The sequence below is a fragment of the Vipera ursinii genome, assembly GCF_947247035.1.
Source record: "Vipera ursinii genome assembly, chromosome: 3".
Classification (NCBI taxonomy): domain Eukaryota; kingdom Metazoa; phylum Chordata; class Lepidosauria; order Squamata; family Viperidae; genus Vipera; species Vipera ursinii.
This window is the reverse complement of record NC_139516.1, coordinates 184423362-184560616: the sequence shown is the minus strand read 5'-3', so window position 1 is coordinate 184560616 and position 137255 is coordinate 184423362. Positions and strand designations below refer to the sequence as shown.

Below are 137255 nucleotides of genomic sequence, written 5' to 3'. Positions count from 1 at the left end.
ATGAGAAATCTGATTAACTGCCCAGAGCTTTGGGAAAAACTCTTCTTTGATTCATCAAGTCTTACTCAGAGGAGAATACATTTAAAAGGCTTAACTGCAGAAAAACTCACCAAATATCAGGTAGAATAATGAAAGTGTTTTGTTTCCACATTTTACAGTAACAAAAATATATTTGTAGCATAATGCCGGAAGTTGCTATAAAACTGGCAATCTGTTACACGGTACATAGATGTAAAAAGACCAAGCATATTGTATATCTAGATTAGATATGTAGCCACTATAAATGCCTTATGGAACATTCTCCCCCAAAGTGAGATCATTTTCATCCCTATTTATTTTCTGGAAACCCCTCAAGAACTGAGTATGTCATTTGGCCTTGGGGCCTCAAGGGGCTGGTGAAGTCTTGAGGTGGCTCCTTTTCTGGTCTAATCTTTTGTGGGTTTTATGCTTTTTAAACTTTTTTTTTAATTTGACTGGTTTTGACATGTATATTGTTATTATATTTTTAGTGTAGACTGCCCTGAATCACTTCTTGTAAGATGGGCAACCAAAGAAATATGATATATAAATAAAAATATTCAGTGTGTATAAGTAACTTAATGGTTGCTGGTGCAAGGGTCCCCAACCTGTGGGCCATGGCCCACTACTGTGCCGTGGGTGGCATGAGTGGCTGGCCGGTGTGAGCGAATCTGCATGCACGTGCACAGCCCTACTAGCGCGTATGGCCCCACTCGCGTCAGCAGTGCCACAAGCATCAGGGGCGATCGGGGCCCCACTTGCACAAGGATCATTGGGAGTGGCCCCACTCAGTGAGAATCTTCAAGGGCGGTCATGGTCCCACTCACATGAGCCTTGTGAGTGCTTGTGGCCCCACTCATAAGAGCATCACCATGAATGTCCTGCCCACAAAATCATCCCCTCTTTCCCCCTCCCCCCTGCTCTGGGCCACCAACCTGGAAAAGCTTGGGGAACTCTGGGCTAGTGGATTCAGAGATTCATCCCATTTTTGTGTTATTTCCTATGAGAGGCTCTAATGCTAATTCCACAGCAGGTCTGAAATGACAGGTAGCAGTGAGAACAAAACTTCTGTGTATTGTTCTTCTGCAAGTAGATCTTAGTCTTTTACACAGTCACAGTAAAAATTGCCATCTATTATATCATAATTATTATTGATAAGATTTGTATCCTATCCTTGCAGCAAAGATGTACCTTACCAAGGAAACAAAACCAACGCCAGCTCCTCTAACAGTTGCAGCTGTATATCAGAGCTTGTGTTATTAGATTTTACATTTCCCAAAAATTGAAGATGTACATCTAAACTATAAACATAGAAATAGAACAAGGCATACCAAATCATTTTAAAAAGTATTTGAAGTGCAAGGCATATGATATAATGTATGTACAATTATTTTCTGCTTTTCAAATATTTGATTGCAGTTTAGTTTATGATCAGCTTCATAATTGCTTCACTCATCAGGTGGGTGCATATCACTGAAAATTTTCAGTTGTGTGGCATGAATAGATCAGCCAGAAACTTATTCCAAATATGAAAGCTTGAGTTACACAATCTGCTTTTATGAACTCTGGCATAGCGTAGCTCCAAAAATAAAAATATAAAAAAATCCAGGAATGAAAATCTGCTTTAAGCCGTTTGCTTTTATAACCTTGAGGTGTGTCTCTTCTGAAATTCCAAAAGATTGGCAATTCATTCTTGCCATCTGATGACCTTGAGGTATATAGTTGAAGACGAATGATCAAAGAATGAAGAACAACTACAGTCATAGAGATGAAAAAGTAAAGGTCGCTGCTGAAAGTACCATAAAATATTAAGTAACCATAAATTGCAGAAATTCCTGCTAATACAATGTTGCTAGTATTTTAGGAACCACAAAATTGTTTGTGATTCTTGCTGAAACAAATAAATGTGATTGCCTTCAATCCCCGTCCCACAAAATTTTGCGGAGTGAAGCAATTTTGCTAATCTTGCTAATTCTGTTAGAAGAAAGTCTATGGTTTGGAACTGGAGCAACTGCTTTCCATGGAACAGTCCCAGACCCAGTCCTTGGCATTTCCACATAGTAGTGAAAAAAAGAAAAGGTAATATTCAGCCGGTATGACTTGGTCACAGATCCCTGTGCTGTATTTTACTGTTGCTGGTAAGGCAAACAAGTTAGGGAAGGTAAGATAGTACACCAAAGAAATGGGGGCCCAGCGCTTAGTTGTTACATCACCAAGAAACAGCATTTAATATAAATTTGAAAATTTTTGGCAAGAAACAAACATAGGCTGATAAATGGGGCAGTTTGGTATAAAAGTGTCAGAAAGATGGAAAGCTCCAGTAGAACATTTTTTTTTCTTGGAAACATAAACCATATAAGGCTACCCAATTTGCTTAGCAACTTATATACTAAACTGTGTCCAACCTTTTCCTAACAAGACTTGGGATGACACAAAATCTAAGGGAGAATTTTTACAAAATGTTTTATAGATGGCATTTAGATCCCAAAAAATTAGCATGTATGTATCCAAATTGTCAGCCAAAATGTTGGAGATGTGGTTGTGATGATGCAACGTATTATCATGTATGGTGGACTTGTAAAAAAGTTAAAGCTTTTTGGATTAAAATTTGGTGGAACATGCAGAAGATTTTTAAGAAAAAGATAAGATTTTCACCACAATTGTTTTTGTTGGGTATTATCACTGATTGTACTGCTATAGAAACTAAATTGATGCTGAATTTAATAACAGCTGCAAGACTTTTGGTAGCGCAATACTGGAAGAAGGAGGACCTGCCTACTATTGAAGAATGGACTTTGAAAGTTTCGAACTTGGCAGAAATGGCTAAAATCTCGGCATATGTGAAAGATCACTCACAACAGAGATATATAGTGGAATGGAGAAGATGGATTGATTATATTCAGAACAAATATGGGACTACAAAGTATCATTTAGCATTTGAATAATTATTAGTTACTGTAATTAGAGGCTATATTATTTTTCTTTTCTATGGCTAGGGAGAGTTAAAGTGTGATAGGGTTTAAAGAGTAATTATAGTAATTAGAATATTTTAGAGTAAGATTGTATGATGTAATACCCTGTATTCGGCTCTGGGAAGTCAGGGGGGGGGTGTTGGGATGGGAGGGATGGGGAGAGGGGTGGGGTAGATGGGGTATATGTTTCAAAAATGTATTTTAAAACTTTTCAATAAAAAAAAGACTTGGGATGAGCAGAGGTTCAACATCCCATCTTGTTCCAGTTGAGAACTGACTGTGTGTTCGCCCACCTTTGAGTCACTGTGACTCCTAGGAGCTGCATGGAGAAGTACCTGCGGTTTTCTTGGCAAGACTTCAGACGTGGTTTCCCATTGCCTCCTTCTTCTGTCTTATCTCAAAAAAAGCAACTACTATTATAACAACTTGTGAGGATATGGACCAACTTTCCATGTTAGAATGTATGGATTCAGAGTCAGTCGTTGTGGGTCATGATGAAACCATGACTCTAATGTTTTGGCTTGGCTTCACAAACTGAACATGCTGTAAATCTATTTGGCCCTTGCTTTTTGGAGGGAGGTGGGGCAGGCTCCTTTCTTGTTGAATTCCCATAATAAGAAGGTTCTGAGTATGAAAATTACTTTTAAGTGAATTCAGTAATTCTGCACATCAGCTGAGGAACTCCTATATCTTATAAAAAGTTTTGAGATATGTCCTAATGAATTCCCAAAGTCTAGAAATATGTCCCTATGAATTCTATGGAAGCTAGTCAGAGCTCTTCATTCATTCATTCTCCTAGGTATCTATGGTCTACTGTGGCTGCAAACTACATGAATACATCTATCAGTATTGATAGAAAAGCTGTTTACCAAAGATGGTAGACCTTCATCATTGATTATTTCTTTGGAGAACCTTGATAAACTGTAGAATTCTCTGGAACATAACTGACATCTGTGAAATTAGTCTATCAGAAGCAAACCACAAAATCTAAAAGCAGCCTCAGCTATTTATGCCAAGTGGGAGCAGTTTCAGAGAAAGATGCAGGCAGAACAGCCAACTAATTATTGTTGCAAAGATGTAAAATATTTTCTAGTATGTTTAAATCTCCTAGACGGATTTAAATTGGGAAAAGGAGAAAATGGGACTAATGCCTTGGTATCTCACAATATTTAAGCATATAGGCGCTTTAGAAAAGAAATGCAAGCACAATGAGCATAGTATACTTTATCACTATGTTTCCTGTTCAGGAGATGATAACACACTAGTCCCCAAGGAAATATTAGACTGACACATTTTAACCTAAGAGGAAATAAACACTCCTTGAGAATAATTCCAGACAGATAGCATAACAGCTGACTATGATAAATATGCACTGCCCTATATAAAGTTAAGTGAAACATAGGAAATGATCCTATCTAACTAGCTAAATTATTCATTTAATTTTCCATGGGGGAAAAGCATAATGGAGATGGGAAAGACTAACACAGCAGTAAAAATCAGACCAAACACTAGATGGCAGCAAGGAAAGTTTTTTTATACCTCTCTGCTTCTATATACTGGCTATACAGATTTTAGTCACCCAGATATGGTGTCTCTAATTCACAGCCACTCCTGAAATGCAACCCACCCAATCCTTCCTACATCTCTTTTCTTTGTAACATTGACATTTCCAGTGTTGTGAAATCTTTGAAGGCTGAAAACAATGAAGGATTTCCTTCCCTAAGCTGGGTACTTTCTCTCTGGTTTTGAGGAGAAATCCAATCAGTATTTTTGCCTTTGGGCAATTGCCCATGATCAATAAGACTGCAATTGTATCCTGCTCTCAAATATTTCTTTAGAAATTGTTGCCTAGTTAGAAACCAAGCAACATGCATCAAAGCTTTTTTAAATTTGGTTTGCCTAAGCAATGAATCAATGAAACATTGTGCCACTAGTTTTTTTACAAACATGGCTGTAGAAGCTACAGCTTCAAACTCTTGCCTATAGCTCATGCAGAGATGAGAAATGGCAGGGGTAACTTAACTACCAAACAGCATCTGCAAAATTTGAACCTTTAATCACCAGTGCTGATTCTGCCTAATATGAGACAGAGAACAATAGTTGGTGGCATTCCATCTATAACATGCCTTTCAGTATACTTGAAGGCATGTTGTGCTGTGTTTTGACTGAAGGATGCCAAGATCTTGGTGGTAGTTTGGTGCCAGCAAGCACAGCAGGGTGTCATTTCACAATAGTGCATTCCACTATCACAGTAGCACAGTAACTTCTGCATGAGGCTGCTGGGTGAAATGATCTGATGGTTTGGTGCAAAGTATCACCAGGATTTTGATGAAACCTAGCTTTATATTTCCACCCAAGGCTATCTGAGAGATATATCTCAGTGTCTGCAGGCTATAAGGGCCTATGGTGCAATGGACTTCAGCAAAACCCAAACAGACTGAATGGCTCTGGGTGCTTGAGCCTTCTGGTGTTAAGGGTTTTCCGCATCTGATCCTGTCAGTCCCAGTGCACAGACAGTCCCAGTGCACAATCAGGAATCCTCTTGGATTCACAGCTCCCACTAGAACACTAGGTGATACCTCTAGTTAAGAGGATCATTGAGTTCTGTTCCAGTTGGTAATTCCTCTCACTGTGACTCAAGTCCTTGTGACATCCTATCTGGATTACTGTTAACAGTTCTATATAAGGCTACCCTTGAAGAGCATTTAGAAGTTTCAGCTGATGCAGAATGCAGCTGCACAGATTGTAAATGATATTGGTTATTTGGCACATGTAACAACACCCTCTTCATGGGTTGTATTGGTTGCCAGTGTGTTTTCAGGTGCAATTCAAGGAGCTAGTTATCATCTTTAAAGCCCTTTGTGGCTTGGCACTGGTTCCCTGGTTGTTGTTTGTACCTGCTGATTAATTCCAGCAGGATGGGGTGTACTGAGCCCCATAGTCAAGGAATGTTGGCTGATGGGAACCAGGAGTTACGCTTTCTCAGCCTTAGCATCTGCCCTGTAGAACATACTCCCTCTTGAAATAAGGATGCTGTTAGCCTTCTGAAAGGCCTTAAACATCTAGTCATGTGCCCTGGCCTGAAGCCCTGAGTGTGTGAAGGACCCTTCCTGGTTATGCTAACGTTTATGGACTATAATATTTCTTGGCTATACTGTATATATTCATTTCATATTTGTTTTAAAAAAATTTAAATGATTTTATGACCCAGAGTTACCTGTTTGAGATGGACTAGATTTGAATTGACTAAATAATAGAGATGATAGATAGATAGATAGATAGATAGATAGATAGATAGATAGATAGATAGATAGATAGATAGATAGATAGATAAGAAAGAGAAAGAGAAAGATAGATGAATTGGTAGGTATTGGTAGGTAGGTAGATCCATCTCCACTCCAACCCAAAAGCAGGATCCATATTGGGAAAGTTTGCAAGTCTAAAACAGTAAAACACAGACAAAGATATATTTATCCGAACAGAAAATGACTTTAAAATTTTAAGGTAAAAGGTAAAGGTAAAGGTTCCTCCGCACATGTGTGCTAGTCATTTCTGACTCTAGGGGCCGGTGCTCATCTCCGTTTCAAAGCCGAAGAGCCAGCACTTGTCCCAGGATGTCTCCGTGGTCATGTGGCCGGCATGACTAGATGCCAAAGGTGCACGGAACGCTGTTACCTTCCCACCGTAGTGGTCCCTATTTTTCTACTTGCATTTTTACGTGCTTTCAAACTGCTAGGTTGGCAGAAGCTGGGACGAGTAACAGGCGCTCACTCTGTTACGCAGCACTCGGGATTCGACCCGCCAAACTGCCAACCATCTGATCGACAAGCTCAGCGTCCTAACCCACTGAGCCACCGCGTCCCTTAAAATTTTAAGATGCCTCCCCAAAACACACAAGATTACTTTTCAAAAATCCCTTTGTTTTTAACCACTGAATCTAAAATGATTCCCCATTTTAAAGATAAACAATGAATAAATACCATATTCCACTTCCCTTTCAAGGGAAATTCAGCAGTATTATTGCTTTTTTTTTGTCTACAATGTCATATTTCCTTCTTTTAAATTTAGTTCATTATTTTTATGAATATTATAATTTAGAAGACAGGCTACTAAGATACGCAACAGCTTATTTATGAAACACCTTCTCAGTTATATTATACAATGATTTTCCTCTAGCCATTTTTACAAGTACATCATTGGAAGTTACAGTTATGTAAATTCTCACAAAAGCTTTCTAAAATTTGTTAGCATAGAATGCTAGAACCTAGATTTTTTCATATTATCTTCCATAGGTACCATATAATATTGTGTATCTGTGCATTTCTATTGAAAATTATTGTGTGGGGTTTATGCAACACAAATCTTTCTTCTATTTAATCACAGCTTTGAGATTTGGTATATAGAAAACCTTCTGTTGGTCACTTCTTTCCCTCCTCTTTCCTTCCACCTCTCTCATTATTATGGTCTTTTTTACATAGAGCTAAATCTTCACATAATGCATCCAAAATATGATAACTGGATCTTTGTCACTTGCTCCTTGAGTGAAAACTATAGATAGATTTGCTCTATAATACATTTGTTTGCTGCATATTCAATTTGGGATGGAAAAATAAATAAAACACATAAAAATAGTGCTGGCTGCCTCTTTAAACACAAGTCACTAAGTACTGCCATTCACTGCCTTGAAACTACATTTTCACTACTGCATATCCCCACTGATGCACTGATGCATATCCCCACTGATGCAACTTGGGAGTCCTCCTAGATTCACAACTCTCCTTAGAAGACCATATCGTAGCTGTGACTAGGGGGGCCTTCGCCCAGGTTCGCCTGGTGCGCCAGTTGCGGCCCTATCTAGACCGGGATGCCTTGCGCACGGTCACTCATGCGCTCGTGACCTCTCGTCTTGATTACTGCAACGCTCTCTACATGGGGCTACCCTTGAAGACCACTCGTAGGCTCCAACTGGTACAGAATGCAGCCGCGAGAGTTGTACTGGGGGTCTCCCGATACTCCCATGTCACACCTTTGCTCCGCGAGCTGCATTGGTTGCCAGTTGTCTTCCGGGTGAGGTTCAAGGTGTTGGTAATGACCTACAAAGCCCTCCATGGCATGGGTCCAGAATACCTTGGGGAGCACCTGCAGCCGGCGTCAACTTCCCTCCGCCCAGTACACTCCCATAGAGAGGGCCTCCTCAGGGTGCCACCGGTCAAAGAATGCTGACTGGTGGCCCCCAGGGGGAGAGCGTTCTCTGTGGGTGCACCGGATTTATGGAACCATCTTCCGGTTGAGCTCCGGATGGCGCCCGATCTCCGCTCCTTCCGGCGCGATCTTAAAACACATCTCTTTAAACAAGCTGGCCTGGCCTGATGGGACGGGGTGGGATTTTTATAAATGACTTCAATTTTAAATTTGTATTATTTATGGGCATTGTTTAATCATGTTTTAATAATTTTAATTTTTGTATCTAATTTTTATGTATTGCCCTGTTCACCGCCCTGAGTCTCTTGAGAGAAGGGCGGTATATAAATTAAATAAATAAATAAATAAATAAATAAATATATTGAAATTGCTCACAATTAAAAGGTCCTGGTTAAAACTTGACGATAAGTCGGGATTCACCTCACAAGAATTCTGGATCTGGGATTTTATCTAGAAGACCTCAAAGGCTTGTTCATTATGTCCTTCTTACCAGAAAAATGTATTTGTATCACAAGATATGTTAATCACTTGGTTTATATTGATCACTAGCAAGATATATTCTATGGAGTTTTTCTTACATTTAACTTAGTCCCTGTATTCTGCATTAGTGTTCTTCAGTAATCATCAGAGGTAGTCCCATATATAATTTATTTCAGTAACTGAATCTGGATGTTATCAAGGCATGGATAAGAGGGCCAGGCTATTTCTGTCTATTAGAGGGCCTCAGTTAGCATACCAGCCTTAGTTGGAAAAGGTTTTTCATGCCATAGATACCATTTAGGTAAGCCACCTAAAGCCAGAAGTAGATCTGATGGCATCCCAGTCTATGGTTTTTTTATATATATAGGACCTGCAAATGACAAAGTATGGAAATAAGCCCAATGGTTCTACTTTACATAGATGGGAACAACTAGATTTGTGATTAATGGAATGAATTTCAGTAATTAAGGTGAACATACTCCCCAGAATGTTATTTTTTCCCCAGACTATACCTATGTTGATTAAAGATTCTTCTTTTAAATAGTGGCAGAAATAAATATCCAAATTTATTAATGAAACAAAAAAACAAAAATAAAATATGAACTCCTACAAGTTGCTAAAGAAAGAGGAGATCTCAGTTTGCTGGATCTCAGATTGTATTACAAAACCTGTTGTGTGGCATGGTGAAAAGATTGGATAACATTGAAAAATTTGACATCATTAGGTCTTGAAGGTTCTGAGTTGAGATTTGGGTGGCATGCTTATTTGTGATGCAAATAAGTTAAGCCTGGTTTTAAGAATTATGTTATTAGGCAATCGGTTGGGCATGTATGGTGAAATATAAAAGAAGCTTGGCTAACAAAGTGTCACTTTGGTTATCACCCCATGAAGCACTACACCGAAAAAACATACTATTGGATTCTAAATGGATGACATATTGAGATCTACTGATATTTGAAGAAGAGGGATTTAAGATAAAAACAAGAGAACAATTAGTCGGTGAAGAATTTGTTTGTGATTGGCTTAATTATTATAGAATTTTTGAAAGATTTAAACTTGATAAAAATGTTTTGCAGAAGTGAAATCCAACATGGATTTATGTTCTGGAGATAACCACCCGATTGCCAAAGTTTATAAAATGTTATTTAAGATGAATGTGGAAGATTAATTTGTTAAAGATTGTATGGTAAAATGGGTGAAAAGTTTTGGCTATGATATAGTGCTAGACCAATGGGAGAATGTACAGTATGGAACAATGGTTTAAAATTCACTTTGAATTATAATCTGAAAGAAATTTTTTATAAGATGATGTACTGTTGGTATTTGACTCCAGACAGACTGGCGAAAATGTATAGAGGGATTTCCAACAAGTGTTGGAAATGCAACCAAAATCCAAGCATATTCTATCATATGTGGCTGAATTAGCAGAGATGGCAAAATCTGATTAGAGACAACGGATTGGACAAATTTACAAGAGACTGGAAGCTGTTTGTGGATTTTCTACATGTTAAATACAATGGCTGTTAGTTAACAAGGATTTGAAGATTCCTTGACTGTTTTTACACACACACACACATACATACACATATGTACAAACATATACACATATACATACATAGCGTGTGTGTGTGTGTGTGTCTGTGTGTGTATGTGTAGAGAGAGATGTTGGGTCGATTCAATTAGATATATAGATTTCCACATCAGGGATATTTGTTTATATAATATAGCATTTTTGTTAAATATAGATGGGAAAGTTTATAACTGTTATGGACCCATTATGTAAGAGGAGGGGAAGATATTAGATTTTTGATGCATCTTTCAGCATTCAGCCAGAATGGTTTTTTTTCTTATGTTTAATGTTAGATTTATTTGATATTTGAGGGGTTTTTTATACACCTGTTTTTTCTCTTTTGTTTGTTAATCTGTTTTTGTTTTTGTTTTTCATTTTCTCTGTTTTGCATTTTATCTTTGGTGATAAAGGAATAAAAAAAGGAAATAAGCATAATGGTTCTTTGTTTTCCTGCTAATTATTATTATACATAAAGGGTTACTGTGATTAATCTCTTCTGTTCCAGATATTCATAGTCCAGACTCCGGGGCATGAAATTATCCTTTGGTCCCAAATTATAGCTAGTATAGTCATACAGTGTGTCTAGATTTTTTCACATTATGTTCAATGGAAAGCTATCCACATATAGTGCTTAGACCTTTGCACAGTGATGGTTAAATAGCCTTTCCAGTTTGTTAGCATCTCATAGATTAATATGAGTTATGTATTACATATTCATAGGCTACCACAGTTAATAATACAAGTAGTTAAAATCAACATATGTTTTAAACCAACAACTACAGGCATAAAGGTTTGTTACTGTCAACCAATTCTGAATGTATCAACAAAACCTTTTTGTTCATCTTCATTTTCTTTTAATTCATTTTTATTCAGAGATAAACTGATCATACTTTCACTTTTATTTTTAGTATCTGTTATGATAGCCTGATTTAATTCAATTATATATTATGTTTAAGTAGTGTGGTAGAAACATCCAAGACAAGAAAATATAGTCATCCTGCTTACTTTTCAAGAGCACTCAACCTCACCCAATGTTCCACTTAGAATAGTTGGGTTTCCCCATCCGTGTGCACAAAATGTGGCTGTGATCACATGGAATAGCTGCAATTCCCATGTAATTCATTATCTTAATTGCCAGATTAAACATTCACACTGATTTTACTGGCAGCCACTTTAAATGCACTCGGAAAATACTTTATTGATTTATCTTTATGTCTATTGCCTTCTCTTTCATCTAGACTGTCTTTAAAAATTCCATTTTTAAAATTCCGTAAATTTTCTGCATCTATTCAGGAAGAGCCCACGCTATACTCCATGATCCCCAGCATGGAAAGCATTCATTCTGAATTTGTTCCTTTTCCCACAGCCACATGAACTCAGGATTTCAATTATAGCACTTACGCAAGTTGTTGGGCAACAAGTCAACAACTGACATGCCTTCATCTGCGAGCTTGCAACATTTGTTTAGCCATAAATTCAGAGGTGGTGCAGCTGGTGATAGGCTGCCACATAGCTCTGCCATTCTATAATAGGTATGCTTTGATGAGGCGTCCCCTTCTCTTGGGTGGACTTTTTAAACAAAGACATTAAATTGCACAAAGGAGCTTGCAGAACCAGAGTTCACAAGAAGGACTGGCATCATTTTAATCCTGAATTAAAGGGATTTAAAAGTCTCTGAAAAGCATCGCAACTCTTGGGCTTGCTTTTCAGCAAAGCACAAGTGTCCTGAGTAAAGGCGGAAAAAATAATTTCATTGCGAAGTCCTTGAAGTCCCAGTAGAAAGATTGATAAGGATCATCTGATATGTTTTGCTCTAGTTGCTATCAGGGATTCAGACTCAAGTCTTCCTGAGGTTTCTGTCCAGGTCTCTGGAATGTTCTTCCAGCTGACTTCAGGGGTTGAGTTCTTGGTTTGTTTGTTTTTTTAGAAAGCATTAACACACATCTTTCAAATGGGTTTAACTTGTTAAATGTTTTTTTAATATATTTTTAATATTCCTGGATTTAACTTGGGTTTATCGTATTGTGGCTTTATTTTTTATTGTCACAACTGGGTGATTGAAGCCTTGCCTCTTTTGAATATGTGTTGTGCACAACGCATACATGTGCAAAGGGAGTGGGTTTAAATTACCAGATTGTGTTCATTATTTTGATGTCATTGATTTCTCCCTGCATAGACAGAAAAAGAGAAAGGGAGAGGGAGAGAGGGAGGGGGAGAGAGGGGGGAGAGAGAGAGGGGGGGAGAGATTACATGATTTGTGTACCATCTCAAAATCCGATACCTTCCTTATGACCAATATTTCCCATCCCCAAGATGCCAAAATACAATGCATAGGAAAATATTTTGAAATAGTTACAGCTATAAATATATTGCTGAGCACGTAAGTGTGTTGTATAAGTGTGCCTTGCACATATCTGAAGTGTTTAAATTACAATAAAAAACAGATGCTGTGTCCAAGCATTTTTAATATTATTATTCGTTCATCTAAATTTAAGCAGAGTTGGATAGGGTTAGTACTTAACTCAGAGAGCATTAGAAAATCCTAGACCTGTAGGCTAGACTGGGAAGTCCAAACTCATCCTGGGGAAGATAATGGTACACCTGGAGAAGCAATTGTATTCTCTAGACATGGAGTTACCTTATGTAGACATTCCCTCCACACCAGTCTCCTTCCATGCAGCATAGAAAGGTTTGGTCACATATTAACAGTTCTCTCTTTTTGCCGACATCTTTATCTCCATGATACATTTGCCTTGCAGCCCGGAAGCACTAGCTTAGGGTAGTCACTGTCTCCTGTAAGCATTCCTCAAGAAGTTATGCCAGCCTTGATCCAGCTGCCCATTATCAATTGCCAACTGAAAAAACGTCACCTCCCCACCCCTCAATGCCCTGTCCACCATTCCATAAACAAACATCAGAGATAGGAAAACACGAATATTTGCTTACTGAAAAAAACAACAGGAAAGGATTATTATACTGGTCTAACAAAAACAGAAATAATTTGCCTCCTATTCCATTTCCTCCAGTTAAATTGTTAAAAGCACATACAAGAAGCTGCCTTTTTGTTTATTAAGTCACCCAAAACATTCAATGGTTATTCATACAAATGCTGTTTGGTTTGGTTTGGTTTGTATCTCTGCCTATCTCACCTAAATAACTCTGAGTAGTTCATAAGTCATGTTTGGAAGGATATGTTTGGAATTATAATTTAGGTCTATAATGACATCTGATTTATCCTATGTGTCTGCACATATAGGTAAGCACACATATGCATGCACACACGTATTAAGAAAGACATTGTATATTAAAAAAGCAAGCTTGATGATAATGTAATAGTCAATAATACTTGAGGAGGAATTTACAAGCATCTTAAATTGCCTACTAGAGATCACATTACACTTTACAAGATTCCAGACTGGATTATCAGACATTAAGTACTGCAAGCAAAAGACATATGTGCAGGAATTAATTCATTGTCCAAATGTTGGAGGAAAAGTTTGTGATGATACATAGAGGTTAAGCCAATGTAATTTTTATTATCTGCAACTAATTAGGAAGGGAGAAATCTGTTTCATTTCCATTTGTTTGCAAGCAGAAAGCATTTTGTATCTTTGAACCAATACATTAATTGGAATTTAGTTATCAATTGAAATTAAAACTTTTCTGAATTTTTTGTTGTCATAGTTAAAGACCACCTTTCCTTCAGGGATCTGAGATGTCATACAGTGTACTTCCTCCATTTCTTTGTCACAACAACCACATGAAGGAGGTTGTGAAGAGGGCTGATTGACCAGTCATCTCATGAGCTTCTGGGCCTGAGGGTTGGCTTTAATCTAGATCAGGGGTGTCAAATTTCTGGCCCACAGGCCAGATGTATCATGCTGAAACTGTGCCCACCCCATTGCCAGCAATGGGAAAAAAGGAGTGATACGTCGCGACACGTCACATGGCGTTTAAGATCTAGCTGATCTTAATCCCATTACTCAAGGCAACTTTCTTCTGCTCCCTTCCATATGGAGTGGTCTTTTTTGTTGACTCTATCAGCCATTGATGAATAGCTATAAGAAAAATTCCACAGATTGCAGAAAAACCTGACTCTGTTAAGCATAATGACAAAGAGACATGATCAAGCATTCAGTCATACCAATCTTCCATGAATATACAGATTTTTTAGATTTCAGTCCAAATGTGAATCACATATCATAGACCATTTAAATCCAACATTTTGATGGCTAATCCCAGCTGGTAGCTGCATGGAATTTGTTCTGTGATTATTTAAGTACCTGCCACTTTGATGGATTGTTCCTACTCCCTGCCAGGGAATGAGGTAGGAACATACGGTAAATGTAGAAAGGTGTTTTGTGTTTTTTTCTAAATCCATTGAACTTTCTAACTCTAGCTACATAGCTATCAAGAAAGGAAATTAATTAGGCATTCAGAGATTTTTTTTTAACCTGGATGCTCTGTTCTCCATTTTTTTTTCATTTGAACATGGTACCACAAGGAAGCACCCACATGCTGATATTGCTTTGGAAATGTTTATTTCCCAAAGTGCCCTAATACTTCTGTTCTAGAAATAAACTTAGATGTGCAATATTTTGAATTGTTTATACCCCACCTAGCCATGTTGAGAATTGGAGTTGAATTTGCTCCCTTCCTATTGATACATTGCAAACTTAAAAAATGGATTTACTACAAAACTGTAAGAACTTATTTTAAATCATTGGCTCATTGGGAGATAAATAAGTTGTTTTTCTGTGAGCATGATTGAGTTCCTATGGTGTTCAAAATCATTGTTTATTTCACCATTGTTTGTTTAGCACATCAAATATTTGGCTGAATTGTTTACTGGGGTCAGAGGAGCCAGCACTTCTGTCTCATTCTTCATCTCCAGCCAATCCATTTCTTTCTGCTAAAGGCCCTTCTATTTCCAAAGCACTATATTCTCTCTGTAATGGAAATGGGGCAACTTGCTGTTCAATCCCAGCGATAATAATATGAAAATAGCTTACTAAGGAATCAAATCCATATTATGAATTTTAGCAGCAGCAACTTCAACAAACTGCAAAACCAAACCAAAATGACAACACACGTAATTGTATGATTGTGCAATGATTGTATGATGACATCATCATGGATATGTCATTATTTGTTTTCTTTCCACAGATGATTCTGAACTGAGCATTGGTCAAAATACAAGACTTTTTCTGATTCCCTGATTAGTGTTTTAACTGTGTCAAGAACTTCACAGTCAATAATCAGAAATTAGACAGGAAATAGAGATTTGGGTATAAATATTCTGCCATTATACATTCAAATAAAGCATGGATCATGGTAATGATATCCTATTCATAGGAAATTGAAGGCCCTGAAATGTCTCCCTGCTTGGAAACATGGTACACGTGTGTAATCATACTGAATTCCAGAGAAGAGAGCAACATTTTGGAACTTTGCAAACAGCACGTTCGTCATCCCTCCCCCAAACTGCAAAGATATGGTTATGTTGAGGAATAAAAGTAAATTGTGCTGAAAGCATGATGCATAAAAAGTAAATGTTTATAACTCTGAAATTATTGGGCTTCAGCAGCCCATATAATAAAATATTCTATAAAACAGAGAGGGAGGTTTTGTTTTTTGTTTCGTTTTAAAAAAATAGGAAAACATAGCAGGCAGTAACACACACCTCTCCTAACACTTGCCAGTCTCTGTCCCCAGTGAGAATGCACTGTATGAGTTGCATATTTTCATAACTGTAAATCCACAGTGTATGCTAATCTTATAAATGGTAGTGGAGCACAGATTATTATAGGAAGATAAGGCTCTCAGTAGCTACTAGTCATAATGCTGTCTCCAGTATGTTTACCCATCAATTGCTGAGGAAGATGAATGGCAGAATTTTATTGTGGTCTTGCATAATTATTTTCCTGTAGACGCACAACAGTTTCCTGTAGACCCATAACAAAGTTACCATTGCACAACACAAACACTAAAGAGAGTTTTGGTCTCATCCAGCACAGACCTTCCTAAGATTTTCTATTTTGGGGGAGAACGTTAAAAATTCCAAGGAATCACACTGGTGTCAATTCTGTTTAGTACTGTTACTATGCTATTTCCATATTATTGTAGTTGATTTCAATTAATTTCAATAATGTTTTCAAAAGGGGGTGGGTGGGTGAATGTGAGGTTTGGAATGAAATACCCAAACTGGTGCAGAAATTAACTCCTTTATTACTGATTTCATTGCCGAAATTATGGTTCTTGCCAATACTAATATTTTAAAAGGTGAAAAATGTATGGGAATGAAAAACAAATATATTAATTTCATTCTTTTAACAAGCTCCCTAAAAATGGTAACTAGAAAAGTTGATCATTCTTATGCTGTAAACAATTTTACTTTCATGTCTTTCTTACTTTTCTACTCACTTTTTTCCAAGCAACTCAGGAGAGCCTACAAATTCTTCTTTACATTTACCTTCATAACAGTTTCATAATATAGGATGAGATGAAAGAAAGGCTGGTCCAGAATCACCCTCTGAGTTTCCTGGTTTCCTGGGGACTTGAACCTGGAATTTACCTGCAATCCAACATTCTAGCCACTACACTACTTGGATATTATAGATTTATAATATAAGTACATTATATACTGTATAATATACAAAAACTTCTAGGATATTTCTTTCCTCTCTCACGCTAATTGCAATTTTTCCCAATCTGATACAATTTTTCCCAGTCTGATGCATTCTGGATATGTGTGAATTACTAAACCCATCATCTTCAGCCATCTGAACATGGTTTGGTAGGAAGAATATGTAGGGAAGCTATGGTGGAATGTTTCTGTTATTCTGCCCTTCCACCTGCTCATATTCTACCTGTGGCAGCCCAGCACAAATTACCCTGTGAGTTGTCTAGAATGAACATGCTGTAGATTAGATGAATTGACTCTGAGAAGACAGTCAGCCTAAATAATATCCCTGTCCCCCATTGTTCAAAAAGCAGCCATATTTAATCCAATCTGTACAACAATGCTTGCATTTATTTAAATGGGGAGAAAAAACCTAGCCGGGGGGGGGCTGCTCTGGGAGGAAAAGGGAGGGAGGTCTCCATATCAGCCTTCTTGACCTCCTGGACAAAAGGCAGGATATAAACTTAATATGCAAATAGGTGTGATGTAATCCTACGAATTCTGAATAGTCTAGGCCAGGGGTCCTCAACCTTGGCAACTTTAAGACTTGTGGACTTCAACTCCCAGAATTCCTCAGCCAGTTGAAGCCCACAAGTCTTAAAGTTGCCAAGGTTGAGGACCCCTGGCCTAGGTCTCAAACTGTGAAAGGAACAAATTATATCTAGAAAATTATATATTTAATGCAAATTAGTGTAACATCATTCAAAGAGTTTTCTGGCCAACAGGAATTCTGATTTCGTTCTGACTCTGTAACAGTAATGCTAGATATCTCTTAACTTTGCTTAAACTGATCCTTATTTATTCGCACTGAACTCATTAAACTACAAACATTGGGTTATGTAACAATCTATTAGAATTACATATTTATATGAATTAGTGACAAACTATAACTGTCAAGAAGTTGAACAAGAGTTGATACCATTTTTTGTTCACAATTTTTATGTGGCAGCCAAACCGGAAAGAATAATGACACCAGTCCTTTCAACAATAGGCCTAGCAGAGTCTTTAAAAATCAACATGGATAATTCAAACTATTTATAAAACTCTATAGTGGTTTATTGCAAATGTCCTGAGTCACAGTTCACAAGACTCAGGAATGGAGGTAAAAGCAAGCAAGAAAATAAGAATGAAGTTTGGATAACTATACAAATAAATTATCCTAAAAAGAAATGGATTTATTCTTTCATTTTTTGAGGTTCTTGTCCTTAAGCTACTGTATGTTTGAAAGGCTTGATAATAAGAGTATTTCCATTTCAGCAAGTATTTCTTCCCAATAGACACTAGGGGTCAGCATCTACCACTGAAACATTGCCAACAGTATGGTTTCTGGTTTTTCTATTTAAAACAGGGTTCTCCAAACTTTCTGGGTTGGCGGCCCAGTGGAAAAGGGAGGGGCAGGCACCTTTATGCACGCATGTGCACACATGCAAATGTGGCTGTGTGACATGCATGCGAACAGGGCCACGAACATGCGCACTCCCCAAATGGAGCTGCTAGCACTGGTGTGAGGCTCGTGGCAAGGCTAGTACCAACGCAAGGGGGGGTGTGTGAGTACACACACACATGCTCACTGGCCAGCTACTCACATGGCAAAGTGACCAAGAGGCCACAGACCGGTAGTGGGCCACGGCCCATAGGCTGGGGACCTCTGGTTTAACATTTTTGAGAAAAGGCATTATTTAAACAGATTTAAACACTTTAAACAGTGAATCTGCAAGTGAAGTTAGTGTTTTGTTATTCCAACCAACAAATGTGATATTTATAAACATTTAATTGTTTAAGTGCTTCATATACCTTTAAATCTTTCAACAACAGGACAGTTGGTAATGTTTCAGACATTTATATCAGGGATGAAATTCAAACCTAGCTCTTCCTGATTCCAACATTTCCCCTGAGGACAGGCTCTTTTCCTCACAATCTGCATCGGCTGGATTCTTGATGGATGTAGTTTTGACTGAAGTAATGGATCATATTTTGGTTTAGAGAGATGGGTTCAAACTGTTACTCAACCATGAAAACAGATCTCCTTTGTAGAAATATTAAATGGATAAAATAAGATGATCCTGATGTACCTTTCCTAGCTTCCTGAAACCTGATAAAACAAATATTGCCTATCTTATGCCTATCTTAACCATTATTTCATTATATAGTCAGTGTGGCATGATGGTACCAGGTCATTCTCAACAGATGCTCTGGGGTTATAGAAAGCAGTCGTTTCCTTATTTCTCATCTTGTCCCACTGTGGGGATGAAATTCCTGACTGAATCAGGTCTTTTCTATAGACATTCACTGAGAGCTAATTTTACTTATGCTGGAAATACCTGCAAGCTATTTCACAGTTTTCAAATAACTTAATCATTTTTGCCACCAGAGCTATTTCTGTCATGTTGTTTCCTAATACCCTAGTTTAACACATACTGAATTGTGGCACAATTGGAATAGTTGGCCCTAAACCTTCTTTACTTCTTGTCTACTATATTCATCTACATTCAAATAATCTCTAAAAGGAAAATATGGTAATGATGTTACACAGTCATGTCTGACTCTTGGTGATTCTATGGGTCAAGTCTCTCCACATCTTCTGATCTTGCACTACTTCTTTGAATTGTTTTATGTTCTGGCTGGTGCCAGCTTTGATGGTGTCCAGCCACTGAGTTCTTTGATGACCTGGTTTCCTTTTATTGCTAACTCTTTCAAACATAATTGCTTTCTCCAATGAATTCCCCTGGATGACATGGCCAAAGCAAGTGAGATGCAGTTTCATGCCTTCCATTGACATGTCTGATGTTGTTCACTCCAGTACTTGCTTGTTGGTCACCTTTGCTGTCCAATGAATACACAGGGGCCGTCTCCAGCACCACAGCTTAAATGAGTCGATTTTCTTTCTGTCTTGCTTTTTTAAATACCAACATTCACAACCAAGAAAAAGATGAGGGTTTTTGCAAAGTTGTTGAGGTGAGAGCTTTTCCAAATGCAAGTATAGGTATCAGGTAATGAACCCTCTTCCTCACTGTAAACATCATTGGATTATGCTGTACACTTGATGACTTGCAGCTGAAAAAGGCTCCACTCAAGGGCCATTGTGTTTGACACAAAATTTATAGTAACAACCACAGATCTTTGTTACCAGATGTCAGTCTTGCTGACCAGAACTTGGCAATACATTACACCCCTTCGTGCCTGTGGTTTGCCCAGGTAGTAGACACTCAGACATGGTTCAGATAGATTAGAATCTTTATACCAAACAAGAATAAAATCTCAGATTCCAGCACTGATTGTGAACTGCAGAGCAAAGAATTCAGATCTCTATGCATCTATGTTCTTCCTCCTATCTTTCCAAGGTAGTGGGTATTTGTCAGTTTACTTGGTGGCCTTTGGCATTTGAGATAAGTACAATGGTCTCTCTAGCTTGACAACTTTCTTATTTTTTGTGAAGGCAAATGGTGCCCTAACAATTAGTACTATTCAGTGTTTTCTTACTATTGTCCTCCCCGTAACTGAATATTAAGGCAGCAGATATAGTGAAGGAAAACATGTTGTGCATATAGGCTTTTCATTTGATAAAGAAACATGTCTTATCTAAAACAGCCACTCTTGATATGATGTCCCCCAAATGTGTTGGGTGTACAACTTTGACTATCCCCATCTGCATTGCTATATTGTTGTTAGTTGCGAAGTCGTGTCCGACCCATCGCGACCCTATGGACAATGTTCCTCCAGGCCTTCCTGTCCTCTACCATCTTCTGGAGTCCATCTAAGCTCACGCCTACTGCTTCAGTGACTCCATCCAGCCACCTCATTCTCTGTCGTCCCCTTCTTCTATTGCCCTCAATCTTTCCCAGCATTAGGCTCTTCTCCAGTGAGTCCTTCCTTCTCATTAGGTGGCCAAAGTATTTGAGTTTTAGCTTCAGGATCTGGCCTTCTAAAGAGCAGTCAGGGTTGATCTCCTCTAGGACTGACCGGTTTGATCGCCTTGCAGTCCAAGGAACTCGCAGGAGTCTTCTCCAGCACCATAGTTCAAAGGCTTCAATTCTTTGGCGCTCAGCCTTTCTTATGGTCCAGCTTTCACTGCCATACATTGCAACTGGGAAGACCATAGCCTTGACTATACGGATTTTTGTTGACAGGGTGATGTCTCTGCTTTTTAGTGTGCTGTCTAGATTTGCCATGGCTTTCCTCCCAAGGAGCAAGCGTCTTTTAATTTCTTGGCTACAGTCCCCATCTGCAGTGATCTTGGAGCCAAGGAAAATAAAATCTGTCACTACCTTCATTTCTTCCCCATCTATTTGCCAGGAATTGAGAGGGCCAGATGCCATGATCTTGGTTTTCTTAATGTTTAGTTTCAACCCAAGTTTTGCACTCTCCTTCTTCACCCGCAACACCAGGCTCTTTAGTTCTTCTTCACTTTCTGCCATTAGAGTGGTATCATCTGCATATCTTAGGTTGTTGATGTTTCTTCCGGCAATCTTAATTCCAACTTTTGATTCATCTAGCCCTGCCTTTCTCATGATGTGCTCTGCATATAAGTTAAATAGGCAAGGCGACAGTATACAGCCTTGCCGGACTCCTTTCCCAATTTTGAACCAATCAGTGGTTCCGTGTCCAGTTCTCACTGTTGCTTCTTGGCCCGCATATAGATTTCTCAAGAGACAAATAAGATGGTCTGGTATGCCCATCTCTTTAAGGACTTGCCACAGTTTGTTATGATCCACACAATCAAAGGCTTTAGCATAGTCAATGAAGCAGAAGTAGATGTTTTTCTGGAACTCCCTAGCTTTCTCCATGATCCAGCGTATGTTAGCAATTTGATCTCTAGTTCCTCTGCCTCTTCGAAATCCTGCCTGTACTTCTGGTAGTTCTCGATCCACATACTGCTGGAGTCTAGCTTGTAGAATTTTAAGCATAACTTTACTAGCATGAGAAATGAGTGCAATGGTGCGATAGTTTGAACATTCTTTGGCACTGCCTTTCTTTGGAATTGGAATGTAAACTGATCTTTTCCAATCCTGTGGCCACTGTTGAGTTTTCCAAATTTGCTGGCAAATTGAGTGTAGCACTTTTACTGCATCGTCTTTTAAGATTTTGAATAGCTCAGCTGGAATACTGTCACCTCCACTAGCTTTGTTGTTGCTCAGCTTTTCTAAGGCCCACTTCACTTCACATTCTAGGATGTCTGGCTCGAGGTCAGTGACCACCTCATTGTGATTATCAGGGACGTTAAGCTCATTCTTGTATAATTCTTCTGTGTAATTTTGCCACCTCTTCTTAATCTCTTCTGCCTCTGTTAGGTCCCTGCCATTTTGGTCCTTTATCATGCCCATTTTTGCATGAAACGTTCCTTTCATCTCTCCAATTTTCTTGAAAAGATCTCTGGTCCTCCCTATTCTATTGTTTTCTTCTATTTCTTTGCATTGTTCATTTAAGAAGGCATTCTTATCTCTTCTAGCTATTCTTTGGAATTCTGCATTCAATTGGGCATATCTTTCTTTTTCTCCCTTACCTTTCGCTTCCCTCCTTTCCTCAGCTATTTGCAAAGCTTCCTCAGACAGCCATTTTGCTTTCTTGCATTTCTTTTTCTTTGGGATGGTTTTGGTTGCTACCTGTTGTACAATGTTGCGAACCTCTGTCCATAGTTCTTCAGGCACTCTGTCTATCAGATCTAATTCCTTAAATCTATTTGTCACCTCTACTGTATATTCAACAGGAATATGATTTAATTCATACCTGACTGGCCTAGCGCTTTTCCCTACTTTCTTTAATTTAAGCCTAAACTTTGCAACAAGAAGCTCATGGTCTGAGCCACAGTCAGCTCCTGGTCTTGTTTTTACTGACTGTATAGAGCTTCTCCATCTTTGGCTGCAGAGCATATAGTCAATCTGATTTCTGTGTTGACCGTCTGGTGATGTCCATGTGTAAAGCCGTCTCTTGGGTTGTTGGAAAAGAGTGTTTGCTATGACCATCGTATTCTGTTGACAAAATTCTATCAGCCTGTGCCCTGCTTCATTTTGTACTCCAAGGCCAAACTTGCCTGTTATTCCAGTTATCTTTTGGCTTCCTACTTTAGCATTCCAATCCCCCATGATGATAAGGACATCATTTCTGGGTGTTAGTTCTATAAGGTGCTGTAGGGCTTCATAGAACCGGTCAATTTCATCCTCTTCAGCACTGGTGGTTGGGGCATAGACTTGGACTACTGTGATATTGAATGGTTTGCCTTGGATTCGAACTGAGATCATTCTGTCATTTTGAGGATTGTATCCCAGTATTGCTTTTCCTATTTTTTTATTGACTATGAAGGCTACTCCATTTCTTCTGAGGGATTCTTGCCCACAGTAGTATACCTGATGGTCATCTGAATTAAATTCACCCATTCCTGTCCATTTTAGTTCGCTGATACCTAAGATGTCAGTGTTTAGTCTTGTCATCTCTTGTTTGACCACGTCCAGCTTTCCTTGATTCATGGATCTTACATTCCAGGTTCCTATGGAGAAAAAATCTTTACAGCATCGGACTTTCCTTTCACCACCAGACATATCCACAGCTGAGCGTCCTTTCGGCTTTGGCCCAGTCGCTTCATTCTTTCTGGTGCTACTAGTACTAGCCCTCTGCTCTTCCCCAGTAGCATGTTGGACGCCTTCCGACCTGAGGGGCTCATCTTCCAGCGTCATATCGTTTTGCCTTTTGGTACTGTCCATAGGGTTTTCATGGCAAAGATACTGGAGTGGGTTGCCATTTCCTTCTCCAGTGGATCACGTTTTGTCAGAACTCTCTGCTATGACCTGTCCGTCTTGGGTGGCCCTGCACGGCATAGCCCATAGCTTCATTGAATTACGCAAGCCCCTTCGCCACGACAAGGCAGTAATCCATGAAGGGGGCATTGCTATATAGTTCAGTTTAAAAAAAAAAATAAGTAGAAATAAAAATTCCCATAGGTAATTAAATTCTAAATTTAATGCCTGAAATCTCCAATTATATTAGAAGTGGATAACTTTCTTCATTGGAGACAGCACTTTTAAAAAATTATGTTTAGCCTTCTAAGCACACAACTGAGAAACACCAACATTTGGGGAACTGGTCTCTCTCACTTGTGTGATGACCACATGTGACCATTATACAGAGTGAGCAGAAGACAAAATAGGTGTATGAAACAGGGCAGAATTTCCAGATCTTTTGTAATGGTTTGAAGTGAAAGTGATACTTTTTCTCAATTTCTCTTTAGTAAATTTTACTAAAATGAAAATGGTAATGATTCGAAAATTCCAATGTGTGAATTGTTTTCAATTTAGAATCAATATTTCTAAGTGCACCATAGAGTGGAGATTCTTGAGACATTTTCTCCCAGCCTCATTGTACCCAGTCAGGAGGCAGGTTTCTTCTGTAATGAAGAAAAGGTCCACAGCTACTAATTTTCTCCATTAATAGTTGCTTGAATCCAGGGCTGCTTTAAGCCAAAGTGCCAATGGTTAGAAGGTACCGATACTATCCTTCCTTTTGAATCATTCTAAAAATGCAAATCTTTCCATTTTTGTGATGTGGCACCATCAGTGATTGTGGCCTAGGGCACCATATGCCCTTGATCCTGCATTACTTGAATCCATATCAAAGTGAGAACCAACACTTACAAGAAGTTTAATGTACGTTTTATCCCTTGGCTGCACTTTCACAACAGATATAATCAAGGGAATTAAAGAACTAGAAGCTATATTTGACAACTTGCTAAGCATAGATAGGTTTAGCCCTGATTATATGTGTGTGTTTGTGACTGACGTAATATCATATACAAATTCAACTTGATCTGTTTATTTATTATTCAGTATAATTCAGTATCCCTAAAAAATTGGTTTCAATTTGTTGTGCAAACTCAGGTACTTGTCACTGTATTGTAACAGTGTTCTGTGGCAAAAGGAAAGACATTCAAGCAGCAGCAAAAATGATGGTGTTGGTTACCCATTCCTGACTTAGATGAAATGGAAGTTTGGAAATATTCCTTATTCTGAATTAGGTAGATCAGTTTCATCTGATATAGCTTTTAAGTTTCACATGCAAATTTCATGCACCATAGATATATGGTGTTATGTGTCAGACTGACCTGAATGCAACAGTTCAAAGCATATCCTTCTCCTCTCTTTAGACAGACAAAAGATTGCTACTGGAGTGTTTGCAAATGCTGGATTAGGATAAAAAGAAAAGATGTCTCAGAGGGCAATATCAGGGATGAGAATATGATGCAGTTGTTTTGCTTTGGAGCAAACAGAGCAGTTGTTCCATCAATCACAGCAACATTATGGCACTGAGAGAGTCCTAGGATTACTTAAAAGCTTGGCACACAAAATCTAAAAGAGCTTTATTGTAAAGCTTGTTTCACAGAGCCAGCAAAATGCTCACTCAGAGTGAGCAAATATGTTGATACCAGAAAATTGCCATCAGTTGTGGTAAAGTAACTGAGGCATGTTTTTGCAGATTATTTCTCCTTTTTATCTGTTAATTAGGATAAGTTTTTTTTACTGGATCTTATTTCTAAGATAGTTGGTCATTATCTTTATTAAGGAATTAAAAGTAATCTACCTCACACCTTTTCGCCTTGAATTGTATAATTGCATATTTGGGTCATATCCTATTGGAATAGGTTACCAAAATAGCTTTAACAGATAATTGACTGAATGCCTTTATTGATCTAGATATCAAAACAGAAACAATAAAATGTTTAATATGTTTAAAACCTTTAAGAAGCCTCTATTAGCAAGCTAGCTTACGTTTAGTAGACCAGTGTAGCTTTTTTCCCTGGTTTTGCAGTTTCTGATATACTTTATCTTTTTTTAAAAAAAACAATAGTTTGGCTAATACCCATCTTTTTTCACAGAGTTTAGAAAAGGGATAAAACTGTAAAACCAATGCAGCAAGTAGTGGATTTTTAGAGTAATTGTGAACACTCTCAGTGCATTACAATGATGATTACTATCAGTACATTACAAATATTCATTTTTTAATATGAGTTTTAAAAAACTATCTATGAACATATTGAAAGGAATCTGGTCACTCATTTGCTAGATTCACCCAGTAGACCACTAAAACCTCAGTCAGGATTAATAAAACATGATCGATCATACAAATTGCTTTGCTCCAACAGACAAACAGAAATTAATGGGATCACTTGGTTATACAACATCCTGAGCCATAAAATAATGCATCCTTATTTATGAAGTCTAACATACTGTGATAAGGGAATTATTTGAGTATTTGTGTAATTATATCTAAAAATCTCATTCAAACCAATAAGCCCATACCATACCTGGTGCTATGAAAGATTCATTTACTTATTTGACTTTCTGCCAGAAAACTGGTACCTTGCTGTTGAATTTCAAGGGTGTAATCTTTGAAGACTCCAGATAACACACAAGAGGGCCTTGTCCAGAGAGTTGGCCTACTTGCTAGCTCTTCATTTCACTGCAGTTGTCAACTTCACTTTTTGTAAAAACATATTTGGTCTACCATTTCTTCTTCTGGAAATTCTTGTGTCCTTTATTTGTCCATTCTGATAATGGACAAATAATAAACATAATAAAATGTTCTGGCTTAAAAATGTGAGCCCAGATGGAAGAAATGGCTCCATCATTTGCTCAAATAGTGGAATAGGTTCTAGGGCAAAAATGTGTCTCCCAAAAGGCACTGAAGATCTTTCTACTTCTACTTTATACCATATTATTAAGCCGCATTAATCAAAATATTCCTTGTATTAACTCTCATTTTAGGATTCAACCAGTACATTTTATATGACTGAATTACAGAAAGGAAACTGATCTTTCCTCTTACTGAGTGCCAAATAGGATAACTTTTTGTAATTGTTTTATATTCTTTGTGGAGCTGAAAGAGGGGCAATTTTGTTTTGTATACCAATTTTGTAGAAGGACCAGGGCTTTTTTTCTCATAGAACACTCGGAACGGAGTTCCGGCACCTTTTTTGGATGGAACCTTGTAGTGTAGGCAAGGTGGGTTGTATGACACGTGTGAGTTCCGGCACCTTTTTCTTATACAAAAAAAGCACTGAGAAGGACTGAGGATAGAAATTTTTCTAGAAGAATACAGGACAGCAAGTTATGTAGAAGACAGAAAGCAAGAAAAAAAAACAATTCCAAAAATAACATTCATTCCTGCCTCTCTGTCAAAAGAAGTGTTTCTTTTTCTCTTCTAAGGAAGGATTTGATTTAAAAAAATGAAAGTGATAGGTATTTAGTTTTTATATCTAACATTTTTCTTCTGGATCATAATGCATGTTAAAAAGAGACAGAACACATGGTTATAACAACTTGACATTTTTACCTCTTCTCCACAGACACCTCTGGCTTATATGTTTGGACATGAATTTTGTAGAATTTCTAGGTCACTGAACTATGTCAGGACACAATTAAAGAACATTTGGTACATTTTAGGAGAGTACATTTACACGTACCCCACCCTCGATTTCCTGGGATGACGACAAATCCTGCTCTGGCTATGATACCCATGGCCATATCTACAACTCCTTACCTCATTGAGGAACATGTGTACAAAACTGATATTTGCATTCAGTTTATCCATCAAGAGCAGCCTGTATGAATAATAACTGCCAGTTGTGTATGCCTTTTTTAAAACAAAGTCAGGATGCCGAAGACGTCTTAAATGTCATTTTTAAGATCTTAAAATCTACTGATTTGAATTAATGAAGTAAAAGCAAATGCTTCTTTTGGTGTCTCTTCACCAGGATATGAAATTCCTTAACATCAAAATTATTATTCCTATTGCATAATAGCAATCCACAACTAGGCTTACAGTTCCATATAATATATTCACTTTTACAATAAATCTAATGAGAAACCAATGTATAATGTTTAAATCAGAACCTATCTATTAGAACATAGCTCTTCAGTACTCAAATTAGAATATAGTTTTTACTTTTATCTTACAAAAATAGAGGCTTATGCATGATAGAAGTGTCACTATGCACTTGTATATTTACTTTTGAATAAATATGTTGGGGACTGCTTTCATGACCTAAGTTTTGCATCTGCCTGCTGTGTTTTGAGTATAACTTCCAGAATTCCCCAGCAGCATGCTACAAGCTAGGAATTCTGGGAACTTGAATCGTAACAACTTGAAGAAGATCAGGTTGGGCAGAAGCCCTGGGAATCCATGGCAGTTATTGGAGCAGTTAAGAAGCTCTGTTCTAAGAATAACAAAGATGGAGGTAGGAAAAGGGGAACTCCTCCCCCACAAAGTCAGAATCCCTTGTTTGCATAAGTAGCAAGAAGACTATTGTGGCTAATCTGGAACCAATGTATTAATGATCTTTGCAAGATAAATGGGAGGGAGAGAAATTGCATGAGATCCAGGTTTGTTGCCTATTACAAGACTTCCTTTCTCCATGCTTTCAGTCATCATTTGGTTAGCAAGTTGTGTATTCCATGGCATGTCAGATTTAGTCCAGGTATTTGTTGTTCTACATACCTAGGAAGCAGGAAGGATTTGTCCTATATATGGACAAATTCTTTCATTTTATTTTCATGAATGTGGCTTAAATAGAAAAGTGAGTTCCTAATATGAAGTAACAACCTGGAAATGAGGAGTAATATAGGATGCAGTGATGGAAGCACTGACGATTTACAAGGAGAGAAAGCTATGGAGACATACAGTGAATGATGTTCAAGCAAACTAAGTGACAACATTTCCTTTTCTTTTCATATCCTGCTTTAATTTTTTTACTTGTTATTTCTTACTCATTTTCTGCACTTTGCATTTAGTTGCTTGCTCCAAAAGAGAACAGCATGTATGTATTAAATTGTTCTATTATTATCTTAAGTTGTGGGCAGCAAAATTGTTCCCAAGAAATTAGCCAGAACAGAGAAGCCAAAAAGCAGAATCCTTTCTGTATAAAGATGTTTCAGCTATAGATCAAGGTCAACCTTTAAAAAAGTTTTGCACATGTGCATTGAATCCCACATGTATATATCAGCAGCAGGGGATCTGGAAAATGACATTTGTTGTTAGCATGTGACTTGCGCCTGGCCCTTTATTCTTTTCCAGTGTCTTCATGGATGTGAAGAGCAAATATTTGGAAGGATTCTGGAAATATTTGTCAAGTAATAGCACTACCATCTCTTATAAATATACTGCTGTATTTTGGCTGAAAAAATACAATATCCAACTTGCTTAGAAAAACTAAAGCAGATTACAACAGCTTTTTCCATCTAAGAGCTCTAATGCTAGAATTTCATATTAAAGAATTAATGTTATGATAAGTATAGTGCACTTAGAGATTAAATGCAGGACCCATAGTATATTTAGAACTATTTAGACACCATCTGTTGATCCCAGAAATACTGTTCCAGGTATAGGTTTCTTGAAGAAGTCATGATGATGAATGTACTATGATACAAATTAGGTAATGTTTATCAATTATCATTGTTACGATGGCTATGAGATGTGATGGCCATATCTGATGTGACTTGGCATTCTTATCCCCCTTCACCAGATATTTATTTTATTTATTTTATTGCATTTATATACCGCCCTTTCCCTGAGGACTCAGGGCGGTTTACAGGGAGTTAAAAATCAACCATACAAAAGTTAAAAAACCAATTTTAAAAAAAAGATTAAACCAACCCTGTACAATTAAAAAACCCCAATTAAAATAAATTTCTCCTCAGCCTGGGCCCGAGAGCTCAAAGAGCCAGGTCTTCAGGCCCCGGCAGAATGATCGGAGGTCGGGGGCAGTCCTCAGCTCCACTGGCAGCTGGTTCCAGAGGGCAGGCGCCCCCACTGAGAAGGCCCTATCCCTGGGTGTTGCCCATGCCCAAGCCTATAGGATTGTTCCATTCAGTTCTTCCCTTCTCAGAATGGGGACATTTTTCTAACTGTAGGAAGGGAAAGTGGATATCAGATTCCCTACCACTCCCACCCATTTCCCGACAGTCCATGACTGGCTTTATCCAAGATCAGGAAATCCTAACCTCAACACTTTAAAAAAGTTGAGTCTAAGGAGCTTGGCAAACTCAAAGGCTCCTCAAGCCACCATCCCCAGCTTCCTTTGATGTTCAAATGATGTCCCAAGAGCTCCAGCCAAAATGGGACTTTAATTTCTTGCACTGTTCCAATTGAATATTGAGCTTGCTCTGCCATGGCATTATTTCCAAAAGAACGAAAGAGCAGGATGAAGCTTACATGCTTCTTTTCAGATCTTTTCTGGTTAAAAAGTTCAGACCTTTTTTTTTTAAACTGAAAAGTAAAGATTTATAGATAGGCCAGACTTCACCATCACTCTTCTATCCCCATGGTTATTTTAAGAAGGTACAGTTTGTTTTAAGATAGACAAGCACAAGCCAAAGAAATAACTGCTTGAGACATCTTGCTATTTGTTTTTAGCTCTTAATGATGTTATAAAATTTTAAAATGAGACTCACAATAATGACAAAATGACTTCAAAACTCTCATAGTACAAAGTGTCTATGCCAAAGCTATTAAAAGTATAGGTCCATTGAGTAAGTGAGCCTGCATGCTTTGCTATATGTCAGTGTGCAGACAGTATCATCATGGAAATCTTGAGGTATTCTTCACTGCTATAGTACTAAAACCCACCCTGCTTTTCCAGTCAGCATGACCACTGATAACACAAGACCTATTCACTCGGCCATGCCTTTTTCAGTTAGAGGGAGAGGTGCTAGTTATTTCTTAAACAAAACTCTGTTTAAAGCTCTCAGTTTCACCGTATAAATGAATTGATTTTACATTGCAAGCATACTCAGACAATGAAGGATCTTACATGCTAATTGGGAGATCTCTTAGGCGGACTCATTTCTATGCTTGTAATCTGAAACAAGTGGGTGTCATTGCTATTTGCACATGATCTTCTTTTTAGACTTACTAAATTCATTTCCTATTACATCTGCATAAACCTCTGCACTCGCTTAGGTTTTTGAATAAACTCAGAAGGCTGCTCAGCAATTCCATTCATACATTTACACTTAGACAGGTTATCCAGTTTTACCACTAAATAAAATGCCTAAACAGAATGCAGAAAATATCAAAGAGTGGGCAGTGTTTTTGCTCCTGAATCTTAATCATAATCATAACAGTAAAGTTGGAAGGGACCTTGGAGGTCATCTAGTCCAACCCCCTGCTCAGGCAGGAAACCCTACACCATTTCAGACAAATGGCTGTCCAGTCTCTTCTTAAAAACTTCCAGTGTTGGAGCATTCACCACCTCTGGAGGCAGATTGTTCCACTGGTTAGTTGTTCTAACTGTCAGGAAGTTTCTCCTTAGTTCTAGGCTGCTTCTCTCCTTGATTAGTTTCCATCCGTTGCTTCTTCTCCTGCCTTTGGGCACTTTGGAGAATAGCTTGCCTCCCTCTTCTTTGTGGCAGCCCCTGAGATATTGGAACACTGCTATCATGTCACCCCTAGTCCTTCTCTTCATTAAACTAGATATACCCAATTCCAGCAGCCGTTCCTTATATGTTTAGCCTCCAGACCTCTAATCATCTTTGTTGCTCTTCTCTGTACTCTTTCCAGTGTCTCAACAATTTTTTTACATCGTGGTGACCAAAACTGGTTGCAGTATTCCAAGTGTGGCCTTACCTTATCTTGAATAGGGTTTTCATGAATTAAGAAACAGTAGCTATAAATTATATCCTTGGAGTAAAAACCACAGATATAGTGGTTTACCATTTTCTTTTGCTGAATGTAAAATTCAAATTATTGGATTTTGTATCTTACAATATAATAATATAGTAATATTTGAGGGAACACCTGCTGCCAGCATCAAGTTCCCTTCGTCTAGTGCGCTTGCACAGGGAGGGTCTTCTCAGGGTGCCACCAGTAAAAGATTGCCGGCGGAGAACACCCAGGGGGAGGGCCTTCTCTGTGGGTGCGCCTGCCCTCTAGAACCAGCTGCCCGTGGAGCTCAGGACTGCCCCTGACCTGCGTTCATTCTGCCGGGACCTGAAGACTTGGCTCTTTGAGCTCTCTGGCCCAGGCTGAGAATTTTAACTGGGTTTCTATTTTCAGGGATAATTTAATCTTTTTAATAGTCTTTTAACTTTTGTATTTTGTATTGATGTGATTTTAAAATGTATATAATATAATGTATATAATATAATAATATAATAATATAATATAATATAATAATATAATAATATTATAATATAATATAATATAATATAATATAATATAATATAATATAATATAATATAATATAATATAATATAATATAATATAATATAATATAATATAATATAATATAATATAATATAATATAATATAATATAATATAATATAATAATATAATAATATAATATAATATAATATAATAATATAATATAATATTTAGGCAATGATTCTAAATAGATATGGCTGGCATGGACCAAAGAATTCAAAAAAATTCAAAACAAAAGACTTGGGGACTGTTTTCCTAGCCTAGGGATCCATAATCTGAACCCTTAAAGCTGCTATCAGTCTTGGCCTTAGGACATAGAAATCTACAAAACCTCCCTCCCTCCCTTCTCTGAAGAAAACTATATACTTTTTAATTTTAACTGAATTAAAATAAACCATAATTCTTTTTTTCCCATAAAACATCAAAGCCAAAATAAATGATTACATTCAGAAATAGTTATTGTAAAACTTTTGACTGTAATATTGGAGGTATTGCAACTGCATTCTTTTGAAGTTGTTAATAACAGTTTCTAGTGTTTATAACACAGATAACAAAAGAAAAATAAAGAAAAGAAGTCTACACATTACCTTTTTTATCCAGAATTAGGAGAAGTCAAGAGGCATATCAATTTAATAAATTATAATGTTGTTTGTAAAAATGAAACTTTGTCTCAGACCTGGACAGTTTAAAAAAAATGGAGCAGATGAAATATAATAGTTATTTCAAAAAAAGTTGCGTCTTTTAAAGGTGAGTATCTAAATGTCTTGTTTGTTTTGATCTTGAATGTTTTAAACAATATATAATGTGACATTGTCCAGGCACACCAGTACATTAAATTTGAGTTGGTTGCCATTATTAAAGAAAATAATCAATGCTATATAAGTTGTGATATTGTCATCTCTGCATATTGCAATACTTAATGGATATTAAGCCTGTAGAGTTATGATAGACAGGACTCAGAGCTCAGATCAACCATTGGAGCAAGTGCATTGCAGGAGTGATAAAATTGGTCAACTATGACACACAAACTAGGATAGAGCCACCTCCCCCACCCCCAGTATCAGGCGCAACAGGTTTACACAATGTTTACAGCACATATTGGATATTAGAACTCAGTGTTCCAGCTGACCCCTCAAGGCTTAAAATCAGGGGTCTGATAGCACTTTTTCCTGTTAACACATTTTACTGAACAGCATAAGGTTTCGTAAGCTGTAGCTCACTTTATGCATCTGATGAAAGGGGCTGCAGCTTACAAAAGCTCATGCCTGTTAATAACATTTAGACTATCAGACTCCTGTCTTGTTTTGTTTTCACCATACACTAATACAGGCCTCCTCCTAGAATGTCCTCAAGGCTTCTAATCTTATGAAAAGGTATCTATCACCAAGATCTACTTGGGTAGGATATTACCGATGTGTGATGATATCTGTTCCTTAATAAGCTGAACCCAATTTAGTGCCTTTCAGATACACGAGCTTAAAGAATCATCAAACGAAAAGCGGTTAAGTTCACTTTCATTTGTGAATCTCCTACAATATAGACCTCACACCATTTTTCAGCCCTGACTACAAAGGGATCTAACCCAAACCTTAACATGAGCCCTAGCCCTAACCCTAGTTTCATTTTCATTGTCAATGGGATTTTCCCATGTATTTCACTGTGCCCCTCAAAAGAGTCCGAATGCAAAGCTGTTATGTACACTTTCATTTGTGAACCTCTTACAATGTAGCCCTCACAACATTTTTCAGCCCCGACTCCAAAGGGATCTAACCAGGGCTTGTTTTTTTTTCCTCACAGAACGCCCAGAACGGAGTTCCGGCACCTTTTTTGGATCGAACCTTACAGGGTAGGCAAGGCAGGTTGTATGACGTGTGTGAGTTCCGGCACCTTTTTTTTTTTAACAAAAAAAGCACTGGATCTAACCCTAACCCTAACTTCAGCCCTAATACTAACCATTGTTTCATTTGCATTGTCAATGAGATTTTCCCATATATTTCACTGCGCCCCTCAAAAGGGGCCAAATGAAAACCTGTTATGTTCGCTTTCATTTGTGAACCTCTTAGAAAGTATCGCTCACAACATTTTTCAGCCCGGATGCCAAAAGGATAAAACCCCAACCCTAACTTGAGCCGTAAGCCTAACCCTAGTTTCATTTTCATTGTCAATGGGATTTTCCCATGTATTTCACTGCGGCCCACAAAAGAGTCTGAATGAAAAACTGTTGTGTTCTCTTTCATTTGAGAGCCTTCTAGAATGTAGCTGTCACACCATTTTTCAGCTCTAAAGGGATCTAGCTCTAACCCTATCCCTATCCCTATTTTCATTTTCATTGTCAAAGGTATTTTTCCATGTATTTCACTTTGGCCCACAAAAGAGTCCGAACGAAAAGCCTTTATGTCTTAAATTTTCCAAGTTCACTCTAGAGAGTAAACCTCCTCACCTATAAGAAGTTCTCATCTATAAGAAAGAAAGTTTCTGTTTTCTTGAGATGATACTTGCCAGATAGTTGAACTCAATACCAACATAAAAAAAAGTTAGGGAATGTTTAATTTGATCCCCCAATAAATGTTGTGAAGAACTCATACAAGCATCGTGCTCCTTCAAACTAATCTTGTAAGACATAGTATGGGTGTGCAATCCTAGTTTAAAATGCTCAGCCTAACATTATCAGTTGGTTTTGGTACTGTCAGATAATGAATACTTTATTTTTTTTTAAAATCAGTTCTTGATTTCTGTAATTATGTTAGCAATATTTGAAAGCTGAGCCAATTTATTTCTGGCACCATGTTGTCTATCTGAAATTTCAATAAAATGTAATGTTTTCTCTGAAATGCTGCACCCTTGTGGTTCTTGTAAATATTTCATTTCTTTTTTAATAATAATAATAATAAGTTGGAAGGGACCTTCGAGGTCATCTAGTCCAACCCCCTGCTCAGGCAGGAAACCCTATACCATTTCAGACAAATGGCTGGCCAGTCTCTTCTTAAAAACCTCCAGTGTTGGAGCATTCACCGCTTCTGGAGGCAGGTTGTTCCACTGGTTAATTGTTGTAACTGTCAGAAAGTTTCTCCTTAGTTCTAGGTTGCTTCTCTTCTTGACTAGTTTCCATCCATTGCTTCTTGTCCTGCTTTCAGGTGCTTTGGAGAATAGCTTGACTCCCTCTTCTTTGTGGCAGCCCCTGAGATATTGGAACATTGCTATCAAGTCACCCCTCACCGTTCTCTTCATTAAACTACACATACCCAATTCCAGCAACCGTTCCCTATATGTTTTAGCCTCCAGTCCCCCAATCATCTTTGTTGCTTTTCTCTGTACTCTTTCTAGCATCTCGACATCTTTTTTACATCGTGGTGACCAAAACTGGATGCAGTATTCCAGGTGTGGCCTTACCAAGGCATTGTAAAGTGGTATTAGTACTTCACGTGATCTTGATTCTATCCCTGTTAATGCAGCCTAGCACTGTGTTGGCTTTTTTGGCAGCTGCAGCACACTGCTGGCTCATATTTAAGTGATTGCCCACTAGGACTCCGAGATCTCTGTCACAGTTACTACTATTGAATATTTCTCTCCATAAGTCCCTTGGCTGCATGTGGCTTATCCACTCTCTCAAAAGGAAAACTGGTTTGACAGCTTTGCAGTTCTAGCTCATATTGGGATTGCTCACATTTGATTTACACATAATCAAATATGATAGCTGAAAAAGTAAATGTTCTGTAAGGCCTAGTAATCAAGGTCAAGGAGAACTATGGAAAAATGAGAAATATAAATAAAGACAAACTAATGATAACAGATGTAGCAATCAGTTTGAGAATGGTCAATGAAGATACTGAATTGGTGGACAACATCTGCCTTCTAGGATCAACAATTAAAAATAAATAAACCTGCATTCAAGAAATATGCTACAGATGAATGCTTGGTAAGATAGCAATGAAGGTTTGCAAAAGATATTTGGATACATGTCTGTACTACAAAGATCAGAATCTTGCAGGCGATGATTTTCCCTGTGACCCTCTATGAAAGCAAAATGGGTGCTTTGAGGTAGAAATGACCAAATTGCCATATGTTGGACACATTATGCAAAGACCCAGCTTTGTTTCTGAGAACCCTATAAATGCTGGGAAAGGTAGAAGGAAAGAAGAGAAGAGGATGACCACAGCATAGACCTAATTATTGTGGCAACGGGTACTCCAATAAAAAAAACCTGAAGGGCCAGATTGGAGACAAACCATTCTGAATAACGTTTTATTATGTAGTTGCTAAAAGATAAAATTGATCTGATAATAATAATCATTCAGCCAGTAGCCAAACACAGTACACATAAGATGAGGTAATGTTGTAGAAGAGAGGAGTGATCACAAGCAATTTCTGCATAAAATATAGTGAGGTTTTGTTTATTTTTCTTCTTCTCAGCTTTACAAGGCTGGCAAATTAGTACATGATCACTGATCATCTTCCAACTGCTTTTGAGCACTTAGGATGTAAATCAGACATGTCAAACACAAGGCCCGGGGGCCAGATCCGGCCCGCGAAGTGGTTTCATGTGGCCCGCGAAGCCATCCTGGAAACAGTGAGGGAACGGCCCCCACTGCCTTGGCCCTGGCCCAGAGACCCTCCTTCTGCCAGAGACCCTCAGATCTGTCCCACTCCTGCCCAGGCCCCCATAGGCACCCTTGATGCGAACGATGTAGAGCTGGCCACGCCCACCCAGTAGGCCATACGCACTCTAGCCACGCCCACCCAGTAGGCCATGCCCACCCTGGCCATACCCACCCGGCCCCTTCAGGGCAACCGCAGTGCTGATGCGGCCCTCAATGAAATTGAGTTTGACAACCCTGATGTAAATGGAGAAGGCATCCATCTTCAAGCTGATGTCCTCAGGATTAAATGAGAGACTAGTAGGTTAAAGCTTGTTGTAGAACATACCGGTAGAATAGGGTTGGAAGGGACCTTGGAGATTTTTTAGTCCAACCCTCTGCTCAAGTAGGAGACCTTATACCATTTTGCTATATTTTGGTATATATTGCTTAAGGAAGATGGGCCGGTGGAAAACTGAACACAGTGAATTTGTTCAATGCTTGGAAATGAGGGAGGATAGTTCAAGAGTGATAGGATGGACTACTGAAATTTTATTTTGTTGAATCATCTGTTCTATGGGAATGCCTGTGTGCCTTCAGGTTTGTATTCAGAGCTGATTTTAGTTTACGGCCAAGTAGGTATTGGTCTGGGATGCCAAAGCTTAGGAAGCACCAACATTGCCCCTCATTCTAAAAAGCAGATTTTCATATCAGCAAGAGATGGTGCCATCAATCAATGTCATCTGGGGCATCATATATCCTTGATTTGCAACTATTTGTATTCATAAATAAAACAGCTTAACCATTCTCAGCATCTCCTGTGTTCTGTTCCATTTGCTTTTTTTCCTGTTATTAAAGTAGCATTAAAGTATTTTTATTATATAATTATGTATAGAATTGTAATTGGTTCTAACAACATACTGTATGCCTTATTTTTTCTGTTTTATTTTTACAATTACTTTTTAAGCACTTGTGTATTTTTTTATAATGTGTGCATTTTTGTATTTTGTTCCATTTGCTTTTTTCTGTTTCTGCTAATATTTTAAATGCAGTAAAATGTTTTTTAAAAACATCTTCTCATCTAAAGCAAACAAGATTTGAAAAAGCTGCTCTGGGAGCTGATGTTTGCAGGAGCCAAAAGAACCATCAAGAGCGCTCCCAGTAACACTGACAGGACAAGCCATTAGAATATAAACCTAGAGCAAACCCCACCCTTTACTAGCACTAATGATGTTACCTAGTTTGGGTCATGAAGCTTCTGCAAGAAACAACCAAGCTCAGAGAGCATCAAGAGTCCCTCAAAATTGAAACCTCTTATGCTGGACTGCTTTTTTGTTCAATAAATCCTCCTTGATTCTTTTTGAAGGGGAACAATGATACTTAGGGGGACCATTACGGTGGAAGTTGCAGCTAAAGAATCTGGCAATGCAACAATTATAATTGCAATGGGAGGATATGTTTGCATTCTGTCTTTAGCTTGTCAGCACATCCAAAGCTGTCTTTCTCATATTTCATTGCAAATGAGTGAGTTTTTAATCCATCATATTTGAAACTTTCAGAGACAGCATCAAAATGAATGTTGTGCCAAAGAATTCTTCAAATCTTCTCTCTTCCCAGTTCATTTGATGGGAAGACAAAATGTCTTCAATATATTTATTTTAAAAAAGAGAAAAATGTTGGCAGTTTTTGCACATCCTTGAGCACTTAAATGTTTTGCTAGGTAATATTTAGCTTCCTTGTAAACATAGGAAGAGATTTAGATTGGCCTTTAAAAACAGGATTAGCACTCTTTGTGGGTGCCTTTCTGAGAAAATGCTGGTTAGTGCTGTACTGAAGGTTGATTCGAATTAAGAAAAAAACCCCTAGGTTTTGTGCATTATAGGTTTGAGGCTTCTGTCATTGGGGTGCAAGTGTGAAAGGAGAGGGCTCATGTTGTGATGTCTTGATACTTTTTTTATTTTCACAATTTGGTGATTAGCCATGGATGCCTATGTTGGCCAACTGTTTTTTGTTATATTTAATGCATTCCTGTAGGCAGTTCTAAGGAGACAGTATGATGGCATCAAACAAGTCTGAACTGTAAAGGGAGGGTCCTGCCCCAATCAGCTTGACTGGTAAGCACCATTCTATTCCCACCAGGTCACCTGCCTTTGCCTATGACATAATGGATGTTATATATGCCATTGGTTGAAGAGGAAGGATACTAATACCAGTAGAACTAAGGAAGACTTAAGAATGCTTCACTCATGGACTGGATAAAAATTGAAGGCAATATAATGGTAGCACTGAACAAAAATGTGTTACTAGGGTCTTCTTGTAGTTAAGTATAAATTAGGAAAGACCTTATAGTACAGACTTCAAAGCTCTCCAAAAGTTCTCATTTAACTAGCTTTAATATATGTAACTTTATTAAATACATGAGGAATCATATTAATTGAATTTAATCAAATTTAATGTAATGAAATTAATTAAATGCAAATGTAAATATCTGCCCTCATCCACATCACTCAAAGAATAGGTGTTATTTTCATCTCCAACCCCCCACATTAATGTCCCTTATTTTAGATAATTTAGATTTTGAAATCTTCCTTAATAACTATAATTGGATCTGTGTTTTACTAGTATTTGCATTTTTCTAAGCCATTGAGTTAAAAAAATGTTCATTGCTTTGCATTCAATAAATTGGGGGGGGGGTAAGATGCCATTTGTATCAGATGTTTTTTGCTTTAATGCTTTACTATTTGCTGGTTAAAGATAGTTATTTGCCACATTTCAATCATTCATGTTTATTTATTCCAAAACTGTAGCTCTTTTATCTTTTAAAAATAATTTTAATGGTTTTAGATCACATCTTAATATTACTTTGCTTCTACTGACACCTACTGGTCAGAAAAGCTAAAGAGAAATTTCTGCCTCCATAAAATACAGTCCAATTCATAAATCCTCTTTTGAAATGTCAAATTTTAGAGTAATGATTGGGAAAAGCATGTTAAATTCCTTATATAGTTAATTATTTAATTTTATGTATATACCATAGTGCTGCATAAAAGATTGGAATTTCCAAAGCAGATAATATAAAAATTCTGGCATAAGCAATAGGGCTTGGACAAAATGTGTATGAAAATATGAATTTATCCATAATAATGAATGTTCATGTTAATTATGCAATAGTTCTAATTAACCAGCACAGGTTTAACATCACTATCCTGAACATCACAGTTATTATTGTTTCCACTGTGTTGATTATACAATACCCTAGTCAATTTTTTCTTCCCAAGCTAGGCTGGAAAACACACAAAGATGCACTGCCACACATACATATACACATTAGGTACCTTGCATTTGTCCCTATTCCCACCTGTTTCTCTATTTTTCTACATCTTCTTGGCCTCAGAAAAGTTAATTGAACCACAATCAGCATTTTTCCCGATGTAGCTTAATGGAAGGACTTAAGCCCATGAAGCATATTTTTGAGAGCAACATATATTTGAGAGCTATATCTAATCTTTTGAGTTTGTTGATTGGGCTCTCTGACTGCACTCTAATCTGAAAACTGTATAAACATCTGTTTATGTAGTACCAGGAGCAGCCTCAAATCAAGGTTATCTATATTTATGGATCTCTGTGCTAAAGTAAGCTCCATTACATTCAGTGGAAACTTTGAAGGAAAATGTAACAGAATAAAATGCTGACTTAATTGTAAAACTGTAAAATTATATTTAATCCCATTATAGTTTCTGATTGGATCTGGTTTCATATGATATGCAATTGCTAAACTAAGAGCAATTAGCCTACTTTTCCATATGTGCAAATTAAAAAAAATTAACCATATGTAAATTTGAAAACATTAAAATAATTAGCTGTTATTTGAAATAATTGCTACACACAGTTAGAAGAAAATTTAATTTATTGTCAATATTTTTTTAAAAAAATATCTAACATAAGAGTATAGACCAATAATATTTATTTACTCCTTACCTTGATTCAAAGTTACTTCTGAACAATGTTTTTATGAAAATAGCATGAAAATATTAAGATCCATAGTTTTTTTAAATATGAAACAATGCCATGTCCAAACCATCATTCACATCATTTATATTGTTAGTTGTCTGGAGTTTTTAAGTGTATTGCCATTCTTGCTTTCTAGTCTAATTAGCTAAATTGAGTTTCTTTACAGAGCAACAATTCCTAGGATGTTTTGAAGATAAATGGTTAGAATCCCTGAGTGGAAGATTAAAACATTTAATAGGTCATTTCATTCACAAACCCTAAATTATGTCTATAGAATTCTCATCACTACACTTAGCATGCTACACGGCAATCAAATAATAGCATGAAGTTTATTCAGACCACTAAATGGAATATTGATGTATTAACTACAATTCAGAATAAATGTGATTTATTATATCATATTGCAATCCAATAACTTCTTACATTGTTAATTGCCTTTCTAACATCGTCAAACTGCAAGAAAACTATTATTTAAAATAGATGAATCAAATAATTGAACAAAAATATTCTATCAATAAAATAAACTTTATGTCATGAATTGGATATAAGTATTTTAGTTCCTGTTCTATTTCTATTTCTCCTTATCATCTCACTACTTACACAAACTCTGCATTTACTGTTATTTTATACAAGCTCAAAGGTTTTTATTTGGGACTTATATTGTAGGGGCAAAATTGTCAGAGATCATAATAATGTTCTATTCTATTCTATTCTATTCTATTCTATTCTATTCTATTCTATTCTATTCTATTCTACTCTATTCTATTCTACTCTATTCTATTCTATTCTATTCTATTCTATTCTATTCTATTCTATTCTATTCTATTCTATTCTATTCTATTCTATTCTGTATTTCCATCAAAATTCCTACAATTTAAAAATGAAAAACATTGCCACACTTCAAATTAAAATATTTTTTTTAAAAAATAAGGGCAATATTTTAAATGGGTTTTGCATCCAGTGTCAAGCAAATTATTCTTCCTTTAATTTCTTCTTACTTCCCGCCCCCTTAAGGGCTGTGGTGGTCTAAAGTTTTTCAGCATGCAATAGGCATGCTCTCCTTCAGCAGTGCAAAGGAGGTTGCGAAATTTGGCCAGCTGTGGATAAAAAAGGTACAAAATTCAGCAAGAATTAATGCCAAAAATGCACTCCACGTGCACATTATTTTCTTCCTTGTGACACATATTGATATAAACCTGTGCTTTTTTATGAGCAATTAGTTTCCAAATGAACCCATAAAGACATAACAACAAAAACAGAGTTAATGAATGATGACTTATTATGAAACAGTGCCTACATAATATTTGTAAACATAAACTGAATGTATTTAATTTGCACTGTAACATTTAAACACATTAAGCGTGAACAAGCCTCAAGCGCACATTTACTATCTCGCAATTTTGACAAGCCACTGCAACCGAATAAAGGAGCTCTTAATTATATTTGCACTTTAATGGTTAATATTGATTAAATATGTACCATCCAGTCAATGCCGACTCTTACAAGACACATAGACAGATTTTTCCTATGGACTATCTGAGTGGTTAATATAGTTAGATTTTAATAGGTGACCCATGTAGACTTCTGATATCAGAATATAATAAATGGCAAACGTTCGTATGAGAACCCCTTTAAAAAGAGAGATTTCACATGGGAAAGTATTGTCTCTGGTCAGAGCCAAAACATACCTGTTCAGAGCAAACACTTATAGGCTCCCTAAGAACGATCCAAATGACACTCTCAAGAAGAGGGGGGACTGTGAGAGACCCAAGGTAAGTCCAGTAGTCCAGTGAATGAGGGAGCAGACAGGAAGGATCAAAATTGGTGAACCTGTGCTGTTTACCCTAAAGGAAAGAAGGATGGCAGGAATTAGTAAATGCCCTCTTCATCCTCACTGTGTGGCATATAACTTTTGCTGTTAATTCTTCCTTCTATGGCAGGCTTCCTGCTTCCAGAAGATACCTTTCCTTCTCCACTTTTGCCTCCATGAACACAGAGATTTAGATTATTCTATGGTTGTTCATACATACTGTAGCTGCATCTCATTCTCAGCACTAGTTTGTTTATTATTTATTTATTTATTTATTTATTTATTTATTTATTTATTATTTAAATTTATATACCGCCCTATTCCCATAGGACTCAGGGCAGTTTACAGGGAAAATTAAAAGTTAAAATACATCACATACAATTAACCCCAGAAGGTTGGCAGTTTGGCGGGTCGAATCCCGAGTGCCACGTAACAGAGTGAGTGCCTGTTACTCGTCCCAGCTTCTGCCAACCTAGCAGTTCTAAAGCACGTAAAAATGCAAGTAGAAAAATAGGGACCACTACGGTGGGAAGGTAACAGCGTTCCGTGCGCCTTTGGCGTCCAGTCATGCTAGCCACATGACCACGGAGACATCCTCGGACAAGCGCTGGCTCTTTGGCTTTGAAACGGAGATGAGCACCGGCCCCTAGAGTTGGAAACGACTAGCACGCATGTGCGGGGGAACCTTTACCTTTACTTTACTTTATGGTTGTTCATACATACTGTAGCTGCATCTCATTCTCAGCACTAGTTTATTTTATTTTATTTATTTATTATTTAAATTTATATACCGCCCTATTCCCATAGGACTCAGGGCGGTTTACAGGGAAAATTAAAAGTTAAAATACATCACATACAATTAAAATCGATTAAAACTAAGATTAAATTAATCCCTGAACTTAACTAAAACCCCATTAATTAAATAATTAAAACCCCTCAGTCTGGGCCAGACAGCTCAAAAAATCAAGTTTAGTTGCCCTTTCTCAAACTCTAATGTTTGTAGGACTACCAGATTTGGGCTGCAAATATGTGGACAATATCAAGAGGGCAGAATTAGTATTTTCTGTATCCTCTCTACTTCCATCTAAAGGTTTTGCCCATTTTACTGCCAAAATTTGGTAGCTTTTAATGCTTCTATAGGGGTAGTCCTCGTTTAGGATTTCCTTGTACAGCAACTGTTTGCCATTAATGACACTGATGAAAAAATAGTTTTTGTGATCTATCACAGCATTTATGACCTTCGCAGGTCTATACAGCAATGGAAAGCTGAAGTAAGATCATAAGCACAGTTGCAGTTTCACTTAGTGACCGCTTTCCTTAACAACGGCGTTGCCAGTCCCAGTTGTGGCCGCTAAACAAGGACCACCTGTAAATGGCAAGAGACAGTGTGCTTGTGAAAGGTTTAAAGCACTCCAATTGTATGGACAACCCTAGAAATTATTATACAATACTCAATTAAAGCAGCTGAGGAGAACCGGAAAGAGGACGTGTAGATTTAGCATTTTGATTCATCATCTATATTTATAGAGATATTGTATGTTCCACACTACCAGCAGAGGAATCATAACTCTGTGAATCAACAGGTCTGCCATCTATTATCTGAAATAGTTTTTAGTAGTAAAGTTTGCATTGCAATCCCAGTAAGAATAAACGGTACTAGGACCTGATCTGCCTTACCTTCACTTTAATGGTATCCAGTTTGTCTGTGATTTTTTTCAGTTGTGAATTGCATTCACCCAACTGTAAATATAAACGTAAGATCATTTCTTTGTCTGAGAGAAAATGAAGTTTTATTGATTTTAAACTTTACTGGTTTTTACAATTAACTTTTGTCAGCAAAATGGTTATCTGAAAAGTTTAAAAAGAAAGCATAAATATATGCAATTAAGAAAATGTATTTTAAAAAATAACCACAGGAGATAAAATGTCAAAATACCTAAGAAAAATGAGAGGTTTTATGTAAAGCTATTCTATAATTATAATCCTATTACTAAATCCAATTATGAATATGCAACCCACCTCACACTATCTAATGCAAACTTTGCTAATTCCAGGAAGATGTACTTTTGAATACATTTGCATGGCTGGTATGGTAGAACTCTAGAGATATTTTTTCTGGAGAATATCTTCTTAAAGGCTCTTTTGGAATAATGAGGTGAATGAGGGTGTACATTCCATAAAAGGAAACTGCATCTAGGAATTTTTTCTTGCTTAAAAGTTTGAAAAATAAATACTTTGCTTTCCATATAATATTTCATATATTTGTATGTACTAAAACATCACATACATTCTTCAGGGTATTTCTTGTAAAAAAAATTCAAATATGAATACAAATATATATGTGTGCAGGGGGAGTTTGGCACCCACAAGGTGATCCATTGTGTCCTCTGAATCTATTCCCAGTTGCATTGTCAAATTTTAATTTCTCAACATTTGGAAACAGAAAGTACTAAAAATAGTAGAGTAAATGTAAAATAGGTTTAAATAGGCTTGTTTTTAAAAAGGAGAAAATTCCATCTTCCCCAAATAAAACCAGGAAAAAAGAATCACCCATCCACTTAAGATCCTGGAGGGTCTATAATTGATTCCAGCACCCAAATTGGTGAAAGGTACAAATGATAAGCCCAACCACTATGATTCTCATCCCCCTGGAAGCCATTATGCCTAGTTTTGAACCAGTAAAATGTTCCTCGCCCTGACAGACAAAATTATGTGCTAAACAATAGTCTGATCTTTTGTTTCCTACATTTGAAATGAAAGAATATCATTTTATTTCCTTACTTTTAAGAAAACAGCCATGACTGCTAATCCATCAGGTTTCTGAGCAGCTTCAACAAAGCTGGGGTATTTATCTGCATTCCAGTGCACCACATGAAGCTGAAAAGCAAGAAAATAAGTAAAATTAATCATCACTTTATGAAGTTAGCCAGGAATCTGTAACACATGATGGAGTATTGGGAGCTAAGTCATTATTTTTTACGAGTAGCCAAAAGCCATCTTGATGCATGTAGTCCTTTGGAAGCTCCACGCACTCTGGTCCAAAGCTCTGAAGATCCATTCTAGTCAGTCCTAGTTTGGGGCATGTTTATAAAAATAATAAAAAGAGTCTATGACAAATCCTCATGCCAGTCCCTCCCACCAGCTGTGTTCCCACCCTCATTTTTCTTTCACAGATTCTCAGAGTCACACACACTGGATCAAGGGCTTTAACATCCTTTCAAGAAAGCTGCTTTGTAAGTGCAAAGTATTATTATGAATAAAATCTAGAAGTTCTAATGGCTCAGTTTGCTAAATCTGGATTCTTAAGGTGTCAACACACACACTTTAAAAAGCCGGACAATATATCTCCTGAAATATTGTGAACATTTTACAAAAAGGAAACCAATGCTTTCAACAGGAATGGCTTTTATTAATGAAAAATAACAAACAAGAAAGGACACGAAAAACACTGTGGGGGAGGCCCATCCCTACGGCCCGTGACTTCTTTTTTTAAAGATGTATGTACTGTATCTTGTCTTACCACCGCTCTTTCACCACAGCTTGTTGGAGAAATCTTTTAAGGCCTGTTTCTTTTATGCATCATCCTCAGCAGAACTGTATCGCAGCCTGTTGGAAACACCTGGGTCCAGGAGATAGGCTGCCTCAGATTAATAGGACTTTGGATCCACAGAGATCATCTGCCAGAGGAACAGTGTTGTCTTCTGTTTGCAGAGCAGCTCTTTCTTCCTGCATGTGCCAATTTGGCAGAGGTGCATTCTTGAGCCAAAGAGCCTTTTCTTCCCGGGGCTCAACACCGTACATCTGTTCACTGACCTTTTGGGCATATCTCCACCCATATGATCAGCCTGACACTCTCTCAAATCTAGGGTCTTTTTTTCAAAATCAGTAGGGTTTCTAGTGGGTTCTTGATAATCGGCAGAGGGAAAACTTTTTAAACTAACTAAACATTCCTCAATATTTTCTCCTTCCATTTGGTTTCTTAGATGAAACTTATTTCTTTCCAGCTATATATCTGTTTTGGAACATACTGTTTTCTAAGCACCTCTTATTAATTCGTTATATTCCATCTCACCTGGTTCCTGTGGAAAACATAAGTCTTTAAACACTGCAAATGTCATTTCCCCCAACTGATTTCCCCCCATTAATTTTAGGCATTTTTCTATCTTCCTTTATTTGATTAAGGACATTATTTCTGTGAATCTTCAGTTCTTTCATTACAGTACTGACAAACATGTGCTTCTATTTCAAACTACTATTCCATTTCAGAAATATTAAAAAAAACAGAAAAGTTTCTTGCTTAATGTTAGTTAACTAGAAGCAATTTATACTTTTTGAGGACTTCATGTTGAGAAAAGCAATCATTGGAAATGTTAATATATATAATATATTAATAATGTTAATATATAATAATAATGTCTCTTCCATTTAGCATTTTTGTAATTTCATTTCAGCATGGAAAACACATTAAAATAAATTGACAGAGATTGTAACTGGACTACACTTTTTGACTGAGAGAATTGTTATACTATTATAAAAGCAGAACATTTACATTGATTTTGGTTCCACACAGATGTACCTCACTACATCTCCACCCAGCATGGTCTCAAGCCCATCCAACAGACCAATAAATCAGCCAAGAGGGAAATAGTGTTGTTTCCCTTGGGTTTTTTTTTTGAAAACATCAACAGAAAGCACTTTAGTCTGTTTTATTAAGTTTTATTCTCTCTGACACAAATATTGTGAAAAATATAAAAGGGAAGGCTTAGTATTTACAGGTTAGGCATTCCCACATGCTTAATTGACCCTCATTTTCCTCTAGCAAGTTTATCCTGCTTATGTGGCTTAGTAAAATGTAAGGCCAATTTGAGATCAGTACATACTTCCCGTGTGCTGAGAAGTGAAGTGAAAAGGAGGAAAACAGAAAATTATTAAACCTAATGGAAATCTTGGAATTTAAATGCATTTAAATTAATTATTAATTTTCTTTAGAATGCTAGTTATAGTTTCAGTGGACAAGAAGTTTAATTCTCAAAGAAGAAAATGATATGCAATATAGTTTTGCTTTATTTGTTCTGGTATTCACCAATATGAACCCAAAGAGCTGATTAATTCCAGGGCCTCCATGTTTTGCACAGCAGTTTTACCATGTCACTTGACAGTGAACACTGGAATATTTTAACGGAAGATTTGCATCCATAGCAGTTATGTGTGAGGTCAGAATATTGAATCTCACCATTTTTGTCCACCTGTGTTCGGCAAAAGGTACGTTCCTTTAAAAAATTCAGTGTCCACAGACATGTGGCAAGCAGAGAAAATAAATTCACAATGGGCTACAGATGCACTAGTAGCATAATAGCTACAAACATACTGTGCAATAGACATAAATGAAAGACAATATGGAAATGTTTCTGAGATCACACCAAAACCACTTTCCATAGCCACCAGATATTATCAACAGCACGGGTTTTAATTAAAACAACAACAACACTGATGTGCAATTCTAAGCAGATATGATTGGGAGTAATTCCCATGGAAATTCATGTAATTTACTACCAAGGATATGATAAATATACAAGATACAGTGAAAATTTCCCAGCCAGGCTAGTTTTAAATTCCAAAAATTACATATTTGGAATTAAAAATTTCCAAACTAAATAATAAAATTCATCATATAGTATTACATTCTCCTGCCTGAACGTGACCAGCTACATTTTTTGGCCAATATCACTAAACACATGCAACCGGTCCTATAATAAAATTTAACATTGAAAATTAATAATTTTACTGCTGAAATCACACCAGTGCTTTATGCAATAGTCATCTCAGAAATGACAGCTTTAATTATGCTGCAAAAGTAAATCCTGTTGCTTCAGAACAGCTCAGAGGAGTACTTTACCTCTGCTGGGAATTTTGCTCCATCCACAGCATGTTCAGAACCAATGTCATCACTGGCTCCCCAGTGGAAGTGGATTTGTCGCAGCCTATAATTTCCAGCGAGTGGACCCCCACTTAGCACTGTAAAAACATTAATAATTCTTATTGTTAAACAGAGAGTGGGAAACTTTTAGTGCTTAATCATATTTTCAGACTACTTGAAAACTGGTGTGGAAAACACTGACTGGATCTCTCAGTGTTAAATAACTGCTGGAGGTTCTAGCTTAGCACTGGAGGGCTTTATTTCCCCTGCATGCTTTATGTTTTTTCTAAATAACTGTCCTGAAAATTGCTATTCACTCTACAGAGGAAAAAAAAGGCAAGCAAAAAACGATTGCAAAGGAAATCTGAACTGTTCCCATGAAATGAGAGCAACATAAAACTAACTATGCCGAAGATGAGAGAAAGCCGTGTTTGAGAAAGGAATTTAGGCCACTTTGAATGGGGCTTTTTAGGAAGGTATCCAACTTTCTGCACCCAATCAGATAAAATCATATTCAGGAAAGATGTGGACAGCTCATTTGAATGCAAACATATTTAGACAATTACAACTAACTGAAACTCACTCGAGTGAAAAGGTAAAAGGATCTTCTCTGGAGAAGAGCTGCCTTATAATTTAGATACAATTAGCTATAGAGCATTAAATCAGACATAGATTTGCTAGAAAACAAACCTGATTTATTCTCAGTGTCATCAAATTCCACACAGGTGGAGTGTCCATTATTGAGTATGACTTTAGCAGAGGAAGGATCGTAGATGGGGCTGAGAGGAAGCAGTGTGGGGTCATATTTAGTCTCTATAGTTTGAATATCAATGGGAGATTGCCGGTCTCCATCAGCAATGGGGAAAATTTCCTTCCAGTGAGTAGGTCCTAGAATACATTACAGTAAAAACACTGTTTACAGAATATCATTTGGTACAGTCTGACAAACAAAGAATTTGTCATATAAGAAAATGCACAAGAACCTACCTGGATTTTCTTATTTTTCTTTTTTAAAAAAATAATAATAATTTAAAATGGTTGGATTTAAAGGGATGGAATATATACCACCCCATCATCTTTGGTGGGCTGAAAGACAGCCCTCTACACAAATATCTTAATTCTAATTAATTGAATACCCAAGGATGCAGGTTAGAACACTAGAGCTGTTCATTTTCTGCCTACTTCCAGGCATTCTGGTCATTAGGAATGCAGCAAACACCTGAAATTAACACACATGCAATAGATTCAGAGAACATTTATCCATCAGATGATTTAATCTGTCATTCACACAACTATAATGTTTTACTTTGGTTCAGTAACATAGAAAGTGCTTTATTCAGAGATATAGGTTAATTTTGGCTCATCAAACTTTTAGATAAGGTTGAAGAAGATATTCTGCCTAATGAATTCATGAAACTAAGCATGGCTTAGGAAGCCCAGAAACTGATCTCCAAACTTGACATAGGGTAGTATGGTCACTTTGAAAAGAAAATACTGTACTGTCATGGAAGACGGTTCAGAACTGATTTATAATTGCAATACAGCAAGATAGAATTGGGATGGTGTACTACACAATATCACTTAGAACTGAATAGGGAAATGCTAGCAAGAGTTTTAAAAATTGTGCTCTCATTGGTACATACAGTTTATATACATTTATATACATTTTTTTTCAAAGTAGAAGGTGATTTCCTAACTTTGTCATCAGAACTTATATAGTCTGCATTTCCCCCCTAAAATACCTGAGTTATTTATTTGAAACAACCAAGTCTCAGTCTACCAGTCATTATCATATGTGCAATACCAGGAGTTAAATTTTAGAAGTACCAAACTTCACAAATATCAATCTAGGGCAGAATAGAAAATAGAACCAAAATACTCAGCATATTAACTGCATATAAGGTACTTGTTATCCTAGTTTAATTGTCCCAGCTTTCTTCAGCAGAAATGAAAGAATTATAAGGTAGTAAAAGTGTTAGGCATTTTGATATTATAAAAAAAATATAAAACAGTGGTTGTACAATCCTTGGGAAAAGTGATATCTGTTAGTTACAGTATATCATAGATGCAAACCACTGGTCAGTTATTGATCCTAATAACATTTTGAGTAACTGGCATTTAGATCAGCTTTACACACTAGCCATAATATAAAATGTTATTTAAAAATATTCCAAGTGAGTGGCAGCCTTGCTTACTGTGAAGTAGCCCACCCAGGCTGACTGCCATTAATGGGAATTCTAGGAAGTGTAATCGCAACACAAATGAAGAGCAATAAGTTGTGGAATAGCGGTTGTTATTCTTTTTCATTCAGTGAAGAATTCTGCATTGTAAAAGGAATACGGTAAAAGAAATTGTTCTGTTATTTCTGTTGTCAGAAACGCTTCTAGCCAAACTTGGAATTGGTTTAACTTTAGATTTCCTTCAGCAGGAATGCAAAATCAGGTTGCCATTATGCCATTGGAGGTGGTACCAAAATTTTGGAACCTTTTTCTTTTTTTCATTATTAAGAGATAAAATGAATGATTAGGGAATGGATTTCCGTACTTAAAAATCCTAACACCGCCCTCCCCAAATAGAGTCTGGTCCTGCCTACTTTGGAATTAAGTTCTTGAAACACTGTACAGAGTGTAATCCAACTCTCAAACCAAGAAAAAATGTACACTCATCCTACATATTTTCTCCATTCCCTTGAAATAGCTCATAACATTTTCTAGAAATGACTGAAAATCACTTTTTAATTAATCAATTATCTTAAGTGTTCAAAGCAAGTTTCCTACCTAAGCACAAAGTTCCTTCATAAAATTTTAATCACAAGGGATCGTTATTTTAAATACACACCTTACTTGTCTTTGAAATTTCAAAAAAAAAATGAAAGGAGTATGAGGTGCTAAGCTGACTTGATTCTACCCAATCTATAATATGATGAATACACTAGTTAATCTTAAGCATTAGAGACAAGTGAACCTATGTAATTTTATGATTTTTATGGTTTATTTCTGGGTTTTATTGTTGTCATGAGCCACCTAGAGTTGTGTTCTGAAATGGGTGGGAATATTTTTTAAAATAATATTCTACTTGGTTTATCAAGTATTGATAGGGAAGAAATTATGAAATCCTCAAACCTATATTTTGTATTTCCTAACACAGAAAAACCAATTCAAGCTTAGCATTTTATATTACTCTGGTCAGAATCCATCAATCAAAATTCTTCATCAAGAGCTTAGCAAGATAGATGAGATGGAGAGATTATTGGCTTGCCTAAAGTCCTTTAGACTAATAAAATAATATCTCAACCTTCTGTGCTTTTAATTCAGGAGAAAAAAATACAGCATCATGTTCCTTATCATCTCTTGGACACACTGTCTGTTTTACGTCAACCATATTTCTGTCCCACCAAGATTATCTTTTGCACTGTTTCATACTATATATGCAAAGACAAATTGTACTGCAAATGAGTCAGCGATATCATTTTTCATTCCTCAAAGATCATTTATATCATTTAATATTTATCATTCAGTATCAAAAAAAGACAGACAAAAGTTTACTGAGCTGATTGCTTAAGTAATTTTATCCTCGCATAGGTACATCAAATAAGGAATAAATAACTTCTGCTCCCCAAATGCTTTACATTTATTAAGTTTTAAATGCCAGCATGCTGATTTAGAGGGCAATCCTATGCAGATATTCAAGAGGAATTTCCATCATGTTTACTAAAAGTGATAATAGGATAATAGCCTTTAGTAATTGTGGAATGGTTTACCACAAACTTTTTAATTCAATGGAAGCATAAAGTTATTAATCTAACCCATTATTCTGGGTAATTACAGTGAGAATCTAATAATAACTTATTCACAGGAATAAATGTGAATGGAAAAATGTATACAAGTGATTTATTAGTATGAGCTAATAATATAAATCTTCCTTCCAACTAGTAGACACCTCCTAAGAAATACAAAATATCTAAGTACAGAAAATTAATGCTGAACTTCCAAAAATGCTTTGTGTGTTTGTATGATCACAACAACACAACTGGAGTCACGGATAATAAAAGGACAAAGTTTTACAAAGCTTTGATGTTATTAGGTTCTCAAACCTAGGAACCCCACTGTATTACAAGTGGAGCCCCCACTGATAGTGGAAACAAATTAAGCTTGACATGTTGTTGGATAATCTTGATATGTATTTAGTCCACCAAAGCAATATCTCTTAGATGTAACACCCAGCCTTCTAATAACTTATCTAAGTTCTTCCTTATGAAGCAGGACACAAAGGTCTGCTTCCTAAACAGATGTCATCCACCCTGCTGTAGCATTGAGATTAGAAAACAGCAACCCAAACTAGTCTTTCATTACTTGTATTATTGTGATAAGTACACATCCAATAAAACATGGTACATTTTAAAATGTCTTCCTAAATCTGTTACTGAATCCTGTCTACCACAGACAGTAAAGGAGTATACAAAATCAGAGTTGTTCTAAACTCATCAGCCAAACAGGCGGAAACTTAGAACCCCTCAAAAAATATATTTGTATTGGAAAAAATCAAAGGGGTCTTTACAGAAGAAACATTTGATATCTCAATAATATTTAATAAATGTTTCATAAATCTTTCATTTATTCCTTCCACATTCAAAATCACTTTCAGGTTTAAAGAGCTCCAGCTGCACCAGGTTTTTATTTGCAAAAATTAACTAAAAGAAGTAGAAGTAACTAAAAATCAGTATTGTCGATAATATGCATTTCTCTTTTGAATTCCTACATGAACAGAATTCAAGTGTGCCACTTAAGAACTGGAATTGAAGTAAAATTAATTTTAAGTATCTCTGTGAACTCACTTTAATATTTTCCCTGGCCTGATATTAATTTTAATGTAACAGGTACAGAGGTGCAGAGATAGAATAGATACATAGAATGTGCAAACCATAAACCTTCAGATTTAATCCAAAGATCATTATTACAAGTCTGTATTAAAAAATATTAATTGTGATTCTTAACATTACATATAGCAAAAAAGAACCAAAATATGGGAAAACAATAAACTGCCTTATCTCACTTAGCATATCTTAAATGCTCCAACGTCACTCATGCAGACAATATGAAGCTGTTTCTTTCTCTTATTAGGAACAATGGAGTAAAAATCAAGATTTTTGACCCTTCTATAATTTTTGAGCAATTTAAGATAACTTGTGATTTATTCTCTCCACAGATCCTTGGCGAGTGTTCCTTTTCCCTCCAAAATTATGGCTGAATAGAAAAGAATTAGATAATTGAGTATGAAAAGTAATTTGTTATGCAATATCCTTTTAAATTCCATTTTTACGTTTCGTCCTAACTTTGCAGCTTCAAATTTATGATCAAGAAATTTCATTTAATCTCTAACTATATCCAGACTCAGAGAAAATGTACTCTAACTACAAAAAATAATGCATCTATAACTCTACAAAACTTTTAGGAATTTGGCTTCCAAAGGAATACAGCAGAGGGAGAGAAAGAAAGAAAAGAAAGAACGATCTAAGCGAAGGTGTTTCTTCCGCGTTTGTAATAAATTCCATGGGTACTTTTTGGGAAGTAAATCCCGTCACATTGGAAATCAGGCTTGCTCTCAAGGAAACACATGAAACGTAAGAGAGAGGTCGCAAGTCTAGTGGAAGTGGCTTGAAGACGCAACGGCCTAGGAAGGAACCCCTTCCACCTGCTCCCATCCCAACTAAAGGAAAGAACTGGGCGTGTGATGAGGATGGTCGTGGTGGTGGTCATGGTGATGGTCGTCCCCGACAGCCCGCCCCCTGCACCTATTCGCCCAGAGAGCCACCAGCTCTCTTCCTCACCGTTGTCTTCCTCGTATCCCCAGTGTAACATGACTTTAGTCTGCTCACGGGATGGAAGCGATGCAGAGAGGCGAATACCGTCTCGATGTCAAAAGGGGTGCAGACCGGCGGCGGCGGCAGGAGCAGCAGGTGGCAGGCGGAGGCAGTGAGAAGCTCGCGCCCAGCAGAGTCCCGCGACGCCCTTTTATCTCCCGCGTGCCAGCCGCCGCTGCGTCTCCGCCTTTGGCCTCCAGATGGGCCGGTCAGCAAGCAGCCCCCATTCGGGCAATGTCACTTGGGAAGGAGTTACGCGACACGGGAAAGGAAGGCACCCCGAGCTACACGTCTTGCGCGGGTGCTGCGTTCGGGGGGGGGGCAGCTCTTCAGACGTGCTCTTTTCCAAAAGCGAGAATGGGGAGGGATTCCTTTGCGTAGCCTTTTTTAAAAAAACAAAACAAAAAAATATATATTTATTTATCAAATTTAAATACCACTCACCGAGCGAGTGAGCTTTTTGCATTGCTGTATCTAAAATAACTGTCTTAAGGAAAGACAATGTGCAGTGCAATCAGACAAGCTTGTGCGGTGCCTTTTTTTTTAAGGTGTGAAAGTACCTAAAAGAAAATCAGAAGTGATTGAAGGATTTATTTTATTTTCTGCAAAATCCCAAGGAAAAAATACAGGTGGTCCTTGACTTACAACAGTTTATTTAGTGACTGTTTGAAGTTAAATGGCACTTAATGACCAATTTTTATGACCAATTTTTCACACGACCATTGCAGCATCCCCATGGTCACGTGATTTACATTGGATGCTTGACAACTGGTTTATATTTATGACGGCTGCAGTGTCCCCGGCTCATGTAATAATCTTGCAACCTTCTGACAAGCAAAGTCAATTGGGAAGCCTGATTCACTTAACAACCATGTTATTAATTTAACAACTGCAGTGATTCATTTAACAAAGTGGCAAGTAAAGTCATAAAATGGAACAAAACTCACTTAACAAATTTCTCAGCAACATAAATTCTGGGCTCAATTGTTGTCATAAGTTAAGGACCACCTGTATTTACAGACCTGATTTCCGCACATTAGGCCTCTCCATCTTTTTTAGACTACAACTTCCATCACCTTGGACAAATAGGAATAACAGAGATTTCTTAACAAAGGGAGACCCCAAGGTTGGGGAAGCCAAGGCTGATGATTCAGTATGTCACTGAAGGGGAAGCAGGAATTTGGACCTACTAAAGGCTACCGCTGGACAGAGTTTTCTCCTCTTTCCTCAAATATGTCACTGAATTGTCTACATTTAATCTCTATAGCGGGCAAGAACTCCCAAACTCCCAACCAAAGCATAACTGTATTGGTGTCCCATGACTGGTTTTATAGCTAGGAACAAATTAAGCCTTATTTTAAAAGGATTTTTATAGTAGATTTATTTTTGCCAGAGTTTATGGCACGGGTCTTCAAACTTTGCCCTTTTATGATTTGTGAGCTTCAACTCCCAGAATTCCTCAGCCAGTATGCCTGGCTGAGGAATTCTGGAAGTTGAAGTCCACAAGTCATAAAAAGGCCAAGTTTGAAGACCCCTGGTTTATGGTATATTTTTAACTTGCAGTTGAGATTTTTTTCTGCTTCTAGAAATCAGTTTTTACACAAAAGTTGGATGTTGATAATATTTATTTCATCTCCTTTACAATAGGTGCACCATTATCCCTATTGGTCCTTTCAGATTAGAAAAATGAGAATATTGATTAGATTATATGTCTGTGGTAGCTTGTGGACAATGTTTGCAGCTAATTTGTTAGGTTAAGTAATATGCATGTGCATATATAATATACTGCACAACATTGCAGATAGTTTTACATTTAACTATCTAGATTAAGAAAGATATATTATCATGCATACATTTTATACATTGTTCTACATGAAGGTTTGATATTCTTTGATATTCACCATGCAAATGAACCACGGTCCATCCTCCTCTGGTCGGAATATTAATTGTTCTGCAACAGGCACCATTTTTGTTTGGAAATATGGTTATGTATGAGCTGCAATTATTTTCCAGGTTGAATGAGATTTACAAAGATCATCCAGTCCACTTTTTAGCCCCTATTCTAAATGGGCTTTCCCCCCCCCCCTGCAATCTACCTAGTTCAGACAAAACTGTTATGCAGCAGATGCTGAGCAGCTCTTGCAGATTGAACAGACAGCTAGAGAGATAGGATTGTTTAGAATACAGATAGAAAAGCATAAAAGACAAGAAAAATAATGTACAACATATTGGCCAGAGAGATAAGACTGACTAGTCTACTCCCTTTTGTTTTAATATTCCAACGGGCACTAGAATAGGAAACTAGGGTTGACCAAACAATCTTGAAATTACAGATTGCTTATTTCAGAGTTAATTCTTAATAGTTTCTTTGATTTTGGCACTGTGTAATACATGATTTCACTTGTTATGATTTTATACTTTGTACTGCCGTTAATCAGACCAGAGTGACTTGCTCAACATGTCTTTAAAACCCTCACTTAGCATGTGTAGTGTATGAACCTCACCAGTACAGGTAGTCCTTATGACCGTAATTGAGCCCAACTTTTCTGTTGTTAAGTGAGACATTTCTTAAGTTAGTTTTGCCCCATTTTACGACCTTAACTGAATCACTGCAATTGATTAGTGACCTGATTGTTAAGTGAATCTGGCTTCCCCATTGACTTTGCTTGTCAGAAGGTCACAAAAGTGGTCACATGAGCTTGGAACACAGTAATGGTCATAAATATGAACCAGTTGTCAAGCATCTGAATTTTGGTCACATGATCACGGGGATGCTGCAAAGGTCGTAACTGAATGATGGTCATAGGTCATTTTTTTCAGTGCCGTTGTAACTTTTTAACAGTCACTAAATGAACTGTAAGTCAAGGACTACCTGTATTGTGCAACATTATTTAATATATGCATGTCTTCTTAAAGTAAAACACCTAAAACACCCTGGCCTTCTGATATTTCTCTGATATTTTAAAATCAGGAGGAGCCTGATAACACCGTTTCAGATTAACAAATTGTATGAGAAGGAATAAGCTTTTTATGAGCCACAGGTATTTCATTTGATGCAATGCAGTTACTAGACTGATATGGTGTAGGACATAAATTGGGATAAGGGGGGGGCAGGAGGAGGCAGAAGGCAGAGTGGTTATACAGGCACAGGTTACACATAAAACAAATTATAAGTACCTTAATTGTAATATGTTAAAAAAGCATTATGTATGTTGAGATCTTAAGAGACACTTTAAGTTCATTTGTGTTTGTTTGTTTAGGCAACCTAGCATAGCTTTATTTCAAATGCTTTGGCTTATATAATGGTCTTTAACCAATTGCCTTATCGACAGCTTGCAGTCTGTTGAGTGAACTAAATTCTTAAAAGCTAGGAATGCATTTCTTTTATATCATAATTTGCTTGATGGAATCCAAGGGCCACAAACTTTAGGATTCTGCTTAGTAATAAAAAAAACCCTGGGAGATCTTCATGCATCATTTCCAGAGAGACTTTCCTAAATGAAGCTCTGCTTGATGCTAAAATCAGGAAAGGGGAAAGTAGTTCTGTCTGTAATGATTTTAGGCTTGTGATGAGTTGCTGTGTGATCACTTAAGACTTTGATCTTGTACTCCGTTCCTCTCCTGTTTTAGTGAGAGTTGTAGGAGAAATACGTCTGAAAGATGTGTTTGTTTTTAGCTGCTCCTTTTCCTCTATTATCACAAGGGGTCACACTGGAGATCTTGGAAAGATGATAGTTTCTTTGAGAGGTAAGAGAGTAAGGAAGATAACCATGCTGGCCCAAGTATTTGGTGAGCAGACAAGAAGGCATTCAGGGCAGCTAGGAGATGTTTCATCCAAGTCAAGAATTAGGACCTTTGTTCTTCTATCTCAGTACTCTTGAATTCTTCCACAACAGAGTCCTAAATTCTGCTTCTGTGCCTGAAATGTTTTGAAAGTATGTGAGATTTTACCACATTACAATGGTTAGTTAGGTCACTTGTAACCTGTTGCACATGTACTGTAACCTGCGTCTGCATACTCTGTCCCCCTCCACACACACTTTCCTCCTCTACCTTATCCTGATTTTAATGCAATATCCATAAGCCATTATGTGCATCTGACAAAGTGAGCTGTCACTCACAAAAGCTTTGCTTTTTAATCCATTAAATTATACAGCTCTGAAACCAAACTTCTTCTTTTTTGGCTAATATAGACTAATGCATCTGTCCTCTTACAATGTCCATGGATTTTAGATTCTCTATCAAAAGCTTCACTTAAGTGGTTATGTAAATTAAGGCTACCTTTTATTATTAAATATAGATATCAAATGCCATAAATAAACTCATACAGTATGTGTATTTTAACAAGAGAAAGATTAGAAAGCAAGTTTGGTTTAAGGGTTAAAGCATTAGACTAGAAACCAGGAGAATTTGAGTCACTCTCTCAACCCAGTCCACCTTACAGGTTTGCTGTTCTTGGGAAAAATGGGAGGAAGAAATACATTTATTTATAAAAATAATAAATGCAGGATAAAAATAAATTAATTAAAAATAAATAAAAAGAGAATTAATTGGGGCAATGATTAAGTGACTAGACTAGAAACTAGGAAGTAGTGAGTTCTAGTCCACCTTAGACATGAAGCCAGCTGGGTGACCCTGGGCTAGTCATTCTTCTCTAAATATAAGAAAATGGCAAGCCACTTCTGAAATCTCATCAAGAAAACAGGGACTAGTCCAGGAAGGTGGCACCTGACTCGGAGGCACACACACAGTTTAATAAAGAATTCAGGTAATCTATGACATATATCAGTATAACGGGAGGCAAGGGTAAGAGCAATATCACACATCTAAAAATCCTAAATGTTAAATTCTAAATTTAAAAGCACAATCTGTATCTTATTCTGGCTGAAAAATAAACTAAATTCAAAGTCACATTGAGGTATTTTTTCATAAGACCAAGATGACAAAGCAGACTGAGGACAGAGGACACATCACAGCTTTTTGGATACTTTTTAAAAATACATTTCCAACTTTTCTAAATCCAATAGAATTTAATGTGATAAGGAATGAGAGAACAAGTTTCTTCTTTGCAAAATTTTGATAAGATTTAAATGTGACATTCCTTGTCTGCAGTCTAAATATTCTTTTATCAGCTGATTCCACAGCACATCTTGACTCAGACTATTATAACTAAATTGCATTTTCATTTATGGCAGAATGCAATGGAATTCCAGTCCTTTTCCCACTTGAAAGGCAGCAGTGGGGAAAACTGAATGTCTTACTGCCCTATTTGTGGGGTGATAGCTGGTTTCTACATGTAAAACAATGAGGGACAACATGGAAGTTGGTCTGATCTAACAAGCCCTAAGAATGGTAACTTATGTATGCATCGCCATCTTCAGTTTGCTGTTAATATTGCTGTTAGTGCCAACACTAATGGTGTTACCTAGTTTGGGTAATGAAACATCTGCAAGAAAACAACCAAGCTTAATGAGCACCAAAAAACCCTCATTTCAACCTTGAGCTACAAATATTCTCCTTTATTGATCTTGCAATCTCAATATAAATTTTAAAGCCATCTTATTCAAAACAAGTACTGTACTGAGATTACCAAAGTATTACTGCATATAGTCCTTATTCAATTTGCTGCTGTTTGTCAAGCATATCTTTTGACAAGAACAGCTTGTCAATTCTATATTAAAGTAGCATGATTCATATTCATGCAACAGATATAAGTTCAATTACCATGCTATATCTTCATCAAAAAGTTAGTAATAATGTGAGCTTTGCAGGAAGATATTATCTCATTTTAAGTCAATACTAGATTATGGTTAGTCACAAATAAGATTGGTGACCTATTCCACAATAATTAATCATATGCTCATAGAGAACTCACAGAAAGGTCATAAAGTTGATCACTACCTTACACACAAAAATACACACATGTGAAAGTTAGTGGTGGGCACAAGAGATTGCTGGTGAAGAATGTTGTACATGTTCTATAAATTTGCAATAGTTGAGGAAAGTGGAAACTCCTCACATCCCTTCAAAGGTCACAGATCCTCATGGTAATTACAGCAGATGAAAACATCCAGTTTTCTGGCTTAGAAGGAAAGTGTGCATAACAGATGGTGATAAGCTCAGAAGCCAGAGGAGACAAAATGGCTCATCAGGCTGTTTAGACATCCAGCAACAGTGTACTGTTTGGCCACACTTTTAAACTCGATTCAATTTACTATCTTCAATTTATATAGCAGCCCATCTCTCATAGGTGACTCTTAGTTCTCAGCTACTTTGTGCTGGACTGGAGATGTTGCCAATCAGATGAAGATTCAGTAGTGATGTGGTAGAAGCAGAGCTGGGGTTAATTTTCAGCCAGTTGGCAACAGCAGCAAATTTGGCTGCAAGTGATCATCTAGCAATAGCATCCTTCTGCTTGGTGGTCACAGTGACAGTAGTTCAGGATGCCTGGTTTCAGGATTCCAGGTTTCTCTGGCACTAAAATGCTGGTAGCGACTGACAGTGGGAGCAGAATTGGGCCAGCATGAATTCTGTGGTTGTTATAGAGCTTCCATACTATAGATGGCTATCATCTTCTCTCCAACACAATAAACCAGGATTCTGATTTTAAAAAAGAGTGTATGCCATCTGTTCCAGTTGTCTCTACAAGTAGCCCTCAACTTACAACCACAATTGAGCCCAAATGTATGTTGCTAAGTGAGAAATTTATTAAGTGAATTTTGCACCATTTTCCGAATGTAAATCACGTGTCCATGGGGATGCTACAATGGTCATGTGAAAAATGGTCACAAGTCATTTCAGTGCCGTTAACTTCGAACGGTCACTAAGTGAACTGTTGTAAGTCGAGGACCACTTGTACCAGCTGGACCTATTCAAAACGAAGCGCCTGCGAGCCCAAATGGATACGGATGGCGGCTGCTCCAGTAACACCCGCGCCCTTTCCCTCTCCCGCAGCCGAAGGGCGACAAGGGCACCCTGAAGCGGTTCAAACCCGGGCTGGGGATGGACGGGGGCGAGAGGAGAACAATCCCGTCGCGCTCCAATGACGGACGCGGTTGCGCAGCAGCTCTTGGCCGAGTCCGAAGAGGAGGAGCTTCGCATCCACGCGGACCGGCTTCCGGATGGCGTCTTGGGGTTTGTGCACGCCGTTGCGAAGAAGAGCTGAAGTCTAGGGGGGCGGCGATTTGGATATTGTCCCCCGCTGGGGGTTTTCTTGAGGCGCTCGCCTGCAGCTCCCCTTCTTCTCAGACAGAATAAAAAGTAAGTGTGCTAGATCGTAAATTCCGTTTTATGGCAACGGTGCGGCATTGGTTGACTTCCGAGAAGATGCTAAGGCAGGGGTCTTCGAACTTGGCCCTTTTATGACTTATAAACTTCAACTCCCAGAATTCCTCAGCCCGCATGCCTGGCTGAGGAATTATGGGAGTTGAAGTCCACAAGTCATAAAAGGGCCAGGTTTGAAGACCCCTGTGCTAAGGTCTAAATCGGGCCAGCCTCTTCCTCCGAGATCTTTTGTCCTTCCGAAGGGCCGTTATAAAACCTGGCTCTTCCCCCAGGCGATGGAATAGGTAGAGGCCAGAGTGGGTTGTGAATGAGGGGGCACTAAAGAAGTGTGGCTGTGGCGCCATTTTTTTTATTTTCATTGCAGCTGCTTTTTATACAATTGGAACAATTAATCAGTAGAACGACTTGCCTCCAGAAGTTGTGAGTGCCCTAACACTGGGGGTTTTTAAGAAGAGATTGGACAACCATGTCAGAAATGGTATTGGGTTTCCTGTCTGAGTAGGGGGTTGGACTAGAAGACCTCCAAGGTCCCTTGTTTTATATTGTTTTATACTGTTTTATTGGTTAACACGTTTAAAATAAATATGAGCAGCTATATAAACAAATAAATAGACCTGTTCAATGACATTTAGTTTGGAGGGGGGGGTCAACTCTTGGCAAATGTGCCTTCCAACCCTTGGGGAATCTGTATATTGTATGTTATGGCCTGTTTGTCTCTCATTTCACCCAGGCCCTTAATTCACTCCATACTTGTGAGTCGCCCCAGCGCTGTTACTAAAGCCAGTCCGCAGGAAGAGTAAGTTACCTTTTCCAGTCACCTCTGTATTATCTAGAAAGTTGATAAGTTTCTAGGTTAACTTTGCCATCTCTTGGCAGCAAAGTAGAGCAGCTTTGCAGAAATGAGATTACTGTATTCTGTATATTCCCATGTCTATATTATTTTTAAACATTTGTGCCCTTCCCACGGCCACAGAAGGGATAAACAAGAAGCAAAGAAGGGTAGGGATTGGTAAGCCCTAACCACTCTACTTGCGATATGCTGATTCTGATACGCTGATTACTTTTTAAAGTCTCCAGTGGAGGGACTTTAAACTCCCACACACACACATACCCCTGTGGTGGAGAGAAACACAAAGTCATGGTTACGCTTGGTGGATGGAAAGTCAACAGAAATGACTTCCCTGTTTAACTAGTCATTGGGAAAGATGCCATGAATACATAGAATGAAGGCTACTGCTAAGCTTGTAAGCCGCCCTGAGTCTTTGGAGAAGGGTGGGATATAAATGGAATTAAAATAAAATAAATAAAATAAATGAATACAAGGGAATGTAAGTCATGTGCCCAAATAGCTTTATTGTTTTCTTAAAAGGTGTGATGGTATCAGCGTTATAGAATGCTCTGCCCATGTAGCCCATCTCTTTTCTTTTCTGCAGGTTTTAATTTTCCTACAATTAATTAATTTAGGAAGTCTCTTTAATTAAGTTAGTGAATAAAGTCAGCATTATTATTAAAGATGCCAAAAGATCTAGCACATTGCCTGGAGCTAGAAAAAAGGAGCCTCATCATGCAGAAATAGGCACAGTAAATAATATATTTGTAATAAAAAAGTTTATCACAGCAGCAAATGATGGAAAAAGTTTCCTTCTGAAAATGCATCATTCAATAATTCATTCAGTAATGAATATACAAGAAATAATAATTTTCCAACTAGTGAAGTAGGTGTTATTTAAATCATTAACTTGAGTCTTTGACTAATTATTTCAAAATTGTAAAGTATTTACTTATTTTAGGTCATGGGCAAGAATAAGGTAAAAGGACTGAAACAGGCCAATGTATTCCATATAGCCAATAAGAAAATACTAAAGGCTAAAAGTAAAGCAAAACCAGTGGCAACCAACCTAAAAAAGGTATGTAGATGATTGTGATACTTTTAAAAAATCTGTGCCTGCACTGTACATGTTAAATTGTTGAGTTGTACAACCATAAGACTTTGGTTATCTAGCTACACAAGCTGTGCTCTCAGGTCTATGTTTATATAAAGTCACTTTCCTTGGTGGGATGTTTTTTATAGGAATTCTGACAATTTAAATCCCATGCACCAAGAACACTTAAGCTATGGGAATGCTCCAAAAGTGAATAAAATATATTCTCCATGCTTTTTCTAGACTGGAACTTTCTGTGTGATTTATAAGGTTGCTATGATGTTGAACCCGATATGATAGGTGGCAAAAAACACATTTTTGTGTTGGGATTTCTTAGCCAAACAAATAGAAATTGCATTGCCAACAATTGTATACAAAACTATGCTACATTTATTTATGCAATTTATAAGGCTATCCAATTCAATCAGTATTTGAAAAATTTTGCTGTGTTCTTGTCACATTTGTTAAAAAAAATATCGCAGAGTTGGAGAACACGCAGAGAACCTACAGAATTAGCAGCCTAAAAGACCAATAGGTGTAGCACCATAGAAAATGAAGTATTATAGCTTGGCAATTTTAATTTAGAAAAAATGCAAAGGGAGACATGACAGAAATGCTTGAAGAGATCTTGGATAAAAGGTGACACTTTGCACCTCCAAGTACTAGAATAGGGGATTAACTCAAGGTTGTTCACTGGTGGGAATTACAAGGTAGGTAGAAATAAATTTGCTTGCATATTTAAATAATGAATTCATTACCAAAGTATAGTTATGAATGCCAAGAGAAAGAGGCCAAACTCACAAAGACCGCTATTATTTCTATTGCCAAATACAGTATATTTCTCACCAGTTCTAGGGAACCCAATCAAGAATGTGCTACTAAACATGTTCTGCTTTGCTTAGCAACTATCAGAATAGAATGTTCAGCTAAATACTGTGAGCATTTTGCATGGATCTAACAGGATTTATTTTACAAGTAACATCACTACAGGACAGGATTAAAGAATCTTGGCAGTTAAATTTATCATGTTTAAGGTTTTTTTGATAACTTCTTAATTGTAATCTTTATAGTTTAGGACTTGCCTGTTTCTAAATTCCAAATGGTAGAAAATCGGATTTTAGCAGTTGAGAGGACTAGAGAAAGTATGTTGGGAAGATACAAGTTATACATATGTTTGGTATATGCAACTGGGAATTCCCATTATGAAAGATAATTGTGCTAAAATGTCTCGACATATAGACATTTTTTATTGAATGGACTGAAGTCAGGATTACAATCAGCAAGTACAATCCTGTTTTTCCTCCATTCTGTTAAGCCTTTCATAAATGATGTTTACTCAAATTGCTTCTCTTTCATATTGGCAATTAATACAAGTTTAATTGGTCAATAAGACAGTCTTTCCTAAAAATCAACCAGTTCCTAAAACTGATCAGTTTCCCTGCAACTGATATTCAAAGTCCCAGCCCCAGCTAATGTTTAAAAGAGCAATTATGGAGTCGGTTTATCAGAAGTCAAGATATACCCATGCAACTTGGGAATGCAGTAATTTGGATTTCATTGGTCACACACATGTAGCAAAAGTATTATGGATTTGATTTATTAATTCCTTTCACTACTTAGGACCCTAGATTTTAAAGATCAAATATTTAACTGTTTCTGCTAAAGAAAACTACTGAAAAACTTTATGGAATGCTTATCTTGATTTGCTTCTTTTTGTCCAAAACATTTACTATTTATTGTAAGTTAATAAAAATTAAACAGATTCATTAAGTTGTTGTACTTTTGTGCTTTAGTTTTGCCTCGATATAAAAAAAAGACCAAATTGTTTCTTTTTTCTCAAAAGATAAATATTGTGAATGATGAAAAAGTCCACAAGATAGATAAGGTATTTACAGAAATACAGAAAAATGTTAAACAGTTGTCCAAAGCTGTTCCAACAGATTCGTCAAAGAAACTTCAGGTAAGAGTTTGTTCATCTGGAAACAAATTCTGATCCTTGTAACTTTTTGGGGGGAATGATCTAACCAAAGGTTGGTTGTTTAAACACATTACTGATCCTTTCTGATAAAAAATAGTCAACACAGCAAAAGTGGCAAAGAGGATTGATGTTTTTTGCCTTCATGTTTTTCCCCCAAGAGTAAAATGTTTTTGCAAACAAAGGCAAATACATTCTCTTACCTTTTGGAGAGATTCTGTGAATCCTCACACTCTTCCTGACCCTATGTCTGAGAGTCAAGTGGATAGGGGAGCACTTTGTACAGTAGTTTTTGAGCTTTCTAATTTCCAGAAGATGGAAATCTGACCAATCCTATTTGAGGTCATGATACAGGGAGTGCAGAATTATTAGGCAAATGAGTATTTTGACCACATCATCCTCTTTATGCATGTTGTCTTACTCCAAGCTGTATAGGCTCGAAAGCCTACTACCAATTAAGCATATTAGGTGATGTGCATCTCTGTAATGAGAAGGGGTGTGGTCTAATGACATCAACACCCTGTATCAGGTGTGCATAATTATTAGGCAACTTCCTTTCCTTTGGCAAAATGGGTCAAAAGAAGGACTTGACAGGCTCAGAAAAGTCAAAAATAGTGAGATATCTTGCAGAGGGATGCAGCACTCTTAAAATTGCAAAGCTTCTGAAGCGTGATCATCAAACAATCAAGCGTTTCATTCAAAATAGTCAACAGGGTCGCAAGAAGCGTGTGGAGAAACCAAGGCGCAAAATAACTGCCCATGAACTGAGAAAAGTCAAGTGTGCAGCTGCCAAGATGCCACTTGCCACCTGTTTGGCCATATTTCAGAGCTGCAACATCACTGGAGTGCCCAAAAGCACAAGGTGTGCAATACTCAGAGACACGGCCAAGGTAAGAAAGGCTGAAAGACGACCACCACTGAACAAGACACACAAGCTGAAACGTCAAGACTGGGCCAAGAAATATCTCAAGACTGATTTTTCTAAGGTTTTATGGACTGATGAAATGAGAGTGAGTCTTGATGGGCCAGATGGATGGGCCCGTGGCTGGATTGGTAAAGGGCAGAGAGCTCCAGTCCGACTCAGACGCCAGCAAGGTGGAGGTGGAGTACTGGTTTGGGCTGGTATCATCAAAGATGAGCTTGTGGGGCCTTTTCGGGTTGAGGATGGAGTCAAGCTCAACTCCCAGTCCTACTGCCAGTTTCTGGAAGACACCTTCTTCAAGCAGTGGTACAGGAAGAAGTCTGCATCCTTCAAGAAAAACATGATTTTCATGCAGGACAATGCTCCATCACATGCGTCCAAGTACTCCACAGCGTGGCTGGCAAGAAAGGGTATAAAAGAAGGAAATCTAATGACATGGCCTCCTTGTTCACCTGATCTGAACCCCATTGAGAACCTGTGGTCCATCATCAAATGTGAGATTTACAAGGAGGGAAAACAGTACACCTCTCTGAACAGTGTCTGGGAGGCTGTGGTTGCTGCTGCACGCAATGTTGATGGTGAACAGATCAAAACACTGACAGAATCCATGGATGGCAGGCTTTTGAGTGTCCTTGCAAAGAAAGGTGGCTATATTGGTCACTGATTTGTTTTTGTTATGTTTTTGAATGTCAGGAATGTATATTTGTGAATGTTGAGATGTTATATTGGTTTCACTGGTAAAAGAAATAATTGAAATGGGTATATATTTGTTTTTTGTTAAGTTGCCTAATAATTATGCACAGTAATAGTCACCTGCACACACAGATATCCCCCTAAAATAGCTATAACTAAAAACTACTTCCAAAAATATTCAGCTTTGATATTAATGAGTTTTTTGGGTTCATTGAGAACATGGTTGTTGTTCAATAATAAAATTAATCCTCAAAAATACAACTTGCCTAATAATTCTGCACTCCCTGTATACTGCAGAGGGTCAGGACATCTTGTCGCTATGGTTTTGTCCATATCCTTGCTAAAATGTGTATATTACACCTCAGAAGCAAGTTATCTCAATTATTACTTAGGCAGGAGGAGGAAAGCATCCTGAAATATTCTCTAAGCCTGAGATTGATAAACAGATTTCCCAACTGCAAAGATTATCTGGTGCTGTTCTTATGGTATTCACACAGTCTTATTTTGAAACATGTTTCTGCAAACTGTAATGTCTCCCCACCCAACCCAATGAAGACAGACTAGAGGACATTTTTTTAAAATGACAGCGTGCATTTCTGAGCAGAAGCAGCATTGGTTACTTCTTCTGAAATATCTTAAGTAAATGTTTTGACAACTGTATCACTAAGAAAAGCCCATATTAGTTGATGAAATCTTTAGCACTCAGAACATTTCAAGCTGTATGTGTTTCTCTTCTTCAGATTCCAATGTCTCAGGAAGACAAACCGGCTAATGTGGACGATGCTGCTAACTTACTTTCTCAGTTGTAGCACAAAACAATATATCAATGTGAAAATTACATCTTTTGGTATGTCACAAGCAATCTTTGTATAGTTTTTATTTTAAAAAAATCTTGTTAATATACAAGTATTGGTGTTCTTTAATATGAACTACAAATAGTGCTTTCCTTAATCTAGGAATGTGAGAAATAAAGGAAAAAAGACATTTAAAGTGCTAATAAAGAAGGCACTCCACAGAATGTTTTTGGGGTTCACCTCAGGGAATTGAGAGAGAATATATCCTAAGAAACTGTCCTTTACTTTACAAATGGCAGTGGAAGTTTGAAACATATGGCCAAAATTTCAGAATCATTATAGGGAGTTCCTAAGAGACCAGATTTGCTAGCTTTAATGGAAGCATAGAATTATGAATTCTGCTTCCTAAAAAAAATGAAACAATAGGCCTGTAAGTAACTGCACTGAGATACTAACAGTTCTTTGAGTATCAACTCTGCATTTCATTACATTTAGAAACTGTTCACAATAACCATTTTTTAAAAAATGTATGTCCAGCATTGGTCAATCATGGAGTTTTGCGTTCATTATTTTAAATACTTGAATTATAAAATTGCATCTACTGTATTACATAGTTAGAGGTAGATAAGGAAATCTGGTTGCATCAAATCTAGTAGTTCAAGATCTGAACATCGAAGAGATCACAGACTCCTTCATTATCATCCAGGTTGAAGTTGTAGTCATCTCCAGGTGTTGGAGACAGTCGTAGCAGAGGAAAAACTGTAAGACAGTATCTTAAGTTATGCTTGGTTAATATTCAAGCACAGTAAGCATCATTACATTGATTCACTAATATGTGTGAATGCAAGTGGATTATTCCCATTCTCCTTTCTGGTCCCAGCACCAGTAATACTACATAGTTCCTTATCTAGTTCTAGGTTTTAAAATACGAATCTTACTATTATAGAATTTGGAGGATCTTATGCCACTAGCTTCTGGAATATTTCATATGCCTTTCTATCAAGCTAATGTATTTAGAAACAGTTCACAGACTTATAATAAACCTTAACACAAAATTCAGAGAATTTGCCTTATTTATAAATGGTGATAAACGATTCAGAAACCAAACAAGTTGAATTCAACATTCTGTATGCAGAATGCAGATGTAATGATCGATAAACAATGGGAATATCAGTGGTAGAAAAACATTAAATTCTTATGGAATAATATGCTTAAAGAAAACTAGTGTAAGATGTTTATCACTGGTATTTTATTCTACTATCAAATGATTTTTTCCCCTTGCTTTCTTTTTGTATATTTTTTCCTTTTATTAAAAATAATAAAGATATTTTTTATAGTTCACAAATTTTCTCTGGTGAATAAATACTGCTATTGAGTTGTTTCAGTTCTAGTTTTTTAATTTTAAATTCAAACAAAAATGATTTTTCACAGCAAATAAGTACTTCACAATGCAGTTTAGTACTTCCAAGTATTTAGTGAAATAGATATGCTAAATTATTAAGCCAATATTATCTATAGGCAGAATTTAAGTAACATAAAAAAGTAAAGGATGAGGCTGAAGTTTGGCATGGCCTCCAAAGGCTTATTTCTCTTGATTTTTAGATACTTCATAGTAACTTCCAACCAAAAGTTTCATTGTGTGCAAGGTACATAACACCCATAGGTAATACAAAGCACTAAGGAATTCTTGGCTATTTTTTCATGTTTTTACTTGTATTATTTTAAAATGTGATTTTTATACATATTCTTTGAAGTAATAGTAAGAATGGGATTTGGATATCTTTACTGTAAAAATGGTTTTCCTTTGTCTTTTTTTTTGTTCCAGATACAGAATGGAAGGCATAGCTTTCAACACTGGAAATCTATTTAGCTAAGTGAATAAAATAATGTTGGAAGGAATACCTGGATTTTATATAATGAATTGGGAAACTAATCCTCCCCAAAGTGGCAGTATTCAAGCAACTGAGGAAATATTCCAAGATGTCTTTAAAACAAAGAAAATTTTCAACCTTTTAGTCTATGCATAGCTAGGAGCCAAATTATTTATCAACAGAGAGCTGGTTTTGAGACATTGGTCTACACTTATTAGCTGAATTATAATTTAAAGTGAAATTGTGATTTAAAAACTTAAATCTCTACTGTAATGTTATTGGTAAAGTTTCTGTCAGGACTTATTAAAATATAAGATAAAAGGATTTTGCACATTAAATAAAATTATATTTCTTTGCTGTAGACAGAATAAACTTCTAATTCAAAATTTTATATAATGGGTGGAAAAATAATAGGAAAAGAAACAAAAATATGTATTTTAATACTGAACTGAATTACCCTGTATGAAGGAATGCCAGAGGTTAGTAAATCCCTTTAGTTTTTCCCAAAATATGGAATTACCGTTTAAATTTGGGCAAAATGAAAATTTTGGCATAGATTTTGATCAACTATATTAAAGTAATAGCTGTTTTCATTTTCACTCTCCTCCAAAACAGTTTGGTATTTAAAAAAATAAAAACATTCACTGGTATTCTTTTGCTCATGTTACTTTAGTCACACATACTCAACATGCAAGTGGTACTCCAGTTCAATGCAATAGATGTCCTGTCAAAGTGATAAATGGTTTTCTGTCATAAGATGTGCTGGCTACAGCCTGGCTGGCATCAAAAAAAAAGGGGCTAATTCACGAAAGTCATGAAGTATGATTGCCTCTGAAAGCCTTCTGCTGGGCTTCCATTTACCATTAATTGGTGACTGAGAAAAAACTGCTGGATCTAGATGAGACCAGGGGTTTGCTCCAACAGGAACCTGCTGAGGTTTCAAAAGAGATAACAAGTCTTCATGAATTCCTGTTGGTTCTAGGCAGAATGGCTGCAAACGACCTTCAGCGTAGTGCTTCTGTAGTGTTTCTAAATTTACCACTGAGAAGTGTTCTAATTAGCATTCTGTTAATGGCTACTACAGGTTGGTTGGACTATAGGTGCTTCCTAGCAAATGTCACTATTGCATTGTTTTTAATGGAAGTAATAAATATAGATGCCACTAGTGAGGTGGAAAATTCAGTGCCCAAATCTTTTACACCATAAGAATGAAATTGATTTTTACTGGTGCACATCCATCCAAAAATGGAATCATGAACTAATACTTGTGCAAGCTTGTGTAATTTTAAATCAGATTTTATAATATAGGAAACTTACCATCGGAGGACATCAGTTCATCAATGATATCACAGTTAATTACACCTGTTGACAGAGGAAAATTCACAACTAGGCATATGCAGAAATGGCAAACAAAAACAAAATCAGAACATCTCATTTAACCTCCCCTAATTTCTACTGTAATGCCAAAAAGTGAAAACATGAAATAGTATGTTGAGCCTGACAAATCTAACACACATATTTTATTAAACAAACTTATTAACCTTCAAACTCCCACAAAGCATTTTTCACTCTGAAAAAGATAACCTGCCTCAGCATATGTGATATTACGAATTTAGTTAATGAATGAAATTCATAAGATTATGATCTGTTTTTAGTAAAATACAGTACCCAGGAAATCTAGCTTCAATTAATTTCTTCAAAGCTTATTTTGGACTTTAAATACTTCATGTAAGCTACCCTTGGTGAAATGAACACAAAGTTGTCCCACGCCCAATACTGTGATCACAAGTTACAAGGATCAGGATTAAAAAAACACTAACCACATGGCCATTATGAAGAGCAAAACTAAGGCCTTGGCCACCAACTAGAAGGATCAACTAGGAGACAATAAAAAACGGCTTTAAAACATTTTCATAATGCACAGTTTGAGAAGTACTTAATCAAAAATGGGGATATTGGCAATCCTTATAACCTAATGTTTTCAAAAATTGTGGGCAAAACATATGCAAGTGATATAGTTAATACTGATTCCAACAAATGAGTATTAAAGATTATTTAGAATACTGCATTCTCTTCATGCTATATCTGCTTAGATACAGGGCTAACCAAAACTAGGGAGGTCTCATTCTTAGCCACAATCTTCCTTTTTCTCTGTACTTCCCTTTCCAAAGATTTATCTATAAAGCGTAAGTAAAGATTTGGAGAGAAGCAGAAAGCAGGATGTTGTTGAAACAGAAGTTCTTCATTTTATTGCTCCCAGGATGAGGGCAAGCATTTGTGTACTCTATCTGGACCACTACAATAGCTGTTAGCCAATATGAGAATCTCTGTGGTGTCATCAAGGAAAAGCTGGTCAAGCACATATCGGCAGTAAAAATTATCCCTCAGATATAATATATTGCACTGAAGATGCAAGAAATTGGCTATATTCTATGTGTAGTCACACATGGACTTGTGGCTCAGTACCATATGCAGTAATTGTAAAATAGGTACAGATGAAAAGGCTTGACCCCAGAAAGTAAAATAAATTATAAGACTTCTAAATTTTTAAAAATAAATCAGCTAAGCATTTTTACTAAACAAGAAAAGTGTAATTCATTCAAGTTTTGGATTTCTGGATACTGCCAATTAACATTAAATGATTAGATTTAGTTTGATTTATGGTTAAGGCACCAGACTAGGAGACAGAGTTCTAGTCCAACTTTAGGCTTGAAAGCTCGCTGGGTATTCTGGGTTAGTCACTCTCATTCACCACAACCTATTTCACAGGGCTGTTGTTGTGGGGGAAAATAGGAGGAAGGAGTATTGGGTATGCTTGCCACCTTGAGTTATTTATAATAAAGGCAGGATTAAAAATCAAATAAAGGTACTATGATCTTTACCTCCAGGTTCATCCATCTTGGCTATGTCAAATGTGTTCGACTTTAGGATACTATTGACATCCAGTGGAAGGAAGGAAGAAGGGAGGGTTGTTGAGCTAGGCGTGGTTTCGGTTACAAGGCTATCATACAATTCAGAATCTGGAATAGTAGCACACAGTGTTTCAGGAGCTGGGCTTCCTTGTAAATTGATATCTAGAGTAATAGAAATTTTTCAAGTTAAAATCCAACATGGTAGTTCTGTGCAATAAACAAATATTGATGAAGAGCACACCCTGTCCCATGCCAGTAACTAGGTCTTGAACACAAGCCTGCCAATTGTCAGCCCAGCGTCCTAACCACGTAAAACCACCACGCTCCACTAGCACTGGGAATTAAAATATCTTTTCTAATAGTACTAGCTTAGTTTAGAATTCTCTCCTTAGCAAATATATTAAATAAATATATTAAGATGATCATCCTAATCATTTAGTTAGATAGGACACAAACATAAATTTCAGAAATCTAGTTCGTAAGTAACCTGATAGGTTAGTCTAAAAAATTATACATGATACAACCACATCCCTTGAGAAGACAGTACAAAAAAATCCGAACAACAATGATGTTAAGCTTTCTGGGCAAATTTCTGAAAGTGAAAAGAGTTTCTATACCCACCTGTTGGCATATCTGTCACTGGGGTCTGTGGAAGGGATTGCTCTTGTAATCTCTGGAGATCTGCATTTGGTTTAGGGGAAGTCAGTGGAACTACAGATTGCAGGAGATCATCTGGTGGAGGTACTGGGAAAACAACCGGCTTGGAAGAACTAGACTCTTTGTTAATGAGCAATACATGGATAGGTCCCAGACTACTCTTTAGATTGATCTGGTATTTCTTTTGTCCCTTTAGAGAGAGTGGTAAGGTAAAATGAAAGTCTTAACATGCTTTATATCGAAACAGACGTACTAATCAATAGGCAGTCAAAACTGATTCCATTCAAAATTATAAATGAAAGTTTTGAACTGCAATAGTAGGGGATCAGTTGGCTAACATACTTAACATCTCGTTTCTGTTCAACATGGAATTGGCATTCTTTTATAAAATTATCTTTACATAACATTTACTTATTTAGCAATTTAATGAAGTAAAATATTGCAGACAAGTAAAATGCACCACCAAGCAAAATTCTTCATAATAAAGGCATTTTATATTTACATATGAAAGTCAGACTTAGGATAGGAAAGGATAGGAAAAGTATTGACATTTTATAAAGTATGAAGTATTAAACTTTGGACAAAGATTTTTGAAACTATCCCAGACAGCTAAGAAAAACTAGATCATTGAACAAATCAAGCCAGAATTTTCATTCCAAGCACAAATGACCAAGCTCAAATTATCGTACTCTGGACACATTATGTGAAAATCTGGCTCTCTGGAGAAGGCTTTAATGCTGGGATAAGTGGAAAGAAAGAGAAGAGGATGACAAGCAGTAAAGTGGATGGACTTAGTTGTAGTGGCAATAGGTGCTCCATTGGAAGACTTGGAAGATCAAATTTGGGGCAGGTTATCACAGAAAAATCTATGTAGGTGATTGCTAAGAATGGGCACTGATATGATGGCACATAATCAGCCAATCAATCACATCCTTACTAACCCCACTCTGTAATCTGTCAATAGATAATTTTTCAGTCCTTCAAATGTTTTTTTCATATTCAGTATTTATATTAAATAATTAGTTTTAAAGGTTTTTAGACTACAAAAAGAACAAAATTAGATTTATCTCTACTTAGAAGTGAGATAAAAGTAAGGATTTTATTTCCAACTTAACTAGCCCTCAGCAATTACCATTATGAATCTGTTCTGCTTTTAAATGTGTAAGGGTGAATAAGGTATGGGTGTAAGAGAGATGCATGAGAAATAACACTCACTTCCCCATCTCCCATGTATTTGCAGCTACATAATAATCAAGACAAAACAAAACTGTATTCAGGAAACAAAGCAGAACAGAACACAGTCTATTCTATTTCCTCAAGAACTCTTTTGAAAGGAAAACTAGAAAAATGCCTGACTGAAATGCTTATATTAAGCTAGAAAAAAATATATTGTGCAAACCCTGTGCCAAAATGAGACTGAATACACTGATCAGGCACTAATAAATAACAAGGCTGGGCAACTTGTCTTGTTGGCACTATTTTAACAAAAAAACATACCGGTATATGAAATGTTTTGAGGATTAATAAGCCATGCAAGTTGAATCATGACAACTGGACTTCTTTTCAGTTGCCATGACTCAACTTCCAGACAACTCTACCTGGATGACTGAGAATCTTCACTGACAAATAAGCTATGCAGTTTTCTGTGTTTAATATATGGGCACCCATACATTCTACTTTCACAAAATGACAAAAGGAACATCCTATCGTGTTGCAAGCTCTATTCCTTTTAAACATGCATGCAACATCACCATGCACATGCAAAGGGTTGGAACTTAAATTGGGGTGGCACAATACTGCTTTCATCAGGCAAACCCATTCAACCCCATCCCTGAGAACAACTCTGGTTCAATAGCTGTTTAGGCTGTTTATGAACTCCCACTAACCATTAGCTTGGACATGAGAACCTAATTGGTCCCTTCTGATTATTAGATTCTATGATCCAATTTTTTTATTTGAATCCTGTGATTTTATTTGAATCACAAGGGTCTATTCTGATTGATAAATAACAGTCAATCCTAATGTGATTTTGAATACTAAATGCATGCTACTTCAAATCATTACAAATCATGGTTTCAGGCTGATCAATTCACAGACATTAAACATCAGAAATACAATGAATTCTGTGGCTAATCGCAGAAGGAGCCGCCAGCTAAACATATGACTCTGGAAGTGCAATGATATACTATTTTAACATTTTATAGCTAAGTGCAATGTAGTCACTCGTATATCATTTCTTCAGAACTAAAGTTGATTAATAAAAACAAATACTATTCTACTGGAATCATCATTATCTTCACCAAGCTGCAATTTTAAAACTATTTCTGAGACTCACCAATAGTATTAAACTTTATAAAACTAAAATAAAACAGATAAATTTTAAAAGTTATTATATGCTTTGTTCAATGGATGTTCAACAAATTCTCTGTTCCCCAATGAAATCAAAATGGTTTCTACGTACCACATGAGGTACAGGAACTTCTAATTGTGTACCAGAAGGTGCTTGAATTGCTAGTAGTGTATCTCCTGTTTATGGAGAAACAGTCAAATCTTAATTGAATGCATTTGTTTATATTTTTATATGAATTATCTCAATTCAATCTCAGTTCAATCTGAAACTCCATGTTTTAATGCACATAGCAAATAAAACATGACAACAGCTCTGTAAATCACAAATCATGCTTTAAGGAGAAGACAGTCTATACTGGCCATTTTACTTTCCTGTGTGTTCTTCAAGTTTTATTGAAGAGCACCATCTGGGTGCTATTTCCTATTGTTCTGATTTTTAGACAGAAACTTATTGTGCTATGAGAAAGAATTAAGGATACAGAGCAGATTATATATTACAGTATAAATGATAGCACACTGCACTGTGAATAGCAGATCTATGTCATTAGATAAAAGGCTCCTGAGGATTTCATGAGGTAAAATCTCTGAAAAACAACTGCTATATTAATACTAATCACACAGCCTGTTTGTCTCAGGTAGGAAACATAATTTGAAAGCAGACTTAAATCTTTTCTCTCTTACCCCTGAAGCAGTCACAAATGTCTTCATGAGTGATATATGAAAAAGTGGATCTTGTCAAGGAATTGTTCAAAATAAATTGATTATATAACTATAGTTGATGAGATTTTAAAAGAGGTATAAAAATAGTTTAAATCTTCTTTCACCCAGGACTGAAATTGCATCATTCAAAAATAATGGTTTATTTCATTTTAATATGACTTTGAGAGCCACCAGACTAAAAGTGATGACCTTTTAACAAGGGACTCAAGCAAATGTGCCATTCTGTAGTTTTATAACTGGGAGAAAAATCTGCAAACCATTCAATTTCAATGCAACGTGAATATCCTACAGACCTGCTAAACTAGTGGTTTGCAACCTGTGGTCTGCAGACCCCTGGGGGCCCATGATGTCATTACAGAGGGTCTGTGAAGGCTTCAAGAAATATTATGATTTAAATCTTAAGTCTTGGGAGTCCATGGCCATGGTCTGCGGCCACAAAAATTATTTAAAGGGGGTCCATGATGAAGAAAAAGTTGAGAACCACTCTCTAGACTAACATAACCTGGGATGGGGAGGCAACAAGTGGGAAATTAATATACAGGCAATGCAACAGGAACAGAAACCTACGGTACTTGTGAACTGGGGCATCATATTCCAATTCCTCTGTCTTCTGCCCCAATGTCATCTCTAATCTCTAGAACAGGGGTCCCCAACCCCCGGTCTGTGGACCGGTACAAGGCCACAGCATTCCAGAAACCAGTCCGTGCAAACAAGCAAAGCCCCATCCGCAGGATGCAGGCCGTAGATGAAACCACACCCCCTCCGGTCCACAGAAAAAGCTCTCTAACAAATTATATTGTATATCAAAGGATATTGTTTATTGATGGAATCTTCCTTAACATTTTTGATACTTTGTTGTAACCACAGTTTCTGCTGATCCAGTTCCTTTTCTTTTATTTCTAGGTCTTCAATTTCTGCTTCAAGATATCTCAGTCTCTGGATGACCTCCTTTGTATTACAACCAGCCCCTACACCCCTTAAAGAAAAAAATAATGATATTATGAAGTGACAAGTAGAGGGGGAAAAAGCAGGTTTTCAATCTTTCAAGCTGTTCAGCTGTACCTGAAAGTGACAAAAGTTTTGCCAGCTTCCCCTTCTAGTCCAAGTGACAGAAAAAATGGTAAAATAGTGTTTTCATCTGATTTTAGCATGGGAGACAAAGAGTTTAACATTGCTTTACAGAAGACTCTTTAATATAAACATGTTAAGTTTCATTCTAAGGAAGAAAAAATGTCTGAAATTATCTATTTTCATATATTATACCCTCAGCGTGTGTCCCAAAACTGAAAAATTTCTATTACCTAAGCCCTAATAATGAGGAAAAAGAAGTTTTTTTATGGGCACTGGCATAAAACACACGTCCTGTTTCAGCTGAAGTTTCCTACCATCTGAAGTGTAATGCCTGCCAAAAATACACAAATTCGTAATTGCTGCTAGATATTATTGAGAACTGAATAGTAAGGTCTATCAGGAATGCCTATTTAATGTGCTTTATTGGCAGGCAATCTGCATTGTGGAAAGGTGAAATAGGACTTCTTCCATATTTATTTATAGATTCTTTCCCTTATTTATTTTTATTTGGATATAATCATCACTGTAATTTATTTCCTGACCATCTCATGCTTCGAGGTGACTTCTGGTGGATGCTCAAACTTGTAAGCTTTAAAATCACTGAAACCCATAGGACTTTGGTTAATTTGCACTGTTGAGTCTTCTATCCTGATTGGTCAGAATATTTACATATTGTTATGGGTTTCAAGATTACAGGATAAAGTAAAAGGTTTCTATTGTAAACTCTTTAAACTGCTTGAGTTTGTCTGTAAAGCACAGCTTGGAAGTCTAATAAATAAAATACACAAAATAAATTCAAATTCCTTTAAAAGTCATGCATTCATCACCACAATGGAAGAAAGTTATCCTTCAAATTTTCAGCGTGCATATAAAAGTATACATAAATTGCTTCTCTTACTTCCACTGGATGCTATTTTTTGACTTTTTTTCAATAAGATCTATCCCTTCCAAAACATTGGTGATGTCATAGATCCGCCTTTTTTGCCGGACAGCCAATGTATCAGCAGCCTGGGAAGAGAAGGGAGAAAAAAGAACGATGTATGGAGATGAAGGGCAAAAGGGGAGGCTCATTAGGCAGCTGCAGTGCATTTGTACAAGCCTCCTAGGGAATATTAATCACAACTTTCCAAGGAGACAGATGTACAATTAGAGGCCTCGGACCACCCTCCCTGCCTGTGGAACAAGGGCAATCAAACAAAATGCCTATACAAGTGACCTCTTGAAAACATGCCTATGGAACTCCCCACATGGAAAGGAATTCTTTTGGAGTTAGCCATGCGTGAGTCCACTGGGTGAGAGGGAGCGGAAGAGTCAAAAACGTGATGGAACCCTCTTGAAGAGGAACTCAGGAGAATAACTCAGGAGAATAACTCAGGATCATTTTCATCTAAGAAGGCTGGAAAAGAAGGGAAAATTGCAAGTCCCTGTTGCAAAGACAGGTAACTCCATCCTAATATACTTGTTATGGAAGTGTACATTTTACTGTGGATTTCCACTTGTTATTTTGCTAAATTTTAAAGGAATATGAATTTCACTAGCTAAATCCCATGTGGGTATTATGTACCTTATGAGCAAAAAAATGAGATCACATAACTCAACTGCTATCAGGGAGATTAGAGATATTCTTAGCCACATGGTACATTACTTTATTCCGAGTTATACTAAAAGCAAGGCAGTCTGCAAGTAGCAGTCAATGTGATTAGCAGCCTAAGATTTAAGCCAGTAATTTTTGTATTGGCATGGATCCAATGTAAACCCTTGAAAGATCAGGCTGCCTAAATTTTCTCACCAAAAGGAAAGTAAATTTTACTTTAATACTATTTTAATGACATCTTTTGTTTTGCTCCTTTATTAATGGTATAATAAACCTAGTTGTTTGAACTGTCTGGCCTGGACTGAGGGGTTTTAAATTAAATTAATTTTAAATTTAAATTTTAACTTTGTCTTAATCCTGTGGGCTAGTATTAATTTAATTCTATTTTATCTTTCCTTTTTGTATTGTTTTAACTTGCCCTGTGAACCGCCCTGAGTCCTTCGGGAATAGGGTGGTATATAAAATCAATTAATAAATAAATATTTCATTTTTTGCCAAAATAAGTAGTAAAAGATATATTTTAGACTCCAGTAGGTTTAATATACCCAACATATATAAAATGAGAGTCAGTTTGGTGTAGAGGTGTAGACTAGAAACCAAGAGACTTTGTACATTAGGCTAAAAGCCAACTGTGTAACTTTAAGCCAGACATTCTCTCTTAACCCCAGCAAGAAGATAATGGCAGCCACTTCTGAAAATCCTGCCTAAAAAATTGCAGCAACTAGTCCTGGCCTTTGCCAGAAGTCAACACTTTGACTGACTATCTGCCCATCTATCCATGTACATTTTATATGTACAAATGAAAATATTTTGGCCTGCCCCCCTTTACTGCTCTACCCTTCAAAAGTTGACTGCTTTATTTTATTTTAGTAAAATGATAACTTCTTAACATTTTCCTTCAAGTAGAGGGTCCACTTTGGGGTTTTGTTTTGTTTTTAATAAACCAAGTGTTTTGGTTGTGACAAGAATTGACCAAGCAGTTTGTTGGCCAAGGCTGAATTCATAGATTGAGAGAGTGACTACTAGGCCAAACTCACCCAGCCAGCTTTCATGCCTAATGTGGGATTAGAACTCACAATCTTCTAGTTTCAGCTTGGTACCTGTTAACGGTTCACTCATATCTAAACAAATTGCTGGTGCATGTTATCTAATCATATATACTTTTTATTGGGAAGAAAATGGAACTTAAGGAACATCCAATACATCTCACACATTCACTTACCGGTAGTCAAAACATTCTACCCTTGTCAAAATAGATACATATATCCTGGTACTCCTTAATTTAGTACATTTCTTGTGTAGAATGGGACATGTTAAACTTTTCCCACCTCTGTTGATATCACTAGAGTCCACTTGTACTGAAATCACTGGATCTAAATCATGTTGTCTAATTAAAAATTAATCCACTTGTTTTACATCATGTTTAAACTGACATTCAATTTGGTTTAGTGACTACAGCATCAGGTTAGAAACCAGGAGATTGTATATTCTAGTCCAAACCAGGGCATAAAGCCAACTGGGTAACATTGCACCAGTCAGCCCTAGGAAGGAGGCAATGGCAAACTATTTCTGAAAAACATTGCCAATAATGGAACTTGTTCAAGCAGTCTGAGAATTGGGCACAATTGAATGGAAAAAAGGTTAATACATAGAGAAGCTATCAAGTGAAGGTGATCTACCATTAAATGTGTAAACCTACCCTTGAATAACAATGGACATTTTGTTGGCCAAACCCACACTTATATTAAGGCTGGAGAAAAGGACAAGGTTTATATGAAAACTGGGACGGGGTGGACTTTATATTCGAACTATGACATACCTATTTAGGAAAGTATCGCAGTACTCCAATTCAAAATGGTGAATGCCAGTTTTCAGCAATCCTGATTTAAAAAGCAGCTGGTTGGGACCACATCTTATTTCACTTTAAGGTATACCAATTAGTGTACATTCAAAGTGACAATAAAATTATTATTCTATTATTCACTTCTGCCTTAGACAGGATGTAATCAAGATTTTACTAAGCTTATCAATGCCAGTTGATGCCTGGCTTTTACCCTGTGAAACTAATTTCACTCCTTAACACAAGATAGATAAATTTACCAAATGAAACTGGATAACTTTAATTTGAAAATAAGTTCTGCTGCATTCAACTCTGTGGGCACCCCCGCTTTATGGAACCAACTGCCGGTTGAGCTCCGGACGGCACCGGATCTTCGCTCCTTCCGGCGCGGGCTAAAGACCCATTTATTTGAACAAGCTGGCCTGGCCTGATGGGGGAACGTTAGGGTTTTAATGGGTTTTATATTGTGATTGTTTTAATTGGGCAATTATTTAATCCTTTTTTAACTTTTGTATTTCTATTTATAAGCCCTGTTCACCGCCCTGAGTCCTCCGGGAGAAGGGCGGTATATAAATTTAATAAATAATAATAAATAATAATAATAATACTTATTTCTTGATAAAGCCACAAATGTTTATGCCGCAATCCTACCTGCAAATTTTCTCAGGAACAAAGGAACATTCATTGTTCCACAGCTTGCTCAGGGAGAATTAATAGTATAACAACCCTTGCATCTCTTACCATGTTTATCTTGAACATGGACACAATCTTTCAGAGAAGTGTGGCATTAGCATCTTAATTCACCACACACAGCATGGAGAAGGGTGATTTACATTCAGGCCTTTTCTCCAGTCTATAAATCTCTGCTCAGCCTACAGAAAAGTATTTTTATGTCTTTTCACCAGAAACCTTATCACAGGCTAACCAACCTCTCAGGTTTGTTTGTATAAGTGAAATAGGATTAAGGGAAGGAGGGACTAGGAAAAAAAAAGAGCTCTTGAAGAGAAAAGGGTATTGCAAGTTAACACAGGTGTAAATCAGGAAGTCTTCTCCCCAACCCACTGTACAAGGCTGTTTTAAAAACAAAATAGACATGATGGAGAAAAGTGGCCAAGAACCCCCAACCTGAACACGTTCTTTCTGGTGCATTCAGTGATACGGGTGTGATAACTATGCAGGACGCATGCTTGCTTGCTTTTTTTTTTTTTTTAAAAAAGAACCTTTGTTGTTAAGAGTGAAGAAACCGCAGTTTTGGAAACACGAGTCCCCCCCCTCTCGAGCTCCTCTTTTTCCTTGCAGAACCCAGGTAGGACGCTGCTGCTCCACCCGGACAGGATAAATTTCCCCATGGGGAGGCGAGGCTTCCCCATTTGATCTCTCAGACCCCCCCCCCTTATTTCCCTTTCCAGCCTCTCCCCCTCGCCCGCCCTCCGCTCACCGCCTTGAGGTCGAGCACGCCGTCCTTGGCTTCCTGCAGCAGCGATACAAACTTGGTAGTGAGAAGCCCCAGACTCTTCTCGTGCCGGCTGCTGCTGTTGCTGCCGCCGGAGCCCCCGCTGCCGTCGAGGCTCCCGCCGCTGCTAGAAACCGCCTCGGTCAGCGCCGCCGCGGCCATGCTGCATCGCCCCAGCCTCCTCGGCCAGTGGGGTTTCCCAGGCAGCGGCGGCCCCACGTGGCCCTCGCGGACGGCCTCCTCTCCTCCCCGGCCGCCAGCGAGCACAGCCGGCCCTGAATGAAGCAGCTCCAGGCCTCCCAGCCCTGCTTGCTGGGTGGGGGAGGAGGAAGTGACGCTGCCTCTCAGTTGCTGGGAGACAAAGTTTTGTGTAGGGAAGGAAAAAAAGAGGTTTTTTTCGAGGAGGAAACATTTGCAACCCGCCTTTCCACCTTAGCAAGCTCCCCAAAGTTCGACGGATCCCACTTGTGTTAAAATGAAACTTTCTCTAATTGGCAATGCTGTAAATTTCTGCAACCACAGCTCCCATCCTTCTAGCTGAACAGCTAGAACCTATATAGTTCTGGGTCTGCCTTGAAGAACGCCCATCTTAAGATCCAGAAATCAATTATTTCTATAAAATGTTTGGCCGGTGCCTAGATTTGCAGGCGTGTACAAAACTTGAGCGTTTCCAGCCTTGCAGAGGATGGCCCTTATTTCTGTCTAGGGTTCTGGGCTGTACAGGTGTCTATTTTCATACATAAAGGTATAGGAAGTTTTAAATTGTAAGCAGTATGCTTCCATTCAGCTCTGGTTCAATTATCTAGAAAATGAACAACTTCTCCTTCAAGGGATGAGTCAAGCAGAGATTAGTAATCTGTCATTGTTGCTTTTATGTGGATTCTTATAATGAGCGAACAATTAAATTTAATTACCTAATTGGGCCCCTCAGTGTATTTTAAATGCTCATATTAAAAAAGCATTGCTGTTTTAAGGGTGCAGATGGAAGATGGTTTCTAAGTACTGTGTAAATTTGGCAAAGACGAGACAATGAATGCCTTTGAATACCAAAAATAATGGCAAACGTACTTGAACTGAATAATCCTTTCGGTAAGGAAAGAATAGGCAATAAAACCATATTTCTTTTTTTGAGAATTTGCATTGATTTTTTAATACAGTTCAAAAGTACTTATTCAACAAACATGCTATCTGAGTTTATCATTCACTAATACAAATTGAATTCCTAACCCCTTATTCTTTTCTCCAGCCATTGATAAAATAAGTCCCAAGTTTGAAAATATTGTTTCTTCTTTTTCTTTCAACTTCAGAGTAAGTCTGTCCATTTCCACATCTAGTATTTTTTTAATTATTTCTTCCTCTGGCGGTATTTCTTCATTTTTCCAGTAATAAAAAGGTAAAGTTTCCCCCGCACATGCGTGCTAGTCATTTCTGACTCTAGGGGCCGGTGCTCATCTCCGTTTCAAAGCTGAAGAGCTAGCGCTTGTCCAAGGACATCTCCATGGTCATGTGGCCGGCATTACTAGACTCCAAAGGCTCACAGAACGCTGTTACCTTCCCACCAGAGTGGTCCCTATTTTTCTACTTACATTTTTACGTGCTTTCGAACTGCTAGGTTGGCAGAAGCTGGGACGAGTAACAGGCGCTCACTCTGTTACGCGGCACTCGGGATTCAACCCGCTAACCTCCGACCTTCAGATTGACAAGCTCAGCGTCCTAACCCACTGAGCCACCACGTTCCTTTTCCAATAATGTGTGAATATAATTCTTGCTGCTGTTGTCACATGTAAAATCAAGTATATACATTTGTCAATCTTTTCTGGCATTATACCTAATTTAAAAAGTTCAGATTTAAAATCTACATGTTTTCCCAACATCTTTTCTAGCCAAGTATGTGTTTTTGTCCAATATCTCTTTGCTTTAACACATGTCAACCATACATGGTAATAAGTACCTGACTTGTGATTACATTTCCAACATCTATCTGACATATTTTTAAACATTTTTACTAGTCTTGCTAGTGGCAAGTGCCATCTATAAAACATTTTATATAAGTTTTCTTTGTAAGAGGTTGACACTGTCAATTTATAATTTCTTTCCCACAAGTTTTGCCATTTCTCTAAGTATAAAGGTAAAGGTTTCCCCGCATGTGCGTGCTAGTCGTTTCCAACTCTAGGGGCCGGTGCTCATCTCCGTTTCAAAGCCGAAGAGCCAGCGCTTGACCGAGGACGTCTCCAGGGTCATGTGGCCGGCATGGCTAGATGCCAAAGGCGCACGGAACGCTGTTACCTTCCCACCGTAGTGGTCCCTATTTTTCTACTTGCATTTTTACGTGCTTTCAAACTGCTAGGTTGGCAGAAGCTGGGACGAGTAACAGGCGCTCACTCTGTTACGCGGCACTCAGGATTCGACCCGCCAAACTGCCGACCATCTGATCGACAAGCTCAGCATCCTAACCCACTGAGCCACCATGTCCCTTTCTCTCTAAGTATATTGTATACAAAATTCTTTGCCCGTATTATAATTGTTTTTACTTGTTCATTTTCAATTTTCAAATTCAATAAAGTTATAATTTTGTTAATTTCTCATCAGAGATTAATATGATTAAACAAGGCCTACTCTTTATAAAATCCATACAATTTAATATTTTATCATCTCACTTGCATTTGTAAATATGCCCGCGATAGATCAATATCCTGATTTTCCATCTCATTTAGATTTTAAATTCCCTTCAGAGTTTAGAATATCTTTATATGTCCATATTTTCTAAATTTGGATATACAAATGCTTCCATTGTTGAAAGCCATCCTGGAATTTTCAAGTATATTTTATGTTTTATTTTTTCCCATGTTAGTAATAATGCATTTCTAATATAGTGGTTTTGAAAATATTTATGAATTTTGTTTTTCCCATACCAAAGTGTGCCAACCGAGTTGTAAGTCATGTCCTTCCAAATACAACAACCTTTTATTTCTAAGTTATCAATTTTTTTACCCATGTTAGTACTGATGCTTGATAATATAAAACCCACTCTGGCAAGCCAAAACCTCCATTTTTCTTAGCTTCTTGTAATGTTTTCAGTTTAATTCTAGCTTTCTTTTCTTGCCAAATAAATTTTAAAAGTAGAGAATTTAAGTCTTCAAAGAATTTTTTATCATTTTATATTGTTTGAAATAAAAACAATTTTTCTGGTAATATATTCCTTTTCACTGTAGCAATTCTTCCTAATATAGACAATTACAAGTTTTTCCATTTTCCCAATTCAAGTTTTATTTGACACAGTAATTATATATGTAACTTCTTTTATCATTGAACATCTTGCTGTCAAGTATATTCCCAAGCATTTAGCCTTTTTGACTATTTGTAATTCTATTTTTTCTGACATTTGGGGGTTTTTTTCTCTAAAATTTTTAACTATCACTTTGATTTTTTCTGTTTATCTTCAGTCCTGCTCTCTCTCTAAACTGTTCTATCTTTTCCAATAATTTAGGAATTATCTCTAAAGGTTCCTCTAGTCTAGGATGAATACCAAGTCATCTGCAAATGCTTGCGATGTATAAGTTTCACCTTTTATTTCTACTTCTTTAATTTCTGGGTCTTGTCTGATATTTCTATTTAAAACTTCCAAAGTAAAAATAAACGCAATAGTGGACTTGTCTTGTGCCTTTTCTTATGTCAAAATTCTCTGTATAATCTCTATTTACAATCACTTTTGCTGTTTGTGATATATTGTTTTAATCATATTTTAAAAATTTTGTCCTAAGTCCATTGTTTTTAATTGTTGAGTCATAGTCAGGAAACATTATCAAATACCTTTTGAGCATTTAGAAATACTAGTGCCAATTGTTTCCCTGGATGCATTTCATAATATTCCAATATGTCCATTATAACTTTTAAATTATTTTTTATTTGTCTCTTTGGTAGAAATCCATTTTGATCTGGATATATAAATTCAGTTAGAAATCTTTTCAGTCTCTTTCGTTATTATTGAAGATTTTATAGTCCACATTTAGTAAGGATATCGGTCTGTAAATTTTTTATCTGTGTCAGGTCTGAGTCCTCTTTTGGTATCAAAGTAATATTTGCTTCTGTCCATGTATTTATGAGTTTAGCCTCCAATAAAAGTTCATTACACACATCTTTCAAAGGTACACTTAATGTATCTTGTAGACATCTGTACAACTCTGCCGTCTTTTTTCATCTTCGTAAAAGGTAATAAAACCATATTTCAATATTTAATAAAAGTTGTAGAAAAAGAAATCAAAATTCATACTTTGTTTTTCCATTACATATACTAGCGATATTTTGAAATCTCCTCTAGTCAAAATCTCAGATTTATACATAGAATTATACATTTATATATAGAATTTCTATTCAGGCATATAGTAAAAAAAAATTATTTCATCCTCTTAGAATTATAAAATAGCAACAATACATGCCACAAACAAGTAATTTTTTTACTTTATTTTACTTATTTATATATCAAATTTAGAGACCACCCATTTCACTCACGGAGCAACCCTGGGCACTTTAGTTTCAGGGATTGCCAACCTTGATCTTTGAGCTTATTGACAGTAAGTCCCAATGATTTTCATAAAACTAATTTCAGAATAATCAGTCAAACATACCGTAGGTTGTAATACCTAGATCCAATTGATGCAATATTGTCATTTTTAAGGCTATATAACCTTTAATGAATGAAATTCTTATCTTTTAATCACTTCCAATCTTCTAATTCTAATCTATTATACTTTTTAGCTTTAATGGAAGGAAACTTTTTCGTGTTTGATGTAGTGAATTTCATACAGAAATTTCTAGGTCACTGATAGTTTAACAAAAGGAAACTTTTATTCTGAAAATATTTACATAAAGTACAAATATAACTTATGGCAACAGGCAGCATTTCCTATCATCAAACAATCTGTAATGATGGTTACAAATGAAAAGTGTGCTATAGATGTATCTCAGAGTCCTTGCTGAATATCACTCAAAGCAACTGTTAGCCATTTTATTTTCTCTTCCATAGCCTTTTTATTCTTTGCAGTTTCTTGTAGTAACTGACGCATTTCTTCTTCAACCTGGTAAACCTGAAATAAATGTTGTTCATATAGTTATTACGTATCAATAAACCCAGGTCTGAAATCAGTTAAAGATATACCATGGAGGCAGGAAAGCACAGAATTGCCAACAGCATATTTTCTAGAGACCACATACTGTATAGGTAATTCTCATTTGGCAACTGTTTGGCCCTTTCAGTAATCATTCACAGTAACAATGGTGATGAAAAAGTAACTTTGCAACCAGTCTTTCTATTTACAATCTATTCAGGCCTGTAAAGCAGTGGTCCCCAACTTTTTGGACTTGGCAGAACCGGGGGGGGGGAGAGTGGATGGTTCCATGTGAGTGGCAGGTGTGTGTACTTGCAGCTCCATTTGTGCAAGCTGTGGGCACAGAGACCCACCACTCGCACAAATGGAGCTACACACATGGGGGTGTGTCGTTCACGCAAATGGAGCTGCATGCACAATAGCTTGCCCAGTTCCAAATGGGCCATGGCCCAGGAGTGGGACTCCTGCTGTAAAGCAAAGGAAAACTGAATGACGTAAGATAATAAGCACAGTCACCATTTTAGTTAGCAACCCCTTCGCTTAACAACTATTTTGCCAGTCCAAAATGTAGTTGCTAAACAAGGATTACCTAGATAAAAGCCAGGCATGTCTCTCTCTCTCTCACCCACACATACAGTCTTTTATCCATTTTTTAAAAAACCCACATTCTTGTATTGGAAACATGAACTAATTTTATCTCTAGCAAATACATGTTCTGATCATAACCCAACCTATCCACTTTTTTGCTTTTCCTTGTCAACATCTAACCTTTCTATTAACCTAACTGAACAATTTCATAGAGAAAAAAGCTGCCAAGTTCTTTCCTTCGTACTTCTTCCTTGTAAAGAATCTGATTCTTGAATCCTAAACTTTTTTCCAAAAGAAAAGCGAAGGCAATAGTTTAAAAAGGTAAACCATTTGATCCCTTTTGCTAGCAAACTCATTTGACTATCATATAACTGATTTCAACTGCTTGGCACAGTTACCTTTTCATTGGCTGCCGCAATTTGTTTCTGCTTTTCATTTGCAAGTTGTAGCAGTTCTGCTTGATGTGCTGCAATAGTTGATTCATGCTGTCTTCGGAAAGCATCATCCATAGAATGAAGTTTTTCCATCATAATCCTAAACAAGTTACATTCTTAAATTTCCTCTTTCCCATCATAATGTTTAATTTCTGATATTGGGTATATCTATTAAGTGAAATCCAATGATGCCTCTGTATCATAAAGTAAAAAAATTATATTCCCCTCTACAATGTCTCACGTAAGGGCTTGTTGAAATAAGATTTGGGAAACTACAGAAAATAAAATACACATAACACATAAACATTTTCCTTACAATAAAGAATAATTCTAAGAATATATGTCTGTCATTAAATCTAGACTACACTACGGTATTAAACATTCTATTAAGACTGTTTACAAATACCATTTTTAAATCCATATGTATTATTTAAAATCACATTAAAAGAGAAAACTTAATTTTGTGTATTTTCAATGAAAGCTGGTAAAAAGAATAACATGTATTTAAATAGTCTTAAAAAAGAAGGGATGAGAAATACAGAAACTGCTTTGCTTCAAGTAATGCATGAAAATGCTGTTTTTCCAAAGATAATAGCAAGAAGTATACCAATAGGTGACTTATTTCTATTAAGGTGCACCTCTAACTAAGTAACCTAGAGGATATAAAAAAGCTGTGCTCAAAAACTACTTCCTAATTTAATCTGGTCCTTTGAAACCTCTGCTTCAAAAAAATAAAAAAACAGAAATCCAAAGTAATAAATGGTTGCAGTCTTCATGAATTACACTACAAACAATTCCTTTCTCTAAAATCGCATACGAGATCTAATGAGTTCTGAATGTTAAGTGTATGGCATAAAAAGTCACTATAACACAAGCAGAAAAGCCTACACAATCACTTCATTCACATATAAAACAAAGGCTCTAGTTTATTAAATCATCATGTGAATGAATTGCATACAGAGACATTTCTGACCTTCATACTGAAACAGAGACAACCCTCAAAATACCCCTCATCCTTGTAAACCAGAACTGACATTTAATGTTTTGACCACAGCACCTTAGCCAACTGACTAACATCTTGGCTTAAATAAAATTAACCAGAGTTTGTGACTTAAGCTTGAATTTTGGCTAATTAGTATTCAGATAAAATGGTCTATGCTTATTCATTCATACCTGTAGTTTAAAAAATCTTACCTTAACATTGTGCGTTGACCTTATCAAAATACTTACTTCTGAGCTTGAAGACTTTTATCTCTTTCCTCTCTCAACTGCTGTTCCCTGATATCAAAGTTTTCTTTCATTTGTTTAACTTGTGCTTCCAACTTGCTCAGCAAGCCACCTTTATCTTGCCATTTTTTATTCATCACACTGAAATATAATAAATATGTTCTAAGTGGCTTCAGAGATTGCCTATAATCCATGAAAAATCCTACTTTATTAAGCGAGGTTTTCCACCAGACAATGTCAAGTTTTACAAATGGGAAAAGGAGCTTAATGGTTTAACCTTAGTTTCTCCTCCCATCACGAATGAATATGGTCCATAATATTTCAATGTGTGTAGAAGAGGATATTGGTTTTAAGCACCTATAGGATTCCTTGATATCATTCAGCTCGGCATCCTTTTCTTGCAATTGATGTTTAAGTTCCTCTTTTCTCTCATTTTGCCTTTCTAATTTTTCCAATAAATTATCTAACTGTGCATCTTTTTCCTGTAGTTGTACTTGAAGTCTCTTCTGTGTTTCAATATTGTCTTCACGAAGCTTTCTTATCTGCTCATCTCGGTTCTGTGAGGCCTTCAAAGTAAAATGTTTTAATTATACATTTAGAATGAAATGAATTTAAAATTTCTTATTCATCACATAACTTTCATAATTCTTTCCACTTTAAAAAGGGGTAACAAATAGGAAAAAGAGTATTTTTGTAAAATACCTTATTACCAGCACAACCTCACAAATTCATGAGACTTAATCCAACCAAAATCTTTAAACTACTTTTTCTATTTAATACCTATCCTTGCACTCAGCAAAACTATTTTTAATCATGATGTGATTGACTCCAAACGTTATTTATAAAGACTTTTCTATTTAACAGCATTTATTTATTCACCTAATGATTGGGCAGATTTTATAATTAACAAAAATAAAAATAAAATAAAACCCATTAAAACTATTTACCACAATGAATTAAAACAATATAAGATTGATAGTGGTACCAAACTGTAAAAAAAGTGCTGATATCTACACCAATTTCCCTCTGTAACAATTAAGACAATGCACAAGCAGAAAGCATAACAAATAAAAAATAAAAACAATATTCAATCTGTTCATGTAGCTATACCATCATGTCCACTGCAGCTTTCCAATGCCCCAAAATAAGAGTATAAAGCCCTGTTGTATCAATATCCCTGCTTTACAATTGTCAGGGTTCACACAGTGCATTGATCAATTTCATTCAGGATTAGCATGTTAAGGTAAGATTTTTTAAACTGAGGTATGATCTAGTCTAAACTATTTATGATAGTTATAAAAAAGAAGAGCACCCTTACTTCTTTCAGCTTTCTAATAGTTTCGGTTTGATCTTCCACAATTTTAGACTTAATCTGCAAAGCATCATTGAGAGATTCGTTTTGTTTTTTCAAAGTTTCAGTCTCACTAGTTAGAACTTCTACTTTGGCTTCCAATTTTCCCCGATCTTGAGCAAGAGAAGCTCCTGAGGAAAACAAAGACATTTATTTATTTATTTATTAAATTTTTATACCGCCCTTCTCCCGAAGGACTCAGGGCGGTGTACAGGGCAATAAATATCAAAATGTAAATACAAAAGTTAAAAAAGAGTTAAAAAGAATTAAATAATTATGCCCAATATAATACAATAATAAAAGTGTGTTAAAACTAAATCCAACCCCAAACCCATCAGACCAGGCCAGATTGTTCAAATAAATAAGTTTTTAAATCGCGCTGGAAGGAGCGAAGGTCGGGGGCCATCCGGAGCTCAACCGGCAAGCGGTTCCACAGGTCTGGCGCGCCCACAGAGAATGCCCTCCCCCTGGGGGCCACCAATCGACATTCTCTGATCGGAGGCACCCTGAGGAGGCCCACTCTGTGGGAGCACACTGGACGGAGGGAAGTTGATGCCGGCAGCAGGTGCTGCCGTAGGTAATCCGGACCCATGCCATGTAGGGCTTTGTAGGTCATAACCAGCACCTTGAATCTCACCCGGAGGGCAACTGGCATCCAATGAGGTGTAACATGGGAGTATCGGGAGACCCCCAACACAACTCGCGCGGCTGCATTCTGCACCAGTTGAAGCCTCCAAGTGGTTCTCAAGGGCAGCCCCATGTAGAGAGCGTTGCAGTAGTCCAAACGAGAGGTCACGAGCGCATGAGTGACTGTACGCAAGTCATCCCGGTCTAGATAGGGCCGCAACTGGCGCACCAGGCGAACCTGGGCGAAGGCCCACATTGGTGCGTGTGGTACAGTAAACACTGAAATTATATAAGAAAGATCACTGCAGATCTACAGCTTGATCAGCAATGGCAGACTGGTTTTAAATACCAGATCCATTTATTCAGGTTGTAGCGTGCCCTTCTGCTTTTACAGGCAATCCATCTGCTTAGAAATGTAACCATAACTGGACTACAGGTTTGGAACATCCAGAAGCCTACATATATGCCTCAAAAGCTATCAAGCAAACAGAAAACCAACATGAATGAATGCAAATATATGTGTCCCAGGATAATGTTGCAGGATCCAGGACCAGAGATGTAGTCTTCTGAGCTTTCAGACTCATGCTGGAGCCCATCTTCAAGGTATTTCTTTTTAGCAGAATGTGTGAGAGAGACATTCTGTTAGAGAGAAGTTGCCTGAGGATGGCCTCCAGCATAAGCTTAGAAGACTAAACCTCTGGTCCTGGAGACCGACCTAGATTGGATCCTGCAGAAAAATAAAAAATATCATTCCATTTTTATTCTTGAAAATAGTAGACTTAAGCAGATAATTAGATCCTTCTCTGATTTTTGGTCTATCTAGTAACTCTAAATACAATTACTACTTTCTCTCCCTGTAGCTGAAAAACAAAACAGCCACTTTCTTAGATATTGCAGTTGATGATATGACCAGTCTCCTCCTGCAGTGGATGATAATTATCATTGCTAGCATTGTTTTCCCTAGTGTGTCAGTGGCTAGGAAACTGATTGCCATTGGTCATTTACTCTAAGCTGTTTGGAATTTGAAGAGGAGCAAATGTTACTATTTATGCCAACCTATTTTGGACAGAGACAAAACCCATCCAAGTCTTGTCAAAAGAACTATGCTGTGTTTCAAATAATGGCTTGGAAAGCAGTATCTAGGGAATCATGGTATTTCTAAATGTTCTCTTTAGACCAGTGTTTCTCAACCTCAGCAACTTTAAGATGTGTGGACTTCAATCCCCAGAATTCCTCAGTTGGCATGCTGGTTGGGGAATTCTGGGAGTTAACATCAACACATCTTAGATGCATCTTAGGAAAGCATAGTTTTGTGGAGCACTGTAAACATAATAGCACAATCCATGAGAAATTATCTCCTAAGTAGGTGTATATGCTGTACAATTGAGGTACATAGCCAACTGTTGTATTTTGATCCCATATTCAGAAAATTTTGATTTCTCAAAGCCGTTCACCAACCAAGATTCTTGGAGATGCTTTTTTTCCCTAGCAAATGTAAGGGGACATGTTGCATTCTCTCTACTTTGGTGATCTTTCAGGAAGGTGGGAATAGGCAGTCCTCTATGTTTAGTATTAGACTTTAGTTTTGTGGCTTTTACAGGGAATTAGGCACAAAGATAAACCTGCTTGCTTCTAGTGGAGTTAGATAAAGGATAAATGAATAATTACCTTGCTGTGCCAGCTCCTCTCCCCATATTTTTCTTTCTGCTTTTAATCCATCAATTACAGACTCCTGAGCTGTTAGTTGGGAGATAAGTTTTGACTTTTCCTGCTTAAGAAGCTCAAGTTGAATTGTCTTTTGTTGGTCTTCCTCTACCATATTTTCAAGAGTTTGTATCCGACTCTTTACACAAAAGTAAAAAGAAAAAAAAGAAGAAACAAACAACTCTTGATATTCTAAAAACAAAGTTCTTTACATACATATTGCAGCTTATTTATAATTATTTATTACTGACTTTAGTAAGATCTTTAGTTGTGATTTCTAGAAGAAACTAATGTCATTGAAGGAAAACAGTTCTTGCATCTGTTAATTGAGCTCCTGTGACCTTAACTGTAGATTTAAAAAAGCAGAAACCTGACGAAGCACTTAATCAAGGGCAATGAAATAGTGAAAGCTAAAGAATAAAAAGAAATCCTAAAGAATAAAAAGGCTCCCTTTTGCTGCCCAGGTTGAAAAGTAAATATTTTCCAAGTTTTGAAACATATACCATCTTACCCTACTCTATTCTGCTCCATCCATACAATAGATACATCTTTATTAATTAGACATTTCTCCTAGATACACAAGCACACTCTTTCCTCCTTCTCTCTTCTGCATCTGCTTTCAAGACAGGTACTTTACTTGTTCTCTATAACTGCCTGTGCTCCAGTCACAAGGATATGTTTCATCGTGGAAAAGCTTTTCATCACCAGCTTGGAATCATGAATAATTTTTAATTTAATTGAATTTAATTGAATTTCTATACCACCTTCTCCCGAAGGACTCAGGGCGGTGTACAGGGCAATAAAAGTACTACATACAAAAGTTAAAAGTAAGATTAAATTAATTTAGCCCTAACAATAAATAGTTAAAAATACCCCAAACCCTTAGACCAGGCCAGCCTGTTCAAATAAGTAGGTTTTCAGATCACGGCGGAAAGAGCGAAGGTCGGGAGCCATCCGGAGCTCAACCGGTAATTGATTCCAAAGGGCTGGTGCGCCCACAGAGAATGCTCTCCCCCTGGGGGCCGCCAGCCAACACTCTCTGACCGACGGCACCCTGAGGAGGCCCTCTCTGTGGGAGCGCACAGGACGAAGGGAAGATGACGCCGGCAGCAGGTGATCCCGTAAGTAATCCGGACCCATGCCATTTAGGGCTTTATAGGTAATCTCATGAGAGATGGGATGATGAAGCATGCAAATTTTAACTTTCTTGTGGCTCACCCACATGGTAAGAAACCATATTTTTTTTCCACACATGAATGACAATGAATTATTAATTTTTCTCAATTATTTCATATAAATCTGTATTTCCTTGAAATTTTTAGCATCAATACTTAATGATCATACAAAATGCTTTCATTGCACTGAGCTGGAATCAAAATAAAGTGCAGCATCACAAAATGTTTTGTTATTGTTATTAAAGTATGTTTCTGAATCATCACAAAATACAATGTACAGAACACAATATATAACAGTTGTATCTAAAAAGGCATACTTTCAGGTTGTACACTATGTCTTGCTTTGATTTGATTAATTCTGTGATTTTATCTTTTTGTTCTTTCACCACAGATGTCAGCTCATGGATCAAATTAGCAGATTGCTTTTCCTTTTGCTGAGAGTGGAGAAGAACTTGTTTATGCTCTGCCAGCTCAGTAGTGAGTCTATCAAAGCCTTCTTTAACCTATTTTAGCAAGAAAACAAAAGATTCAAATAAGGTGTTCAGCATAACATTTTAATGAATGACATTCAATTTAAAAATGCATCCACCATGCAATATTAACCTGCACATGAAAGAACAGTTCAGGCCATTTATTAATTTAAAACATATCAGAATAAGAAACATTTAAACAAATGAAACTGATTGTATTTTAAATTTTTACTTGCAATACATTTCTTTTAAAAATGCACTGCTTCAAAGTTTCATGAATAAGTTTTTCTTCTAAAAGGCTGGGGGGGGGGTTCTTGTTTTGTTCTACTTTTGAGAAAATACGGTTCAGAAATTATTATCCCAGTCACAATACTTTTAGGATCTGAGGTGACCACGCAGGCAGTATACATTTGCCAAGGTGTTTAAAGAAAATCATTCCACTAATCTACAGGAAGCTCTTTCAATGATTATACTAATCCTTCATAGCTCCTCAATGATTCCTCCAAGTTTCTAAGAAGTATTATGAGAATGAGAAGGATGAAGCTAAGAGCTTTATAAAACTGAAGGACATTTGAAGAACTGGATCAAATAGCAAAATTGTTTTAAAATTTAGTGAGACTTAAATCAATTGACTGTCTTTCATACATCTGAATCACTGTGATGGACACATGCATTTATTCTTAACTCAGAATGGGCAATGAATTCATTTCTACTAAATAAACTTTAATTCTGGTTAGAAAGAATTAATATACAAAAATCTACCTAGAACTGTAAACCTGGGGTGTAGGAAAGGAACTCCGGGGAGAAGAACACATAGCCTGTATCAGAAGAACCCAAACCACTTTCTTTTCATCCTTCACCTGCACCTTGAACACTGAAAAACATTTATCTCAGTTAAGAGAGATCAAGAGAACATTCTAAATATCTGTTAACCTTTTAGACAAAGGTTGTCGAAAAAGACTGCAGTCTTATTATATGTCACTTGTACAAATACCATTTTAAAATCTGTATGATTGGTGATAATATTGGCAGCTTATTAATAGGGACCTTAGGTTTTGAAAGCTTTTAAATAAAACACAATTTTCAGAAATAGAATCAGAGACCTCAACCTTACATGTTTTCAATGTAGCTTAGACAATTCAGTATCTACTGAAAGTGAAGACCAAGATAACTCCTATGATTTCTTTCCCCATATATTTTCCTCTTCTTACCTCTGAAAATCTTTTGGCTTCTATAGTTAAGGCGACACGGAACTCATCCTCTAGATCCTTATATTTCTGGTTTAATAGATGAAGTTTTTCCTGTAGTTCTTTAATATGATTTTTATGTTTCTGTTCTTCTCTAGCTACTTCTTTTGACAGAGCTTCTTGAAATTCTGAGCCATTTAACGTAACTCTGGTTTCTAGTTCTTTTCTGGAACAAAAAGACAGAATACATTAAAATAAACAGAAACTGCAAACAGCAAAATTCTGTACTTCTAAGAAGCCCATGTTTGATATGGAGACACAAAGTACAGTCCAGGATTTCATAAATATTCCAGTTGGATGGATTACAATTCCATTATAGAACCACCATTTCTGCCATAAGGACTTTCTGTTATCTTTCAAGCTTACACACCAGCCTTTTAAAAGAGAAGGGTACATATGTTTTGGGCTGGCATGCTGGGAATTGAGTTCTAGAAAGTAGGTATAGTCAAAACAAAAAAAAAAACAGTATAAAAGCCAATTGTAGGCTGGTTGTAGGTCAATGTGTCTGTTGATGGAATTGCTTGTGGAGTGCCAGGCTTTGATGAACTCATGAGCGTGGTGGGTGGTAGCATGGCCAATTATTTTTGTGTTTGCTGCAATCGAACTGGTGTTGTTTGGTGTTGGCAGAGATTAAGAATTTGGAATTGTGACATTTAACTGCCAGCCAGTGTTTGTGGATCCTGTTTTTTAATTGACATTATGTTTCTCCCACATAGAATTGGCTGCAATTATTAGTTGATTTTGTAGATTACATTGTTTCTTTCATCCTTCTGTATCTTGTCTTTGGTTCTAGATAATTTCTGGCAGAGTGTAGCTGTGGGTTTTTAGGCTATTGCTATTCCTAGAGGTTGGAGACAGCCAGAATTTATTCAAAGTTTCAAAAATGTAAAATGAGCTGTTCCTCACCTACTCAAACATGCTACATATCTTTGCTGGATTATCAGGAAACATGTACCTGTGTTCCTGTTCTCTTAGCATTAGGAGTTCGTGGACTTGTTCCACCTTTTCTTTTTGTTGCTGAAGAGATATTCGAAGTAATTGTACTTCTCTCTCGGCTGCTGATGCTTTAAGTTCTGCACTTTGAATCCTTTTCATCTGTAATGTTTGAAATAACAGCAAGAGAAACGATCACAATTTCAAAGCTTGATAGCAGAAGCAGATATTCTTGAACAGTAGCAAGTTTTCCCATAGTGCAATTAACAAATGTTACATTTTTTTTAAATTTTCACAAATTATTACCTGGTTTCACAAGCCTATTATAACTCTTGGCCACTGTGGAAGCAAGAATGTAAAGTTTTTTGATTGAATCAGCAGAGCTACTTTGATCCAATATCAAAACACAAACACTATTGACTCTTTATCATTCTGATGAACTTATCTTAAAACGTGCTCCAAAACTCTATATAATCAATTCATCTGACTACATTCAAGGAAGAATAGAGTTATTCTTTATATATCAAGTACATTTGTGATGGCATTAATTTTTTTCTTTCAAAAAGCAATGTTTAACCGCAGTATTAACACAGTCTTTTTTTATATCCAGAACTAACAATTATACCTCTGAAGCTTGCTGCTGTGCTTTTTGTGACTCCAGCATGGAGAGAGCTTCTTCTAAAGTCTGTAGTGCCTTTTGTTGATCCTCTTCTTTGTGTTTGGACCGCTCTAGCGCCTTACCAAGTTTTTCAGCTTCTTCTTTCAGTTGCTGAATATCAGCCTGGAGTCTTGTCTTTGCACTTCTTTCTCTCAAAATCAGTTCCTTTAACCTGAGAAACATATATGTGGATGGTATATTTATTTATATTCCACCTTATTTTTAGAAATAATTCAACGTGATGAACATATCCAACACACATTCCTCCTATCCTTCCCATAACAACTTCATTATTTTAATTCAAACAGCTATTTAAACTCTTGAATGAGCAAATGAAGAGATGTCAGAACAACTATTCTGTTCAAGGCATATCTGAACTGAGATGTTCTTGATTAAATCATAATGCAAGAGAATCAAACCTTGGACAGCTAGTAATGTGCAGAACATGGACCATCCAGATTTTGGAGAGAACCTCATTCCAAAGGATAGGCATTAATATAGTGTAAGGGCTGTTCCAGGGTCCTGATAAATTACAAAGGTTTAATTGAAGACACCTGGAGTGTGTACCGTCCCTGCAAGATCAAATTGACCAGGGAGTTACTTGCAGATTGAAGTACTCATTGAAGTACTGAACTCATTGAAGTACTGTGGGCAGGATCACCTCGCTCTGCCATGCCTAGGCCATTTTCTTATCTAGTAATATCCATCAAATTCACTGAAAGAAATGCCAAAAGTAATGTCTCCTTAGAACTTGGAAACACTGTAATTTGAAAGATGTAGTGAGTTCAACAATTTGCTGGTCATATTTTACTACTCTCAAATGCTTAAGAATGTAGAAATGAACAAATTCCAAGTGAATTGCAACCACATATTGTCAACTCAAAAGAAATTATAGAGTATGCTAGTACTCGCCTATCTGTAGTGTAAACAGCTAGACTTTGAATATCTTTTTCTTCTTTGGCCTGGTTCTGCAGCTGCTTGATGCTTTCACTCAGTTTCTTTTCAGCTTGTTCAGCTTTCCATCGCTTCTCTCTCTCCTGATCTAGTTCTTGAATTAGTGCCTAAATAAGAACAAAATCCCTTTTTTGAAACAAACTAGTAATGTATCAAAAATCCCTTGCTTCTATTACAACAAAAGCTACCCCAATTTTATTTTAAAGTTTATATCAATTCTACAAAGCAAAAAAAGAAAAATTCTCAGGCTCACATCATTTCAGAATAATAAATATAGCTACCCTGTAAGTAAATTCTTCTTGAATATCAGTATCCACATTTTTTAGTTTTTTCATTTGACTTTTCTGCCCACCCAATTTCTTCAAGCTTGCAATTTCGGAAGCTGGGCTTGAATTTTCTTCCTCTTTGATGTGGGATTCTTGCAACTTAGACTTGATGAAGTATTTCTCTTGTTCTCTAAAGTGAAATAGAAATTGAATTCACATATTGGAATGGATAAAAGCTTTCCAGAATATCAAGTGGGCATTTTTTAAAGGGCCACAAAGTAATTAGAAAGGGATTAAAAGCTATAAGGGCTATCCCACAGGTAAATTTCTCCAAACAATGTATCTTTTCTATAATTTCTGCAAATATACCACTGGATTAGCTTTTCAGGCAGTAAATAAAATGAATCCCAAATTTTCAACAGCTACATTTGAACTTTAGCTTTGTTATCCAAGTTACAAGAGAAAAAATAGAAATGATTTGTAGACAGGGTCAAAGATAAGATCTATCACTATTAGGCTTCACCATTAATTAGTCTCATTTTCGTGAAAATCAAGTTACATTCAATTCTGCAAATTACTTATCTTCATAAAAGAGTAACAGACTACATGTGAATATGAAAGCATTGATAACTGAATTAAGACTTAAGATATCATACCTGGCTGACAGTTTGCCCCTTTGAGAATGGAACTTGGTTGATAAAGTGCTTTTCCGATAATTAGGCAACTTGCTCCTTTTAATTGTTCTTCTATTCTCTTTTCCGCTTTCACTACCACTCTCTGAGGCAAAATCAGTTTCTTTTTTGGCTTTCACAGTCACATCAGCTTTTGAAGAATTAGTAACCTGAAAATAAGAATATGTTGATTAGGAATTCTTATCTGGTCCTGTTCCCTTTTTTGCTGTTGTTTCCTCTGCTAATCCAGGAAAGGTTAATATGTTTTTAGAAATAAAAAACACATTGAAAAGCAAACTACACTAACAAAGTACTCCATTACCAAAGTAACAACCCAATCTCCCACAAGAGGAGCCAAGTAAAAACATTAGTCAGACAAGTACAAACACACTGAAGCAATCCATAACACCAGAAAAAGGAATAGACTACCTATACAATATTTTCCAACAAAATGGATACCCAGGCAATGTTATCAAAAAGTACAGTTCAACCCTGAGCTACATATATTTTGTTCTATTGGAATAATATGATGCAAATGAAAATATAACAACAAACGTTTGTTAAGCTAAACTAAAAAAAACATTAAAACTTACTACCTTTTGCAGGAGGTGAGATATCTGTTCTTCTAGTTTTTTTATCCTTGAGTCATTATCAAATTTAATTTTTTCTGGCTCAGAAGATGACATTATTTCAGTGGAAGAACTAGTGGTAGTCCAAGCTGACATCTTTGCCCTCTGGCGAAACTGGGCTAATACTTGATCAATACGTGGTGTTATTATTGGCAAATTAACATAACTCTATTAAAAAATTAAAAATTTTAAGTCATAAAGAGAAAAAAAACTAATTTTATAAGTTCAAATAAAAGGAAAAAATATATTAATTTACGGCACCTCTTCATCTGTATAACTAGATGAAACTAAACAGCTCAAGAGATCTTCCAAGCACTTCAAATCAGATGAGTTTGGTTCCATTAAGTTAACCGGTTCACCAAATATATTCTTCCCATCCAAGATGGACAGCTGAGGTAAAGCCTGAAGGAGAATCTCTCTGTAGCCTTCAGATAAGAAAAGAAATTACTTTACAACTGCATTGTGAAAAGCCTCCAAATGCTTTTCCAAATTAGTTTCATTTGCACTAGATTTTATCCTATCCACCTGAACAATTGCAACACTCTTACCTATTTTGGCACACACTGGGTTACTTTTTCCATTTTTCTCCAAAGTAAGATTAGTCAAGTATTGCAGCCCACTAAGGCACTGAAGTAAATGGTTAATGTTATTTACACAGTTGCTGTGAAGTTCAATATAATTAATTTTATAGTTGGGTCCTTGAAGATGAAGAAGTCCTATAAAAAATAAAGTCAATAATAAAGGTTGAAATGTCAAAAAATCATCTGTCTATGCACAGTTTAATTAAAATAGGAAAAAAGTTCTCCTTCTTTTGTAAAGTATTCCAAATTTATTTTAATTTTTTTTTGGAAAAGGGTTGTGCATATCTCCACAAAACAATTATGATTGCAAAGCAGATTTTGCCAAACCAAGGAACAGGGGAGAGAGAGACTAATTCAAGGAGGGCACTGATTTAGGAACCAAGAATGACAATTTGTCAATACATTATGAGATCATCACAGAGCAGGCACCATTTGGATTTTCAGCCATTGTAACAATATGTGGGAATGGTTTTGGACAGGAAGAGACGCAGCCAGGGCAACAGTCAGATAAGACACAGCTTATTCTTCAGAAGGAGTGTGGATATGGCAAGCAACTCAGAAGGGACCCTTCCTAATTTCTTGGGCTGTAAAGGCAATGGACGAGAAATGTACTTTCAAACTTGCAAAATTCTGTTAATGTTACAATAAAATAGAGCTAGTACATCTGGGTGTGTCTCTTGCCTGGAATACCTTATAAGGCCAATAGCTATAGACACTAGAATGTATTGAGCTCGTCCTGTTGATAAACTGCCTTTATTTCTAACAGCTCTAATAGCCTCCAAAACTGCAGTGGCACAAACATATTCAGGGGTGTCAGCATCTTTGGCCTCAAAATGGTGCATGCATCCAGTAATCCTAATCCTACTCTCTTTAATTTATGCATCAAATGCATTGCATGCACATAAAGAAAGGTAGGGCTTTCATCAATTGGTTGTGCCTACCATGACTATCACTGTGATAGGCTCTGCACATAGGTATTTCTAAATAAGTTCCTTCACAGTCAGTAACGCTTAGGTTTGAGTAGATGTTCACAGGATTGAACAGAAAATCTCTTACCTGAAAGGTCATCTATACGGTTGTAAGATAAATTCAGTTTAGTTAAATTATATAGATTTTCCAGCCCTAGGGAAGAGACAATTTTTTAAAATGAAAGCAACTATATAAGCAAACAATCAGAAGTGAGCCCCACAAGTATTTCAGATTGAAATACTTCAAAATTTCTAGCCATTCTGTGAGCATTCTACCACATCCAATTAGCATTCTGTGCTTAACTCTTAAAGAGCTATTGTTCTGATAGCTTTACCTTTATTTTATGTATCCTTTACAAATCCTAAGTAAGCCTGCTGCCTCCTTCATTTATAAATGGATCATAAGTTAACATTAGGATAATTACGAAGGTCCATTAATTTAGGCTAACCTAGGTAGCCAAGCCAAAGGTTATGATTCCCTGAACTCTCCATCTCTTTTATTTCTGATCTGATTATGTGCTTTAATTGTGAACCTCAGCATAGCCATTTTAGTCTTCTGACTCAGTTATAGCTGGTTTGGCATTAGACTGCCAAAGAACTCAGAACATACTAGAAATGCTGGGGGAGAGGGAGGGAGGGAGAGCTGCAGAACGCACACAGTTTTCTTGTAGCAGCAGTGTACTTCTGATAATTTTTATACATATTTAAATAGCTGCCCACCTCACAGATTTGTGACTCTGGGCAAGGTACAATTTAAAAGTATTGCTAGACCATTAGTATCAAATAGGCACAGGCCATTAAAAATGCTAAATCTCTACAAGCATCCTTTTTAATGGGTCAAGTGTACAAAAATGATGTAAATCTCCAGCATTCAAAAACTCTAATTAAAGGGGGAAAGGGGAATAGGAATATGACAGGTCTTAAGAGCTATTTCTATTTCAGCATCCATTATTAAATGATGTGGCAGAGTGCTTTAGGAATGTAAATATATTTCAGTATACTCAGAATATTCTGTGGTTGACCCTCCCAGGTTTCTATGAAGCAGCAAATACAGGGAGTGCAGAATTATTAGGCAAGTTGTATTTTTGAGGATTAATTTTATTATTGAACAACAACCATGTTCTCAATGAACCCAAAAAACTCATTAATATCAAAGCTGAATATTTTTGGAAGTAGTTTTTAGTTTGTTTTTAGTTATAGCTATTTTAGGGGGATATCTGTGTGTGCAGGTGACTATTACTGTGCATAATTATTAGGCAACTTAACAAAAAACAAATATATACCCATTTCAATTATTTATTTTTACCAGTGAAACCAATATAACATCTCAACATTCACAAATATACATTTCTGTCATTCAAAAACATAACAAAAACAAATCAGTGACCAATATAGCCACCTTTCTTTGCAAGGACACTCAAAAGCCTGCCATCCATGGATTCTGTCAGTGTTTTGATCTGTTCACCATCAACATTGCGTGCAGCAGCAACCACAGCCTCCCAGACACTGTTCAGAGAGGTGTACTGTTTTCCCTCCTTGTAAATCTCACATTTGATGATGGACCACAGGTTCTCAATGGGGTTCAGATCAGGTGAACAAGGAGGCCATGTCATTAGATTTCCTTCTTTTATACCCTTTCTTGCCAGCCACGCTGTGGAGTACTTGGACGCGTGTGATGGAGCATTGTCCTGCATGAAAATCATGTTTTTCTTGAAGGATGCAGACTTCTTCCTGTACCACTGCTTGAAGAAGGTGTCTTCCAGAAACTGGCAGTAGGACTGGGAGTTGAGCTTGACTCCATCCTCAACCCGAAAAGGCCCCACAAGCTCATCTTTGATGATACCAGCCCAAACCAGTACTCCACCTCCACCTTGCTGGCGTCTGAGTCGGACTGGAGCTCTCTGCCCTTTACCAATCCAGCCACGGGCCCATCCATCTGGCCCATCAAGACTCACTCTCATTTCATCAGTCCATAAAACCTTAGAAAAATCAGTCTTGAGATATTTCTTGGCCCAGTCTTGACGTTTCAGCTTGTGTGTCTTGTTCAGTGGTGGTCGTCTTTCAGCCTTTCTTACCTTGGCCATGTCTCTGAATATTGCACACCTTGTGCTTTTGGGCACTCCAGTGATGTTGCAGCTCTGAAATATGGCCAAACTGGTGGCAAGTGGCATCTTGGCAGCTGCACGCTTGACTTTTCTCAGTTCATGGGCAGTTATTTTGCGCCTTGGTTTCTCCACACGCTTCTTGCGACCCTGTTGACTATTTTGAATGAAACGCTTGATTGTTCGATGATCACGCTTCAGAAGCTTTGCAATTTTAAGAGTGCTGCATCCCTCTGCAAGATATCTCACTATTTTTGACTTTTCTGAGCCTGTCAAGTCCTTCTTTTGACCCATTTTGCCAAAGGAAAGGAAGTTGCCTAATAATTATGCACACCTGATACAGGGTGTTGATGTCATTAGACCACACCCCTTCTCATTACAGAGATGCACATCACCTAATATGCTTACTTGGTAGTAGGCTTTCGAGCCTATACAGCTTGGAGTAAGACAACATGCATAAAGAGGATGATGTGGTCAAAATACTCATTTGCCTAATAATTCTGCACTCCCTGTAGTTAGCATTTCTCCAGTTTCAGAAATATAAATTCCAGCTATTACTTTAAAAATGGTTTTCCTAATGAATTCATTTTCAAATAAATCTTTAAGCTTTGGGAAGTTCAAACAGGCTTGATCCAGCTTTTCGACTAGTATTACATATTGCACTAGACCACTGTTTCTCAACCTTGTTAACTTGAAGACATATGGACTTCAATTCTCAGAATACGCCTAGCCCACGGGTCGGCAACCCACGGCTCCGGAGCCGCATGCGGCTCTTTGAGCCGTCTCCGGTGGCTCCCAGCTGCCCGGTGTGCGCGCACCTCTTTGAACGGGAACCTCTCCAAATGGAAGAAAGCGGCAGCTCTGCAAACGGGCCGCGGCAGCTTTCCCAACAAGCGGTGCCGCTGCCCATTCCAAGAGGTGCGCGCGCACCTCTCCGAACGAGCGGAGGTGCGCGCGCACCTCCCCAAATCTTTGGAGAGGTGCGCGCGCACCTCCGCACGAACGGGCAGCGGCGCCGCTCTTTGGGAAAGCTGTCGCGGCACGTTTGCAGGCTGCCGAAGGCGGTAGCTCTGCAAACGGGCCGTCGCCGTCACGCAACCGGGAACCGGTTCCATCACACATTAAAAAAAATGGCAACCACGCGCGTCCGCGCATGCGCAAGAAAAACCTGTTTTGTGCATGCGCAAAACGTTTTTTGCGCATGCGCGTGCATGGACACACGCACGCGGCTCCCACTTTTTTTTATGCATGATGGAACCGGTTCCCAGTGGCTCTTTTCCTTTTTCAGGTTGCCGACCCCTGGCCTAGCCAGTATGATGAGGGAATTCTTTGAGGTGAAGTCAAAATATCTTCAAAACACTGGTCTAGACATTTCCATTGGAGCTCTGGGAAAGGGGAATCTGCACTATTAATTCTTTTGTCTGAGGGTCTTGAACCTTGAGAAGCCGTTCAGAACAGTATGAGAGACAGCACTGATATCTGCAAGGGAATCAACAAGAATCCTTTAGCAAGGTTTCTCTATCTTAGGAATTCTTAACCTTTTTCTGTCATGAACCCCTTTGAGAGCCAGGTGAAATATATGGACCTTGTTTCAAAAAAAATGTATTTAAATGCAATGTAAATCAATTATGCCCAAGTATGGTTACCAAAATATTAAAAAATAACAATTATAGCAATATAGGTGCTTCTTTGTTAATCCATTAAATTTATAACAATATCTTTTCTGAGTTTCATTAAAGTGAAAACTTTTGAAGTCTAGAGATCATAAATCAGATTGTTGCTGACATACATTACTGAATGAAAAAAAAACAGTGAATAAAGTTGCAGTTTTTCCCCATTCATGCACAGATTCCCTGAAATTTATCTACAGACCACAGTTAAGAACCTCTCTACACTGAGCTTCCCAATCATGGTAACATCAAGATGTGTGAACTTCCTAGAATTGCCATTCTAGACCTTAAGTCAACACTTCTGGTAGTTGCCAAGTTTGGGAAACACTGCTAGTTCATCCCACAAATGGAAGGTAACCTGTATTAATGCAACATCAAGCTTTGATCTAAGGACTGACCTTCCACTTTGGTTATCAAGTTGCAAGCCAAATTTAAGGTACGCAGGTTTGCAAGGGAACTTAGCCCTTCAATCCAATGTATGCGATTTGATGACAGATCTAGATGTTGTAAGTTCAACAGGTGATCAAGACTTTCAACTCTGGAGATCAGGTTACAGTGCAAGTTGAGTGTGTGAAGTTCTGAACTTAAAGGTAGCTCTGCTAAACTACAAATGAAGAACATATGACAAAATATTAGCAGTATGTAGAAACTTTGAAGTGCATGTAGTCCTTGACTTACAACAAACAGTTCATTAAGTGACCACTCAAAGTTACAATGGCACTGGAAAAGTGCCTTATGACTATTTTTCACACTTACAAATGTTTCAGTTTCCCCATGGTCTGTCAAGGCTGCTAACATCAGATGTTCTTGCTTTGACAACAGATGGAAATGTAGCCATCTTTTCTCTTTCGCTTTTAGAATTAGATGATGCTGGGAGGGGGGATGTGGATGAGTGTCCAGTTACCGTAGTCATAACAACAACTCAGCCGCGGGAATCAAGGTTATTGCGCTCAGAGCTGAGAAAGATTTGGCGGGATGGAGAGCTGGGGAGAAAGCCCGCGCTTCAAGCTAATTGGGGAATGTGATTTATGACTGTTAATTGGAGGAGGGAATTGTGCTTTGATACTTTGTGCCAGGTGGGGGGGGATTCAGTTTTTGGCTTTAACTATGTAGTGCCGATACTTTGTTTCTCGAATAAAAGATTCTTTAAGGTAAACAATGCCTCGAATTTCTTTTAAAGAGTTTCATCTGTTGGAACCATGACAGTCACTTGATCAAAATACAGATGCTTGGCAACTGACTCATATTTAGGATGGTTGCAGTCACAGAATCATGTGATCCTCTTTTGTGACCCTCTGACAAAGTCAATGGGAAAGCCAGATTTACTTAATAATCATGTAATTAACTTAAAAGCAGCACTGAACAATTGGGCAAGAAAGGTAAGAAAATGGGGCAAAATTAATTTAACAACTGCCTCGCTTAGCAACAGAAATATGGTGCTCAATTGGGCTTGGAAGGTTAAGAGTTCTTTAGGATGCAAAGAAAAAATATCTGATGCAAATTCTGTGCGGTATCAGAAGAGCTTCCAACTAGTAAACACTCAGCTCCGTCCAGTTGCTATGACTCTACCCTGAATTAAGGGATTACAAGGTTGTAAAAAGGGGAGTTTAAGTCAAGGACTACCTATAACAAGTACCAAGTGTTCAAGCCCATCAAAACCACACCGCATACAAGATACACCAGTATTTTCATGATTCTCTGGAGAAAGATTTTAGCATTAATAAATACTTATTGTGCCAAATCAAACTTCTCTGTGCAGTCATCTAATCTTATCCCAGTGCTTGGAGGAAAAGCCAGGTGTTCAAAGCTTTACAGAGGGCTAGGAAGGTAGAGGCCTGCTGAACCTCATGAGGCAGAGTGTTCCACAGGGCTGCCATGGGAAAGGCATGCCTCTTAGTTCCTTTCAAATAGCAACATTTAAGGGAAGGGACTAGGAGCATGCCAACCCTATCTGACCCGATAGGATGGGTAGATGTCCTTAGAGAGAGGCAGTCCAGCATATAACTTGGCCCTGTTTCATATAGGGCTTTTAAGTTATGACCAACATTTTGAATTGCACCTGGAAAGAAACTGGAAGCTAGTGCAGCTTGTAACAAAGGTGTTACAGGAGCAAACTAGGGGTCCCAGTTACTGTTCAAACTATTACATTCTGGATCAATTGAAGTTTTAGGTAATCTTCAAAGGCATTGCAGTAATCCAAATTAGAATAGAATAGAATAGAATTGGAAGGGACCTTGGAGGCCTTCTAGTCCAGCCCTCTACTTAAGCAGGAGAACCTATATCATCTCAGACAATTGACTGTCTAGCCTCTTTTTAAAAATCTCCAGTGATGGAGTGCCCACGATTTCTCGGGACATGCTATTCCACTGTTAATTGTCCTCAATGTCAGGAAGTTTCTCCTTAATTCCAGGTTGCTTCTTTCTTTGATCAGTTTCCAACCATTGTTTCTTGTCCTGTCCTCTGGTACTTTGGTGAATAATGTGATCCCCTCTTCGTTGTGGCAGCCCCTCAAATACTGGAATACTGGTATCACATCTCCCCTATTTCTTCTTTTCTTTAGACTAGCCCAGGGGTAGGCAACCTCGGCTCTTTTATGACTCATGGACTTCAACTCCCAGTCCATGAGTCATAAAAGAGCCGAGGTTGCCTACCCCTAGACTAGCCAAACCCAAGTCCTGCAGCCGTTCTTTGTATGTTTTAGTCTCCAGGCCTTTGATCATCTTAGCTGCTCTTCTCTGAATTTTTTCCAAACTCTCAACATCTTTTTTGTGATATGGTGACCAAAATTGGCTGCAATATTCCAGGTGTGGTCTCACTAGGGTTTTATAAAGCGATCTAATATCTCACGTGATCTTGATTCTATGCCTCTGTTTATACAATCCAGGACTGTATTAGCTTTTTTGGCTGCTGCTGTACACTGCTGGCTATGGTTAAGTGATCATCCACTAGGACTCCAAGGTCCTTCTCAGAGTTACTGTTTTTAAGCCAGGTCTTGCTCAATCTGTACTTGTACCTTTGTTTTTTCCTCCCTAAATGGAAAACTTTACTTTTCTCCACAATGTAACTCATTTTGTTGAATAGGGCCCATTGTTCAAGTTTGTCAAGATCTTTTTGGATCCTGAGTTTGTCTTGTGGGGTGTTGGCTATGCCTGCCAGTTTGGTTCATCTGCAAATTTGATGAGTTCCCCTTCAATTCCCTCATCTAAGTCATTGATGAAGATATTGAAGAGTACTGGGCCTAAGACGGAACCCTGTGGTTCCCCAATGCTTACTTCTCTCCATGTGGATGTAGTGCCCTTGAGGACTACTCGTTGAGTATGGTTTGCCAGCCAGCTACAGATCCATCTGGTGGTAATGTTGTCTATTCTACCTTTTTCTAGCTTACCAAGGAGTAGGTTGTGGTCTACTTTATCAAATATATATTAATGAATAAAAATATAACATGACTTGCAGCCCTTGATGGATTTTTCTTCACCAAAGTGAAGAAATCTAATTCTATACTATCAATTCCATGGTAGCTGACCTTATGATAGCAGATATATATTAAATTATACATTATGGAAAATCTTTTTTTTAAAAAAAAAACAGGATGGCCTCAACTTACTTGCCATCTTCTTCCACATAAAGAAGACCACACTTTCTGTGAAGCATCCCTTTTAAATTTCTTCCAATAGTTTAAAAGGCTAAATAGTATTTGGCCAACAATTCAGACTTATCATCTTCCAGTCTACTTTAAAATGGCCAGGGGATGGGGGGGGGAATCTCAAAAGTGGGGCTGTTTCCCGAAATGTAACACAGCCCTTTTCTGCATGACAACCAGATGAAGGGGAAGCAACCCCCTAAGTGTGCAAAAATGATGCCGCCTCGCAATCGCAACACCTCGGAGGGGATTTAACAAAAGCTCGGAAACCCCCTCTGCAGGGCTTCCGCTTCCTCCCTACAGTTCTCACCTCTTAATGCCTTTATCCATTAGGCTGAGCTCCCCTGAAGTTGCGCAGACCGCCGCCATCCTGCTCCGCTTAGCGACCCTCTCCCCAGCCTCAACCGCGGCGCTTGCCGCCCTCCGCTTTGAACCCCGCCCAGCAGGCCGTCCTGGCTGTGACTGCGCCAACGGCACCGCTGAGCATGACGGGAGGAATGGGCTGTTCCAGCTCCGGCTCCCGGCATCTGCAAAGGGAAGGAACTGCGGATGCAAGATGGTCGTTAGGAAAAATGTTTCGGTACCCACTCGTTGCTCCAGGGGCGGAAGTGAGAAAAATCCCCTAGGAAGTTTAGAACAGGGGTCTTCAAACTTGGCCCTTTTATGACTTGTGGACTTCAACTCCCAGAATTCCTCAGCCAGCTTTGCTGGCTGAGGAATTCTGGGAGTTGAAGTCCACAAGTCATAAAAGGGCCAAGTTTGAAGACCCCTGGTTTAGAAAGTGATTTGCAGTTGTGGACGCCTGATAGGAAAGAGTAAGTTATGAGCAAGGGAGCGCCCGCCGCTCCTTTGATTCCACAGTTCCACGTGCAAAAAATCTCTGTACTTGACTATTTAAATATTAAAAATAAAAGCCGAGTCCAGCAATGCAGTTTCAGCCTGTTATTTTCACTATGTGAACCCGAAATTGTCGAACGATAAGATTGGCTATTTTTTATTTCTTTGGGGTGGGGGGAGAGGCAGGGCACCAAGTTAAAAATATGAAGGGCTCGCTGTTTTTGCACGTGGAGCCCGTCTCTATTGGGTTTGAAATGGAAACTCTCAGTGATGCGCCTCCCATTTTGTCGAAGGGACATCTAAGCGCGTGAAAAGGCGAGTAAGAGTCACTGGATTTGAAAACTCTAGCTTACATTCTTAGAGGCGTAAAACACAACCGGTGAGGCCTTGGGAGAATTTTGGAGAACAAGTTTAGGATTGTATGAGCCGGACTGAGAGATTCATACGACCACCAGATGGCAGCGGAAAGTTACCTCTTAGTTGCGGTCTGGCGATCGCTGGAAGGTTTGCAGCCCTATCCTATAGCCCTGACTTGCTCGTGCAAATATTTTGTATTTCGAATAAAACATTCTTTGATTCAAAGTCCAAACCAGCTTCTCTGAAAGAGCGGGAGCATTTATTTAAACCGCAGTTCTGAGGATTGCTTATAGCTACAGTGCAAACTATAATCTCAAGGATTAAACTTTTTTTTAGAATTTAATGTGTAAAAAGCTAATAGTACTGCACTACATAGGTGGGGGTGTACGGTTTTTTTTTACTGTTTCAGAGTTCTCTCTTCCAACGAGGGGAGATGCGAAATATAAGTGCTATTGCTAGAATAAACATCGCATAATGCACATACAATAAGCTTTACAGTGCTGATAGGGTGGGGGGGAGGAATTCTAATGCAATCCTATATATGTTGTTAGTAGCTTGGATATTCTTGTTTTGCAGTAATAATATTTGTGAATTCTATTTGTGTTGCCAGTGAAAATTGGAAAAATCTTGCAAAGCAAGGAAATCCCATGGCTCAGGGGGATCATTTAAAGTGGCATTTGGAGAAAATTGGGTACCTGTCAAATTGGAAATGGCAGGGTTAGGATTAACCACTTCTCAGAAGAGTCCACAGTAAACTTCAGCCACAGTGCCAAAATAGAAGATGTGTAGTAATGTCATCAATTACAAATGCCTTATTTGTATACCTAAATTCCTGCTACAGTCACAGTTTTGAGGCTGTTTTCCTCCTCTTCCTGTAATTCATGTTTTGCCACCCTTAGCCTCCTTCCCAAAAGGGGTCTCCGATTTCTACTCTTCTTGATAATTGCTAGGAGTCTGACCAGATGGTTAAAATTAAATTATTTGTTCTATAAGTCAAAACACAACTTTAATGAATATTTTCAGTGGGACATTTTTACCTTCTGCAAATGGTGAGAGATTATTTCATTATTTTAAGAACAATTTTTCTAGAGCTATCACATTGACGTGGCATAAACCCTAGGTGGCAGCAAAGAGATCTAGAACAGGGCTTTTCAACCAGTGGTACGGGTACCACCTGTGGTACATTGGCACCCTGCAGGTGGTACGCGACCATCCTAGAAAAGTGGTAGTGGGGGAGGGGAATGAGCTGAACCGGTGGCAGCACTGCACAAGCCTGAGCGAGAGACGGCTGGAGCTGCAGGGCTGTTGGCTCAGCGGAAGCACCAGGATCAGCACCAGGCTCCAGCTGGAGCTGGGCACTGATCCTGGCGCTTTTGCTGAGACCAGAAGAAGCGCTGATCAGCTGGAATGTTGCAGCATCTCCAGGGTCTTGTGATTTACATTCAGATGCTGGGCAACTGATTCATATTTATGATGGTCACATTGTCCCAAGGTCATGTGATATGACCAAAACCTGCTGCAACCACCCAGCAGACGGGGAATAAAAACCAAACACCCCCACCCCACCCCCGCTGCCAAACCTCAACAGAAATGCTCACAACAATGAAAAGCTTGGACAGGAGGAAGAGCGCCGCTGGGCGGGCAGGCAGGTGTCTTGCTTGGCTGTGGCCTGGGGGGACTTTTTTCAGTGCCATTGTAACTTCAAACAGTCACTAAGCAAACTGTTGTAAGTTGAGGACTATCTGTACTTCCATCACTTTTTTCCTTTTTTTTTGTCATCAAGTTTTTGACACCTTGCTAGGCGACTGGTGGTACTCGGATGTTGCCATATCCTAAAAGTGGTACAATGGGTGAAAAGGTTGAAAAGCCGTGATCTAGAAGACTCCTTGCTTTGCCTTCCTCTCATCCTCACCCCTTACCTGAGGCAGCTTAAAAGTCATCCTTAGCTGTCTGGATGTTAAGTAATTTTTCCCCCTTAAACAGAAAACGAGCTGTGGCAGCTTCACTATGTGCCTTATTGACCATCCAGTTGGTGTTGGTCACTAGGGGGTAGACTCTGCAGAATATCAAGTTGGAAGAGACCTTGGATGTCTTTTAATACAACCTCCTGTTAAAGCAGCAGACCTTGCATCATTTCAGACAAATGGATGTCCACTTTTCTTAAAACTCTGCAGTTTGCAGCAATGGGCACTTGAATTTGGCACAGACATCCCCTTTCTTTGGTTTTGAGGCATTGACTTCCAAGGCCTTCTGCTTTTTTTTTTTTAATTCCATTTATATCCCGCCCTTCTCCGAAGACTCAGGGCGGCTTACAAGCTTAGCAGTAGCCTTCATTCTATGTATATGCCTGCTTATTAGGGCTTTCACACACACACCCAAGCGGCATTATTACAAAGTCAGCTTATTGCCCCCAACAATCTGGGTCCTCATTTTACCTCCCTTGGAAGGATGGAAGGCTGAGTCAACCTTGAGCCTGGTGGGATGCGAACCTGCACTAATTGCAGGCAGCTGGTGTTACTTAAGGAGGCATTAGCCCTCTGCTCCATCAAGGCTCTGCTTTGAGAATGAGAGAATCTGTTCTTTCAGACCAGACCTTTTCTCTTTCCTTGCCAAGTCTGTGATGACTCCAAGGCCCAGAGGCTGCAAAGAGGCTGCACCGTGAAGAGAAAGAGAGAGAACAAGCCCTGTGCTGCTCTCTGGTATCCCATTCCTCATGCCTGTTTTCAAGCACAGGTTTGACCCTATTCTATAATCCTCAGGCTCCCTCTGAATGCAGCTGCATGAAACCAGAATGAGTTTTGTCAAATGGCTAAAAATGCCACTTTAGCCATCTTCTTCTCAATCCCAACCATGCAAAAGTTGTCTTAACTTTGTACATAATAAAAACTGCATTATTTGTTGGCATCATTCACGTGAGAAGATAGGGGTCACTACGAGTAACAGAAGTTATAACTGATTTTTGCTGTCTTAGAAATGGTAAGTACCACTTTAACTTGGCTGTGAAAGAGAGCCTGCAGTTGGCTAATAAACCCCAAAGTGTTTACTTTCACAACAATCCTGTGATGATTATCACTCAAGACAATGACTGCTAATGATCAACTTGTGAGTTTCATAGGCAGAGATTGAACTTGGTCTACCCTGTCATAGTCCAGCACTTTTAATTGCTATATCCCATCTTCTGACTTACCATAAAAAACAGGATAATGAAGTAATCTGCTAGCTTCTTTTTGTCTTCCTCTTTTGATCTTCTCTGATCTTCGAAACTGAACAAGATCAAGCTTGGTTTATACTTAAATAGAAGACATAGTTTGACAATTATGCATACATTTTCTTGCCATCTGTTGTAATTATTTTTTAAACATGAACAAAAAGACAGTGATGGCACTCCCTAAGAAAATATGGATACTGTCTGGTAAGGCATTTGTACAGATACTTATCAGTTTCCAGAAATGGACAGAGTGCTAAATCATTAATCTGAAGGACATTCATGTCTCCAAAGAGGAATGTCATCTGTGATAATTCTGAATTTATTTGGATATTAGCCAGCTAGCTTTATTAATCCTGTTTGCCAATCAGCAGAAGTCAGTCTGTAGATTCTGTCTGACTCTTCTGGTTTGTTTTCATTCTAAGTTGTAATAGTTGTTACTACACAAGGATTTATATTAACCAGCTGTAATTTTGAAGTAATTAGTTTAAGGCAAAAGTGATATTCATGACAAGTTCAGGAACAGGAATTGTTTGGCAGGGAGGCCACATATCATCAAATTTAATTATATATAATATAATTTTAACTACTATTAGGAAAAGGAATCCATGGGTTGCTGAGTTGGTCACCTACATTGTACCTTGGTGGTAAAGTCTGAAGGGGCCTAGGCCAAAATATAATTCTTGGTCAGTCTGCTGCATTTCGTTGTATTCACTGCCCTAGTTATTCTTCTGCCTTCTTCTCAGGAGCTGGCAACTATGAGCAGAAACAATGCTCAGTTCCTCAACTTTTTAATCATTTCTACAGATTGGATGCAGAGCCTCTTTAAATCTCTCTGTTCCCTGCCCAGGGCACAGATGCACATGGGCAAATAAAGATAATTGGCAGATGCAACAATTCACATCATGTTGATATTTGACCTGTTTGACCCATTGGCTGCTATATCACATTCCCTTGTTTATTTGGAGTCCCCTAGCTACGTGGCTCCAGATTCCAGTCCTAATGATGCAACTGATTTCAAATGGAAAAAGACAAGCATAACTCTTTCCGTTCTTGTGTTTTCTTTGTATTCGTCCTTGACTTACAACAGTTCATTTAGTGGCTGTTTGAAGTTACAACCGTAGTGAAAAAGGTGACTTGTGACCATATTTCACACTTATGACCATTGCAGTGTCCTGGGATCATGTGATCATCTTTTGTGACCTTCTGAAAAGCAAAGTCAGTGGGGAAGCCAGATTCACTTAACCGTGCTACTAATTTAACTGCAGTGATGTGGCAAGAAAGGTTGTAAAATGGGAGAAAAGTCACATAACAAATTTCTCAATTGCCAACATAAATTCTGGGCTCAGTTGTGGTTGTAAGTCAAGGACTACCTACACCTTGATTTGTCCTAAATGATGGTGAACCTTTTGGGCTTGGTGTGTCAAAACATTTGAAAAATGCCTAACTTGACTCTGCAGGCATGTCACCCTTCCCCGAACAAAAGAGGAAAAAATCTTTACATATTCATTTTTTTAAACAAATGCAGTCCGATCACCTGTGTGATTCCCAGGATCTGCTGTAGACTGCTTGCCTTTAGGTGGAACTCTCTTTCTGTTGACAGGCCCGCTGAGACCCACCTGAGGCAGTTCTGGGTTGCACAAGGTCTTGATTTCCTGAAATGACTTTGAAGAATTCTCTTCTGTGGCATCTGCAGCCATGCTGCATTCTCACATGATATTTGGAGGGCCCAGAGGCCGCACAAAAGCATGACCCTATCTGGAGAGTCTGGCAACTGTGCAAGAGCACATCCTATTCTCAGATGGCATCTGAATATCATACATAAATGGGGCACCCTTTTGAGAAAAGTTGTTGGGTATTGGTGAACGCTGGCGTGTCATCCAAAACATTGTGGCATGTCACCTTCTGTCATAGGTTCACCATCACTGGTCTAAGTTGTTCCAGGCTGAGAAATTGTGTGGACTCCTTGAAATGCCCTGAAGCAAAGCTCTCTGACGTACAATAAATACGACAGTTCTTAATCTATTATTGTTTAAGCCAAGCATAAAGAAAGGCGGTCTTTCCAAAAATCTTTGCTTATGCTACATCTGTTATCTTTTATAATACCGGTAATAGCTTTTGTATTTAGTAAGCTTCATCTGAATTTTGCATCCATGTTGTCTCAACCCATTTAGGCAGAAAGGTGAATGAAAAGGCTGTCAACCCATCTGCTTGCCTATAGCTTGTGTTTGTTTTGAAAGCATCCAAACAATCCTAAACTGCTGATAGTGGTATACTCTATAGAAAAATATCTACTGCCAACAGTTTGTAGGGCTTCGACTGCAATGTTAAACCTGTCAGTTTGGCTACAATGGCATTTTGTATTGTATTTTATGCTTCATGGGCTTGATCTACAGTGTTATGTTTGAGAAAATACAGCACCAACTCTACACATGCACTCAAAGATATTATAATAGGGCTGTGCTTTAGGTAATAGTTATAAGATTCAAACATGCTATAAAGTTAAAGGGAACTTAGCTTGAATATACAGGTAGTCCTCAACTTATGGGCACAATTGGGCCACATTTTTAGTTGAGAAACAATGAGGTCATTAAGTCATCACATGATCATATCCAATTTTACAACCATTTTTGCTGTAGTTGTTAAGTTATAGCAGTCATTAACTGAATCAAACAGTCATTAAGCAAATCCGGCTTCCCCAATTGACTGATCATCATAAGCTAGCTAAGAAGGTTGCAACTTGCAGTCATGTGGCTGTAACATACTGCAACTGTCATAAATGCAAGCTGGTTGTCAAAAGCCTGAATTGCAATGCACATGACTGCAGAAATGATGCATGATGGTTATACCTCTAGTCAGTTTCCAGGCTGTTGTAACTTTGAAACATCATTAAACTAACACTTGCAAGTCAAGGACTACCTGTGGACACAAACAGGTAGTTAGTCCTCGGTTAATGATCGTATTTGGTACCAGAAACTACATCACTAAACAACGTGGACACAAAGCAAAAAAAAATACATTTGACTGCACCAACTTACAATAATAATAATACTTTATTGTCAAAGTACAACATGTGTACACTGAGATTAGCTGAGCCTCCCCCCCCCGTGCTCTCTCCCCCCAACACACAGTGACAACAAACCCTCCATCCTACCACACCATGTGAACCAACTACACCACACACGGCCTCCTAAGTCAATTCTGCATAAATTCACAGAGATTATATCCCATTTAAAAGCCTAACAGCCCACGGATAAAAGCTATTTTTCAGCCTGTTGGTATGGCTGGCTCTATTCCTATATCTCCTACCGGATGGTAGGAGAGTACAGAGATACTGTCCAGGGTGTGAGTCATCCCTGAGAATCTTCCTCACTCTTCCAAGGCAACGAGCCCTGGCGATGTCATCCAGTGGTGTCAGGGGACAGCCCACAATGTCTTGTGCTGTGCTCACTACCCTCTGTAATACTTTCCTGTCCGCGGCTGTCAAACCAGCATACCAAACCACAATACCACAATACCAAATCACATGTGTTAAACAGGACATCATGTGACCATTACCTTTTCCGTTTAATTTGCTTGTTAGAAGCTGACACTGAAAGCTTCAAATAGTAATAATGTGACCACAAGAAGCTGAAACCATCATAGATGCAAGCTGGTAGCCAAGTGCTTGAATTGCAGTTGTGACTGCAGGGATGCTGCAATGGCCATAGCCCTGAAGACTGCCTATATATCTATTTAGTCTTAACTTCAGTCACTGAACAAGTGGTCATCGAGTGAGGACTTCTTGTATATGATTGTGGGATGAAGACAGTAAAAAAGGTTGGTAAACAATTTTATTTTAAAAGTTTTAAAAGACCAAAGGCCAGCAGATTAAATCTGTAGAAATTTTCTTTGGGTTGATTTTTTTTTGACAAACCAAGTACGTGAAGGACTTGTAGCATTGCCTCAGTCCAGGGTAACAGTTTGCTAAATCATTAAAGAACCAGTAAAATTTTATGGTCATATGTTTCATTTAATGAGTAATCTGGGGAGAACATTGAGAAGCACTTCATTTTGATTAACCAAGTTCTTAGATTTGGTAGCAGACTTTGAGTAAAATATGTAGGAGGGAGATGAACAGTCTGTCCTACAGGTAGTCTTTTATTCTTTGCAATCTAATGGAACATTGGAAAGAAATTATGTAAAGAGGCTTGGGACTCTGTTCGTTTGTCTGTCCAAAATAGAATAGAATGAGATCCAATATGATGTGGAATAAAAAGCCACAAAAAGTAAGATTGAATTAGAAAATATCCTGGATGCTGCAGAGTAACCCTCCAACCTCCCCCCAGTATATTCCAATGAGAAATTGGGGTTGAGGCTCAGAATGCTACCCACAGTCATATGATCCATAATGGAGCTGCTAGCAAGGGGTTGGAAAGAATTCCAGAAGTCATGATTTGGGGGCTTTCTCTACATTGTTTTTTCTTCCAACCCAATGGTATATTGGACAAAAATTATGTGTGGAGGTTCAGGAATCAGTCTGTTACCAGCGGATAACTCAAAAAACAACAACAGTGGAACTGGATTATATCTGTTGTGCAGAAAACCCACAGATTGAGTTAATTGTTCTTTGCAAAACTTTGAAAAGACATGGTTAATCATCAGCCTTTTTTCCTTTTAAAGTTAAAAAAGAGTTCTGAAATTACTTGCTTGTTCTCAAGAAGGGAGGGGCATAAGGTTTTCAGGTTACCCTTAGTTGCTCACTCAAAAGCACCAAAGGAAAACTGAAAACATGGGGAAAGACCAAGGCAACCAGGCTAAAGAAGCAAATACCGATGAAAACAACATCCAGCTTAAAAAGACAATTGGCTATTTAGAAGGGGTTAGCTTCATAGTAGGTACAATTATAGGTGCAGGGATTTTTGTCTCCCCAAGTGGAGTGCTCAAATATTCCTTACTCAATGTTGGTGTGTCTTTAATAATCTGGACTGCTTGTGGCATCATCTCGCTGATGGGTGCTCTCTGTTATGCAGAGTTAAGCACAGCACTGCCATTTTCAGGAGGGGAATACAGTTACATAAAAAGGGCCCTTGGCTCTCCACTGGCTTTTATCTTTTTATGGACAGCCACGTTTAATAGACCAGCCTCGAATGCTGCTCGAGCCTTGTTGTTTTCCGAATATGCCATTCAACCTTTTTATGGAGAGTGCCCAGCTCCTGAGATGGCAAAGAAAAGTTTGGCATTGGCTGTTCTCTGGTTCCTTGGGATTCTCAATGGGCGAAGTGTCAAGATGGCTGCCTGGGTGCAGACCGTTTTCACCTTTCTCAAGATGATGGCTCTCTCCATTATTGCAATCGGTGGAATAGTTCTATTGATCAGAGGAAAGAAAAAGAACACAGCTAGATTTAAAAATGCTTTCAGTTCAGAGATTCCAGATGCTGTGCAGATCTCAGAAGCATTTTTCCAAGGGTTGTATGCATATGGTGGCTGGTGGTCACTCAGCTATTTGGCAGGTATGTCTTCCATTTTCTATACCAAATGACTTGCTGTGCTATCAATTAAATCTTGACTACAGCTAGCCCCTGACATACCACTCTTTCTTCAATGACCATTTTTTAAAAATTCCATTTATATCCCGCCCTCAGGGGGGAGACTCAGGGCGGCTTACAAGCTTAGCAGTAGCCTTCATTCTATGTATATGCCTGCTTATTAGGGCTTTCACACACACACCAAGCGGCATTATTACAAAGTCAGCTTAATTGCCCCCAACAATCTGGGTCCTCATTTTACCTACCATGGAAGGATGGAAGGCTGAGTCAACCTTGAGCCTGGTGGGATGCGAACCTGCACTAATTGCAGGCAGCTGGTGTTACTTAAGGAGGCATTTGAAGTTATTTCTGAACAATTTGTAGTTATGTTTGATGCTTGCAGTTCTGGCTGTTCTAACATTCCTGCAGTTATGGGATTATGATCTGGGCACTTGAAAGATCATATTTATGATGGTTGCAGATCCCACAGTCCTGTGATTGCCATTTGCAAACTTCCCTGCCAACCTCCCCAGAAAGTCAATTGGGAAGCTGGAGGGGAAGTTGCAAGTTGCTGAGGTAAGTCCCCTCCATCCTTCTACCGTCTCTCAGCCACTTTATGCTCATGCCACCTACCCTGAGCTCACCTTGCCTCCCTTGTGCACCTTCACCAACCCTCGCCATTTAAAAAAGGATGTGTTTCTTGTTATTCCATTCAGATCTCAGATTGAACTCATTCTCCCATTTAACTTAAATCCATTCAGAATACCGCCCCATTTATCTGGCCACAGTGAAATAGCAATTTATTTTTACACAATTCTGTGAGTCTAAAATAGGGCAATTCTTATTCATTCTGGTCCCTTTGCATTCTTTTTGTAAATTAATTGGGAAAAATCCATGTTGTGAAGAAACAACTTCCAATTTCTAAGAGCGATTGTAGTATATAATTTATATGGCAGTGCTTTGACTGGAAATGTCCGTATCTGCCTAAAAAAAGACAAAGATAAAATAGGTGGTTAGGGCCACCTTGCTAGAGAGGATGATAGCACTTGAGGAGAAGTCCATGCCTTTTTGAGAAACTTTCTGAAGCCTGATAACTGGGAATGTATTTCTTCATGAAAAACAGGTTAAGAATTCAAAGAGATATGAAGCTCATCCTAAGATTTGCACCTGATCACAGCTGTTGCTAGGATGACTAAAGAAGCCCATGGAATGTAAACATGACAGGAACTGAATTTGCTCTTCAGGGCTGGATTACATCTTGCAGTTCTTTTCTGGCAGGGATCAATCTCATGTGAAATAACAAGTAGATATTACTGATTAACATCATAAGATGCAGATTAATTCAGTAAAATACAGTGGTCACATTTCAGAACATAGGCCATTCTATTAGCTTTGATTGTGATTTTTTGTGATTTGTTTCTAGGTGTTATGGATTGTATTTTGACTTTTATTGGCTGCTTTGAGTTGACTAGGTAAAGCTAGCCAAAAAGTCTAATAAATCAATAACAGAATAGAAATGCTTTGCATGAGAAACCATTTACATTTTTAAATTTGTTTCTTCATTTCACCAAGAGAGCCTTGGTGGAGCAGTGGGCTAATGCCTCCTTAAGTAACACCAGCTGCCTGCAATTAGTGCAGGTTCGCGTCCCACCAGGCTCAAGGTTGACTCAGCCTTCCATCCTTCCGAGGTAGGTAAAATGAGGACCCAGATTGTTGGGGGCAATAAGCTGACTTTGTAATAATGCCGCTTGGGGGGGGGGGGGGCGAAAGCCCTAATAAGCAGGCATATACATAGAATGAAGGCTATTGCTAAGCACATTGATTTGTGCTTTAGATTGTAAGCCGCCCTGAGTCTTTGGAGAAGGGCGGGATATAAATGGGATTAAAATAAATAAATAAATAAATAAATAAATAAATAAATAAATAAATAAATAAATAAATAAATAAAAATTATTTCCTGTATCACTGTTCAAGACAAAGCAATGATAAATTGTTGATATGTTGTTTGATATGAAATATGAAATCAAATTTTAAACCATTACAACAAAAACAGTGATGACTAAAAGTAGTAAATTCAGGGACACTGATCACTCCTTATTTGCAGCATTTCAGAGTCCATGAATCTGAAAATGTTTCTGGATTCCAAATTGCTTTTAAGAACCTGAGGAATGGAAATGGGGAAAGCAGGAAACATTTTTTGTTTGAGAAAAATTACAGAAAAAAATTATGTTTTCTAGTAAATAATTGGGGATTATTTATTTTCTTGCTGTATGAATAGATTTTTTCTAAGTAATTTCTGTTTTATGTCTTGCAGAGGAGATTAAAAATCCAAGCAGAAACATTCTTTGGACTGTGATGACTGCACTTCCTTTAATCATTATTTTCTATTTGCTAGTTAACATTTCATATCTGACAGTTCTCACACCACAGGAAATTGTTTCCTCAGGTATGGCTGGGGAGTCTGTATTTTTCATTCACAAAGGGTAATTATATCACCTATAATTGATATACCGGTAACAAAGAATTCACTAGACAAGCTCAGATGAATCACAGGTAATATACCCACTTGTAATGAACTGTGGCACAAATATTCTGACTGCATCTGTATGATACTACTTTCAATGCATCTCCAATCCACAAGACAGACTTAAATTGTTCTTGGCTAACAACACAGTGCAACGACAGTTGTTGCAAAGCTGTCCATCCACTCCAGTGGAGATAAAAATCAGGTGATCAACTGTTGGTGAAAGCATAGGGATGCTTATTAAGCCCTTTCAGGCTGATAGGGACATGCCTACAGTCTCAGTCAGGCCAGCCTGCCCCTATTCTACTTTTGTATTCTATTGCCAATCCTGCTTCAGCTGGGTATAAATGGTTTCCTGCATAGGCACACATCTCAGTGCACAGACACATTTGGTTGTCACCATTTTGGATCCTCAGTTAAATGAGGGGTGGTAAATTTAAAGAGTTGTCTTTCAAAATTGCACTGTAGCGCTAAACTATTCAGCCAGCAGTGTTGCAAGTGATTTAAGTTGATTCCCTTCACTTCTCCATTGTACGGCTCAAACAACTAAACGTTGAAATGACAAGACCTCATTGCTTCCCAGACATAACACATTTGTTACATATCTATAGAGAGAGAGGAATGGCAAGAATGATATATTCTATGTAGAACTGCTGCTGATGTTCCCTTGGATTCCCTTAATGATTCCAAACCATTTTTCTTATACCTTGATTCAATACATGGAATTTTATGGAAGCAATGGAAAAGGGCACAGGAAGGAGCCTAGAGGTTAATCCAGACCTCCCTTCCTACTGTGATATGTGTGTGTGTGTGTGATTGACAGATGCTTTCCCCACTGACTGGAATTATGTTGAAGAGGGATGGCAGCAAAACCAAAGGATTAAAATAATTGCTTTGCTTAACCTGTGCATGTTTGATAGTGAGCCAGAAAGAGAGGCAGTTTAGGGATTGGTAATGTTGCCATCAAGCTTCATGCCAGTTATAACGTATGAAAAATATTTGTGTTTTATTAAAGATGTTATTAGTCCAGTTGAAGCTCAGGGCATCTTACAAGCTTAGCAGTAGCCTTCATTCTATGTATATGCCTGCTTATTAGGGCTTTCACACACCCCCCCCAAGCGGCATTATTACAAAGTCAGCTTAATTACCCCCAACAATCTGGGTCCTCATTTTGCCTACCTCGGAAGGATAGAAGGCTGAGTCAACCTTGAGCCTGGTGGGATGCGAACCTGCACTAATTGCAGGCAGCTGGTGTTACTTAAGGAGGCATTAGCCTATTGTATCTCTGCAACTGGATCTTGAAATTCCACCATTCTGTTTTCCATCTTATTCCATTGCCATCATGACTTGAACTATACAGAATTCTATACAGAAAATGAAAATTTGCCACAAGGCACATAGGATTCTAGGTGAAAACAAAGTTATTTTTCTTGATAACACTGTGGAAGTACTTTGCCATTGCTGCCTTCTAAAATTGTTTTAAAAAAACATGAGACATGAGAATAGTTGGTGGTTTCCCTTCCAGCAAGATTAACTAATGATGATTACCTGCTGCAGGTACTACTTTCTTAGAGCTATGAAAAGGCAAAGGATCACTGATCTTTATTCTGCCTTGCAAGTCCAAACAGTGTTGCTTTGGTACTCTGGAGCCAAATCTTATTTGTTCTCCAAAGTTCCCTAAAGCATATTAAGGTTCATTAACATACAAAGCTGTGTGCAATATCTTAAGGAAAGCTGTTTAGCCTTTACATATAATCTGTTAACAATGCTGATATTTCCTTTCAGTTGTTGTAGCAGTCATATGGGCTGAGAGAGTAATCCCTTCATTTGCTTGGATAATTCCTGCATCTGTGGCTATTTCTATATTTGGTGCCCTCAACGGCAGTGTGTTCACTCTTGGACGGTTGAGCTATGCTGCAAGTCAGTCTGGACACTTGCCCATTATAGTATCCATGCTTAATATCCACCATTCTACTCCAGCACCTGCCATGATTTTGTCCACCATTATTGCAACTGCTTTTCTCATTTCATCAGATCTAATTGCTTTAATGAATTATTTTGGATTCTCCATTTGGCTTATGACTGGACTAACATGTGCTAGCGTCATTGTCCTCCGATATCGAGAGCCTGATCTACACAGGCCATACAAGGTACATAGAAAGTAATGGAAATGTGTAACTAAATTTTTAACTTGCATCCTGCTGTATGTAATCTGTGGGTCTGGTAATCTTTAAAGAGTCAGTCGGTCACCCTAAGCAAACCAGTGCCAATTTTACCAGTGGAATAGATAAGCAAAGGAAGCTGCTTCATACCGAATCAGATCACATAACAATCTAATCCCAGCAGTGTTTATTTTGATTGGCAATTACAAGTCCCCGGGTGGTTTTCCATTCCCTGATTCTGAGAAGCACATCCAACCTCTGCTGTGTTTGTACAATGAGTAAATTCTGTTCAGATGATAGAGAACTTGGAAGAAAAACATTATAGACAATGCTGATTTTGCATTCATGAAATCCACTTTTTTTTAAAAAAAATGGCTTAACAACTCAGTTCTATATATAGTGGCCATATGTAAGACTGAATTTAGGTAAATTATTGTAAGATGATTGCTTAAACTTCACATTTAAAGAAAGTGTCTCCACAGTTATTTATATTTTTTCTAGTGACCATAAGCTGATTGTATGTACTTATGAAAATCTATAAGAAATGGTTGTCTAATGCAGCTCTGGCATGATTGCGCCTAACGTTGATTCATATCCACAGTATGAAATGTAATGTTTTTTGTTGGGTTTTTTTTTGCATTTCTTCCTTGCTTGTTCTCTATTTAACACCTGTTGTCTTAACTCTGTGTTTATATTTTACAGGTTTGTTTACCAGTTGCCTTTGGAATGGTGGCCATTTCCTTGTTCTTAGTTTTGGTTCCTATAATTTGGTCCCCGAAAGTGCAGTATTTATATGCTTTCCTTTTCATGGTTAGTGGTTTTCTTTTATACCTGCCCTTTATACATTTTCAAATACATATTGAGTGGCTTGATAAAATGACTTGCTATCTGCAGCTGTTGCTTGAGGTTTCGCCTGCTAATTATAAATTTGAGTAATGCCAACATTTCAAACTGTGCAGTAGGAACAAAATGTTGCTTGTGCAGCATAGCAACAGCTTCTGATACCTCTCTTGTTGCTTTTTTAAAAAAAATATATGCATGTTGGTGAAATATATGTTGTTATGCGCATACACACTAGTGACTATTTTATCAAAAGTTCTTGACTGAATAAACCCTGTAGCCAATGGTGGGATTCAAATATGTGAGCAACCAGTTCTCTGTGTGAATGCCGCTTTCGGAAGTCCATTCTGGGCCTGGGCAACAAAAAATTAGCTACCGGTTCTGCCGAACTGGTGTAAATTGGCCAAATCCCACCACTGCCTGTAGCTCACTGTTTTCAACTTTGGCAACATTAAGATGAATGGACTTCAACTTCCAGCATGCTGGCTAGGGAATTCTGGGAGTTGAAGTCCACCCATCTTAAAGTTGCCAAAATACTGCTGTAGTTTTTTCAAATCCTCTGAAAAAAAACATCTTGGATTCTGGGATACTTAGGGGATGCAGTGGAGGAAGACTGAAAAAAAATCTGTATGTGAACAACAGTCTGGCTTCTCTGCCACTGCTTAGTTAAACAGACCTTAGTCACCGGGAAAAGATTGTGTGTGAGTGGTGATAATTTTAACATTGCTTGTAGATTATTCACAGTTAAATCTGGTACTATGGGAGAAAGAGTTCCAATTTTTTCTTTAACTACTTGTATGAAAAAGAACTTGGTTAAAACTTGGGGGTGGGGTTCTCCTTAGTCTGTAAATGTGTTTTTATTTTTTAATTTAAACTGCTTACGAGTTAAATGTACTAAAACAGAAGATTTGGATCCAACACACATATATTTTATAATGCATATTTCCTAAAATCATTTGTACATTTTACTTGTAACATAAAAAAGAATGCAACACTGAAAAGTGAAAATACTTTTAACATAATTAACATAATTAAGGAGAAAATCCTAACTTTTTTACCACCTTTGCTAAAAATTGAAAATCTAAGATAATCTGTGACCAATTCAAAGTAGGTTCTTCTTTGACATCATTGTATTGGGCTTCTACATCACATAGTTCAGTTATTTTGCAAATGTCTTTTGTGCCTCTGTCCCCAACTGGATTACTAGTTTTCACCTAGTACTAAGGAGCATCTTTCCTAGTTGACACGACTGAAATAGGTATTGTGCTATGTTCACATACTATGTTTTACTCAAAGTAAAAAGCACCATCATAGTTTAAGGGGATTATCAGGTTCGTACAACATGCTCAAACCAACATCTGGCTTTCTGCAACATTCTCTTTATCAGGAGCTGTTTTAGCTCAGTCCACTGTTTCTCAAAGTTTTGACCATAGCTGTCATAGGGTTAAATGGAAAAAATGGATGAAGGGTCACCAGGGAGCCCCTTCTCACACTTCTTTCTGAAGAGGCTTACCAGTTAAATGTAAAAGTGTGCTGAATGCAAATCAAGGTGATGCTTCCAGAGCTCTGTATGAAGCTATGGGTTTAGGGATTTTTAACCACTTTCAAAGGTGATGCTATCATGAAAGAACTCTTGGATGGGTGTAATGTGTTGCACAAATCCAGCCTATGCATTTCAGTGAAACAGAATTTACATATTTATTTATTAATTCAATTTATATACAGTAGTTGTCCACATGCTGTATGTGTCTTGGGGTTGCGCACACTATTAAAATCGGAAAAATACAATCAAAACCATCAAAAACCAAAACTGTTAAAATACAGTGAAAACAGTTAAAACTATAATAAAACAAACACACAAAAAACCCACCGGAGAATGCACTCAAAATTTAGAAAAGGTACAACCATTTTGCAGGCTCTGTATTTTCTTGGGAACTGCTGACCAAAGTACGAACCAGGTCAGAAAAGGTTCCCCTCATAATTCTCCCAGGTGTAATCCACAACGTGCCCCTCTTGCCCATGGTTTTCAGACATCCTTCAAAAGGAAGACATGTCCCCCCTTTTTTGGGGGGGTCATGTCTTCCATTCAGCAGACATAACCTTAAAATAAAATATTGTCCGGCTTTTTGATGGTCTTGGATTTTAGGCAGGGAGGAAGGGACTGTTTTCACATAAAGCAAGCCATTCATATTTTACAGCCTTATGAATTATCTGCTTCTTTTCCCCCCTCATTCATTGACAGCCTAGATTTACATTATTTATTTCCTGATTCCAGCAATTAGCCTCAATCTAGTCCCTCCAAATTTATGATCGCTGTAGTCTGTACATCACTTGACTTGTCATAACACTTCCATGCTGAAATTTAAAAAGCATGTTGATGTCAGTTTGCGAGCTTATGTTCTTAAAAATAAAGATTTGTTGAAAAAATACTGCAGTTGAACAGCTGGTCTTTCTGATGCTAGAAAATAATTTCATATACATGTATGCCTAAATACATTTTTTTGCAGTTTTTCTCTATAATTTTTGTCACAGATGGCAAGGAAGTTAAACAGTTGGTGTGGCCTACACACACACACACACACACACTGCACCCAATTTGTCTCTCTTTCCAACTATCTATGTCCTGCTTTATCTGTTCAAGTATATGGTAACCAGGCCTGATGGGACAGGTAGTTATAACTGGGGAGAGCTAATCTCTCAAATATGCAGGACTTTAAATGTCATAACCAGCAGCTTGAATTGAACCTGGAAACAAACTGGCAAGCAAAGCAAAGCAAAAGAGGGTTATGTGCAATTCTAACTGCCTGCACTACCACATTTTAAAGTACAAATGCTTCTTTTCCCAAGCAATGGAGAACTGGCAGGAGTAAGTGAACTTGCCTTTCTTCCTTCCTCTGTGTGGACAAGAATTTCTAGCAGGAATCACTCACAGGTTGCAATGAGGACTCTATGCTATTTGCTGTGATAAACACAAGAATAAAGAATTTTGAAAATGCAGCCTAGTGTGTATTGCTGTTTCTGATTTATTTATTTTTTTAACCAAATGTTGTGCATATATTTCCTACCTGTCTTTTTTGCTCGCTTTTGAACAGCAACAAATTAAGCTAAAAAAATTAGTTAATTAATACATGGATTTCTTGGGGAGCTATCGTAAGTAAATCAGTTTGCTACAGCTGTCAAAAAAGCCAATGCAGTCCTGGGCTGCATCAACAGAGGGATAGCATCAAGATTACAATAAGTGATAATGATGCTTTATACTGCAGTGGCGAGACCACATTTGGAATACGGTGTCCAATTTTGGTCACCACAATACAAAAAAGATGTTGAAAATCTAGAAAGTATGCAGAGAAGAGCAACAAAGATGATAAACGGTCTGGAGACTAAATCACATGACGAACAGTTCAGGAAGTTAGATATATCTAGTTTATCGAAGAGTGACATTAGGGTTGACCTAGTGCAGGGGTGTCAAACTCAATTTCATTGAGGGCCGCATCAGCATTGCAGTTGCCCTTGGCGGGCCGGGTGGGTGTGACCAGTGGGCGTGGCCTACTGGGTGGGCGTAGCCAGCTCTACAACATTCACATCAAGGGTGCCAATGGGGGCCTGGGCAGGAGTGGGACAGATCTGAGGGTCTCTGGCAGAATTAATTAATTTAATTAATTAATTTTATTTGTATACCGCCCTTCTCCTGAAGGACTCAGGGCGGTGAACAGGGCAAACATATAAAAGTACAAAAATACAAAAGTTAAAAAAGAATTAAACGAAATGCCCAAGCTACAACAATAAGTTAAATACATTTAAAACAATAATAAAATCCCAACGCAGAAGAAGATGGGACTGGGGAAAGTGCCAAGGCATGGTCCTCTGGAGGAGCCTCACTGTTCCCCTCAGGCCTTGGGGGGGGTTGGACAGTGGCGTGGAGGTCAAATGCTCAGCCCAGCCATCAAGAACCCACGGCACTAAGCCCAGCTTCACTTCCCCAAGGTAGCACCCAGCTGCACTTGCCTCCTCCTCAAGGCTGCTGCTGCTGTGCTTGCTCTCCTTAGCCAGGTTGCTCATGATGGGTACGAGGGCAAAGTCAAGAGGGAGGCCCACTGCCTCTCCATGTGAGGAGACCTGGCTTTGTATCCAAAGCTTCCTTAGCAATAGGATCGGAGACCCTCCAGAATAGGCCAGGAGGAGGGGGCAAGGGGATGGTGAAAGGGCAGCAGGGCAGGACTAAGGCAGGACTTCCCTCAGACCCTCCCTCTCCTTCCTTCCTTCCTTCCTTCCTTCCTTCCTTCCTTCCTTCCTTCCTTCCTTCCTTCCTTCCTTCCTTCCTTCCTAGAACAGAGTGGTAGGAAAATATTTGATATGAGGGAGGGAGAAAAACAGGCAAGAAACGCAGCTGGGGAAGTGTCATCCTTCGTGAGGAATGAAGAAATGCACCATCACCTGGAAGTGGCCAGCACATGGCCCTCGCCTACTTCACATATCTGGCTTGGTGGGCTCTGGGGGAGGGGATGCTATGAGCAGTGTGAGAGTTGATGTTACCTGCACAATGCTGCCCAGCCCCCAGCCTGCCCGGTTTTGGCAGGCAGTGGGGCACTTCCTGACAGTGCCGAGAGGCTGAGCCGGGTGGCACGAATCTGAAGATAAGCACAACGCTGCCCAGCCCCTAGCCTGCCCGAAGTAGGCAGGGTCATATGCTGGCCACTTCCAGGTGATGGTGCATTTCTTCATTCCTCACAAAGGGTGATACCTCCCCAGAGTGCGTCCAGGGGGCAGTGCCGACGCGGCATGGGCCGGTCCCTCACTGTTTCCAGCCACCCTTGTGGAGCTAAGACTGAATGTATTTCAGCATAGATGACCACCATGAAATTGTACATTGGCTTCCGGCTGGCCTGAGCCGGGGCCAAGGCAGCAGGGGTCGTTCCCTCACTGTTTCCAGGATGGCTTTGCGGGCCACATGAAACCACTTCGCCGGCCGGATCCGGCCCCCGGGCCTTGTGTTTGACATGTCTGACCTAGTGTCTTCCAGTACTTGAGGGCTGTCATGGAGAGGAGGGGATCAATTTATTCTCCAATACATTTTGCACCAAAGGGCAAAACAAGAAGTAATGGTGGAAGTTTGTTAAAGAGAGCCTAGAACCGAGGAGAAATTTCCTGACATTGAGAATTCTATTCTAGCAATATAGTATCTGATCTGGACACCTCTGTCTGATGCCCTTCAATTCTATTATTGATCCCAATTACTAGCAAATTGCACTCTCGTTGAGAGCTCTGGGCATTGTGTGCTCCTAATGTAGTGAAAGACTACAAGTTTGGGTGAGGCTAATGCAGAATGAGAGAATGGAAGGAGGCATATCCTTGAAGACTGCAGCCATTGATACGGTATATTTATCTGAAGGAAAGTCTATGGAACTTAATGGCATTTTATTTATACAGGGGTTTGTACTTTCAATAAAAATTCTGTTTTGATCACAGATCTGCATAGGATTGTAATGTTGGTTTGTGAGATAAAAGTGAATATATATATATATATATATATATATATATATATATATATATATATATATATATATATATATATATATATATATATATATATATATATTATAATTTGGACACTTGAAAGCTGTTTTATAGTATATGGTCCTGCTTTTAAAATCTAAAGTGATTTACATTCTGAAAGAATGTGGGCCTTTCCCCACTGTTGAGTCAAAGTCCTCTCTGTTTCTTTTTGAATCAGGAAAATTCTACTAACATGAAACTTGCTAATTCATTGTCAGTTTCTGTCTTGTTTTGATTGCATCTGTTGAGATCACTGCCAAATAGTACTATGGGTTATGCATAGCAAGATGACTAAAGATAACTGACTGCTTTAACCCTGGGGCTTCATAGTCCTCCCTCTCTGGACATTACCAGCCAGCAGGAAAAAAATCTCTAGTTACTGCCATGATGTGGGATGATTCCTTATGACTTTGAAGTTTTGCTAGACAACTAAACACGTCTAAACACAGGGAAACAAAGCAGCCATTTCACACATCACCATGAATGTGCAAAGTTAACATGAGCTGACTCTCCTAACAAGTCACCTTTTTGAACATAATTTTACTATTGTACAATTTTCCTCCGCTCAGTGATAGAAATTATTCACACTCATCCCTTTGGCTGAAAATAGATGGAGAGAGGAGTCTCACCTCTCAGGTGTAGCTAAGGAGGACTGGCTGTTTTCTTTATGTAATACAGTATGAAAGAAAATGTGCTTGTTTGTGTAGCAAATTGCAGCCATAGTAATTGGTAATTTAATGATCTGCTTTAAAAGCATAGTTGTCTAATATACAAAGGAGAAATCAGAATTTCATTTCTTTTAAAAAATACCCTTTAATTTTTGGAGCATAGAAAGATTTCAAGGCTGGATGTATAAGCATAATTATTACTGCTCAGGCTTTTCAAAGGTTAGGATAACTTGTTAACTATTACGGATAATAGTTGTCAAACCTCTTTTCTTCAAAATCTTTGGTGGAAAATTTAACACTGATCCTACACTGAACTTGCCATTTGGAACATCTGTACACATTATCAAAAGAAATACATGACTCTGGTAGGAAAAAAGGGAGATTTTTTCATCATCATCATCTCCATACTTAGGTAGAATCTAAGATTGGGCACATTAAATCTTTCCCAATGTGATTCTTCCCAGATGTTTTTAGAGTAACTGATCAGAAATTTTGGAAATTTCTGAAGTTCCAAAATATCTGGAGAGTGGCAGATTGGGAAAGCTGCTTTAAACGATGAGAGGACCTCATCAGATGCAGAAGTGACATTAAAAGAAAAGGTTCTTTAGATGCCAGTGAATGAATAACCTTGTGTCGGGAAGACACAAATAATTTACCCATTTAAAGAGTCTTGTAACTTCCAATGTCGTTGAACTATACATCCCAGCATTCCTTACCACTGGTTATATTAAACATGATTAGTTGGAAGTTAATCATCAACTTGAGAATCATTATAGCTAAGAAGGTGCAAGAAACAGCTGTTCTTATAAGTCACCAATCTTGCAATTCCAATACAGATCTAATGCAAGAGCAAAGAAAATTTAAGCACTATTAGAATTCCAGGATCAGAAGGTACCATTTCAGCCATCAAGTCCAAACTCTTAAATGCAGAAATTAAAATTAAAATATTACCAATAGATAGCTGTGCAATCTTTGCTTAAACAGATCCAGTGAAGGTGAAGCTATATCTCTGAATAATTGATTCCTTTGTTAAATGGTGTTCTCTTTGTCAAATTGGTTCCTTTGTTAAACTGTGTTCTCTTTCTCTTAGGAGGTTGTGGGTGCTTCATCACTGGAGATTTTTAAGAATGGATTGGGCAACAACTTGTCTGAAATGGCATAGGGTCTCTTGCTTAAGCGAGGGGGGGATTGGCTAGAAGACCTCCAAGATCCCTTCCATCTCTGTTATTCTGAAAGTTTTCTAATATTTCTAACAATAGAATCTGTCTTCCTGCAATTTATCTGTGTCCTGGAATCTGGTAAACTAGAAAACAAAATTGATCTTAGCTTGTAAAACATAGTCAAAGCTCTCAACACATAATTGGTTTTTAACAGTTACAACTTTTAATTGGTAAGGTACTTGTAATCTGTCTCAGTTTTAACCTGCATATGAATAATCAATCTGTGTTCACTCTTTTCTTCAGCTGCATCCCTATTAAATCCTAATCAAATTGATATGTATAGGTAGATGAATTATTTTTATTTTTTTTATTTTAATTCCATTTATATCCCGCCCTTCTCCGAAGACTCAGGGCGGCTTACAAGCTTAGCAAGCTTACTTACAAGCTGTGACCAAGCTTACTTGGTCACAGACATTATTTTGACTGTACTGAAGGTCAACTAGACACTACTTCTGAGCAAGGCTTATTGAAATGTTAGAGCAATTAAACTTCCAGAATAGTGTTTAAATGGAAAACTTATTAAAGAAAAAAATAATTAGGTTCACATACTGCACTAAGTCAATTTAGTAGCAGGGTTAATTCCAGTTTAATGCAATTCCTAGCAAAAAAAAGTATTGAATATATTTCCCCTCTCTATACTAATACTTAACGTAGATGTCCATTGTGTGCTCTGGAAAAAGCTTCTCCTGGCAGCATCAGCTGAGTCTGGGAAATGATCTTCCATTTGACTTTTTTCCCCAGTATTCAAGAACGTTGCAATATCAAACTTAATGGACACCTTCTTAGCTGCTGCTATCAGCAGTCCACGATGGATGATTCTGTTTTACCTCTGCAATATTAACAGAAAATCTATTACACCTCAATAAGGCATTTGTAACTTAATGTCAGATAAAGCACCAAGACTCTTCTGTTTTACTGTATGTGTAGGTTGCTGATGTGTTCCATTTTCAGCAAACTGTTGTTACTGGAAGACAGCATTCCATCCACATGAAAAGCAGACAGGATAAGGACTGATCATAATCTCTTCAGTAAATTGAGTTTTTTTGCAGTTTGATTTAAACCTCAATAAGCAAATAATACCTAAGAATATGTGAATCAGCCTAGTTCTTTTTAAATGCTTAACACTGATAAATATGGTTGAAGGATATGAGATGATTGTTCAAAACGTTTGAGTAAGCTAAAACTGTCTGATTTATTAATTCCAATAGCTGCATTTGCACAACATACTCTTTAATTTTGTTTTTATTCCACATTAGCCCCCCTAAGTGATATGTTTGAGATGGGCAATAAACATCTAGAAACTCAACAAAGTATCCTATTTCTTAGCCTGATAGGAAAACCATTTCATTATTTCTTTGCTACAGCAAGTCACTGCAATAAATATTTTTTTCTATTGGTCCCATATCATGATAAACGATGCAGTTTGTTAATAGCTTATAATACTGTTTAATCCAGTCATTGTGACTCCCAAATTGCAGTTTATAAGATAACAATTTTTTGTCTTTTTTTTACTGTGAGCACACTGGCGCATATTAAAAATGAAATTCTGTTGCCTGCTCTCAAAAGTGTACACATACATACACATATAAACATGCTATATACACTCTTACATATAAATACATATAACTATTAATCACTGTCCATATTGAATACATAACAGAAAGAGGAAGCTTGAAAGTTCACAAGATTAATACTGTATGGAACAAAACTGTTACTGAATCTGGATGTTCTGCTTTGGATACCACAAACCCTCCTCTGGGAAGGTAACAAGGAAAACAGGTCATGAAGTGGATGTGTAGTGTCCCAGACAATCCTGTGGACGCTGCTCAAGCAATGCTTAGATGCTATGTCCTGGATATAAGGGAGTGAACTGCTAATATTTTTTTTTCTGCCATCATCACTACTCTCTGCACTGCCTTCCTGTGTGAAGCAGTGATGCTTCCAAACCAGATTCTATCATCCTTCTATAGAAAGTGGTAAGGATAGGGGAAGGAAGATACAACACAGAAAATGCTGGTGCTGCTGTGCCCGCTTCACCAGTGTCTTGCTGTGGAGCGACCAAGCCAGTTTATGATGCCGGATCTCGTACAAGTTCATCAACTTTGATTTGGTAAATGAATAGTGGTCAAATGACTTAGCAAAATGCTTATGCCTTTCAGTTTGACTGCAATATAGTTGCAGAAAACTGATCTTTCCATATATATATGCCTGTTGAGGCTTTTTCACATATTGTCTAAGTCAAAACTTTTCTTTCCTTCAATGCTAGAAAGGAGTGGGGTTTGTTCTAACTTTACACACAGTAGTGTAGTTTTTTCCTGTCAGTGGGTGTGTTTTTTCTTCCTTGGTAGTTCTTTGATAGACTGTTATTTACTGCTTATTTGTTTGGTATTAATTCAGGTGTTAACCTCTGCTTATCTGAGTGTTGTTTGCTGGTGAGGTGTTCTGGTCTTTTTAGCTTTTTTATGTCTCTTTTGAATGGTGTGCAAATGTTATTTACCTATATGCCTGTTGATGGCTAATTTGTCTGAATGCTAGATTTCCAGGAATTGCCTAGCCTTTTTGTATTTACCTTGGTCTAGGATGCTCACAGTTTTCCAGTTGAAACTATGATTGAAGTCTGTCCATTGTTGTGAAATTAAGGAGTTTTCATTGTGACTTCTAATCTCTCTCCCTCACCAACATTGACAGGGTAAGCTACTGTATATAAACAGAGAGCAAACTTTACTTCTTTTTAACACTGAGATGTTACCTTGTCTAGTAATGAAAGCTCTGCAAGCAAACAACCAGTTTTAGAGAGCACCAATTACTCCACTGTTCAACCCTGAGCTATACATATTCTCTTCTATTGGTGCTTTCCTTCTATTTATGCAAATTTATCTCTTTCCCATTCTTATCCAATTTAAAGAACTATATTAATTACAGGGTGTAAATGTACCCTAGAACATATATGTAAACATATAGTACAGTTTACTTAAGAGGATGCACATATTCCTGCTTGTTTTATCTCTGCAGAAGAGTTTGCAAGTACTTAAAATTAGATAACATCTGTTCCCTATATGCAGTATGCTGCATTGAGAAAGCAAATTCTATCTCAGAACAAGATTTTATAATTATTTTCTTACCTAAATTGTCTGAAGATTTCAACATTAACATTTTGGATTTAAAAAAGTATTATGTTACTCCACACATTTGTTGAAATAGATAAGAAGTTAACCTTCAAAAACATAAGGTACAGCAGTGGCCCCCAACCTTTTGGGCACTAGAGAGCGGTTCCATGGAAAAAGGTTTTTCCATGAATTGGAGGGGCATGTCTTTGCATACTGCCTGCAACCTGTGAATGGGGCGTTGCTTGTTTGCATGGCCCATTGCTGGCACGCTGCAGCCTGGTGCCGGTCCATAGACTGGAGGTTGGGCCCCCGAGGTAGAATAAATCTTCCAGTCTCCACATACATAGAGCTTGTTTTCCAGGCTTCATGCTTCTGAACAAGATGAAAACCAATACTTCAAGGTTACCTTTTGTGGGCCAAAGCTCTTGCTAGCTCACTGACACAATTCATAGTGTTATTTCTGCAAGCCTGACATTTCTTCTAATGGGTACATACCTAACTGGAAGTATATAACCAGAAATTAAATACATATGTAAACTGAAATATAACCAATATTGCCCAATATTTTATTGAAGTTCCTGGAACACTTTTGGACTTTTGGATCAAATCATATTGTTTTTAACTATACATTTTGTTTGAGAAGAAAGACTCTTACAACATTGCTGCTCCTTTTTTATTGAGATTCTTGTCCAACCAAGTGGTTCCGCCCCAGGCGCCTAATGGATCCAGAACGGTTCCAGACGGCTCTTGGGTCTATACCTATCTCCTTCACTCACGGCCCGGCCGATGCCTTGGTGGAAGCCTGGGAGAGGGCTGCCACCGAGGCACTCGACCGTGTTGTACCCTTGCGACCCCTGACCCGGCGCAGAGCCCGATGGGCTCCATGGTTTTCTGTGGAGCTCCGGGAGATGAAGTGTCAGAGACGGAGTCTGGAGAGCTGTTGGAGATCCAGCTGGTCTGAATCTGACTGATTGTGACTAAGATCTTTTATTAGGTCTTATCTCGCGGCGATGAGGACGGTGAAGTCTAATTACTTCGCTGCCCTCATCGCGTCCGCAGATAATCACCCGGCCACCCTGTTTAGGGTGACTTGCTCCCTCCTTAATCAGGAGGTGAGGGAGAAGCCCTTACAGGGGTGGGCCGAGAGGTTTAGTCAGCATCTGGCGAACAAAATTGCTCAGATTCGGGCCGGTTTGGACTCTGACTGGGCAGAGTCTGACGTGGAGGAATTGAGCGGTCTTGAGAGTAGTATTATCTGGACTGAATCCGATCCTGTGATTCCCGATGAGGTGGACAGGATTATGGGGAGGCTGAGCTCTACCACCTGTTTATTGGACCCATGCCCCTCCTGGCTGGTTTATTCAGCTCGGGAGGAGGCACGAGGCTGGTTCCAGGCAGTGATATCTGCTTCTTTGAGGGATGGTGTTTTCCCTGCCGCCTTGAAGGAGGCGGTGGTGAGACCCCTTCTCAAGAAGCCTGCCCTGGACCCGGCTATTCTGAATAACGATCGTCCGGTCTCCAACCTTCGCTTTTTGGCGAAGGTTGTTGAGAGTGTGGTAGCGCATCAGCTCCCTCTGTTCCTGGAGGAAACTGATTATCTTGACCCGTACCAATCGGGCTTCAGGCCCGGGTACAGCACGGAGACGGCATTGGTCGCACTGATGATCTCTGGCGGGCTCGGGACAGGGGTTGTTCCTCTGTCCTAGTCCTATTAGACCTCTCAGCGGCTTTTGATACCATCGACCATGGTATCTTACTGTGACGTCTCAGGGGGTTGGGAGTGGGGGGCACTGTTTTACGGTGGTTCTCCTACCTCCTGGGCCGTTTGCAGTCGGTGTTGACGGAAGGGCAGAGGTCCGCCCCGAGGTCTCTCATTTGTGGAGTTCCTCAGGGGTCGGTCCTCTCTCCCCTCCTGTTCAATATCTATATGAAGCTGCT

The 137255-nt window shown here is 37.9% G+C and overlaps 5 protein-coding genes and 2 long non-coding RNA genes across 8 annotated transcripts; 3 read left to right on the top strand and 4 right to left on the bottom strand.

Annotated features, from left to right (window-relative positions):
• Positions 1-12198: 12198 nt before the first annotated feature.
• LOC310638540 lies at positions 12199-13899 on the bottom strand. Its single transcript, XR_014492123.1, has 2 exons — positions 12881-13899; positions 12199-12410 (listed from the first exon to the last, which is right to left on the bottom strand). It is a non-coding gene; the product is annotated as an uncharacterized lncRNA (long non-coding RNA).
• A 14337-nt stretch (positions 13900-28236) lies between these two features.
• On the top strand, positions 28237-38786 carry LOC310638543. The gene is made up of 3 exons (XR_014492126.1): positions 28237-28290; positions 33906-33954; positions 38717-38786. It is a non-coding gene; the product is annotated as an uncharacterized lncRNA (long non-coding RNA).
• A 1785-nt stretch (positions 38787-40571) lies between these two features.
• On the bottom strand, positions 40572-54403 carry LOC310638537 (carbonic anhydrase 13-like). The gene is made up of 7 exons (XM_083359696.1): positions 54248-54403; positions 49111-49308; positions 48400-48518; positions 45285-45380; positions 44181-44243; positions 42382-42537; positions 40572-41790 (listed from the first exon to the last, which is right to left on the bottom strand). The coding sequence occupies exons 1-7, from the start codon at positions 54276-54278 to the stop codon at positions 41677-41679; spliced, it is 777 nt and encodes a 258-aa protein (XP_083215822.1). The 5' UTR covers positions 54279-54403; the 3' UTR covers positions 40572-41676.
• Positions 54404-61178: 6775 nt separating this feature from the next.
• Positions 61179-71033, top strand: RBIS (ribosomal biogenesis factor). The gene is made up of 6 exons (XM_083359547.1): positions 61179-61540; positions 62295-62360; positions 63355-63471; positions 65330-65446; positions 67817-67923; positions 69696-71033. The coding sequence occupies exons 3-5, from the start codon at positions 63358-63360 to the stop codon at positions 67883-67885; spliced, it is 300 nt and encodes a 99-aa protein (XP_083215673.1). The 5' UTR covers positions 61179-61540; positions 62295-62360; positions 63355-63357; the 3' UTR covers positions 67886-67923; positions 69696-71033.
• On the bottom strand, positions 67937-82598 carry E2F5 (E2F transcription factor 5). 2 transcript variants are annotated; one of them, XM_083359545.1, is made up of 9 exons: positions 82323-82598; positions 78349-78458; positions 77194-77355; positions 76341-76384; positions 75772-75836; positions 73275-73500; positions 72624-72815; positions 71059-71103; positions 67937-68629 (listed from the first exon to the last, which is right to left on the bottom strand). In XM_083359545.1, the coding sequence occupies exons 1-9, from the start codon at positions 82497-82499 to the stop codon at positions 68520-68522; spliced, it is 1131 nt and encodes a 376-aa protein (XP_083215671.1). In that variant the 5' UTR covers positions 82500-82598; the 3' UTR covers positions 67937-68519. The 2 variants fall into 2 exon arrangements, with proteins under 2 accessions (XP_083215671.1, XP_083215672.1); XM_083359546.1 differs by lacking the exons at positions 67937-68629; positions 71059-71103 and adding an exon at positions 71569-71618.
• Positions 82599-87162: 4564 nt separating this feature from the next.
• LRRCC1 (leucine rich repeat and coiled-coil centrosomal protein 1) lies at positions 87163-109757 on the bottom strand. The gene is made up of 19 exons (XM_083359544.1): positions 109648-109757; positions 106096-106301; positions 102014-102079; positions 100925-101092; positions 100638-100801; positions 100344-100544; positions 99733-99917; positions 99092-99266; positions 98769-98917; positions 97824-98028; positions 97221-97360; positions 96230-96431; positions 94866-95051; positions 93338-93512; positions 91010-91173; positions 90049-90257; positions 89695-89832; positions 88429-88564; positions 87163-87421 (listed from the first exon to the last, which is right to left on the bottom strand). Exons 1-19 carry the CDS (start codon positions 109704-109706, stop codon positions 87299-87301), a joined length of 3051 nt encoding a protein of 1016 aa, XP_083215670.1. The 5' UTR covers positions 109707-109757; the 3' UTR covers positions 87163-87298.
• Positions 109758-118507: 8750 nt separating this feature from the next.
• Positions 118508-124865, top strand: SLC7A13 (solute carrier family 7 member 13; the record flags this gene model as incomplete). The annotated part of the gene is made up of 4 exons (XM_083360328.1): positions 118508-119228; positions 121558-121689; positions 123553-123917; positions 124632-124865. The coding sequence occupies 4 exons, from the start codon at positions 118508-118510 to the stop codon at positions 124863-124865; spliced, it is 1452 nt and encodes a 483-aa protein (XP_083216454.1).
• Between the last annotated feature and the right edge of the window lie 12390 nt (positions 124866-137255).

Coding starts and splice junctions, on each gene's coding strand:
- LOC310638537 (XM_083359696.1), bottom strand. CDS start 54,278: ATGTTACACTGGGGATACGAGGAAGACAACG. Junction 44,244..45,284: donor TCATGGCTGTTTTCTTAAAA/GTAAGGAAATAA, acceptor TTATATTTACAG/TTGGGTGAATGCAATTCACA. Junction 42,538..44,180: donor TGGATACCATTAAAGTGAAG/GTAAGGCAGATC, acceptor TCTTTCCTTTAG/GGTAAACAGCACAGGTTCAC.
- RBIS (XM_083359547.1), top strand. CDS start 63,358: ATGGGCAAGAATAAGGTAAAAGGACTGAAACAGGCCAATGTATTCCAT. Junction 63,472..65,329: donor TGGCAACCAACCTAAAAAAG/GTATGTAGATGA, acceptor TTTTCTCAAAAG/ATAAATATTGTGAATGATGA. Junction 65,447..67,816: donor ATTCGTCAAAGAAACTTCAG/GTAAGAGTTTGT, acceptor TCTCTTCTTCAG/ATTCCAATGTCTCAGGAAGA.
- E2F5 (XM_083359545.1), bottom strand. CDS start 82,499: ATGGCCGCGGCGGCGCTGACCGAGGCGGTTTCTAGCAGCGGCGGGAGC. Junction 75,837..76,340: donor CATTTGTGACTGCTTCAGGG/GTAAGAGAGAAA, acceptor CTCCATAAACAG/GAGATACACTACTAGCAATT. Junction 71,104..72,623: donor CAAGATGGATGAACCTGGAG/GTAAAGATCATA, acceptor CTCTGTCAACAG/GTGTAATTAACTGTGATATC.
- LRRCC1 (XM_083359544.1), bottom strand. CDS start 109,706: ATGGCGGCGGTCTGCGCAACTTCAGGGGAGCTCAGCCTAATGGATAAA. Junction 106,302..109,647: donor ATGGATAAAGGCATTAAGAG/GTGAGAACTGTA, acceptor CTTCATTTGTAG/TTTAGCAGAGCTACCTTTAA. Junction 96,432..97,220: donor CTAAGAGAACAGGAACACAG/GTACATGTTTCC, acceptor TTTTTGTTCCAG/AAAAGAACTAGAAACCAGAG.